General features: G+C 29.2%; 8 protein-coding genes and 2 long non-coding RNA genes across 13 annotated transcripts; 3 read left to right on the top strand and 7 right to left on the bottom strand.

Annotated features, from left to right (window-relative positions):
* Positions 1-14699: 14699 nt before the first annotated feature.
* On the bottom strand, positions 14700-50614 carry LOC122515448 (probable serine/threonine-protein kinase tsuA). Its single transcript, XM_043632814.1, has 6 exons — positions 50495-50614; positions 47819-48027; positions 17690-17946; positions 16945-17008; positions 16548-16796; positions 14700-16139 (listed from the first exon to the last, which is right to left on the bottom strand). Exons 2-6 carry the CDS (start codon positions 48020-48022, stop codon positions 15672-15674), a joined length of 1242 nt encoding a protein of 413 aa, XP_043488749.1. The 5' UTR covers positions 48023-48027; positions 50495-50614; the 3' UTR covers positions 14700-15671.
* LOC122515449 lies at positions 18282-20346 on the top strand. Its single transcript, XR_006303267.1, has 3 exons — positions 18282-18355; positions 18950-19057; positions 19986-20346. It is a non-coding gene; the product is annotated as an uncharacterized LOC122515449 (long non-coding RNA).
* A 15879-nt stretch (positions 50615-66493) lies between the features above and the next one.
* LOC122515440 lies at positions 66494-67630 on the top strand. Its single transcript, XR_006303265.1, has 2 exons — positions 66494-66686; positions 67477-67630. It is a non-coding gene; the product is annotated as an uncharacterized LOC122515440 (long non-coding RNA).
* Positions 67631-68236: 606 nt separating this feature from the next.
* On the top strand, positions 68237-74525 carry LOC122515439 (LIM domain-containing protein jub-like). 2 transcript variants are annotated; one of them, XM_043632800.1, is made up of 6 exons: positions 68237-70329; positions 70848-70938; positions 73173-73342; positions 73481-73543; positions 73639-73821; positions 74014-74525. In XM_043632800.1, the coding sequence occupies exons 1-6, from the start codon at positions 68272-68274 to the stop codon at positions 74233-74235; spliced, it is 2787 nt and encodes a 928-aa protein (XP_043488735.1). In that variant the 5' UTR covers positions 68237-68271; the 3' UTR covers positions 74236-74525. The 2 variants fall into 2 exon arrangements, with proteins under 2 accessions (XP_043488735.1, XP_043488736.1); XM_043632801.1 differs by lacking the exons at positions 73481-73543; positions 73639-73821; positions 74014-74525 and adding an exon at positions 72750-72814 and having other exon boundaries at positions 73173-73290.
* A 1787-nt stretch (positions 74526-76312) lies between these two features.
* LOC122515438 (protein FAM210A) lies at positions 76313-78414 on the bottom strand. Of its 2 annotated transcripts, XM_043632799.1 has the most exons (6): positions 77911-78414; positions 77505-77793; positions 77135-77280; positions 76981-77060; positions 76726-76744; positions 76313-76559 (listed from the first exon to the last, which is right to left on the bottom strand). In XM_043632799.1, the coding sequence occupies exons 1-6, from the start codon at positions 78053-78055 to the stop codon at positions 76513-76515; spliced, it is 726 nt and encodes a 241-aa protein (XP_043488734.1). In that variant the 5' UTR covers positions 78056-78414; the 3' UTR covers positions 76313-76512. The 2 variants fall into 2 exon arrangements, with proteins under 2 accessions (XP_043488734.1, XP_043488733.1); XM_043632798.1 differs by lacking the exon at positions 76726-76744.
* A 196-nt stretch (positions 78415-78610) lies between these two features.
* LOC122515598 (angiotensin-converting enzyme-like) lies at positions 78611-82110 on the bottom strand. The gene is made up of 13 exons (XM_043632998.1): positions 82042-82110; positions 81587-81724; positions 81296-81454; positions 81078-81177; positions 80870-81013; positions 80486-80789; positions 80243-80395; positions 80022-80146; positions 79683-79858; positions 79433-79593; positions 79171-79293; positions 78808-78992; positions 78611-78711 (listed from the first exon to the last, which is right to left on the bottom strand). Exons 1-13 carry the CDS (start codon positions 82108-82110, stop codon positions 78611-78613), a joined length of 1938 nt encoding a protein of 645 aa, XP_043488933.1.
* Positions 82111-84879: 2769 nt separating this feature from the next.
* On the bottom strand, positions 84880-87268 carry LOC122515597 (coiled-coil domain-containing protein 113-like). The gene is made up of 7 exons (XM_043632997.1): positions 87211-87268; positions 87002-87124; positions 86429-86615; positions 85805-86041; positions 85436-85668; positions 85101-85258; positions 84880-84993 (listed from the first exon to the last, which is right to left on the bottom strand). Exons 1-7 carry the CDS (start codon positions 87266-87268, stop codon positions 84880-84882), a joined length of 1110 nt encoding a protein of 369 aa, XP_043488932.1.
* A 249-nt stretch (positions 87269-87517) lies between these two features.
* LOC122515437 (fas apoptotic inhibitory molecule 1) lies at positions 87518-89025 on the bottom strand. Its single transcript, XM_043632797.1, has 5 exons — positions 88993-89025; positions 88588-88817; positions 88248-88373; positions 88109-88158; positions 87518-87732 (listed from the first exon to the last, which is right to left on the bottom strand). Exons 1-5 carry the CDS (start codon positions 89010-89012, stop codon positions 87565-87567), a joined length of 594 nt encoding a protein of 197 aa, XP_043488732.1. The 5' UTR covers positions 89013-89025; the 3' UTR covers positions 87518-87564.
* A 368-nt stretch (positions 89026-89393) lies between these two features.
* LOC122515436 (fumarylacetoacetase) lies at positions 89394-93077 on the bottom strand. The gene is made up of 8 exons (XM_043632796.1): positions 92795-93077; positions 91214-91443; positions 90974-91114; positions 90456-90709; positions 90153-90359; positions 89908-90053; positions 89605-89722; positions 89394-89526 (listed from the first exon to the last, which is right to left on the bottom strand). The coding sequence occupies exons 1-8, from the start codon at positions 92876-92878 to the stop codon at positions 89450-89452; spliced, it is 1257 nt and encodes a 418-aa protein (XP_043488731.1). The 5' UTR covers positions 92879-93077; the 3' UTR covers positions 89394-89449.
* A 5248-nt stretch (positions 93078-98325) lies between these two features.
* Positions 98326-116926, bottom strand: LOC122515435 (glutamate decarboxylase). Of its 2 annotated transcripts, XM_043632793.1 has the most exons (11): positions 116676-116926; positions 115112-115198; positions 114682-114772; positions 111306-111542; positions 105484-105800; positions 105155-105406; positions 104719-104786; positions 101026-101104; positions 99130-99279; positions 98596-98790; positions 98326-98510 (listed from the first exon to the last, which is right to left on the bottom strand). In XM_043632793.1, the coding sequence occupies exons 2-11, from the start codon at positions 115166-115168 to the stop codon at positions 98337-98339; spliced, it is 1620 nt and encodes a 539-aa protein (XP_043488728.1). In that variant the 5' UTR covers positions 115169-115198; positions 116676-116926; the 3' UTR covers positions 98326-98336. The 2 variants fall into 2 exon arrangements, with proteins under 2 accessions (XP_043488728.1, XP_043488730.1); XM_043632795.1 differs by lacking the exon at positions 115112-115198 and having other exon boundaries at positions 116676-116925.
* Positions 116927-117630: the final 704 nt, after the last annotated feature.

Genomic DNA, 117630 nt, shown 5'->3' with positions numbered 1-117630 from the left:
TACGCATCACCGTTCTAGTTGCTCGATTGTTACTTCGAATCGATCAGAATATTTTTTTTTTTATTAACGAACGATTAAAATAATTACTCAACAATGTGTATTATATTGTTTCTCCCTCCTCCCAGCTTCGCATATAAAAATTATTTTTTCTATTGTTGTAGTAACGTCAATCTGATGAAAGATTTCAAATAAAAAAAAAATAAAAGTAAGAAAGAGACAGGGGAGGGGGGGGATTTATGAAGTAATCATAAATTATTTACGAGAATCGAATGAACGTGTATGAAAGAATATATGTGTGTGTGTGTGTGTGTGGATGAGATAAAGAGAGAGAGCGAGAGAGAGAGAAACATTTAAATGTGTGTTAAAAACGTGTGTGAAAATTACAATTTATTCGGAATTGGAATTGTGGTGATATTTGTTAAACGCGATGTTGGTGTAATTGTATTCTCATAACAAACGAAGAAAGAAAGAAAGGAGAGGAAATAAAAAAAACATAAATAATAAATTTACTGGATACGTACGATCGTCGCAACGCACAAAAAAAAAAAACAAAATAAAAAAAAAATAAAAATAGGGCTCTCGTCGAGACTCTCTTGAAAAGGTTTGAATAAAAAAAAAAAAAAACAAATAAGAAAAAAGAAGAAGAATTAATTAACAATCGATCGATAAGTCCTGTGGTCGAATTTTAATTGGACGATTCGATCGATCGAAATTTTGGGATAGTTTTGTTTTTTATTTGGAAAGAAATGTTTTTTTTTATTTCAATTTTGCGAGAATGAGAGTGAGTGAGAGAGAGTGAGAGAGAGAGAAAGAGAGAGTGGAAGCGTTGCTTCGATTGTTTCAATGTTGATATGTCAATGCTGTGATGTTATCCTTTGGCACTTAAAAACCGATGAAGATAAAAAAAAATGAAAGAAAGAAAAAAAAGGAAGAAAGAAAGAAAGAAAGAAAGAAAGAAAGATGAAATACATTATAAATATTCTATCCCTTTTTCTCGAACACGTTCCCTTCATTAAAAAATAAAATAAAATAAAATAAAATAAAATAAAATAAAATAAAATAAATTATACCACGAATGTTATCTCCGATAGGAAGAAGATTTGAATGAAATAATAATTAAAAAAGAGGGTGAAACGTATAGAAACATATATACACACACACACACACACATACGTCGCATACATATGTACACACATGGACATATATGATAAAAAAAAGACACACTTTTTATTGTACTACGAGAAATATTTATATTTATTGTAATTCCGCATAGACCCCTTCTCTCTTTTTGCGAATAAAATGAAACATACCCATTCACACACACACACACACACACATACATAAACGCATAAATATAAACTCACACACGCGCGTGTGTACAAATTAAAGAAATAAAATGCGAGATAAAAAAGGAAAAATGTGAGAGGGTAAAAGAAATGAATATAATAAATAAATTAAATTATATATGAAAATATAATTAAGATTAACAAAAGCAACTTAGTTAGAATTTAATCGTATTTAATGTAAAGATTATTATTATTATTATTGTTACACATCTCAGTGATTATCTCCTATTGGTCGGTGATAATATCTCGGAGAGAAAAAATCAGTCGAGAAAATGATTACGACGATTTATTATTATTATTATTATAATTATTTTATAATAATGATTTACGACGACGATCATTTAGATCAAATTTAATAATAAAACAGTCTACTCGAATATAAATGAAAAAGTTGCATCTATTAGCGACCATTTTGAAAAGTATTTTGTGTTTTTGTTTATTTTTAATTATAAAATATTTCTATAAAGAAAGAAAAAAAAGAAAAATGGCGTCGTAATCATTCTCACTCACACATTCTCTCTCTCTTTCCTTCTCTCTCTGATATTTCACCGATAACCAAATTCCTACATTTGTCGCATTTGTAAATAAAATTTTTATCATCACACGGAGATACTTTATTATTATTATTATTATTATTATTAATATTATTAACTAGTATTATTAGAAACTTGTAAGTTCATTACTGCGAATACCAAATCTTGCCAATGTTCCTTCAAAATCCTTCCTACAACTTATCTCGTTAAAAATCTATTCTAATATATTTTTTTCACCTATGTCATGGTCTATTTAAGATCATATTAGGTTTACAATTTATTGTTAATTAATATTTTATAATATAGTAACTTGTTCGGGTTGCTGCATCAAATCCAGTGGTGACCAAAAGTAACCTATTCAATGCGAACAATTAATTATTTATATCTACACATTTACACTGTATTCGAAAATTTAAATTATTACAAGTATCTCTATATACACACACACATCCATACATATATACATACATACACGCGCACAGATTAAATATTTTAAATATTTATTTCATATACACATAAGTTTTATTTGATTATTTCAAGAGCCATAGAAAACAATGGTGGTGTCGGAAGGACCAAAAAATAAAGTTAATAATATAATTAAATCATTTGAAATCAATTGAAAATTGAAATTGAATTTAATACAGCCATTAGCCCGGTAGTACTTGCGTTACATAATTTTTAATTAAATTTAAATAAATCGCAAGTAATACCGACCCAGGTCTCACCGCGAGGAGGTTGCTGTTTTGGAGACCCCCGGGCTAAGACTCTACTTCTACAATTACTTTTTTTTTGAATAAATTCATATCATATTTTTCATTTATTAGAAAACAATTTTTTTTTTTAAAATGCAACGCGTAAAACGAGTCATACATTTTTTTCTTTCAACTATTATTCAAGTTGAATGAAAAATCATGAACATCGTTTTAAATCGATCCTACCTACCCGATTTACAATCCTAAATTAACGCAAACATGCAACATGCAAACGCTTTCACGTAGATTCGCTTGAAATTTTAAATACAAACGCAAGTTTTTTTTTTTTATTAATAAACGCAAGAATGTAAACCGTTTTAATTTACATTCGATTGAAACTTACGATGTAACAACACGCAAATTGTTACAATAGGAACGCACGCATTTTTATGTGCACTTTTACGTGCACATATTATTTTAATGATATTAAGAATATTATTATTAATGCTAATATTATTTGAATAATAATAAGAATTCGTAATGAAATATCAAAAATATACATCATATTATCGAATGAAAATAATTTAACATAAATTCTTGTTTCATTACTCATCTTATTATCATACTTATAGATAACCGATTTTATTATCTTATAATCTAATATATAATTCTATCTACGACTAATCCTCTTCAGATGCTGCTAACAATGGTGCTATCTGTGAACAGAAATAATCTAAAAAAAAAGATTTATAATTAAACAAGAATTGATGAAAAAATTGATGAATTGTCATCAGTGAACATTTTTTGACAATAAATGCATAATTGACATACTAAACCAAATACCAGAAAATTTGTTCACAAACACGCATACATTCATACATTCATACATTTAGACAAAAAAACCAACACCACGACTACTACGAGAACAAAACAAACAGAAAACAGTGGAATAGAATCTTGCCAATATCGATGAACCTAAAACAAAAATTCATTTTATATTATTACGTATAACACACACTTATACGTAATTTTTATTAATTTATTTTTATATCCTAAATGATTGCATTACAAACCTTGGGATATTATTGCAGATATTGTTGTAAAAATCCATTGATAAAATGGTATTTTGCGATATGAAACCTTACAGCTTGAAAATACAGTACTTTCTATAACAAAAAACTAGATAAAAAGGGCATGTGTGGGAAAATGAAATTCGATGTACGATCCACGATCAAAACTTTTCAATTGGATTATTTAATAAATAATGAAATTTGAAAAAAAAAAAACAATTTAAATGATTAATAAGTGGACATTACAAAATACCGAATTCTCGATGCATTAGAAAATGTATTTTTCTATATTTAAACACAAGTGAATATGAAAAAATGCATGTTTCCGATGCATGCTTTTTTCAATATACAAATATATGAATAGAAAAATGTTTTTATTTCATAGAAAAATTATTAATCGATTAATACAATTACAAATACACATAGGAAATTATTCAAGACACATTATAAAAAACTTAATCAATTGTGAATACATCACAATATTTAAAAAATTAATTAACGTCGCGTTCAAAGGAAACAAAATGAAAAATATTGCACCTTGCGTCGTATTACAAAATGCATACGCAATTATGCATATCGCCATAACTATAACCATAACGAGATCAAATCTATGTTTGATCGATAGAGTACATAAATTTTTTATTTAATTACATTTATATTAACGCGAAGTATGCAGTTACATCGACGAGTGTCTGATGTACATATTACACCACTTAAACATATACAAGACACTTTTTTATTTCTACTAAACTATTAAAAAATAAAAAATAGTAATACAATTTCACAATTATCGAAGCACGTATTTTAAATAAATATGAATTAAAGTACATTAATGTAATATGAAATCTTAAAAGAAGAAAAAATTGAAATTCAATATACAAAATATTAATTGAACATTGAAACAATATTGATAATTAATTAATTGCTAGTGCTTGCTTTAACAGATTCTAATCTAATCAAGTCTCATAGATTGTTAACCGGAATAGTGTGAGTAATTTTTAATATTAATAAGCGCTGCAATTTTACATCGCAGCTCTGCCCCAAATGTGACAGGTAAGCATATACGTTCTTTATGATTGTAAAAAAATAGAAAAATAAAATAGTAAAAATATATAAAAAAAAAAGAAAAAAAAAAGATTATTCCAAGTTAAAATCTACAAGCTTGATCATCCCCAGGTGTATTTACAATCCCGTATACAAGCCTGGGGTCCCTGTTCTCAACTTATTCATAATAATCCACACTCTCTCGAGAGAGTGTGGGACAGCCTTTTAATTCGGTTTATTTGTATATCAAGATTTATGCATTTTTATTCATATCATATAATTTCTTCTATTATAAATCTCTGTGTAAAAATATTTCAATGATTTTTATATCATCTCTCTTTGGTTTCCTCTTTTTGGTTTCCTCTCTTAAAAAACTTTTATTTATATATATATTTATTAAAAATACTTTCTTTAAATATTTCTTATGCAAAGTTGATATTTATTTGTTAATAATTTTAGAATCAAAATGCACACCCTTGACATATTTATATGCACTCGCATGTGCTGGCTGTACTTTCGTGTATTTTCATTCGCTTAGCAAGACTTATACGTTTCTAATCAGAATGATTCAAAATAGCTTTTCATTCTAATTTGCACTATTTAATTATTATATATAGATTATATACAAAATGAAATTTTCTAATTATTATTAGATAAATTTCTTTGGTTAAAAAAAAATAATATGAAGATTGAAATATTAAAAATATTTATTTATTAAATACTTTCATCAGTGCACTTATTCATTCATTTTTGATCATTCTGAATGAGAAATGTATATTCTTACCATATTTTCATCTGCATTTAGCAGGTATGTTCGACTGCATTTAGCAGTTATATTCATCTGCATTTGGCAGGTATGTTCGACTGCATTTAGCAGTTATGTTCATCTGCGTTTAGCAGATATGTTTGTACTTACTGCGATTTTCGTATGCACTTTTCAGTGCAGGCAAGCCTTTTAAATTGTTTCATTTATGTACCAAAACTATACATTTTTATTCCAAAAAAATTATTATTCTACTTTTATATATAATAAATAAAAACATATATATTAAAAAAATTGTTTTCATATTACTCATTATTTCTCCTCCATATATCTCTTGTAAAATCTTTCTTTAAATATTTGTGTATAGTAAAAATAGTTTCTCCCACTCTCTCTTATGAACTTATTAACTTTTTCACTTGATATTTATTTATAAATAATTTTGGAATGAAAATATATATTCCGGACATATTAATATGCACTTATGAGTGCTGGCAGCCAGCATAATTATATTCATCTGCATTTAGCAGGTATGTTCGATTGCATTTAGCAATTATATTTATCTGCATTTAGCAGGTGTGTTTGTACTTACTGCGATTTTTGGTATGTTCGATTGCATTTAGCAATTATATTTATCTGCATTTAGCAGGTGTGTTTGTATTTACTGCGATTTTCATATGCACTTTTAAAGTGCAGGCAAGCCTTTTAAATTGTTTCATTTATGTACCAAAACTATACATTTTTATTCCAAAAAAATTATTATTCTACTTTTATATATAATAAAAAAAAAATATATTAAAATTGTATTTTCATACTACTCATTATTTCTCCTCCATACATCTCTTGTAAAATCTTTCTTCAAATATTTATGTGTAATAAAAATATTTTCTCCCACTCTCTCTTATGAACTTATTAGCTCTTTCATTTGATATTTATTTATAAATAATTTTGGAATGAAAATGTATATTCCGGACATATTAATATCCACTTATGAGTGCTGACTGCCATTTGTTTTATTTCATTTATTTAGCAAGACATATACGTTTCTAATCAGAATGATTCAAAATACCTTCTCATTAATTTGCACTATGTAAATATAAATCAATTATTATATATAGATTATATATAAAATGAAATTTTCTAATTATTATTAGATAAATTTCTTTGGTTTAAAAAAAAATAATATGAAGATTGAAATATTAAAAATATTTATTTATTAAGTACTTTTATTTTATTAGATTATATATAGAATATATTATATAATTATATATAGATTATTAGATTATATATAGAATAAAATTTTCAAATTATTATTAGATAAATTTCTTTGGTTAAAAAAAAAAGTAATATGAAGATTGAAATATTAAAAATATTTATTTATTAAGTACTTTTATCACTGCATTCATTCGTTTATTTTTGATCATTCTGAATGAGAAATGTATATTCTTACTGTATGTTCATCTGCATTTAGCAGGAATTTCCATCTGCATTAAGCAGGTATGTTTGTACTTACTGCGATTTTCATATGCACTTTTCAGTGCAGGTATGTACTTACTGCGATTTTCATATGCACTTTTCAGTGCAGGTATGTACTTACTGCGATTTTCATATGCACTTTTTAGTGCAGGCATGTACTTACTGCGATTTTCATATGCACTCTTCAGTGCATTCAATAAGAATGATTCAAATTTTCTTTTTATTAATTTGTTACTATTAAAAAAAAAAAATTCAACGATCATATATTCAATAAAAAAGAAATGTATAAATAGGATAAAAGACTATGTAAAGCAAAGTGAAAATGGTAACCATTTGGATGCAATAAAAAATACATTACATATATATATTCAAAAAATTATTATATCTTGAAAAAAAATTGAAATATATTGAATTGAGAAATGAATTGAAATATTGAAATATTTAAAATATTTAATTATATATATATTCAAAAAATTATTATATCTTGGTAAGAAATTGAAATATATTAAATTGAGAAATGAATTGAAATATTAAAATATTTAAAATCTTTAATTATTATATACTTTGATTAATATGTTTATTAATTCAATTTGAATCATTCTGAATGGTAAAACCTTAATTTTGTGTCCTTATCTGCATTCATGAATGCAGGAATGTCCTCTTCTTCCATCGTTGTATCCAAATGCACTATTTGTGCAAGCTGCAGCAATCCATGAACGTCCACACAATTTAAACGAACGTGACTCTAATTTTATGAAAAATATCTAAGACAAGACTCTAATTTATATACTTTAAAAATGCAATGACTCGACTATTAATTTATTTTAATAAGAAAAATGCAATGAGACTCTAGTTTTAATCTAATGTAATAAAAAAATTCCAATGACTCGACTTTTAATCTAATTTAATAAGAAAATTGCAATGACTCGACTTTTAATTTAATTTAATAAGAAAATTGCAATGACTCGACTTTTAATATAATCTGAAAAGAAAACTGTAATGACTCGACTTTGAATCAAATAGAAAAAAAAATGCAATGACTCTATTAATTAATTAAAAATAGCAAAATCTAGATTCTAGTATTTAAAAGACTCAAATTTTTCACGAACGCGAGTGTGTGGAACAGCGTTGGGAGATGGAATGGTCCATCATCTCCATTCAGGAACAACTTATAACTAATACTACTACGAGCATAAGTGACAACGTGATAAAGGGGTAGAAAAAGGATTTTGATATGACCACGAACCATTGATCAAAGGGTTATCAAAGATATCCTTTGAAAAATAACTCGTAGTCGAATAGTTGCCCACTTGATACCACAATTTGTGGGGGCCTCTTCGGCATTTTGCCTCTTCTTTGCTTCGTGCCCTGACCACTGCAATGGAGCATTCCCTACGTGCGACGCAAGAAAAGAATTACGTGTCAAAAAACGCCCTACCGTTTGAAACAAAACATTCACAAAAATTGGCACATTTCAGTGGATTATATCAAAAGAATGAAATCGTCCCTGAGCTAAACCGACCTAATCCCGACCTGTTCTCACCATACGCGACAAGGCTCAAACCCTCGTGTTTAATAAAACTTATTCTATTATACGAGACGCATTTGATATTAAGCTGAAAGAAAATTGGGAAGGAATCAACACAGTTATTAGTAATTGTTATTTCCGCAGGTTTTACGCTGGTATTTTTTTTCTTTTTGTTTGTTTGTTTTTATTTTTATTATTACTTAACCTAACGAGAGGTAAGAGCTTGCAACGTACAGTATCGATTTATTCTAAATAATATAACCACTGAAATATGACAAAGTTCATAAATGCATCATCCCAAACGCCACTGACGAATCCCAACACGCAAACTCAACTGCGTTCCTACCTGAGTGCGTCTCGATTTTTTCTAACACAAGTTTTAATTACTTACTTATTTGTAAAATAAAATAAAAAAAAGAAATGTGTAATAGATTGAAAAAATATTGAATTAATTCCGTAAATTAATCACACTAGCCTGTGGACGATCAATGGACTCGAAAGAATTCACCGATCGTACGCAACTACACAAGCACATTTAATCGAATGCTCCAGCAGATATATTTTTCTGAATGATGAACCTATTAAAAACTAAGATTAACACGTTGCACATTAAAGGTGAATAATGTTTCGATAAAAAGAAAAAATTACAACAATTGTAATAATCTCATTTTATTCGAATAAGTGTATGTTATTGCTAACATTAAGAAGTATATTACTAAAGATCGCGAAGTGCAAGTGTTAATATACTTAAAAAACTAAGTATCAAAACTAATTCAAAATCCTTTGCTAAGTTCAAAAGATATTGGGTGATCTATCTAATGTTCTCATTGGTTGCAAAGTATTTTTGAACTGTTTGATACAATTATCTTAACTTAATGCATAGTATCAGCAAAAAAATGGAGAGAAAAGGAATAATGAAAAGTGTAAAAATTTGCTGACACTTAGCCGAAACCCCGGAGGCAGGAATGTCCACCCTGAATGGAAGCAAACCTATTGCCGTACCCGGTCCTTACCTACTTAAAATTAAAGTTTTCACATACACTCAGAAAAGTATGCTACCTGCCTGCCTATAAACCTATATTTAAAAGTGCAAACAGACACACCAACACAATCATTCCACGCTGGATCTGTTACTCACATACCACCAGGGTGCAAAAAACCTAAACTAGAGAGCATGCCCCGGGGCACCTCCGACACCCTAGTTCAACCACGTTCTAAACTTATATGCTAATAGGAGTACGTACCGAATGCTGTAATCGTCTGCCAAGGCTAGTGATTATTGCAATAATAACTAATGCAAAAATACTGGTACATACTAGTATATATCTGCATACTAATATAATACAAGTATTGTCAAATTTCCACAAATAAATGTGAAAACTCTACTATTCAAAACGATTCGGAAAAAAAAATGAGAAAAATTTAATGCGAGTAAAAAAATACAAGTACATATCACACATGACTGTACAAGTATTTATTTGAATATTGAATAATGCATTAATAAAAAACTTTCACGAAACGATGTACAGTACACACTACCTAATACGCACACACTGGTGTAAAGTACATCGTGCAATCACTAACACAATGACAGCCGCCAAAGGAAAACTTAATAACTAATAACCCATGCAAACTTTTTCTCACCCATACGTGTAACACCTGGGCAACACGCATCGATGAGAACGAAGAGTGCATAGGGGGGAGAAAAGGGGAATTAGTATATTAGGCTGAAAATCCTGATCTAAAAAAACATAATTAACATACATGAAAAAACATTTTTATAAAAATTCATCTAAACGGATTAAGGACTCTACAAGTCATTTGGTGAATAATGACTTAAGCAAGTGAATGAAAAAAAAAAAATACCCCATAAGAAACGTTTTATATTATTATATAATACTGTTTCGAGGTAGTGCAGTGTAGAGTGATTCTAACGGTGACACAAGATGGATATTTCTTAAAAACCTCGGACGACTCTTTCACTAAATGGCTGTTCTAATTAAAGAACTGGGTTTTAAACCACCACTTAATTGCCAGAATCTATCCGGTCGCGAATTTTGTTTGTCTTCTTGCTCATTTATTGATAACAATATCGAAGTATCGATATATTGAAGTAAATTACGATTTGAAAAACTAATCACGATTTAAAAAACTGATCATTATTGAAAATCTAATCACAATTGAAAAACTAATTACGAAGCAATGCATATAAAACAATTTTATATGCTTTTTATTGGCACGAAATCGAGTAAATTAATGCTCGATTTCACCATTACTAACACGATTAAATACGTTAAAAAAAAAATAAGTACTATAATTAATTGCAATGTTAATTAAGTGAATTGAAACCGATGAAACAAGAAGACCCTGGCCTAATCTAAATAAATCACATGTATAAAAATCACATATATTGGGAATCACTCGTGAGCAAAATCAAAGATTTTACTCACGGTCGCTTATGCTCGTTTCGGACAAAACACATCTACGAATACAACCAGGAACCCGTGCCGATATTGGACCTTTCATCCTCGGCATGATTGGGTCACTGGAGGAACTTTAAATTTGTTCACTCACTCGTTACCAATTGTTACCATAAAAATAAAATAAAAAATGAAACTGAACAATTGGCAGTAGAAGTTCTGCGATGGCTCCAAAACACTCGTCCCCCTCGCTGTTGGTTGAACGATGTCGTGAAGTTGAAAAAAAAAAAAGAATTCTTGAATTGATGAATCGATGAATTGTTGAATCGATGAATCGATGAATTGTTGAATCGATGAATCGTTGAATCGTTGAATCGTTGAATCGATGAATCGTTGAATCGATGAATTGTTGAGTCGATGTATTGTTGAATCGTTGAATCGTTGAATCGTTGAATCGTTGAATTGATAAGCAAGCTGTAAATAAAAATACAAAATAAAATTAATTATGTTTCATATCATTCAAAAGATTTTTCATGAATGAAAAACATGAATAAAAACAATCACGATTTAAAAAATGAATGTATGAGAAGTAATAATTAAGATTAGAAAATAATACTAACCGTTGATTTATCCAGACGAAGCCCCAGATTCGTCGATAAAGATGATCCAGAAGAAGTAAAGATGAGAAGTTGATTTAAATTTGATGAATTGTTGAATCGTTGAATTGATGAGTAATCTGTAATTAAAAATAAAAAATAAAATTAATTATGTTCCATATTATTCAAAAGATTTTTCATGAATGAAAAACATGAATAAAAACAATCATGATTTAAAAAATGAATGTGTGAGAAGTAATAATTAAGATTAGAAAATAATACTAACCGTTGATTTATCCAGATGAAGCCCCAGATTCGTCGATAAAGATGATCCAGAAGAAATAAAGATGTTAATTCACACTTTCGACCATGACAATATTTTAATCGAAACGCAAATCCTCTTCTACCGATTTGGTCGAAAGTGTGTTAATGATTCTAATCGCGTACCGATCAAATTATTTTTTTAACAAGAATATTTTAACAAATTCTTGCATTGATTTTAAATAACGATTGAATTACTTTTAAAGCAATCTATACGATTGCATACAAAAAATGCAACATTTTTCGAAACAAAATGACTCTAAGATTGCATTGCACGCAATCGCAACTGAAGTTCTGAAAATCAAAGTTTAGTTAAAGCAAGTCGTAGCGTACTTCTGTTTATTTATTATGCTATAAGTAAAAAAATATATTCTCATCGTTATAAAATTCAATTATTTAAACTACATGATCTCCAAAAATTCTGAAATCGTGATACTATTTTCATGTGCAGTAATTATTAATAAAAAAAAAATATTCAAAAGATGTAACCACAAACTTGTAAACTATATAAAAAAAAATAAAAAATACAAACGAGAAAATACGCGTTGCATTCTATCTTTCAAAGAATAAATTTCATCGCGATAGGGTTATTTTTACAGAAGTATGCCAATTGCGTTAATACCTAAAAAAAAGAATAGATATAGCATTAATGTAAAACTAAACAAGATGAAATATTTATAAATAATCATTTGAACAATTAATTAGAATCGATTGAACGTGTCTTGAATTATTTAAGTGAATTTAATATACCATAAAAAATAAAATGAATTTAAATGAATCAAATTGAAACAACAATTTCAACGCGTAATTAAATAATTAATTCGATAAATCATTTCATTATTGCATTAGAATTAATTAATAAAACGGGAAGTTAAAATTTTCTAATATATCGAACATCAGCCATTAACTCGACAGTGCTTACGTTATACCATATCAATTTTATGAACACCATAAGCAATATCGATTACCGGATCTCACCACATTTAATTAGTATGATTTCAATGGGATGATAGAGTAAACCATGAATAGAATGGAATAATATAAAACTATAAAAAGAATGAGATGATAATAAACCATAAATAAAAAAGAATAAAACTATGGTGACAATCTTACTAAAACCATGAGAAAAATATAAGATCCCGTAATCGTCTGGTTATAAATCTTATTTAATTTCATGATGTTGACACCATCGATAATGACTGCATACAATCTGTAAATTAAATAATGAATAGATAATTAATTAGATAATTAAATTGCGTAATATCAAATATTATTTAATTAAAATAGGAATAAAAATTCTTACGTGCGAGAGCGAACACGTTACGACTTGTTCTGATGCCGGTCGAAATGGCAATAAGACGCGCGCGATGAGTCACCCCACCTCTCCCCTTCCACTCACCTTGTTACGTAGTACCGAATTGTTTTTCTATGTGTACTTGAGGTAAGAACTAATCTCTCGGAATTCACCGAGCGATGTAAACAAAGCTAACGTCTAACACGTTTAACTTTGTCTTTCTTATACGTAACATTCAAAATAAACTCCTACTAATAAAAACAACCGTGGAATAAATGTACTAAAAACTATCGTTTTTTTTGTTTTCAACTAAACTACGCGTTTTCTTTATTTATAAAGATAGATTGGTATTTATTTATTTTTTAACATTTAAACGATTAAGTGTATGCTTAATGTTTATATTGATTTCTCGTGCGAAATTGAGAAATAATTTTAAATATATGTAATTATTAAATGTAATCTTGAATTTTTAAGGTTAATTAAAATGCTTACTTATTAAAAATTGCAAGCTATTCAAATGTTTGTTCTTTAATGTATTTAAGATTATAATATTATATATAATATATAAATAATATATAAATATAAAAATATTGAAAATTGCAAGATATTCAAATGTTTGTTCTTTAATGTATTTAAGATTATATATATATATATAATATATAAATAATATATATAAATGTAAAAATATTAAAAATTGCAAGATATTCAAATGTTTGTTCTTTAATGTATTTAAGATTATAATATTATATATAATATATAAATAATATATAAATATAAAAATATATATAAAAATAATAAATATAAATATAAATATAATAATATAATAATATAATATAATATATATATATATTTATATTTTTTTTAAATAGGAAGAAAGAGAAGTAAAGGTAATGAAATAAAAATGTAAATAATTATGGGACATAAATTATTATTTTATATTCTCTCTCGTGTGAAATATAATATAATAATAATAAACGACGAATACAATATTAATAATACAAAAAAAAAAAATACATTATTTACATTAACTAGGTACAATGCATGGATACAATCATGTCAATCATATGCACTCGCATTTTCTTTTTCATTTTTTCGTGCATTCTCGCACATTTTTACTCGGCTGCCCCTCCCTCCCCCCCAAGAGAATTCATTTATTTATTTATTTTAATTATTTTTGTTTCACGTATCGTACCGATTCTTTGGTAATAAGATGCGCAGCACCGAGCATCAAATAAAACAAAAACAAAGAAAAACAAACGATGAAAATGATTTAATTATTTATTTATTAATTTGTTGCTTTTTGTATCGCGATCGAAATGATATCTCAATTGAAATTGATCATTCGTTTGATTATTATTTACATACAAGTACAGAATACCCTTAAACAAAATTACATAAAAAAAAAAAAAACGAATAATAATAAAAATGAAATAAAATAAAATACACTGTCCAATCGGATTGCACGACGAGATTTACAAAAACACAGTCGAGGACAGCATACAGAAATAATTTAAATTTGTTGTTACGAGCGAACTTAACTAATGAAATTATAAATTACGAATAGAAAAGAGAAAAAAAAAATATTATGTTTTACAGGTAACATAAATAAATAGGCGATATTATCTTCGTTAATTAGGTATTACAATTGATGATGTCATTCTTGAACTAATTCATTTAACACACGATGGAAAATTAATCTTCTTAAGAAGATTAAATATTAATAATAATAATAATAATAATAATAATAATAATAATAATAGAATTAATAATAGTAATAATAATACATAATCGTGTGGTCAAAAAGATTGTCATACGTGATCTTGTCCTAAAAGCTAAATTTTTATAGTACACATACATTTTTAATATGCATCTATCATGTTTCTTTTGGAAATTAATTTCATTAGTATCGTTTATCATAATACTTAACTTTCCCATAAAATCTTTTCTTAAAATCATTTGAAATTCTAAAAAAAGATACTTCATGCGTGAAATAATTGAGAAATTGAGTTAATCAGATTTCATGATTATCTAAAACGTCTTGAATTCTATAAAATTAATTTCCAAACAACCTAATTTACATTTATATTTATTCATTTATTTATTTAATTATTTATTTATATATATATATATATATTTTTTTTGTTTGTTCATATAGTAGATCTACCTTTGGTACAATTTATTTTTTTCTCTCTTACTACTGACTACAATCATGATTTCTCTTTGTTTAATAGCATAATATTATCGATTATGTCCCTTGATAAATATCGATTATCATTTTTCATCCCATTTGTCTTATTTGATTTAATTTTCTTTATTTGTTTTTGGTAAAAACAGAAAAGATCGATGAATCTTTTCTTAAATCGCATTGAAGGAACAACAATAACGAAGATTTCACGTTTAACTTCTAACATTATCGATGAATTGAATGTTTTTAAGTATAATAAATCAGGTAATAAACCTAACCGTTTAAAGTTAGACGATTCTTGTACTACATCGTAATATCTCATTAATATTTTCTTCAATTCATAAAGCATAAAAATTGCGAAAATATTTGAACGAACGAACGAGCATGATCGTTCGTTTGTAATCCCTCATATAAAAAGATAATTTTCGTAATCATTATAGGCAGCTGTTGTTACATGTTTGGATGAAATTGGTGTCGATGGTACACTCAGAGGCAATTGTTGCTGTTGCGATTGCGATTGCGATTGTTGTTGTTGTTGTTGCACACGCGACAATTGCAATGCCGGCAATTGCGTTGTATGCGGAACAACTATTCTCGATGTTTGATTTATCGAACCCAATGATAAATGATGATGATGATGATGATGTTGGTCCAGTTTGTGAACGTTGTTGTTCGTAGTACTCGTATTATTATTATTGTTATTGTTATTATTGTTGTTGTTGTTGTTGTTAGGATGATTATTGTTATTATTGTTGGTATGCTGATGAAGAAGAAGATGATTGTTGTTCTCGCTTTGTGCATAATGACGATGATCGGCATGAAGATTCAGTCGTGACATCGCCATACTGATACTCGAGTCAGACGCCCACATACTCTGAAAATGACGAGGCCTTTGTGTTACCCAACTTGAATTTGACTTTCTATTCATACAATTCTTATGAATTATTTTTCTAACCATATGCATATACGTTTTCACGAGGTAAACTCGCTTTTACTATATTAAGAAGAATTATCTTTTATTGGAATCGAATACAATCGTCTTATTGTTCTAAGTGAAATCGTATGATTCATTTAAATGAATTTCAGTTTTATTTTATTTTTATTATTCGATGCACGGTTTGCGATGACTTTTAATGATGCGGATAAATTTTCTTTCGTTTTACAAGTGGAAAATATTTGTATATATATTTTATTTTAATTTTAATTTTTTATTCTCAAAAACACATGTCTCGAGATTTATCGTATTATATTTTTGAATTTAAAGATGTATTAGGAAAATCACCTTTCTCCTGTGTGGATTATAATCGGGATTACGTCGAATACGTAAATGTCTATCAGCACTGGTCCATCGTTGCGTAACTTTGAGAGGTGAATCATCTGGATGTAATTTTCTTTGATACTCTTCACCTTCGCAAACTTCGTACAATGAAAATTGTTCAACGCGTTCCTTCGAACTATAGCAACTCAATAACATCTGGATCAATTCGTCCACGGTGGTCTGTTCTGATACGAGCAGACTCTTGTACTTTGACTGGAAAATAAAAGAAGAAGAAAAAAATGTTAAATCAAAGTTAATCCTAGAAGTTTATTGTTTCGAATAATTACGTATATAAGATCCTACTTATTATACTAAACGATATTACTAACATAACATTCTATGTTTAACGTTAAATACTTACACCAGACATGAGAGCACTGTCGTATATTTTCACAAGCCCGCCACGACGTGTCTGCAAAGAAAATCTGCAAAGGAAAGAAAAAGAAAAAATCATGAATTTCATTTTTTTTTTATCTTTTTTCTTTTTTCAGTTTATAGTTAAAACGAGAAGAAGAAAAAGAAGGCAAAAAAATAAAACAAGATCGGTAAGTTCAAAAGGTTACATTCGTTGGAAGATCTCTACCTCCCTCCCCTACCCCTCTGCCCTTCGTTCTACTTCGATTTCACCGGAAGTTTCCAACTACCTAACCGAAAATAACCAAAATGAAATGAAACATACGATAGAAAATTCAGAATTTCTTTTTTTTTTTTTTATTTATATCATTAAATCGATTTGTCTTTAAATATTTATATGTAGGGCCATAGATTTTTGTCTAACGTATGAGAAAATCTTTTTTTAATGATCGGTTTATATAGACGCGTACATGTGTCTGTCTGTGTGAAAGAAAATAAATAGACGTTTGGAGAAGAGAGTGGAAAAAAAAGAAATAAACTTGAAAATTCAGGGTGGTCTTTCTAAAAAAGGATAAAAAGGAAGGCCAGTTTGTTAATGTTGTATAAGAAATAAAAAAGAGAAAAAAGAAGCTCGTATTTATCGGCCTTGCACCCTAAAATTATTTCAACCAAACCGAGGCTGCTCCTTTCACAGAAAATGAAATGATAAAATTTACTCGGGAAAGAAAGTTTAGTGGTAAACGAAAAAATACCTGGAATCGCCTCGTGGATGACAGGATTGAAGAACAGCAGGTCTGGCATCCTCATCGAGTGCTAAAATTGTGCGTACGTTAGCCCTTCGTACTGTTACTTCCATGGTCATGTAAAATAATCTTGGATCACGGTGCCTCATACGATATTTGTTTAACAAATTTTGAACAACTTCGTGACATGTTGTCTCGTAAGTGATGCTCAGGGTTTTGTACTCGATATCTGGTCGTAAACAATTTGCGTAGACCTTTATTGTCGTCTGTAAATTGAAATCAAAAAAGAAATATAATTAATTATTTGAATTTATCTTTATTTAAATATGGGAATGAAATATGATTAAATTGAGTATATTGGAATGATTGTAATAATGTATTATATTATATCATATGTTTTTTATAGTATATTTTACTTTTTATCAATAAATTAATAAACATTTTCATCATTTTTTTAACTCCTATCATTAGTTATAATTAATACAATAATATTTATAATATATTTGTAAATTTAAATTATTTAAATACGTTAAAATTTAGTACGAAACGTTAGAAATAGTATTCTGCGCATGCGCAAATCTTACTTGTGGCTGTTTCGTAACAACAACCAATCAGCATTCATTCGCTTCGTTGCTGTCTAGGAAATCACGAAAAAATTTCGTATTCGTCTATAAGGTACGTAATTACTTTATTATTTTTTAATGAACACTATTAAATTATATATCAATCGATAATTAATTATATCATTTACACGCATGAATGTTATCCAGTCGTGATAACATCTCGTTTAAAAGATTTTTCGAGAAATAAAATCGGCGAGTTGATTTTTCGTTCGAAACCATCTAAGCTTATTGAATTCTTTAATTTGTTTAATTTATTCACTTGAATATTAACCATTCTTTTATCATTTAACGATGCTCGTAATAATAAAATAAAAGAAATAAGTTTATCAATCATATTTTATTTCATATTGAATTGCAATATTTATGTATTAAAAGTATGTTAGACATTATGTGTACGTAACTAGATTATGTATTTATTACCGGTTTGTTTGTCGTTAACATTATTCATAATGTTTAATTATCTTGACTTTATCTTTTATGGTTTATTAATCAAGCTTTATATCAAATTGAATCTATATATTCATCTATTAAAAGTATGTTACGCATAATGTATAATATACAGTTACATATATATATATGTATACGTTGAAGGTATGTGATATGTTTAACCTTAATTTTTATTAACATTGTTCTTGAATTTTTTCAGGTAACATTCATCGTTAACAATTAAGCTGTTTTCTTCGACTACTTCAATAGCAGCTGACATTTACTTTTCACTGCGATTCATCTTTGACATGTGGAGAACAGTTAATCGGTGAGAAATTTTAGCTCGAATTTATACTCGTATAAAAAGTTAAATGTTAATTTTTATGAACCGTCTATTGGTTCATCTGCAATAAATAGAAAAAAGTTTATCGATGAGAAATGTTAATAAAATTTTAACTCGTATTGAAAGTTTAATTATAATTCATATGTGAATCATAGATTGTTTTATTAGAATAATTATTCATACGACTTGTCGATGATTATGTTATATGATTAATAAGTTTCTACGGTTTATTATATCCTATATTGTTATTCTATAATATTTCATATTTACTTGAATTACTTCAAAAGAAATCTTCGTACTCAGCAATCTCTTCATGGTGAGATCTGGTAACCGGTATGGTAAACACTATTAAAACAATGCATGCACTACCGGTTAAATAGCTAAAATCCAATGCATCAGATTTGTTCTAATCTTCATCTCAATGAATTTAACCCTTTGCGGTCCTATGTCGAGTGTGATTCGACATCGCTTTTCGTTCTGGTGCATCCTATGTCGAGTGTGACTCGACATCACTTTTTGTTCTGGTGCGTCCTATGTCGAGTGTGGTTCGACATCTTCAAATGTTTTCCAAAGTAAATACTACCAAGGGGATAAGCGACTAGTGAAACCTGTGTGGACCAGCTGGAATCAAATGGTCAAGAGTGCTCGGTCCGCAAAGGGTTAAAGAATATTAAAAAAACGTTGTCAGAAATTCAATCATTGCAATTGCAAATTAACTTTAGTGTTCTTTACTTTGTATTTTGTTAGCATTAGTATTAGTAAATGTTTCACACGAGAATTACTCTTTTATTAAGTTTATCTTAAAATTCATCTCTATAATTGGTAATATAAAATATAGTAAATAATTTCTTAGAAGATTTGTGTTAATGTGAATGTATAATTAAAACAAAAGTAATGTAAATTCTGACAAAAGTTTTAGGTTCGAAGAAGATGGAAGAAAAAACGAAAGAGGATATCCTGTTTTCTAAATAAAGGATTAAAGAAAAAAAGAAGAAACCTTTTTTTTAAGGAGTTTCAGCCGAGGAACACACGAGCTTAGACAATTAGTCCATAATTAACTCGGAGACAGACGTGTTTGGGAGCACGCGTGCACCATAAAACCCTATCAACCCTTTCTAATACAGTTAACGTTTATGAGGGTATGCATAAAGCAAAAATAACCAGACACCAGATCACCCAAACTTTCCCCTTCTCTTATTCATTTTTATGAATGCAGACACGCATATATTTTCTATCCTCGAATTCATCTGTCTAATAAAAGTGAATAATTCTAATCGTTATTTTATCATCCTTTATTGAAATAGTCGTCGAAGTGAACAGAAATTTAGTTTAAGATATGAATCATTTTCGAATCGTTTGATGTTGCGTTAACAGATAGAAAAGATATTTTGTCTAAATGATACACGTGTTTAGACACGAGTTTACGATCAGAACGATTTATTAGCTGGTCCAACACGACATCCCTAAATTCTTGTTTACTTGTACGTGCTCATGCATCAATCTTTGATTTCAAGTTTTTGGAAACACGTATTGTATTATTTGCTAGATTTTATTCTTTAAGCTTCTTAGAGTTAATCTGACTAATATAGTATGTGGAAACACGTTTGAAGATAAAAAGAAAAAGTCATTGATATTGAAATATTTCCAATTAGGTGTTACATGAGTCAGCTTTGTTAACGTGTGTGTGTGTGTGTGTCTCTTTTGTTCGAGTTTGCGGATTTTGAAAGTAAATGCACAATTATTTGCAATCGTAGCGAATTAAATTTGAGTAGAAAACGAAGGAAATATTATTTTTGCGATGGATAAGAAAATTGTTTTATAATAACGAATAAATTATAAACTGTTTTTTGTAAAATGCATGTGTGATCTTCAGAGATGATTTGAATTCTAAGAAGAAAGAAGTTTACGCAAGATTCTGAATCATCGTTAGTGAGATACCAAGAAGGTTACACATGATCGGTTTATTGTCTGTTTGCTATGTCATCAGGTGCATTCGATCTTTGTTCTAACATTTATTTTGATTTATTTTTCTTCTTCTTGTTCTTTAACAAGAAGAAAAGTCTTCTTTATTGGAAAACAAAAATCGAAGTGGTGGTATTTACTTTTGTCTCATAACGTACTGCTAATGAAAGAAAAAAATCTTCTGCAGATGATGAGGAAAGCAAGATGAGAGTCAGAGTGTCAAAACTAAGTCTGTGACTTGTCAAGGGACGACTTTAAAGGTAGAACCTAACCAAAAAAAAAGGGTTGTAATTTTAAAATACCATCTAATGGCTATTTTTAGATTTTCATTTTTTAGCTTCCTTTTTTAAATTGTAAATTATTAATACGTTCAATTTTTGTTTATTTTTGTTTATGTTCATTTAAATTATTTTATTTACTTTTTTTGGAAAGGTGATAGGTGGTTCAGAGTTATCATCACAACATTGTGAAAATTTTATAGAAAAATATGTTTTATTTGTAGGTCTTCCTTTTTTTTTTTGTAAATTTTTCTAATGAATTAATTTTCTACTTTTTATTGTTTTATTTTTTGTAATAGAAAATTTATATGATATTTTCAATTAGTTTATGTTTAAATCAAGTGAAGGTTGAGTCACTAGGCGTCCATTCATACGTAAACTTGTTTGGTAACTCTCCTAACTCATTTTAATATATTATACTTATGCAACTGCATTAATGTTTTCTTTTTAACTACAACTTTTATAGAATTCCTAGGTAAATTCTTGTCTGATAGACGTAATCATTACTGTTGCATGTTAATTAACTTAATCGAATATATTGGGTTGTCCAGAAAGTTCGTGTTAATTTTTAAATAAGTAAATATATTAATTTGATTTATATATTATTTTTGTGTATAGAAAAAAAAAATATGTAAAAAATAAATTGTTCAAATCCATACAACCCAAGGATACTTCGTTGCATTTTATTATTATAAAATACATTTGTTTCATATACACTATTGTAACCAAACCATAGAAAAAAATGGTAAGAGAAGGGGAATCATTATTCTTTCTTTTACTTTTTAAATGATGGGAGGTTAAAAGTAGGAGGTGGGGTAGAAGAAACGTGGAATGGAATTCGAAGAAGATTCCTTTCGTGTGTTCTTCTTGTGATCTGGTATATCGAGCGTAAAATATAAAAAAAGATAGAAAGAAAAGTAAAAGAAAGAGAATAAGCTAGTCGAAAAGTGAAAGAAGATGAGACGGTAATGGGAAACCAAGAGAACACCATATGTCGTACTAAGGCACACTTTTAACGGGAATCCATAAAATCTTACGAAACTAGGAACACCATTTTACGAACGATTTTCTATGGCTTTCTTCATGCGCGTTCATTGATCTGTTAACAATTTGTAAAATATGAAATTTGGTTTATATATATATATGTTATATATTTTTATTATACGAAAAGAATGAATTTAAATTAACGTGGCACAGAATTTTATTAAGACGAACCTGCCATTCTAAAAATACTCGCATTATCGTGCCTTCGACCTTATCGTTATCAACTTCTGCTAGCGTTCTGTGGTTTATTGAATGTGTCACCCGGTATATACACGTATGCATATTTTATATTTTTATATGTGTGTTCCTGTCGAAGCAAGGTAAACGACACCTTTCAACGGAAATCATTATGGTTGGCCTTGTTACTGTTAATCAAATGATTAGCAAACTCCTACGTTTGGGATTACACATTTTTTTTAAATAATTATATTCTCTTTTGTTTTACAAAATCATTTTCGTTGTATAGTTTTTGATTTGAATTGAAATTTTCGTATTAATTTGATTTGGAACTTTGTTGAAATTGAAAACCTGAATATACGTTATTCGAGAATGATCGTCCTTTTTTTTAGATATCAAAGTAAGCATATTATCATGATTAATTATTATTATTATTTTGATACGAGTACGGGTTAGCTGTTAGTAACACGTGTCGCGTGTATATCGAAGAAAAAGAGTTGGAGAAATGGGCTTTTAAAATCCGGAAATGTCGTGGGATTATGGAAAGCATTGGATGTTTTATAATTAGAGCGGATGAGAATGAAAGAAAAATCAGTGAGACTTTCAAATATATTCTAACATTTTTTTCTCACACACTCGATCATTCATTCTCGTTCACTCATTCATCGTACTTTTTTTGTTCTGGTTTATTATATTTATGCAACCGTAATATTTTTATATATATATATGTATATATGTTTTTTTTTTTGTATATTTATATCGAGAATGATTATAAATGGCAGGCCTTGTATCTCATAGGAGATCGTTTTGCAACAAACTACAATCTATATACGTCACTTCCGTGCATTCTATTCTTTGATAGAATGTTTACGAAACGATAACGGGTTTGCGTTATCATTTAAAATTGTAATTTAATTTATGGTGATTTCTTTTCTTTCCTTTTTTTTTTTTATTGCCAGAAATAGTTGCTAACGCGTACTCCTATTTCTAACCGAAGAAAATATATTTTTCATATAATTTTCGTGATTATTTGTGATTATTCTTTTGTTTTCAGTTCGTTTAAACGATATTCAATTAATTTATAAGTCATTTATGTTATTTTAATTCTCTTTTTTTCGATTGTACAATCTTTTAAATAAGTTCTCTGATTTTTCGTTTATAAAATAACTCCAGTTGATTAAATTGATGAATTGATGAAATGAATTGAATCGTTTAAACGAACGAGATGATGTAGAGATGATTTTTTCTTTTGTTATTTCTTTTTTAATTAAAGATCGCCATTGGTAGACGATAAATCAGATAATAAATCTCAATAAATCTCAACGGGTAACCTTTTCTAATTTCGTTATTTTTCAATTTTTAATCCTAGTCTCGCTTTCGAACGAACGTAAATAAATCAGAGACACTTGTCAGCACGATTTCCGTCTTTTCCGTCTTTTATTCGATAGATTTATTTATAACATGTCAAAGAACTTGAACGTTTTATCGTTAAAACACGCATGTCGCTTACGAAAAAATATCTTCATTCGATTTTTCTCTGTCTATATATATATATGTGTGTGTGTGTGGGTATGTATTTATGCGCGAGTGTGTGGCGTTATTTTGATGATGGGAATCGATCGTTCACGTTCGATAAAACAAACAGGAATAATGATCGTAACGAGGAGGCACGAAACGTGGATCAAATAATGAAACCCCCATCATCAGGATCTTATGGTATTTCTCGTCTTTCTTTATAGGATTTTTTCTTTTTTCCTTTTTCCCTTTTTTTTTTTTCTTTTCGTGGAGTTAATGTATATAAATATATATGTGTGTGTGTGTGTGTGTGTGTGTTTTATTCATTTTTATGCACGTCGAATGGCGCCACCATGTGTAGACATTTATTATCCTGTTTCAACCCCTTACTTTCTTTGCATAATAAATTTCTTTAGTTTCTTTTTTTTTTTTTTTCTTTACCATTCATTCAATCTTATTTGTACGTATCTTTTCTATTGTTATGTAAATTTGCAAAACGTTTAAATTTGGCTTAGATTGCGTTACAGAGTTTTTTTGTGAATTTATTTTTCAAAATTAATTTCATTAATTTGTCCGGAAGATAGATTGTTCTCTTCAAAAAAAAAAAGTATTAACAATTTCATTTATTATTATTATTAATAATTGATAAGACTAACGTTATTTTTGTTTTCATTTTATTTTGTTTGATTTCAATGTTTAGAAGTTTAATTTTGAATGCAATTACGCGTAAATTTCTTTTTTTTTATTTTCCTTCTCATTTTTTGGTTCCGTTTCCGGTACAAAAAAAAGAAGTACCAGTCTTTGACTGATACGAGTCAGAGGTTTGCACTTTTTTTTAAAAATAATTTTGTCTTCTTTTTTCTCCATTCTTATTTTGAACGAAGCCTCTGCAGTAATTGTTCGACACAGCAAGTTGCAATAAGAAGAAGAAGAAGAAGAAAAAGAAGAAAAAAAGAAGAAGAAGAATACGATCCTGAAGCCTTGATAACGTCAGGGGTTCCTTGCATTCCAACGTTCATTCCAAGAAGCGAATTTAACGTCAAGTGTACGCCTGTCTTTGTGTATATACATGTGTGCCAAATATTAAATATTTCACAAATTTTTCTAACGATTGTAATCATAAATTATTTTATTCAAATTTAATTGATCAATTAATCTGAATAGAATTCTCATTAAAAGATAAAACAAAAAGATAATTAATATATAATAATAAATCTTTAAAAGTATTTTAATGACACTCGCACTCAAATGCATGTTTTGTTTTTTTTTGTTTTTTACTTTTCAATAAACATTAAAACAAGAAACTGTTGTCATCTATAAATATTTAATATTTGATTTAATACAATATAAATAAATGTACATATTACATTTCAGGTTTTCCCTTTTATCGAAAAACTTAAGTCAAGTTCTTTGTTCAGTCGTGCATCAGAGAAATTCTCTCAACTCTCAATATAAAGATAAAATTATTATGCGTAACCAAGATTATTTTCTACGTGTTAACGATGTTCCTTCGCAGTTTCAAATGTCGTTTTAAACGACGACGTAGAAAGATAAAGGGTACCGCTGAGAAGGTACAAACTTCAGTTAAGTTCTATATATATATATTTATATATGTATACATACGTAGGACATACATAATGCATCGTTCAAAAAGGGTTGCCTTAGCTATCTCATTTGAGCTCGTTCTATCTTTGACGACTGTCATCAGTACTTTGCTTCGTTGGCAACGAGAAATGAAGTATCGAGTAACATAACCTTTATTTAGTTCAAGTATCGTATCTAACACGTGAATCTTATTCACTGATAATATTCTTATAGGATATATCGAGTTATATTTTGTATTTAACATTCAGGTTCTACGAATTCTTTTTTGTAAGGTGAGATCAATAATACAAAGTATCTTCTATATATATATATATATATATTCTTTTATTCTCTTGACAAAGGTTGAAGTATCGTCGAGTACTTTTTATCTTGATCGTTATAATTAAAAATAAAAAAGAAAAAACAAATTTCTATTATATATCGTGTACATAATTATAAATTATAAACAATGTTGATAAATGAAGATTAGGAATAATGGAAAGATTTGATTATAATCGAATAATTTGTTGTATTTCATATTTTAGATTTTATTTAATATTGTTATATCATTTTTTTTCTATTAGTATCTGGAAATATTTGATATTTCAGTAAAATAATAATTCAATACTTATAGGATAAAGAAGAATTATTTAAATTAGATTAATAATAACAATAGTATACACATGTCCACATTCTGCTATGAGAACTGTGCAAACTCGAAGATGGGATTTTTTCTACTTCTTCCGTTCTTACTTTCTCGACACTTTCCCGAAGATTTTGAACAATGGGGGTGAGCGGGGGGGTTTCCCCATGAAAGCCTGGGAAGCTTTTAATTGTTGCCGAACGAACGAATGGAGACACACTTCGCACGCTGGTGCTAGGAAATTTTTCACTGATTGGTCGAAACGACAAGTTGAGTTTACACACACACACACACACACGTATACTTTAAAACTATAGTTGCATGTATATTTAGCAAGAGAACTTTGAACACAGGGCTTTTCAAAGGTGACGAAGTGTTGTTGGCGGTAGCCGTGTGAGCAAATCTTCCCCTAACACCCCTCCCCCTTTCCCACCCCTTTCTCCTTTTATTTGTTCTACTATTTCTAAATCGTCGCACGACCCGGTTTACATAACTTCCAGGACGATTTCTATATCGGGTTCTTCTCTTACCCAATCCCTCGCTTTCATCTCGTTTTTTTTTTATTCCTATTCTTTATTCTTGTGTGTGTGTGTGTGTGTGTGGTTTCTTGGGAGAATTCAAAATATATATTTATATTCTTTTCATTTCTTATCATCGTTAATTAGGATTTATATAATTCTCGTATACATTTTCTTTTTTCTTTCTTTTATACTTTACCACTGTAAATTCAGGAATTTTATTTTACTTTTTTCTTTTTTTTTAATTAATTAATTATGAATTATTTATTTTATTGTTTGTATTAACGAGTTCTAATTGTAAGTATTTCATAGTGATCGCTAATTTATGATTTTTATTTGTTCCTTCTTTTTTTATTAATTCAGATTTTTATGATTTATATTTCAATTTGTTTTGTTATAAATCTATGTTGATATTTTGATAAGAAAATTAGTTAATTTGAAGATTGTGTTGATTGGGAATTATATTGGTGATAATGAAAGTGAATTAAATTAAATTTGTAGAAATATTTCATTTGTTTAAAGTTAAAAACTTAAAGTTAATGTTATAATTTTAATCGATGAGAATGATTTAGAGACAAAAATAAAAAAGACGAAGAATCGGATCAATTTACGATGGAATGCAAACGAACGAGCGATTAAATAATAAAAGAAAATGGAGTACGTACAATGTTGATCTCTTGAAATGAGTGGAGGCGTATATTTCAGTATTGAACATATGTGTATATATATATATGTGCGTGTGTGTGCGTAAGTTGCAATTGTAATTGCACTGCCAATCAACGCTATCTCGTTTCTTATTCGTTGATTGTTACGAAGAAGCCTCGTGTTTTCCGGTTTCATGCACTCGTCAGTCTCATTATTCAATTATCATTTATTTATTTATATATTAATTAATTAATAAATGTGTTTACGAGTCGTAAAATGAATTGAAAAGTTTATTTTTTATTTTTGATTATTTAAAGCAAGAATAAATGATGTAAAATTGGGATAAAAATCTTGTAAAAATATATCTTTAATAATAATGATTTGATTATTTTATAAACAGTACTCGTAATACCGTTGCAACGGTAGATCCGAAACTAGGAACGCACGTTTTAATATTATCGACCTACTGTATCTGTCACAACGCATGTGCATCGTCATAATCATAACGTTAGGATGTCGTACGCAAATGTCGCATAGTATCATTTAAAAACACGTACAAATATATACTTTTATTCCAATTGAATGAATGATTTTTAATCATTTAATATTCACTTGATCCAATAACTTACTTACGTGAAGCAATGATTAACATAACTGAGAAATATTTCAAGTAGTATACATTTGTATCATTCAAATAAACGTTCATTCAGTATGCACAACGAAATGTCATCAATTAAACGTTGGAAATAACAATTCTCTAAATAAATCATATTTAATATCATGAAGATGCCACTTTTCAACACACACGATATGAAATTTCAGAAAAACCTATAATAATCAAAATTGTAGAAATTATTTATCGAATTTGATCGATACCTCTCAAAAAGAACAAAATAAACCATAATCAACGATCAATATACATATATAAATGTTATTTGATATTTATAATCAATAAAATACAAATAAAATTACATAAAAATTCTCATTAATTCAAGAAATAAGGGTGTACGCGTGGGTTTTTTTTCTTCTTTTGAACGGGGTTAAAAGGATCCTTTGATAGCGTTAGATTTTTGATGAGAGGGGACCACACACCGAAGATGAATTTGGAGTATGCGTTCTTGGTTTCATTGAATGAAGTGGTCCAGTCGTCGCATGTTACCAGTCATCAAAGTGGTTGACAATTGACACCGCTTTCCGGTCCTCCTTTCGCAAGTACAAAGAGGAAAAGGAAGGGCCCAAAGAAAAAGGAAGAGGAGGGGTTGAAGGAGGGGTTGGGGGGGAAGGTGGAGGAGGTAGCAGCACGTGCCCACATGTTCACGTATCGCGTGCCCACTTCTACGTGTTTCTCTTGTATGGTCTTCTTTTGCTTCTACTTCTCCTCCTCCTCCTCCTCCACCTCCTCATTCTCCTCCTCCTACATTTCATCCTTCGCAATATGTTCTTCCTTTATCGATGGGGGTCTCTATGGGGTAATATATAAGGAATATACACTACCGGTCAAAAGTTTCCTAAATCGTTACGTAATTTTCATAGAAAAATTGAATAAAATAACTGATATGAACGTTCAATGTTTATTTGTTTATTCGAAAAATTTACTTTTTTACGATTAATATGATTTTTTCTTGATCATATAAATATTTTCGTCTAATTGATGTTACGTTTCTCTTCAATAAAAAACTGGGATTAGTTTTTTTTTTTTTAATGATAGATAGACGTGTTAGAATTATTTTCAGATAATTAATTGAAATTGTCAAAGATGTTTGTTTTACAATAGGAAAATATTAAATTTAACGCGTGAAGTATAACGGAATAATGTTTTAATTAATTTTAAAATGGTTTGTAACATATATGTTAAATTTATTAATATTTTATATAGTATAATGATAAATCGTTTGAATTTGTATAAAAATTATTAATAACAGATTTCGTATTCTTGACCAGTAGTGTATAAATCCGATATTATAATTTTTAACTTTTAACTTGGTAAAAAAGTGTTTCCTTCCTGAGACGAAAAAAATTCTCCTTCACCTTGCCCCTAGGTTGCATTAGCTAAGGGATTTTTTTCTTCTTTTTTTTTTTTCCTATTTCAAGGACACACATATACACATATGGTTTCTCAGCACGAGTCTTTCAAGCGAACATTTTTTACTTCAACATTCTCTCTACTTATTTTTCCTTTTTTTTTATATTTATCTTTCGATAGTTTCAAATACTTTAAAACGAAACAGGATTATCATTTACGCAAATGAAATCGATTTTTCTCCATATTTTAGTATTTTTATGTAATTTCATGTTCATTAATACGAACATGGGTGTTTTCAAGATCGTTTTAAACGAATCTTAAATAATTGTTCTTTTTAAACGAGATCAATTGAATTAGGTGATACGTTAACTTTATTGTTCCAATAATCTCTCATCATAATTAATAATAAAAAAAAAAAACAAAGAAAGAAAGTTAATATTCGTAATTGGGGTGTTATTAGAATTGTTTGATATGTTCTTACGAACATTAGGTTTGTTTCTACGAATTTAAATGATCTATGATGATACTATTGTGAATTATAATAATAGTAAAAAGAGAGAGAGAGAGAGAGAGAGAGAGAGAAAGGTCGGTGACAGAACATCGTAGGTCCGTATAATTGGTCCTTCCTCTGTTGCTGATTGTTTTAAACGAGAACAACTCGAGTAACTTTAAGTCCCCTGTTACCACCAACACGCGCACGCGATTATTAACTCTAACACATACAGATATAAACACATACACTAACTAAAATGCATACGTGAGTGCGTACGTGCGTGCGTGGAACACTCGCATCCGGTTTCTCCGGTATAACAATGCGTACGCGATGCTGCCCGGCATTTTGCTTCCAGTCAGTCGAGTAGATACAATTCTAATCTCTCAGAGAAACCATACTTTTTGTTTACTATTATACTATATAGCAGTTTTAATATCAAACATTTTATTCATTTCTTTTTTTCATTTTTCTTGTTTCTTTTTTTTTAATGAATTTTTTCAAACGATTATTATTCGTTTAGTATTATTTTCATTGATTTATTCATTACGAATTTCGATGTATTTAACATGATTGTTGATTTTAATTACGTACAAAAAAGAATATTGTTCTTTTTACAGAATAATTAATTTCTAAATGATGATTTTCCAAATTCGTTTTCGTTTATTTATTTCATTGGAGAAATATACAAATATTTATAAGATAAATTTTAGAAATATTCCTTTTCTATACAGTAATATACAGTTAAAAAGTTTTATACAGTATAAAAAAGAAAATTATTGTTTCATATTCAGTCACATATTCTTTTTAAACGTTTTTTGTTCGTTACTTTTTATCTTTCTATTAAGTTAAATCGAATATTTACAATTAATCCGTTTATTTAATTTATACGTTAAGAGAAAAAAAAACTCGAACGAATAGAACTTTTAAGTGTTACGTACGAAAAGAAAATGAAAGGAAAAGGGAGAAGGAGGGATGAGAGAAGGGGGAAAGAAAGATTTAAGTTTGATTCGTATTAAGACAAGAGACATGATTCACGAGATGTTGTCTATTTACAGTTGTCCAACGAGTCGTAACTTACGAGCCACTTGAAACCTTCAGATAGAAGTTTTGTAAGAGCTTTGTAAGCTTCTAAACATCTTGTATTTAAGAGACGTATATCTAACTGTATAAATGTAAGTATGCGTTTGTGTATGTGTGTGAGACACGCGTGCCAAGAGTTCTATTAAAACCTCTCAAGTATGAGATCTCTCGTGAGTATGAGAAGGAAAATGTTTGAGTGATCCTAGGTTATGGTTTTTTCTTTTTTTTTTATTCACGATACTTTCAATTCTTTCATTTCTTTCTTTATGTATTAATATTTTACAAACAGTAGTCTGGAATCGTGCAATTATAAATAATATATGATTAATAATTTTCTAAAAATTTTAGGGTTCGTTAAAATTAGCTTAAATGTTCTACAATTTATTTGATAAATAAATCTTTGATTAAACCTAACCTAAAATTCACCTTTTAAATTTGTAATAACAGGAATCTCTAGAATCGTGCAATTATAAATAATATATGATTAATAGTTTTCTACAAGTTTTATAGTTCGTTAAAATTAGCTTAAATGTTCTACAATTTATTTGATAAATAAATCTTTGATTAAACCTAACCTAAAATTCACAGTATATACAAATACAAGTTTTAAATATGTAATAACAAGAATCTGCAATTGCACGAGTACAAATATTCGTAAAAATTCATCAAAATTAATATATACAAACTCTTTTAAAATAAAAATTTAATATAAATGAAATAAATTTGAAGAAATTCTGAAATAAAGAGTATTAAATCCAACATGGTTCACCGTATACGTTCAAGATTATACCCATACTTGGTTCATCGTCTGCATCTTTCTTTTTCTTTTTCTTTATCTTTCTTTTTTTTTTTCTCTCGACTTCTTTTTATGGTTTCGTCGGGGCACGTCACGGAAGGGCGAGCGCAAAATCGCCCTTGTTCTCGGTCGACGGCACCTAAGAATCGGAGGACGTACACACACCTGACTGCGGACGTCGTAACTGAGGCCGATAAGGTCTCTTTGCAAGGGCAGTTTATCTTCAGTATGTAATAAAAGGGAAAAGAGGGGAAGGAACAAGAGGAAGGAGGAACATGGGGAACGGGGGGAATGGGGGGGGAAGAGGGTACTGTATTCTGAACGTATATACGATCATAAGTTTGCATGAATTATTCATAAGAAAAAAAGAAATAATTGTAAGGTAACCAACCGAAACGAAATCGCAATTAGGATTTCCCCCTGATCCCAAAAATAACAAAAAAAAATAACAAAAATATTCCCTCGTTCTCGATCATAATTATTTTAACGAACGTTAGGTTTCGTAGAGATTTTTTTTTATTTATACACTAATTGCAGGAATAATTTCAAAGGGCACAATCAATCAATCGAAATAGAGAAACAATTGTTTTTGTTTTTGTATCGTATTAAAAATATTTCAAAGATTTATTTCTTATTGATAAACTAATTGGAACAATTTGTATGAATAAAATTGCATGTATACCTGGTGTGTGTAATACTTTCTTATTATATATTTTTTTTTAATTAATTTAATGATTTATTTTCTTCTTATTTTTTGTTTGTTTGTTTTTTTTTTTTCAAGTAATTTCGTGAAATATTATCCACCGTTTATAGGTGGAAAATAAAAGGAACGTCATCTCGGTTCGCTGCCGTTATGTCTCATTTAACCCGTCCTTTTAACTTCACTTGACCAAGTGTCAATAAGTCGCGAGGCTAAAACGAGACCAAAAAATCCATCCTCCTCAACTGAGTTTGTTCTTGATAATCATCATCATCATCATCATGATCATCATCATCGTTGTCTTCAGTATCGTCTTATATTCACTGATCAGGGTAATCATTTTAACATCTTAATCAGCCGATACAAATGGGCTGATAATTTCAAATCTTATAAGATTGTTTCATCAAAAAGATACACTTTTTTTTTATTATTATTAGTATGATTCTTCACTTGAGAATGATCCTAATCATCTTTATTTAACACCATCATTATTTCTATTCTATTTCAAATGATTATCGATAATTAAACGTAATTATATTTGATTGATTGTTTATTATACAAAGATTCTATTATTAAACATCATAATCATCATCATTTAACGTTAATCCTAGGACGGGCAGGTGCATTACCGAAATGCACCTGCACTTTCAAATCATAAATATAAACTACCATGATGTTATAATAGTCTGTCGAACCCCTTTCGCAAGTAGTTAAGAAGAATCCTATTTATAGTATATCGAGGTTTTCCCATTGGTCAAATTTACCATAGGAATAATAAGTTACTCTCTTTAATAACAGAAAGTAGTATAGTTTCGAGTTCATTGCACCGGAAGTTGTTGTTTCCCGGGTTAGTAGTAGGGACTTGTTTAAACTCCTCCTCTTGGTCATAGGAACACTCGAATTTGAAAGATCGTGAAGTTGAATCGTTTATCTTGTATATATGATTCCCTCCCTCCCTCCCTTACCCCTTTTGCCTACCCCAGTACCCCCATTAATAATCGTTCGTTCAGTTTGTTCCAACCAGATGTACATTGTGAGATTTGTTCTATTTCTTATTTTATTTTTGTCTGACAAATATGTGCATCGTACATAGAATTATTTAATTGAGAGAGAAAGTTGAATTATCGAGACACCCGTTAGATTGCAGTCAGAAAAAGATACGCCTTGGTACTGGCGCCGTGCCTATCATTACGTTGTTTAACTCATAATACATCGTAACACGTACGCTACCGAGCCTACTCGTGTATTACCAACGTTTACGTGTTTCTACGGGGGACCCCCATGTATAAATGTTAGAGATAGATATGTACGTATATGGATTTGTATTTGTAGTTGAAAGATAGAGTTATGTTGTGTTTGTCAGAAAGAGATGCGTGAACACCGACACGGTACACTGACCGTTCTCATACGATATCACAAACTATGTATGTGTATGTGTGTATGTTATGCATATATATATATCTATATTACGTCTAATACTTTAACAAACGATCGCAGACAGTATGAATACAACTACTGTGTCTATTTGTCTTCTTCTTCTTCTTCATCTTCTCATATGTGTTTTTAATTTTTTATTCCAATTTTATAGAATTCGTATGAGTCTTTTTATCTCATTTTCATGTTGAGTATGTTGAGTACAATGATTTTTAGGTTATGATCAATTGTTTTATGATATTTAAGATTGTGTTCATGAGTGTATAATTTATGTTGTTAAAGTAACATTAATTATTAATTCATTGATCAATATTTATCAATATTTATCAATATTTATTTGATTTGATTCGTAATAGTACTCGTTACACGTGATACAATTATGTTAATGATTTTTCTAACCTCATTAAAAAGGGAAGAAGATGAAGAGAAACTTTTTGATAGCAGTCTCGATATTTTTGGACACAAATTTAAAATCAAATATTAAAATTTATTATTAAAAATCATTTTTGTTATTAATCATAATCGTTAATTGTCGTTCAAACGAACCTTATGCGTCAATTGATGCGTTTGATTTTTTTTTTGTTATTGTCTGCGACAAGTTTTTGTATTATCCGTAAAAAAAACAACACATACACACACACACACAGACACAAACACATCGGCTTCCGGTCAAACCCAGTTTAGGAAGAGAATGCTGTTATTGCATCGAAACAAATGAGACCAACTGTGTCATGTATTTGGTCCGGAGACACGGATCGAACTTCCGCTTGTCTCGAACCCTTCGTTCTTTTTCTATCTTCCATCCGGTCAGCCTTTGAACAGGCTAATATTCTCTGGATCAATGGGTCCGAACCCCTATTAAATTCGATCACTGTATATATACATATATACAATCCAATACAAACGTATATGTGTAACAAACACATAATTGTATATTAAAAATGAACATATATACGATTATTCGCGACAAAATTATAAACAAGGGTTGTTTTATCGTCTTAATGATAATTATAGTAACCCTAATGTAAATAATAATCAACAGAAAACAATGATTATACTAATTTTTGTAATAGTTTCGATGATACGTCATATCGAATCGTGAATCACTAAAAAAGGAAATTTAAACGAAGTATTTTAACAAAGGATGTGGTATAATATTATTTCTGTTTGCATTCCTGTTATAATTTATAAAAGTTGACTTATGTCAGTCCTAAAAGAGAGAGAGAGAGAGAGAGTAAACTTGGTTATCAGTAAACTAACGTATTCTCGAACGCTGAGTTCATTGATATCTCGAAAAGATAAAATGAGACTCTAAACGATGTAAAAGGTGGTGGTGGGGTGGAGTGGGATGGAGAGGAGGGAAAATGGAGGAAGAAGAAGAAGGGGGACGAGGGGGTGGTAAAGTCATCGTAAAAAGAAAGAGTCAATGGGACCCACTGTGTGCCAGATGGTCGGAACCCCAGACCTGCTGTTCACATACAACCGGACCTTCCAGTATTATACTTCGCTATTTCTTAATGAAACGGAAAGATTTTGCCAAGTTGTATCTCAAAAATAGCATAGATCTAGTAATAGATTAATTTATTAAAAAGAAATGAGAAGAAACAAAATCATACAAACAAACGTAAAGAAAACAATCGAATTGAAGTTTTTTCGTCACTTGCAATTATTTGACGAGGGTGGGGGAAAGTTTGAAATATTTGATTTGTTTTGTTCGATTAAAAATTAAATAAATTCTTTGTTGACACTGTTATGAACGCATATTTTGTTTTTGTTAATATTCATGTAAAATAATGTAATAATATTGGATTATTGTTTTGTGTCTTGTCATGAAAATTTGAATTATTAAATATAATTTATTATTAAATTTGTTTTTTTAAAAAAATATCAATCAACGTGAAATAATTGCATTAAAATAATAAACTATTTCATACTTATAAAGTATTCAGCATTCAATGGGTTAATAATTGATCGTATGATATTACAAAAGAAGATTTCCTTTTCTTAAAACTGTAACTGAAGATAAAAAGAAGAAAAAGAAAAACAGAAAGGGGGAGATGGTTTTCTCGGTTTCAACGAAGAAAAATAAAAAGACAAATGTTTTTTTTATTTTTTTGTTTTTTTGTTTTTTTGTTTTTTAAGAAAGGTTATGGTTGGGAATCGAAAGCGGAATAGAAAAGGCTTGGTAAGCGATGCTTACCAAGAAAGATTGAAGAAGAAGAATCTAGGAAGAAACGAGATGATTAATTCCTGTGGTCGAGCGTGTACAAGTAACGCGAGACTGTACCTTAGGTTTTTTGTTTTTTTTTTATTTTTTCATTTTATTGCTCAGTATGGTGGCTAAACTTGTCTCTTGTATTGTAAGTACACGTTAACTTGCCAACAGGTTAGCTACTTATTTTATTATTATTATTAATATTATTATTTTTGTGTTGTTGATACGTGAACAGATGATGTTGAAAATGTTCTGATATTATTTTCACGGTATCCATGAAGTATTATATATTTTTTTTTTTTTCATTTTTTCAATAGGATGAAGATCATGATGATTCATAGTTGAAATAGTAGGACCATTGTGTATTGTGTTGAATGTTTAAATACAATAAAAAGAAATTTCAGGAAATAGGAGAAATCAATGAAATCGTATGAAGGGATAGCTTTGATATGAATTTCTTTTGACAATTGTTTGATCGTCCATCGTACTTTTTATTAATAGGTCAAATGATCGTTCATAAGTGACGGTTCTTAGAAAAATGTTTGAAGTTAACATGAGATCGTTTGAAAACATTTTTCTAAACAAATGTTATAAATTAATTATAAATAATTAAATAAAATAACATTTGTATTAACCAATATTGTTGTGTCAGACATTAAATATTTTAATCAGTAATATAAAATCATTCTTTGAAATAATACGTGTCAATGATCTACGAGAAATTAATAATTGAATTAAAGTTATTGCAGTATACCTTGGAACGTTGTAAAAAAGAAAAAACATTAAATTAAAAAATAAAACAAAAAGGAAACAATATATAATAAATATTATATTATTATATATAATATATAAAAATAATTGTATTACAAATGAATTTGTATTGGTGGTTGAAAATTTATGAATTAAATTTATATTGAAATTTTTGTTACACACGAGCCCCCTTCCCCCCGTTCCCCAGAGTATTGGGACTTCCTTTTTTATGAGACATTGGTCTACGAGAATCGATGCTTTGTACTCCGTTCTCGGATCGGAAGTGGTACTGCGGAAAACGTGACTGTGTCTAACTTTGTTCTCCTTTTTCTTCCTCTTCTTATATTTGACCGCATTGAAAAGAAAGAGAGAGGTTAAAAGGGTTTGGGAGGAGGATTGTGGGGAAGTTTGGCCCTCGAGCATTGTACAGTGTCGGGATCTCTCAAGGTATCATTATTCGAACCCCATCCAACTGAAAGAGAGAGAAAGAGAAAAGTTGGAGTTCAGGAAAGCCATACGCCAAGAATGTTAAGTGTCGCAATAGTTCATTGTTCAGCTTTTGCACGAATGAGAAGCTCGACCATCTGCAGGTTAACCAGTAACCTCGCCGCAATTCTTTTCTACCCTAACCTCTATTTTTCTTTTTACATTTTTCCTTTCTTTTGTTTTGCTTTGTTTTGTTGTTTGGTTTGCCACCAGATGGCTTGATTCGCATGGTACAGAAGTTTTAAATAAGAATAATAGGAAAAACAATGAAGTTGTTCTATTTTCATTTGTTGACGTTCAATGGGATCATACTTCTTGATTTTTTAATTAGAATCAATGGGTTCGTTTTTATATAGGGGGGGGGGTTTCGTTTAGTTTAATTATTGGGAAAATTAAGAATGTGTTGGCAAAATTTTGTTCAGGTTATATTGAAGTTTTAAAGTAAATTTTAATTGAAATGTTATATTTTTACAATTGATTAGGTTTAACTTTGAATCTAAAATTAAATGAATATTTCCAGCTTCTAAAATTCGTTCTCAAGGATATAAAAAAAATACGAGATTCGCGGAATCCATGGAAATGAAATGTTAGAGTTTTTTATCGGTGGAAAAAAAAAGGAAAAAAAAGAAATAGTTTAAAGGATGCATAATGTGATAATCTTGTGGAATTCGATTCCAAGGCCGTCGAATGAGATATACACTCGGAATAGCAATTTATCGTCCCACTCGTTGACACCATTGTCATCACTTTGCTAAAAACTAACAGTGACACATAAGCCGATTTGGCGAATGACCATTAAAACACTGACAATGTGTCCTACCTAAGTTTTAAGTATTAACGTATTTTATGCATTTATAGATGGAAACATTGTTCGAATGCATTATCACGTGTTCGCAATGTGAAAGCATCGTAATTTCATCATTGACGGACGGAACGTTCGATTGAACGAGGAAAAAAAGTATCTTTTCTAAATATAATCATCGTTTTTAATTCGAAGAAAACTTGTGCACTTATCTTTAATGTGAATTAGAAAAATTCCATACGGTTTTTTTTCTTTTTTGTTGAAAAATCTTATGGAATAAAAATCATATATTTTTTTCCACCTTTAATATTCGTTTAAAATTTAAAAATTAGAATCAAATATTAATAACAATTTATATTTATATATATATTATACAAAAAGTATAATCCCATTGTGTTAACGGGAATCAATAAAATCATTTTGTTTCGATTAAAATACTCTCGAGATCATCTTGAACACCGGTTATTGAATTCCCCGTAAAAATAACTTTTAGCAAAGACCTTTTCCTATACTGCATTCAGTAACACGTGCGAAATCCAATGCTTTCACCGTTTCTTTTTAACATACACGCAAACACACATACAGACGCGGATACAAACAGCACGACCAATCCCAAAGGACGACATTCATGCTCAAAGTATTCGAATGATTCTTACCAATCGACCTAGAGTTTATTCCCTACGTTGTAATCCAATCGAATTCATTGCAAGTTAACTAAACACACTCGCCTGTTGAGTTTTAATTCGATCAATGATTATTCCAAACACAACCCAACCACGATTCGTTACGAAATTGTTTACTTCTCGGATTGATTAGAAATTATGTTTTGTTATTTTTTTGTTTTTTGTTTTTTGTTTTTTAACCTGGAAATGTATTTTCATTGGTTGACGTACATTTAAACTCGTTTATATTATCAGTCAAATAAATGTATAATAATCGAACGTATCTAAATTTGAAACTCAACTCAATCATCATCATCCTGATGATTATGATGATCATTCGTACTAATTCGACTTATGTATGAATTATTAATCCTAGTTTTCAAGGATGATATAGAAATTTCAATACGCGTATTTAAATCAAGTTATTAAGTATTATAATCTTGCTTAATGTTTAAGCAAATCTTATTTTAACGGACCATTATCTTCAGTAACGTACTTGAAACACGTGAACACGTGGAATCGTTTCGCGTTACGTAATAAAACGATTACACGGATGTTAAGCAACAAATTCCGGTTCATAGTTGCTGCTTCTCAAATCAAGGATGTAACTTCGTTTTATACATATGTATGTGTGTAAGTACGTGTGAATATATGTATGTACGTATGTATATCAGCCGTTTCAATCGGTTTGAATTATCACTAAACGACCTTGGCCAAGAAATGGATCTTGCTGAATGTTATGAACACCAAGGTCGTGTTAATGCAATCTTTCGATTTATCGAGATAGATCTCGATTGTTTAATTAAACATTTTTTGTTTTTACTTAGAAGAAAACTTTAACTTTAAGGATGTGGCCTCACGAATTTTTAAGAACTTTGGTTTATCAGTAAAATACCTTTAAGGTGTTCTCGTGGTAAAATATTTCCACAAAATGTCCAGCTAATTTTGAAAAGTGTGTGTGTGTGTGTGGTTTTAATTTTGTTAAATGAAAATCTTTTATTGTTTTTATTTTTTGATATTAGTTTAAAATGAGATAACAAATGAATGATGGAATTTCAATGAAGTGTATCCGTTCATGAATGACGCAAAGATCGGAGTACTATTTTAATGCATTATTATTATTATTATTATTATATATATTTTTCTGATTTATCAGTAACGTAAAATATAGAAGTGTAGAAAGTTATTATCGTCGAAGAAATAAGCTCATTATCGTTGTAAAAGTTAGACTATTCATGAGGCGTTTGAATTAATGAAAGATCGTGTACTCTTAATGAGTTCATTCTTCTTTATTTCTTTTTTGTTTTTTATTATTTTCTTTTTCTTTTTTTCTCCTTAATCGCACGTTACGTCAAAACTTATATGGAATATCATTTTCTCGTAATTATTTGAATCCAAATTTGTTAATCGTTACGAATATGGGAGCATTCAAATGTTTCATCAATTTGAGATTCAAGAGTTTCTTTAATTTCTGTTTTTCTTTTTTTTTTATAAATTTACAATGATCGATAATTGAATTATTTTGATTTTGTAAAGAATCGAAGATCATTTTCGTATAATAAAATTGTTTTTAATTTCAAATGAAGTATATACAAATTATCGTTGTAAATTTTAACGTTAAATTTGTTAGTTTACTGTGTTTTTTTTTTATAAATATTATTTAATTCGTTTGAACGAAATTATATTTCAACGTGATTTCTTTTATATTTTTTTTTTTACAACTCCGATTTGATTTGAAAACGATGGACTACCGAGGGTCTCGTAGTTTCGTGGAAAAACGGGTAAACGGCATAGATAAGGGAAAATTAAAAGTCTTGATAACGTCGAGACATACTCGAGGATGCAGATAAACCCATAATGAAGAAGAAAGAAGAAAGAAGAAAGAAGAAGAAGAAGAAGAAGGGGACTCGTTTAACGATTTTATTTATTCCGAGTGGCGCGTTTGTTTCAAACTAACGAACGAACAAATGGGATTATTTATCACGTTGGAAACCAAAGCCCAAGTTTAATTCTTAGTACTTAAATTGTACGTAAATGGTGGACCATCATAAACGAGATTTTTGATTATGTTTGTAACATCATTTATCGATCAATAATAATTTTTATTTATTTATTATATTTGATATTATTTTTTAACGTAATAATTACAATTAATATTCCTATAAAAGTGTATACAAGTTTTTTATCATTTTATTTTTATATTTATATTTGATAGTTTTAATTAGTAAATTATTATTATTATTAAGTTAATTTCATTTATTTACATGTTTAATTTTTTTTATAATTTAATTCTAATTTTTCTAATTTTTTTATTTTAATTTAAATTCATATTTAATTTCATTTGATTACATATTTATTTTTCGTGTATATTTTTGAATCATTTTAGAAGGAAATCATGTTGTAGAAGGGTTCACCTTTAATTTATTAATCATGTTATAGCAAAACCACCGTCTTGTAAAAAATAGGAGAAAGTATTACACAATCGTAATTATAAATTATTTCTCGAATTAATTTCTTACTTTATTTTTTGTTATTCTTTCTTCGACTCGATTGTTTATATTTGTTCTTTTAGATTTTTCTAACGTTTAAAGTTATTTTTTCTTCTTCTTCTTTCTTTTTTATACTCGTTGAAAAAATGTTTACTCAAAGAAGCACCGTTTTTCTTCTTCTTCTTCTTCTTCTTCTTCTTTTTCTTCTCTCAATTCGTTTTAAAGAATCACAAGCTTGGTAGAGTCGATTTTTTTCTCATCTTTTTTTATCTTTCTACATATTTGTTCGAATGAAAGGGTCTTAGAACAGTTTATAATAAACCTATAATTATACGATGAAATAACGTGCTGAAATAAATTTAAAAAAAAAAAAAGAAAAAACACAAGAATCCTGTTAAGTATTCCTTTAAATAGATTTAACTTAAAAATACATATTACATTTATTAATTAAACATTTATATAATTAATAAACATTAAACTGTATAACACGTGTAATTTTGTAATTGAATATATTGTCAATGAAAAAATAATTGCTAATATATTGGAAATTTTTATTAATAAATTATAACAACGAACGTATAATATTAATAAATATTAATAATCAAAATGTGATGATTAATTATATTGGAATAAACAATAGCATTAATTATTGTCCTTAGACGTGTGATGAGGGAAGTATCCTTGGTTCTGGGCAAGGACCTCCGGATGAACCATATCCTGATTACAAGCCATTGTTATCCATATACCATAAAAAAAAAAAGACAAAAAAAACCTTTCACGTTGAAAAGAAAACCTTGACGGGGGGAGGGGGAGGGGGAGGAAGGGGAACCATTCGTGTCGTAGAAATCATGCGGGTTTAGATATCCAACCAACGCCATGATAATTAACACATTAGAAACGATTTATCATTCCCATATCTTTCTTCCCCTAATTTTAACTTCCTGATATGTTGAGAGAGAAAGAGAGAGAGAGAGAGAGATGTTAAAATAGAAATAATAAATTTAAAATAAAGAAAAGAAGAGAAGAAAAAGAGATTTCATATTTCTACGAAAATCATCAAATCATATTGTTTTTCTATTGTTTATAGATTATTTAAAAATTGTTCTCATGGTGGGTTGGATGGAATTTTAATTAGGGTATTGTCTATCCGTTAGTGTGTGTATATTATGTGCGTGTACATATGTTTTTTATAATTTATTTAAAAACATCATAAGATCTTTGAGAAATAATCGAATTTCATGAAAATTTGAACAAAATTTACAAATAAAAAAGAAAATTATAATTTATATCAATAATTAAAGAGGAATAAAATAAAATTCAAATTAAATAGAAAGAAAAGAGATTAATTATAATAATTAGAATTAAATTAAAATAAAGAATTAAAAAATACGTTGATATAGTTTTGTGAGATTTTTCAATTTGATTTGAGAAAGGAAGATAAAACTTTTTATTGTAATACGAGAGAGAAAGAGAGTGAGAGAGAAAGAGAGAAAAAAATAAATAAAAAGAGTAGATGTTTGTGCGATTGAGAGTCGACAGTATTGCTATGGCAAAATTCTCTGAGTGTAAGAAAAGCGGAAACACGGGCTACCGCGCCGGATGTCGTTGTGCGAGGGCGAGTAACAAAGTATAATTGTGTATATATATATATATATATATGTGTGTGTGTGTGTTATATACGTGTGTATATGTTATACATATATACATATATATATGTGTGTGTCGTTATTATTGTTGTGTTGGGGCTTATATTCTGGGTACGAGGGATCAACAGCGGAACGAAACTTGCTGCAGTACACTTTTCTACCTGTCCAATGGTATTATTTAGTGTGAGTTAACTTTTACCATCAGATTATATTACCCCATTCCGCGCTTTGTCCACTTGTTTTCAGATGTTCTCAACTTTTTGAAAACCACATGTTCTCGAATCGAGTATTATTATGTCAAATACTTAAATAGGTATTCGTAGGAAGGTTGATTATTATGGAATTTGGATAATTCAATGGGATAAAGGTAATCCAGTTAAGTTAAATTCAGCGTTTTTCACGAATACTTACAATACACCTAATTTTATTTTTATTTTATTAAGAAGTTATACTTCTTTGGTGTACCAAAACGAATATAACCTCAATAACCTCAAAAATAACTTCAAAAAATAACTTAAACAAAAAATAATAATAATAATTATATATATATATAAGAAAGAATAAAAAAAAGAAAAAGAAAATATCAAAATATAGATATCAGTCCACACTAAATATAAGAGAGATATATCGAATTACTTCACGCGTCAACGGCCATGGCGCTGTGATAGCATTTGTTCCCGCTCGATCATTTAAGTCAAGCAGCGCTGAGTACAATTAGTACTTGGATGGGTGACCCGCTTGAGAAAAAAAAAAGAAGAAGAAGACAACTTTCATGCCTTAAATTTGAAATCGCTTGCTTTGCCGCGCATCGTAAATACCGGCAAACTTCATGGTTTCGATCGGAAAAAATCACTCCCATCATATTTTCCCAAACGCGCCAAAAGAAGTATAACCTCAAAAAGAAGTATAACTTCAAAAATTGAAAAGTATAAAAGATTTATTCTATTCTTAAGAAATAAGCATAAATAATATAATAAATCATCCATAAGTGTGTTAAAAATAAAAAGAAAGGTTTCGTGTTTAATATAAAACGGAATTTAAATGAGAGTGTAAATGTCTTGCGTGATTTTTAAATGAAAATTTTATTTAAATTGTTGATGTATAAAATTGTTTGGTAAAAATAAAAAATAATAAAAGAAATTGTTCGTACGAATTGTTTGAATGAAATGAATTTCCGTAGGGTTGTAGTTTTATAAAATAAATTCTATTCGATAATTGTCAGTGGAATAGTTTTGAAGTTTAACGGTGGATTATATCAAAGATTGATAAAAAAGAAAAGTAAGGAAAATAAAAAACAAATGTTGCGTTTTGCATGATAGATATATCGGTCTAGTAATTAATGTAATCATAGTTGAAGAACATGATCGATGTTGTTCAAAGACATGATAAAAATACGATAAAGTAGAAAACCATTTGAATTATATTTGAATTAGTTTATTTTATCTTCTTATTCTATACTCGTTTCAAAGACCAGAACTAATCGCGGAAGATCTTGCTAGTAGCATGATCGGATATATTTTCTCTTTCTCTTTCTCTTTCTTTATGCACATGACGTTGCAATTATTATTATTATTATTATTATTATTATTATTATTATTATTGAGAATTTTATGATGCAACTTATACGATCGGCAGTATCGTGACGTGGCACGTTGGTTTTTGGAATTTAAAAAAAAAAAAATAGAATAAAATTGAAAGGATAAAAATTAACGATAAAACAGAATCACAGTTAACTTCGTATCTTTGTAACAGTTTGTGTCGTGTCTCTGTATGTGTGTGCGTATTTTTCTATTTCTTCTTCTTCGACTGAAATTAGTGTTTTTGTTTATGAAAAATAAATATATTAAAAATAACAAAAATTAATTGAATGAAAGGGTTATATGATCAATTAAAAAACTTGTAACTTTAAATCTTATTGTTAAACATTTAAATTGATTCTTGATTTCTATTTATCTCTTCCTCTTCTTCGATTGTGATTGGTGTTTTCGTTTTATGAACAAAAAAATATAATAAAAATAAAAGAAAGTTGAATTGAAGGATTATAATCAGTTAAAAATCTTTCACATTGCAATCTTATCGTTCAAACAATTGGAATTGATTAATAATTACTATTTGAAATTGTATCTTTTGTATGAATTGAAAAACTTTCAACCGTTAAACGATTGAAATTGATTTTTGATTTCCATTTAGAATGTTTTTTTCTGTTCATTTCTTTATAACCAATAGTGAGAAAGAGATATAATATGAAAGGTTGGATCGTTTTAAAGTTTGATCACAATAATATTGGCCAAGGATAGTAAGAAAAGGGATAGAATAAGAGCGATTAAGTGGATCCGCAAGGGTAAACGCAGCTCGTATAGTTTTTCAACTTCTCATTGTGAGTTGGCCGCAATGTGCGACGCTCGGTATGCGGGGTTCTCACAGAGAATTCTTCGTCAGAGAGTGAGAGAGAGAGAGAAAGAGAGAAAGAGAGTGTGAGAGTGAGAAAGAGATAGATAGATGGATAGGCAAAAAAGATGGAAGGAAGGTTTACTACGAGCTTTCAGACGGACTCTTGGTTGAAAACGAGGGAACTCTTGCCTTTAACACTCACATTTTTATACGCTCATTTTTTCTTTTTATTTTTCTTTCTTTCTTTTTTGGTTTTTTTTTTCTTTACACTTCTAAAATATTTTTTTAACCACGAGCCCCCTCGCCCACCCCCCACTCCCTTTCCCCCTCTCCGAATACGTGAGATCAAAATTATTTCGAGTGTGTGTGTGTGAAGGTTGTCAAATAATATACATGAGAAATGTTTCTTTTATATTACTATTATTATTATAGATTAATATTATAAATTAATTCATTCGATTAGAGAAATTTATTTTTTTAATAGGATTCAATGTGGTATGAGGGGGAGGGGTTAGCAAATCGTCGAAATCGTTGAAGAAATTGCATTTAATTGTTTTACGTACTTCGAGATTATGATTATTATTATTTTTGTTTGTTTAAATAACATATTTGATCGATTTACACTCTCCTGTTATTAATATTATTATTATTAATGTAATTTTGATTAGATAAATATAAATAAATGTGAACGATGATACGTAGAATCTAATGAAAGGGTTGCAATTTGATTGAAACAAATGTTATGGGAGAAAAAAAATTGTGTAATCAATTTTCTCTACAAGTAAATGTACGAAAATAAATATGCGATAAGAATAAGAGAGTGGGATGAGCGAAAAATTGAGTTAATTGAAAAAAGGAAAAAAATATAAAAGAATAGAAAAGAGGAAAAATAAAATAAAATAAAATGTTTAGTTAGGTAGTGTTGTATATAACGGAATAAAACGGTGCGTTTGCACCGACCTTTGTGCAGTCGCGTGTGAAACGGGTCAGAGTGTGTAACATCGGATCATCCGAACAGAGTTGAAATTCTTTGTATTTACGCGTGAGTATTAAAAGATGAGAGAGAAAGAAAGAAAAAAGAAAAAAGAAAAAATAGTTGGTTGGTTACTCGCACAGAATAACACTATAATGATTTCAGGATAAAAAGGATGAGGAGTCGGGGCGTGGAGGAGGGGAAGGTGGTGGTAAAGAAGGTTGGATCGTAATCCAACAATTATAATAATTATTAAGACAAGATTTGCAATCGAGTGTTAAAAAAAAAAGAGAAAAAAAAATCTCGAGAACGGATATCCCCTTTAGGTTGTAATTTTTCCATATTTCTTTTTCTTTCTTAATTAAATATAATAAATCATTGAAATAAGATTGTATTCCTTGTTTTAGAGTATTAGATAAGTGACTTCATGAAAAATTCTCATTTCCGTAAGCATTCGAGTAAGAAATAGTGAAAGAGAGTGTTAATCCATATTTGTATAAGTGTGTGTATGTATGTATGTATTTGTAAGTGTACGTTAAGAAGCAGATGTAAAAGAAAAATAAATAGCAGCGGGGTCCTTCTTAAACATCTTGTGTTAGGATAAAAGCCCTCAAGAGACTCATGTTTCTTTCTCTTTCTTTCTTTACTCGCAAAAACGAATGCGAAACCGCACGTTTTCAACTTGCAATAAGGGAAATTGGAAAAAGGGGGAAAGGAATGGGATAAATTATTCGAAAATCATCGTGAGAAATTGTGCGTGGATTTTCATGAAATATGATTACAAAATTAAATTAATGAAAATTGTTGATTAAAAGTAATGATAACTAGTGTTGATAAAAAAAAAGAAATAATATACAAAATTAATTATTATATTAACAAAATTATCATTGTGTTGTATCGTTGTATACACACACATACGTATGCGAGTATACATACAGATAGAGAAAAAGTAATTTGGATTAAAAAGGTTAATCGTCGGTACATATTAATATCATCATAATCATCATCATTATTGTCCAAGGACACACGTGGTGGTGGTCCAGCTGGTAATAAAAGTACCACGAGAAATATTCAAACCATTTGTTATATATGCGTCATATAAACTGAACTCGTGTTATCATTTTATTTTTCGTTTCATTTATTTTTCATCGTTATATTAATTAAATCATATAATTTTTCTTATTTATTTTAAACTTTAATATAATTTAAAACAATTTTATTTTATTTTCTATCAATCAATATCAAATCATATGTTTGTATGTTGAAAAACGTGTAAGAATTTTAAATATTCTATGAGGTAAGGGTGGGAATGGTGGTTTAATTTCAATCAATCATGAAAAACGTATAAAAATCGTAAATATTTTATGGGGTGGTGAGTTGGAAGGTGGTTTAATTTTTTGATTATGGAGGTAAAAAGTAAATGTTTCGTAATGTATTCACCTGTTGGGGTGCCGTATCTGCTGGAGAAAAACTCGAGAGTGCTGTCAAGGGTGCCAAAGATGCACAGGATGATGCCCTAGAGGGTGGTGGGGTGTGACCAGGGGTTGGACTTCCGCTTCCGCAACTACTTGCACCACCAGATGATGAAAGGCTAACACTGTCCGCTCGCCCTCTCCATGGCGACACCGACACGTGTTTCAACATTTTATCTGTGCAATTAAAAACACCATATATGTAAAACATTATGTATTTTTCATTTTTATTCTAATCTAAATTTAAATTTATTAAAATCATTTGGAAAAATATTGGATAATAGAAACGTCAATTAAAATCGTACGAAATATTTTTAATGTCAGATTAAACGCAAACTTTTTGTGTGTTTGTTCTGTTTTTTTTGTAATATGATATCATTTTTCTATTTGTATGAATATTGTTTTTGTTGATAATGATTAATAATATTGCATTGATAATAATTGAAATAATAATAACTTGGATTGAAGAATGTTGGGATGTTGATGATTGTTTAGTTTTTAGTATTATTATTATTGTTGTTGTTGTTGTTGATTGATTTGGGTCATAGGTTTTGTTGAAACTTATGGTTAGGATAGTGAAAGCACGGATAAACTTAGACAAGTTTAATAGTAAAGACTATGATTTTTGAGTTGGTTAAGAATAATCGTTTTATCCCAGATACGTCGGAAACAATCAAGAGGCAGGATGTGTTAGAAGTTGAAATTAGATAAAGAAAAAGAGAATGACAGTGTCAAGTTTGTATTTTTGTGTGTGTGAAGAAATAACTATCAAACTAAATAATGACAAGTGACATATATTCATTGCCCCGGTGTGTCGTTTATATTTATTATTTTTGTATATTTCAATTATAAATAATACAAATGATTAATGAAATAGTTAAAAATAATATGCAATTTCGTTTAACTAGGAACAATTCAATTTGTCACGTTAACTTATCATTTTTCATGTTAATTATATATTTTTATGAACAGAAAGTAACGAATGATGAATTAGAAATGATTAGTGGTTTTTAAAAATAACTTATAATTTAATTAAGTTACCGAAACAATTGAATTAGTCAAATTTGCTGATCATTTTTGATATCAATTTAATATTTTTACGAATAGAAAGTAACGAATGATGAATTATAAATAATATGAATTATTTAAAAATAACTTATAATTAAATTAAGTTACTGAAACAATTGAATTAGTCAAATTTGCTGATCATTTTTGATATCAATTTAATATTTTTACGAATAGAAAGTAACGAATGATGAATTAGAAATGATTAGTGGTTTTTTAAAATAACTTATAAGTTAATTAAGTTACCGAAACAATTGAATCAGTCAAATTTGCTGATCATTTTTGATATCAATTTAATATTTTTACGAATAGAATGTAACGAATGATGAATTAGAAATGATTAGTGGTTTTTAAAAATAACTTATAATTTAATTAAGTTACTGAAACAATTGAATTAGTCACATTTGCTTTCATTATATTGCTAAATCATTTTTAATGTCAATTTAATATTATCGATAAACGAGAATAATTAACGAACGATGAATCAGAAACAATTAAACGTGAATGATCATTGAAAAATAACTTAATCTAATTTAATTAAAGTTACTCGAACAATTCGATTCGTCGAATTAACAGAGACACTTAAGGTTGAGAATACTGGAAGAAGAAATGTAGTTTGTTGTTGTTGGGGAGATACGGTAATTACCAAAAGGAATGTCGTGATTGCGAGTGAAAAGAAAAAGGTGTCCGAAGGGTGGTGGTGGTGGTGGTGGCGGTGGTGAGAAGGGAAGGGGAGGTTGTTAGAATGACTGTAAAGGTGTCTCGTATATATATATGTATAATATATAATTTAAAGTCTTAAGTGAAATTAGAGTGTATGGTGTTGTCCGGTACGTCGTCCGGATGCATATGTATGCGTGCCAGGAAAATTAAAAGAAAGGATGGATGAAGTATAAAAAAAGATTAAAATATCTAATCAGAAAACATAATATTTTTTATTAAATATATATTTATATATATGTATATTATTTTTTTTCATTTTAGTATTTATATTTATTCTTTTCCTTTTTTGTTATATAATTTAATTCGAAAACAAAAAATTATATAAAATATTTATTAAATTATATAAAATATTTTTTATTAAATATTATATTTATTTTATTTTAGTATTTATTTATTCTTTTCCTTTTTTGTTATATAATTTAATTCGAAAAACAAAATTATATAAATATTTATTAAATTATATAAAATTTTTTTATTAAATATATATTTATTTTATTTTAGTATTTATATTTATTCTTTTCCTTTTTGTTATATAATTTAATTCGAAAAACAAAATTATATAAAATATTTATTAAATTATATAAAATATTTTTTTATTAAATATATATATTTATTTTATTTTAGTATTTATATTTTTCGTTAAATAATTTAATTCGAAAACAAAAAATAATCGAACAGTATAACGTTGAGAATGAATTTAGATCGACACAGATTTAATTAGTTTCTTTTTTTTGTATCTCCAACGAGAGTGAAAGATAAAAAAAATATTTGATAAATTCTATCATAAAACAGAGAAATTTTTGGTTTCTATGATATAATTTAAAAAATATGTGATATTTATTATAATAATACTCACTCTCAGAGAATATTTGGATTCGTCGTGTGTTGTTTAAGAACGAAATGAACAAATAATAAAATGAACTAATGAAACGAACAAAATTCTTCTCTCTCTCTCTCTCTTTTTCTTTCGTTCTCTTAGGAAATAAGATAATCGAAAATAATCATCGAGAGAGAGATGTTTTTCACCATTCAATGGAATAAATTTAATTAAACGAATATATCGATTGATAATACGAACACCAAACACTGACGACGATAATCATATCACGTTGTGTGTGTGTGTTTACGTGTATGTATACGTGTGTGTCACTAAAATTCACGAATAATTTTTTGTAATCTATCCAACAATTGTATTCTCTCTCTCTTTTTCTCTTTTTTTTATTTATTTTTTATTACACAACTCGTCGAGGAAAACAATTTTATTATTTTATATATTAAGAGATATTAAAGCTTGATTGTTGTTTTCCTTTTTAATAAAAATAAAATGAATTTAAAGAGAGAAAGAGAGATGTTAAATACGAAAGAACGCGGAACACATTCGAAGTGCACGCCACGAGCGCTGCGCCACGACTAAACTATCTGCAAGAACGAGTAAAGTAGTAGCGTGCTCTGCGTCCTGTAGTAATACCAACAAGGTTGTAGTAGTAGTAGTAGTAGTAAGAGTAGGAGTATTAGTATTAGTAATAGTAAGAGTAGTAAGAGTAGGAGTAGTAGTATTAGTAATAGTAAGAGTAGTAAGAGTAGTAATAGTAAGAATAGGAGATTAGTATTAGTAATAGTAGTAAGAGTAGTAGTAGTAAGTTTAGTAGTAGTAGTGTAATAAGTGTAGTAGTAGTAGTATGTAGTAAGTGTAGTGGTAGTATGTAGTAAGTGTAGTAAGTGTAGTAAGTGTAGTAAGTGTAGTAAGTGTAGTAGTATTAGTAGTAGTAGTGTAATAAGTGTAGTAAGTGTAGTAGTAGTATGTAGTAATGTAGTAAGTGTAGTAGTATTAGTAGTAGTAGTAGTAGAAGTATATAGTAATTGTAGTAGTAGTAGTATGCAGTAAGTGTAGTAGTAGAAGTATATAGTAAGTGTGGTAGTAGTAGTGTGTAGTAAGTGTCGTAGTAGTAGTGTGTAGTAAGTATAGTAGTAATAAGAGTAGGAGTATTAATAATAGTAAAAGTTGTAGTAGTAGTAGTAGTAGTAGTAGGAGTTGACCAAGCGGGAACTCAAAAGCCAAGCAAAGGAAAGAGAACGACCTTCCTGTACGTTAATATACCAGCCTTTAGAGACAACTAAAAAGAAAGAAAAAGAGAGAAAAAAAGATGCATAGGGGGATGCAGTTGAACATATGTGTGTGATGTGTGTGCATTTATCTGTGTCTGTTTGTAAGTGTTAGTTAAAATATTATACATGAATGTATAAGTATTATATTATATTGAGATTGTTGAAAAAGTATGTTAGTATTTTATCATTTAATTCATTTAAAATTCTATTAATTTAATAATAATATTATATTAATTTTTTACATTTTCTTTTTTATATTAATACTAATTCAAAAAGTCATATTTTATGATGTACAATATGTATAACAAAAAATATAATACCATTTATGTAATAAGAAGTTTTTATTTGTTTACAAGTCTTCATGGCTCAAGTGGTAGAGCGTTATTTCGGTATGCCAAAGATCCCGGGTTCGAATCCCGGGCCTCTCGCTTTTTATTTAAACAACTGAAGCTCGATTTTATTGGGACAGTTCTTCGAACGAGAACAATAAGAAATTTTTATTTAGCAAATGCCATAATAAATTGTAAGAAATTTTTCCAAAAAATTGACAATCGATCATGTCACGTTTAGTGTTAAAATACGAATATGAGTCTGTAAATATGAATGCGTGTAACAAATGTATGAGTATAGGTACGAATGTAAAGTATGGGTGTGATGTTAGTGTAAGTTAAGGTATGGGGTTTATGGGTGAAAGTATGGATGGACAGTTATGGGTTTATGGATTATGGGTGTTGTGTATGTGTATGTGTGTTATTGTGTAGGTGGTGTGGGGGCGTAGTTTAGCTGTTTTCGTTGAAGGGAATATAAAAGTCGTATGTCCACGCAAACGTTTCGTTCGTTTGGTTCGTTTCGTTCGTATGCCAGACCCGGACCCTTTTGCCCTCCTTTACGAACACTTAGGGCCCAGGACGACGCCGACGGGACTTATTACGGTAGAGCAAACCTACTCAACGTTCCCCCACTTTTCGGTGCAGGCCCTTCTTTTCTTTTTTTTTTTCCTTTGATTTCTTCTTCGTTCACTTTCTCTTCTCCTTCTTCATCTTCTTTTTGTACCATTTTTTTTCTTTCTTCTTTCTTCTTTCTTATCTGATTGGCCGAATATTTTTTTCTTAGTTTTATACTTTTACCTGTCTGTATTTTTTGTTTTTATTTATGAATGGTATCTCACACACACACACACATTACTTTTTTTTAATTTCATATAAAATTGAAACTAGTCGACAAAATTTGTTTATAGATTGGATATTTTCAATTTTACTTTTGCTTTATTTCTTTTGTTGCTATTTGTTTTTTTAAGATCAAACGAAGAAAATGTTGCTAACAAAAATTTGTTTGAGAAATATAAAGGAATGTTCTGATCGAAAGTAAAATGACTAGACATACATACGAAACGGGAAACAGTGAGTAAGTTAACTTTCCTAACAGGATAAATTAGGCTACGTTGATTACAGCAACTATCGATCGTCGTGTACGTACACTTATCTTGTTGAATATATCAAATGCTTATATACTTTAATACGTAATGTAATAAAAAAAAAAAAGAAAATGTTATAAAGTCACTTACACACACACACACACACCTGTGATCGTTAAAAGAACGTGCACGTCCGGTAATTTTATTTTCTATATTAGTTATTCCATTCACATAATCGAATGAAAAGAAGGCTCGAAAACGAGAGAAGACTTTAAGAAGAAGACGTTATATTATTTTTTTGACATTTTTTTATTATTATATTTATTATTGTCTTGTCTTTTTCGATTGTTATACGTTGCATCTGACTTTTCGTTCTTTTTCTGTCTCATCGACTAGGTTCAAGGACGATGACATTTATTTTATAACAAATTCATAAGTTTTGCTAATTTTTCAAACTAATTGTTTTTTTTTGTTTCAATTTTTTTATGATTAAAATATATTTATTATAAAAGTTTTTCATCATTATTATTTTATCGAAATTAAATTAAATTTTAATTGATTATACAAAAATGAATTGAATTGAATTGAATTTTGTTGTGAAATGTTTTTTATAAACTAATATAGACATATGTATAATAATATATTTATTTATTTAATTAAAATTTTTGAAAATATTTATAAAAGGTATAGTAAAAGAAAACTGTAACTTTTAAATTTCACGAAGAAATATTTTCTTAAAAGTATCATCTCATCCTGGTGCATTCCTTCCTTTTCATTTTTATTATATTTCAATGGGGGAAAAATGTGAAAAAAAGATCGTAGATTATGGTATTATTATTGTTCGGTTGAAATGGGGGCTGGGGGGCGGAAGAAGGCACGAGGGTAAGAAAAAGAGGCATAAATATTTCGGGAGGGTCTTTCGTGCCAATAATTGAATGAGATGGTAAGGATTTAGATAAAAATAAGAAAGCAAAAGATTAACCCTTAACAACATAAATACAGGTAGAAAAATCTTCAAGCATTTTTACTTTTCATAACCTATTTATTCCTTTCGTTAAATAAACACAAAATTTTAAGTCTTAAAAATGAAATTTAGAACAATTTATATTGATATTTTTGTTGTTTGAAATCATTTATTAATGATAACCGGTGATTCAATTTTTACGAAATAAAAATACAAACCTTGCATTTAAATTATTTAAGAAAAAATCATATATTCAATTTAAAATTATTATATATTCACATATAAAATATATATTCTAAATTTTACCATATATTATAATCATATATTCATATTTTTAAAATTATACAATTACCTTTTTATTTTTGTTTTTTTTTTTTAATTCAACATACAACATTTAAAATAAATTGCGAATATATTTTATCGATTTTTACTTAAACAAAATCTTTCATTAAAAATATTTATTACACATAATACAAATTTATCTTGGAGAACAACAAATATTATAAAAACAAAAGAACAATTATTATAAACGTCACAGTTTCTAAAAAAAAAAATCTATTAAATATTAACATTAGCATAAAATAAATTTCCTTGCATAACCTTCAACCCACAAGAAAAAAAAACATGAAGAAGAATAAGAAGAAGATTGAGAAATCAACTGAGAATCTTTCTCATGTTTTCAACATTCCCAAACGATTTTCACTTTTCACACGGAAACTGATGATCCAATTCGTAGCGAAAGTTTTTTTCTTTTTTTTTTATCCTAGAGCCAATCAGAATTATTATCTTCGATCAATCTCTTCCTCATTTATCCAATTCTATTTTTTCTCGTTTCATTCTCGTTTCGTCTCTTCTTGAACAATTTTTGAAAATATTTTCAAGTAAATCGGTTCGTTGAAAATACTTAAACGTTTTCTTGTTCGTGCAAATCATCGGAATGAGATCTTTTGCGAAACCTTTTTCAAAACAAATCTGCTATGACGATGGTTGAACGTGGTGGTGTTGGTGTTGGTGTTGGTTAGGAGGAAGAAAAGAACTTGGGTTGAAGGGGGGTGGGCAGGGGCAAAAGGGGGTAAAGAGGGGGGGGGTTAGTCGTTGATAAGGAAATACGTTTTGTCACGAACAACGAGTCTCCTGTCATGGAAACTCGTGGCACTTGGGTCTGGCTTACATCCGAGATGATCTCGAGGAGAAAATTCAATTAAATGCGCTAGCGAAATGCACGTTGTTGCATCTGCTTGCAATCGGTGAGCATAAAACGTTTTTAAAACGTACGAGTGAGTATACGTTGGTTGGTTGTTTTTTTTCAGTAGAATTTTTACTTTGATCTATGCGAATGTAATGGAATATAATTTCATACTTTTTTCGTATCATAAATTGTTATGAGAGTTCAGTGATATATTTGCAATTAAATAAATGGATGCATACGAATGTGGTTTTATTTTTTTTTTAATTGTAATTTATTTTATTATAATTTTATGAGAAATATTTCATAGAATTTTTAAAATTGATACAAAGTATTATATGATACATGTAAATATTGTATAAACAAAATTTAGGCTTATCGTACTTTTTTTGGAGATATTTTTAAATAAATTAAATTATTATATGTGATTGAATTAAAAAAAATTGAAAACGATTTTAAAATTGATATAAAGTATAACGTATAAATATAAACAAAATTTAAAGCTTATCGTACTATTTTTTTAGATATTTTTAAGTAAATTAAATTATTATATGTGATTGAATTAAAAAAAAATTGAAAACATTTTTAAAATTTATATAAAGTATAACGTATATAAATATAAACAAAATTTAGAGCTTATCGTACTTTTTTTTTAGATATTTTTAAATAAATTAAATTATTATATGTGATTGAATTAAAAAAAAATTAAAAACACGATTTTTAAAATTGATATAAAGTATAACGTATATAAATATAAACAAAATTTAAAGTTTATCGTACTTTTTTTTTTAGATATTTTTAAATAAAATTAAATTATTATATGTGATTGAATTGAAAAAAAATTGAAAACATTTTTAAAACTGATATAAAGTATAACGTATATAAATATAAACAAAATTTAAAGCTTATCGTACTATTTTTTTAGATATTTTTAAGTAAATTAAATTATTATATGTGATTAAATTAAAAAAAAAATTGAAACACGATTTTTAAAATTGACACAAAGTATAACGCATATAAATATAAACAAAATTGAATTTTTACTAATACTTTTGTTAGATATTCTGAAATAAATTAGATTATTATATATGATTAAATAAATGATAGATATATATATATATAGGAATGAAATTTGTGTATCTTTAAAGATCGGAAACAGGTAACAGGTAACGCAGGTAATTTTCAGTCCGTAACATTCCTCGGTGTTACGGTGATCTTTCGTTTCGTTACTGACGAACAGGTTCGCCTTGCAAGGTGAGATTCGGTACCTCTCTTTCTTTCTTTCCTTTTTTAGCTTTTTTATTTAATTTTTTCTCTTCCATATCTCTCTCTCTTTCTTTCTTCTATAGGATCCCATCTGTTTTTTCTTCTTCTTCTTCTTCTTCTTCGTGTTTAATACACAGGGCACACAGTACTTGTACCATTTTACACATACATTCGTATATCTGTGGTAAAATTTGTATATATGTGTTTATCTGTATATATACATGTGTGTGTGTGCGTGTGTGTGTGTGTATTTATGTCTGTGCAGGTGCATAGTAGGCGTATATAGAAAGAATTGCACACACCAAAGGAAGAGACTACTCGTCTGTGGGAAAGTAACGCAACACCATGAGACCCATCCAAGCTGGACCGCGGCTGCCAAACTCCCATACCCATACCCCCATACTCACTGTCGGCGTGCATACCATAAGGAAAAAGAGAAAGAGAGAAATATGTTCTGTTAGGATAATTTTACTTGCCACCATACTTTCGAGATATTGTATTTTTATATGAAATAATTTTTTTTTTGTATATTTAATAACAAATTCGTATTTATTAATTTATTTTTATTTTGTTTCATTCAAGTTTTGTTTAAGGATTTGTTACTGATTGGATTTTGTGTAAATTTATTGAAATTTATTTAAATATTCTTTTTTTATTTTATTACATTTTGAATTTTTCTTTGGTTTTATGATTTGTTTCATGGTGATTTTTGTTTTCGAAATTTGTACGCTTTTTATTAATGATACATCGATGAATAGTATCATCTTCCGGTTTCTGTTTGTGGTATGGTGTTCCTGTTTCCGTAGTTCCATTGAATAAGATTGAAATTTCCCATGGTCATCTAATAGTTCCCATGGGTGTTGCTTTCACTCTTTCGCCGTGTTGCTAGGAGTCATTATTAAACGAGTGAAATTGTTAATTAAAATAAGAGAGAAAAAAAAATAAACTTACTCACCTTTAAGAAAGTACGAATCAATTTAATTGTTTCTTTCTCTCTTTTTTTTTTCTTTTTTTATATCGTGTGAATAGAAACTGTAAAAAATAAATATTTATTTAAAAAAGAAAAGAGGATATAAAATTGTAGATGAAAAAGTTAAACAACTTACGCGTGATCGGTGTTCGAATTAAATAGAAATCATGCTCGTATATTTTTCAAACAAAAAATAAATAAAAAGAAAAGAAAACAAAGCAGAAAAAAAAGAGCTTGCATGTAACACGCGTAATACAGTAAGTACCGTTGTATATTTTTGTATTTTTCTTATTTTCCGTTTGTTTGTTGTTTTTTTTTTTTCTCGATGACGGAACAACACAGGGCCCATATTTTTGCCCTTACAAAAATTTCTTCTTACTTCCTACAATCTGTTTTGTGAAAGACACGCACATGTTTCTTTATTATATACACCTTAGTATTTATTTTCTCTTAAAAGTAGTACACGCATACACACATACACTTATCTTTCATTTACTTTCTTTCCTTCTTTTTTTCTCTCTTTCTTCTTCTTATTATTATTATTATCTCATCGTTGATTACAAATGTTTTCAATTCGATATTACACGTTAGCATTGCTGGGGGGGGGCTCCTCTGCCAGGCAAAGTGAACAATGCCTGACCTGCCAACTTTTCTCTGCCATTTTATAAACCTTTGTAGATCAACTTAGAACTCAATTAGGTATTCTACGCGTAGAAAAAAGATTGTACTTTAATTTAATATAAGAGTCATTAAAATATATTCATTTTAAGTATAAAAAATATTTACTCGAACTTTTCAAAAAAATTGCAAAGATGCACAATTTACAGCATTGCATTCTATGACATTTTATGAACCTTTGCAGATTGAGTTAGAACTCAATAAGGTGTTCAACACGTAGGGAAAAGAGTGTACTTTAATTTAATATAAGAGTCATTAAAATATATTTATTTTAAGTATAAAAAATATTTACTCGAACTTTTCAAAGAAATTGCAAAGATGCACAATTTACAGCATTGCATTCTCTGACATTTTATGAACCTTTGCAGATCGACTTAGAATTCAATAAGGTACTATTCACGTAGAAAAAATAGTGTACTTTAATTAAATATAAGAATCATTAAAATCTATTCATTTTAAGTATAAAAAATATTTACTCGAACTTTTCAAAGAAATTGCAAAGATGCACAATTTACAGCATTTCATTCTCTGAAGTTTTATGAACATTTGCAGATTGATTTAGAACTCAATAAGGTATTTTACGCGTAGAAAAAAGAATGTAGTTTCATTTAATATAAGAATCATTAAAATCTATTTACTGTAAATATAAAAAATATTTACCCGAACTTTTCAAAGAAATTGCAAAGATGCACAATTTACAGCATTGCATTCTCTGAAATTTTATGAACCTTTGGAGATCGACTTAGAACTCGATAAGGTATTCTACACGTAGAAAAAAGAGTGTACTTTAATTTAATATAAGAGTCATAAAAATCTATTCACTGTAAGTATAAAAAATATTTACTCGAACTTTTCAAAGAAATTGCAAAGATGCACAATTTACAGCATTGCATTCTCTGACATTTTATGAACATTTGCAGAGTGACTTAGAACTCAAAAAAGTATTCTACACGTAGAAAAAAGATTGTACTTTAATTTAATATAAGAATCATTAAAATCTATTTACTGTAAATATAAAAAATATTTACTCGAACTTTTCAAAGAAATTGCAAAGATGCACAATTTACAGCATTGCATTCTCTGACATTTTATGAACATTTGCAGAGTGACTTAGAACTCAAAAAAGTATTCTACACGTAGGAAAAAGATTGTACTTTACTTTAATATAAAAATCATTAAAATCTATTCACTCTAAATATGAAAAATATTGACGCAAACTATTTAGAAAAACGAAATTTTTTTGAATTTTTAAATAATTTTTCTGCGTCCTCAAATAAAAGAAAATCGATTTAGGTAGTGTCGTTGCATATTTAGGTCAGATTCACTTACATCGCACACGTTTCGAAGATATTTAGAATTTTTGTTTGAAACATCCAAAGGAAATGGGTTCGAAGGGCTAGCCGGTGAACATCTGACACCCTTACTTTAATTAGGTTTTCTATCAGCAGACCGTTAAGTATCATCTCTTCAAAAGAAAACAAATTAAAAAGAAATTAACACATACATACACCGTGTTCAAAAAAAATGTGTTAATCGAAATTTCTCATAGAGACAAAGAAAGAAGAAAAAGGGAACAAGACTTCATAAAAATCAAAAACCAATTTCTCAGTGAATTTACGTCTTCTCTAAAAAGAAAAAACTTAAAACAGTTTTTTCCAATAGAAAATTTGGAAAAAAGAAATTAGAAATATATATATATATATATTTCGATTTATTTTAATTAATATGCAATTTAACTATTATTAATAATAATGGAAGAAAATCATTAGTTGATATAGAAGATATAATTTGATTAAAAAAAGGTGTGATTGGGGGAGAAGTGGGGGAGTGGGGGTGTGGTTTAAATCTTCTCGTGACTTATTAGAGGGTTTGTAGGAAAAAAATAATAAAAAGGGAATACATACACCGCACCCTTCGGTATGCCTCGCCCTTATTTGGGTGTGGCCCTGAATCCTGATATTCGTTGCACCTTTCATCCACCCTTCGTAAAACTAATCATGCAAACATGGGTCGTTCACTTCCTCTATTTTCACGCGATTAGATACTTTGATAATAGCAATAAAAAAAGAAAACTGGTGTGTGTACTTATGTAAGCACGTAAGAAGTTATACTTCTTTGGTGTACCAAAACGAACATAACCTCAATAACCTCAAAAATAACTTCAAAAAATAAATAATAAAATAAATCAATAAAGATTTGTTGCACTCAGTGCACCGTTTCGTGTTCTTCAACTTCCGGTTGAATTTACTTCCAGTAGAACGTTTAATTCGACTTCCGGCGGAAGTAACCTGCAAGAAGAAGAAAAAAGAAAACAATAAAAATCAAAATAGAAAACAAAACGGAACAAAACAAAACGAGATAACTATAAATAAAAGTGATTTGCAATTAATTTGTTTTCTTTGTCAAATATTTTTTCTGATCTTCTTAATTTTTGGAAAAAAAAAATACAAAACAAAGGAACATTTGATCAGATTAATTAACAATTCATTTGGTAAATACATTGATTCATAAAGAAAGTTGCAAAAACACACACATACACTCGCGTGTGCGTGGGTTAATGGGTGTGGTTGAGGTTAACGAATGAAATATTTGTTTATATTTTATTAATATTTCTGGGTTGGGAGGGGTGGGTGAGAGTTGAGTAAAAAAATGAACTTCCTTTAGAAACGTCAGATAAATTGAATTTTATCGATCAAACCCGATTATTAACATTTATTCGAACGATCTTTATATTCGATGCAAAGAAACCAGGAAAAGTATTCGATAAGATTGAATCGAGTTTTAGAGAGTAACTTCCGTTTCGATATGATCATTAATGTGTTTCCGTCGTTAGAAAAAGAAAAAGGAAAAAGGAAAAAAACGTATAAGAGAGAAATCCAAGGAAACTCGAGAATCGAAAAAGGAAGATTAAAAATCAAATGAAAATTTATAATTCATAAGTGATTTACGTAATACCGCTATATCCTCTAAGTCTTGATGATGATGATTGTGATGGTGGTGATGATGGTGATAGTGGTCGTATCGTGGATACCGTTAAATCTTGAAAGCGACAACTGATACTAAATTTTGCCTTATTTTCTCACTGACATAATTAAACACCATGTGTGTGTTTACGGTTAATTATTCTAAATATTATTTTATGAAGTATGATCAAATTTTATACTCGATATTTAAATATGATAATTTATATTCTTACTATAAGAACAGAACAAAAAGTAATTGTTCATAACAATCAAATATTTTTTTTTTGTAAAATAGATTAATAAGAAAATAATATAATAAATGTGTGTGTGTGTGTGTGTTAATTAAAGAGGTTGTAAGATTTTTTTTTAACGGGATGATTACAACACGATACGAAACGAAACGAAACAAAACAGAAAACATTTGATTCGTTATGGTGTCCGGTTATTGGAACACCATTACCACCGACACACACACACACACACACACAGATGATCTGGAAATTCGAACTTATTTTTAAAAGGGACGGATCCGTAGGTGTCTCAAGCCTTTTCATACCATCGAACTGGTAGTGCATGACCGTCTCGTGTGACCTCGGTGAACCGAGACTGGTATCATCGATTCACAAACATATTCTCTACTTGATATCTTAACCATCTGTTTAAAGTATAATAATATTAAACATTTGTTACACATCCTACAGAAAATATATTTCCAATAACAAATCTTATTCAAAATGATTAGAAACCATCGTAACAGTTTCTATTTTATCTCAACGAAAAAAAAAACAAAAAAATAATTACCCTTCTTCTTCTTCTTTTTTCAACATTTTTTTAAACCTTTGTGCATGAAATTCGCCTAACAATTGCAATTGCTGAAGAAAGAAAAGAATTTCGAGTCAAAGGTAGGAAAAGATTGGTGAGCGCATATATGCGTCCTTAGTCTACACGGGTGGTTTTAGCTGGGCGCATATATGCGCCCATAGTATTCAAAGGGTTCAAAAAACAAGTTAATGATTTTTTTTTTCGAATCTTATCCTTTCAATATCGATATATAATTACTTAATAATTTTATTATTAAATATATATTATATTATATAATATGTGATTTAATAATTTTATAATTGTGAAATAATATAATTAATCGTTGGATATATTTTGTTGATAATACTTTCCGTTGTTGTTTAATATTACATGTCATTTATTTATTACGTCAATTTGTGGTAGAGAAACTTATGATACGTATTGCGTCCAAACGAAATAAGCGTTTGCTTGGTACAACCGAGCACACAATTCTGACGTTAGAGATAACGTGGGAAGCGTCCTTCGTGTATAACGGCCTTCCTGAATTGCGTGAGAGAAGAGAATTAAAGTTCTCGTTATAATATGCGAACTCGTTCTTTATATACTATATACTTTTATATTATTATTATTATTATTATTTATTTATTATATTCACAGTGAAACTTAATAATGAACAATCAATTATTATCGACTTTCATCTAATTTACTTTTTTCTTTTCCTTTTTTCTTTCTTTATCTAATTCATACCTCTCGATCGCGGTTTTAATTAATTTGTTTTATAATTATTTATTTTATAATGTGTGCCATATTTTAATTATAAAGAGAGATAATAATAAAAAAATATATCAGTCCCCCTCGAAGTAAAGAAAAATTAATTATTGGTAAAAAAAGGATAAGGAAAATGATAGAAATAAATTAATGTTTAATTTTTATAATAACAATCTTCTGTTCACAGATTTGATTTACGTTTCGTTTATAGGATGGTTTAAATTTTTGTAATATTTTTCTATCGAACGTTATTTAATTCAATTAGGTGAATTTAATTGGTATATTTATATCAGTGGTACAATCTGTCTGATGGGACAACCACTCATGTAACATTGATGGGGTTCAAATCAAACATATGGATAGTGAAGAAAATATTTTATTTTATATCAAAACAAGTAATATACACACTTTACAGGTTTTTACAAATTACACAATCACAATCTAATGATGATAATTGGTTAGTGTTAACGAATTAATCGAATAAATAATATAAATAATCATTTTATTCGAATGATTGTTATTTTTCTATTATTTTTAAAAATTATTTATCCATGGTAAGTTTAAAGGAACACAGTAAAAAGCAGACCCCTTGTTGCGGTCGTCGTCGTTCCGAGCTCCCGGTTCTCTCTGAGAAAGGAAAGCGAACTGGCAAGCAGTCTTCTCCTCTCTTTGTCAGGAGAGAAACCTATTGTCTCTCCCAGGATGGATGGATGGATGGGAACTGCAGCACCTAAGGCCATGTAATATGTGCTGGATAGTATCTTCGAGATTATTTCGAAGTAAGTAATATTATCTTATTTTTTTTTTAAACAACTGCTAACTATTTGGCTTTTTTTTTGTCCACGTTTGCATACAATTTTACCAATTAATGCGTTCGTTTATTATTATTTTTATAATTTTTTTTTTCTTATTTCTTATCTTTTTTTTTCAAGATGCATTTACATTGCATCAGGGTTAATTTGTTTTCTTTTAATTTGTTTTTGTATTTATTATTCGTTATTAGTAAAGTGTTGTTCTAACACTGTTCAACAATCGAGAATACATTTAATTGTTTAGAAATATGGTTGATAATCGAAATACATTAATTTTCCTATCTGATGTACGTTTCTTGGTATTTTATTTTAGTTTTAATTCGTTAATATAATCTTATACGAGATAAATTAAATATTGTCTTTCATCGAATATATGTTGGAAAAGGAACAAAATAAGGATACAAGAAAACAATTGTCTTATTGTTGGGTTTCTCTTTTTTTTTTTTTATTTTTTTATTAAAGTCTATTCTAACTGTACACATGTCTTCCGGATACGTTAAAAGATTTCCTGATAAATCACTTCCCTCCTAAGATGACGCGCAATTGTGTCCTATAATGATGATTAATGTTTCACATTTAAAGGTAATATTAATCACGAATTAATATTAAATTTTTCTTTGAAAAAGTAACACGACCCCCCACCCCGATATTATAAAAAAATAAATTTATTATTAATTTAATAATATGCAACTTTTACGAGAACGAATTCAATAGATATATCTATAAAATAATAATAATAATAATAATATCAACAGACGTATCCAAATATTTCTTTTATTCGTGCATAATTTGTTGATAATATTTAATAAATCATAATTATATTAATCTTATCTTTTTATTTTTATAAATATTCATCTTAAATGTTAAACGAGATAAGATTATTATTATCCAATTGCGATCGGATTTTCTTAACACCACCACCAACAGATGTGGGTTGCATGTTTTTTTTTTTTCAGAAACAAACCTTTTTCTCAGGGGCAGGTGGGAGGAGGGAGGGAAATCTTATTTCCGTTGAAATTCTTGACAAGGTAACTACCAAGAAACGACATATTTGTCATATATAAGTACACGTGTCTCATTTCGATGTAAATACCTGTGTATATTCATCACATACTTACGCACACACACGCGCGTACACCTGTGTCAAACTTTGAAACGCTAAGCAAGCAGAACTTCCGTTGCTTCGGGGCCCGTAACAGAAGTTGTCTACACCTTTGAAACAAGTATAGAGAATTTAATTCGTTGTCAATGAAGAAGGAAGTTGAGAATACGTTGGAATGCAACACAACGATAAGATAAATCTAGATCGTGGAATTTATAGATCATTAAATCTATGATCTTATATCATTGGCTTTAATTTGAACGTAAATTAAAGTGTCTTTTGCTTACAAATTTATTCATATTTTAATAACAAACTATATATTTGATTATTATTCATTCGTCAAATTGTCTATTCGATATTTAATTACAAATAATATTATTAAATTGTTATCGTGAAATGAAGTTTGAAGGAAAATGTAGGAACAGTCGAGACCGGTGTTGTATTTCATATGCATATTCATCAACCACACACACGTACACATGTATATTCAATACCTTATACGTATACGTTATTATCATTTAAATCTATACACATGTATACGAATCGTATACACATACAAATATATACTAGTAAAAATTTATTAACTTCACTTCGTGTACGTTATTATCATTTAAATGTACGTTCACGCATACTAAACACTCGTGTATGTATGTCTCGACTAATTACACGAACGATGTTAACTAGTATATATATATGTGTTATTTATATTAGTGTGCGTTAGAATAGAGTCGAAGGTATATACAAGCTACGATTCTATTCCCGTAGATTCTGAACTATGCGTTGCGCATAGAATCAACGTTTCCTGTGTGCTGCTGCTGCTCTCCTTGCCTTTACAACTCCCCCTTATGCGTTACGAGAGATGCACGCGTGCTTTTATATTACCAAATACATCCTATGCATCCACGTGCATATACGTGGGTGAATACATTTACGTATAGAATTTGCCAATGAGAGTTCGTATAGTTTCTGATTAAATCCAATTAAAAATGTTTTCGTTTGACACATAATTTTGCGTGTTATTTCACCAATAACAATAATCGTGCCATTAATCGTAACCTGTTTTAAATGCCTCACCCAGTATACGTATACGTATATTTAGTTACACGTGTGTGTATGTATTTGTTATATGTTCATAAGTGTTTGTAGGAATTCGTGTGTCGTAAAAGGGTTTACGTATGTGTATGTGCATGTGTGTGTATTTGTCTCTCTCTGTGATTATGGTGGGTGTTCAGAACCGTACCATGCAAACTCGTTGTTTATTCCTCGTATCGACATGGCACCTACACGAGAGAACTCGATGTCACTCTCCTCGATGCACACTTGGAACGACACACAAGTTGCATTGGTCACTGCACTTCCGTCCTCGAGAAACATGCTGCTAGTTCTGTTGTGTTCACGTGAGTTCATGCGATACAGTTTCTCTTTATGGTATACGCAAACGCATGTATTATGTATGTATGTATGTATATATGTATGTTTGTAATATTTATGACATCAAATATCGTGGATAAAACGATAAACATCTTTTGATAATTGTGTCATCATTTTTTCTTTTTTTTTTTCATAACTAACTCGACGAGTTTGAAATTATTTTCTAGGAATAGGAAGAATTCTTTTATTATATTGGATCATTGTTTGTGATCGATGATCTATTTTATAAATTGAGATCATTATAGTACAATAATAATATTGTTCGCATATTGATTATGCGAATTAAATAAGCTTTACAATCGTATTAAATCATTTTTGTTCGTAGATAAATGTTTTACTATGGGAGTGAAAATGATTCGTGGATATTCGAAGAAAAGGAAGAAGAACACTGTCAAGAATAATAATTTACATAAGCATTGATTACCATAATTTGACGATTCTATTTGACCATCGATTTGTTTTTTTTCTTTCATCTATCGTCTGACCATATTAGAACAAATCCCATGGAAAAAACTTGGTGGATTACAAAATAATTGCTTTTCATGTGAGAAAGATATTACCTGATCACGCAGGTGTTCCATGCAAAGGTGGGTGCTACTCTTTCGTAGTACGTAGGTGGAAATTGAACCTTTTTTTATCACCTTTTGAAAATATTAACTTTTCGATGTCTGCCGTCTCGTAGAAACTACTCGTTCTAACGTTCTCGCCTACGTGAATTTCGTTACTTTCTCGCGTAGGTAGTTGATTAAATAGTCAAGAAATCTCACGTATTACTCGTACGCGTGGATAATTTTTATGTTTGTGATAAAAGTTTTACAACTTGATCATAGTTCAATAACTTATATTAAAATTAACCCTTTGCACTCGAAACCTTTTTCGTTCTTTGGCGAAACAACAACTCGTATATTTGATAAATTTCTTATAGTTATGTAAGAGAAATACCCGATCATTTTATTTCTAAAGTATTTCGAATGCAAAAGATTAACTTTCATAACGTGTACAATTTTGTTCTATAAATTAAATAATCTTTTTATTAATGACAATAATTATCTTTAATATCTAATAATTATTGAAAACAAATGAGAATAGAAATAAAAATAACGTTAGATTATGTTAATTAATTGATTTATTTTGATATAATTCATTTCAATAATAAGCTTATATTTCTTTATTTCAAAAATACGCGCATTTAAATAGATACATCTCAAAACCAGTTGATACTTTTTATAAGTACCGTTAGATGGTGCTGGAGATTGCAGCGACAGTGGCATCCTCGTGCGGTTGTCAATCGAACTAATTATCGAATCGACCAATGAATATCGACACATACACGCGCGTGCATCACACATGTTATATATATACATATAATTTCCGCAGGTGGTGATTTTCGGAAAAGAGAGAGAGAGACAGATAAAAGAAGAAAGAAATATAGGGAAAGAGAAGAAAGATAAAAAGATAAAGTTACGGGTGAACTTGGTGTGACAGAGAAAGACAGAAGAATATAGAAAAAAAATCTGTAAAGTTAGAAAAAGATAGAAAGTAATGTAACTAAGAAAGGAAGGAGGGAAAGAAGGAAAGAAAGAAGGAGAGACGCGCGCGTGCTCGAGGTGCCTTCATCACGGGGCGTATCCCATGAATTGTGAGGTAAAAAGCATCCTTTCTGAGTGCGTCATTGCCTGTCCTTTTATTTTCATCATCTTTTTTATATTAATGGAAATTTTTTTCTACCCTCTTTGTTCGCGATACCGCGATTTATTGATATAAATTTTATGCGTCACGCTGAATAAATCAAGTGTGATAGAGAGAGAAAGGGAGATAGAGTGAGAGTGAGAAGAAAGAAGTTCACTGTGTATGTGTGCGTGAGAAAGAAAGAAAGAAAGAGAGAGAGAGAGAGAAAGACGGAGCATCGAACTCGATTTGACAATCGGATGGACGAAGAGGATCGACTTTGTGCGAGAGTTTCATCGCGATGAGACGCTACAAAGTTTTATTACTTACTCGTGATAAGAATTTGAATTGGTGCGATTAAATAAATTTTTCCTTTTTATCTGTTTTTGAGGTTATCTTTATTATTTTTTATTTTTTTTTTTAAGTGAGTGAGTGATATCTTTTTCCCCCGAGTGTTAAATTCGTTGACGTTCGTTATTAAGGATTATTTTCATCCGTTTGCCAATGTGTAACTCAGCGGACGCTTCGTACGTACAAAAGTTAGGTTATCTTCAGTTGGGAGATGATAGCTCGGACGTTGTTGGTACTAGTGGAGGAGGAGGAGGAGGAAGTGGTGGTGGAAGTGGTGGATCATCCACCAGGGCACTGTCAGGTTCAAAACCCGAAGGACAAGTGCCTGTTACAAGGAACATTAATGCCAGAAATGAAATCAGGAGTCAAGGTAGACCTGTAGGTGCTATCGAAAGCTTTATTGAAGGTAATTCTTCTGATAGCGCTAGACAAACTATTTCTAATGATTATAAGCTTTACGAAAGGGAGAATATTATTGCTGCTTCGAGGTTTGCCACTCCTAAACCTGTTGAACAAATCAGCGCTCAGCAACAGCAGCAACATCAGCAAGGCCAGGGACGAGTTAATAATCAGCCGGCACCTGTTTACGAGAACATAGACTATTATCCGCAACAAAGTCAACCGTTGCCTCCTTATTATCATCCCGTTGAGTCTAGGAAAAGTCCAAGGGATAGTCCTAGAGGTTCACTCGCCGGTGAACCGTATGAAGCTAATTTTAGAAAAGCACAACCTCAGGTACCAACCGGTAGTCGTTATCAAACCTCATCGCCTGCTAAAGAACTGCCACCTTACGAAGCTCCACCTGTGTATGAGAATATACAGGAGGTTCATTATACGGATAATACGCAGAATAAGCCTGGACCGCAAGTACCATCTAATTATTATCATCCTGCTAATATCAATGGAGGTGATTATGTTATTATGACTGGAAAAGTTGGACAAGGACAAGCCCAACGTGGTATTCCTCAAAGTTTATCGTATACCCAACAGAGAGGAATAAATTCTAGGGGACAGAGTTATGATGGGTCGTGTTTGCAACGTACTACTGTTGATTGTCCTTCCAGATATTTACAAGGATCTAATACAGATCATCAATCTGGTAGAAGTGCTTATGTACCACCTTCGGAGTTACATACTCCAACTAGAAACTTTAGTTATGATCAACAGCAGCAACAACAGCAACAGCAACAACAACAGCAGCAGCAGCAACAACAACAACAACAACAACAACAACAACAGCAGCAGCAGCAGCAGCAACAACAGCAGCAATCTTCTCGATCAGGATTACCTTATCACAGCGAATCACCTCCAATACGATTGCCACCAGAACCTCATCATTATCGTAGTTCTATGGATAATAGTATAACTGGGCAACAACCGTATCGCACATCCCAACAAAATGATATGCAGCAAACGCAATATCGTCAAGATTCGCAAGCTTACAAACAATTTGTAGAATCATCTACAAGAAACATGAATCCAAATTACAATACGGAAAGTCAAGCTAGAAATTCTCCAGTTTACGGCAGTCGTTCCGAGCAACAGTCTTGCAGAAATTCTCCGTGTTATTCACCTAGTCGTACAATACCACCAAACGATAGGAATTATCATCAGCAAGAATCGAGATCCGATTTTCCTGCTAGAAATTCACCGATTTATTCTTCCAATCGTTCGGCTGAACAATTACGTTTAGGTTCTTTGCAAAATGATAGGAATTTTACACAAGATTCCTCGGAATCTTCTGGTCCAAGGAGTTCACCTTTATATTCGCCAAGCCGTGCTGATCCTGGTAGAGTTATTACACCAAATAGTAATAGTATCCGTAATTCACCAAAAGCCAGTCCAACTCATAGTCAAATTCAAAGCGATGTCGGCCTACAAAACATTACAAATTCTCCTAGACACATTTCACCTCCCTCTTCGGCAAATGCTGTGGGGAGTCCTGTACGTGTACAAGTGCAAACACCAGTGACCAGTACCGTAACTTTATCAAATGATTCTGATTCCACGGTTAATGTACCTAGAATAACAAGTCTACCGCCAGGTGTTACCAGTGGCATTGCTGGTCCAGTATTTTTAAATGCCGGTGTACCGGTATTACAAAGATCTTCAGAACCCGAACCAGAAGAAAGAAAATTGGTTAGTCCTCCAATAAAACCTGCACCTGGTAAAGGACTGTTACCCTACAACATCATTCCACCAAGACCATCGGTAAATAATTTTTTAAATAATTTTTTAAATAATTTTTATTAATATTTATTCTCTTTTTATTGGGACTTTTGTCTCTTCGAACTCAAGGTCTAATGTAATGTTTGATCAGTAAGATAAATTTAATTTTGAACATTGAGCTTTGTAGGCCAATGATACGAATTCTTGTTCCACTAGTTCTGGCATTTTGCCAACATTTTTTAATTCAAATATATGCTCGCATATGTGTGTGCATTTTTATAAAGCATTATAAAAATTGTAAAATTAAAACAAAAGATATTGGAATCTTAAAAGAAAAGAGTAAAGAGAGAACAAGGAACAAGGTTTCAATTCTCGATGCATTGCATCATTTCAAAAAATTCTTTTCTCGAAACTCGCGATGAATCATAAGGTCAACCATTCGTTCCTCTTGCTTATACATGCGTTCTTAACACCAATGTGCAAAGTTACTCAAATTGAATTGAGAATTTTATTCTAATGCTATGTATAACACAAAAAGATTATTTTTTATTACATTACAGGGTCCAACGGAAGCGGAAAGAAAGATAGAAGAATTGACGAGACAACTTGAGGAGGAAATGGAAAAACAAGAAGAGGAAGGGGAATATTTTGGTAATATTTAAACAATATATCTAAAAAAATACAAAAAACAAAATCAATTTCGAAACTTTCTATCATTACTAACAGAGAAATTAAAACTCGTGCGTGTTATCTGTATGAGTAAGCAGTAAACATGTTGTATGTTGGTTATCATTCCGTGACGTAAAATTCAAGCCTATTTTCTTGTTATCAATGCTAGTTGTTAGCTATTATGCAAAGTCAATTATTCAGGAATGCCAACGAGGACGATTCTATCTATCTTACTTCCTCCCCACTTATATTCTCTTCTATTCTCTCATTCCCTCTTCTTCTTCTTCATAGACTTCATACTCATTTGAATTTCTTTTTTTAGAAAAAAGACAACACATCATAATAATTCTCACACAAATAAGAAAAGGTGCTGCTGCTTGCTGGCTCATATTAAAAGTCCCCTATTATTCTTTTCTTACACACATATATTTTCGCATAAAGAAGAGAACGGGGGAGTAAAGAGAATTGAGAAAGAAAGAGATGAAAGCAGAAAGAGAGGAATGGCGGGAGGGAGGGAGGGAAATATAGGGGTCGAGGGGGCTGGGCTGGGTCAGGGGGACGAGGAGCGAGGGGGGTAAGAGGGTTATCGAACGTGCCGATTCCCACGCTGCCAGCACCCGTGTGGACCGGTTCCTGAAAATCGAGCTGCGTTCCAACATGCTCGCGATACTTTTTAACACGACGTTTCGTTGACATTCTCTCTCTCTCTTTCTAAAGCCATGCGTTTCTCCACCTACGTAAAAGCCACTTTTACCAATTCCAATGTTCTAGGAAAATATATGCATTCTATATTTGCTTTCTATGTAATTGTATTGTACTGTATAAGTACTAGTATATGTACTGTATAAGTATAGTATCTATATGAAATGTGTTTATGATAAGGAGTATAGTTTGAATTTGATGCATGTATGATGAACTGCATGAATTTAATATTTAATATGATTCATTGTATACATGAATATTTTCCTATATATGAATTTAATTTATATATGATAAACTGCATAAATGTAAAATGCATATATGATGCTATGTATAAATGCAATTTGTGTGTCTGAATATATATATAAATGTAATTTTTGCATATGAAATATAATATAATTTGTGAATGCATGAAATGAGTGCATGAAACTTATGCATAAATGTATGAATATAATACTGCATGTATTTGTAATACATGCACTGTTATGTATGAATGTGATGATATACGTGTAAGTTTTATGCGACGGTTTAGAATGCTCATTACTGTTCATTCTTTGATATGAAGAAAGAGAGAAAAAATAAAAATAGAAGACGACAGGTTGAAGAGAAGAAGAAGAAGAAGAAACACGCCCCGATCGTTTTGTCACCAAGTTGTCGTGTCCTATACTATCCGAACATTATTATTAACGCGGTTTGCTTTTGTATTGTGCATACGTTTGAATTCTATTCTTCGTGCACAACGTGCTGTATCGTATCGGTGGGCTGGTAAGCAGGCAGGCAAGCAAGCAAGCAAGCAAGCAGGTCGTTCGGTGCGGTAACTAATCTCGTTATAGATAGACCAGTCCGACTCGTTGGTAGGATTCTAGTTGTGCTAGGTCTCCTGTACTCTCTTGTCTAGCTAGCTAGCAGCTAGCTAGGCAAACTTACTAGCTAACTAACATAAGCTTTAGATAAATCTGTTATTATCTACTCAATGATACTAAAAAAGAAAATCCTTTAAATTGATTCCACATTCTTTTTATCTTTGACTATTATTAGTGTTTTGAAGAATAAGAATTCGGGTTTCTATATTTGTGATTTTTATTTTATCTTAGGGGAGGGGAATTACTTTAAGAGGGTTTTTGAGGAATGTCAGGAACCATTTTACCCATCGACAGTTGTAAGTTTGCCTTGAAGTGATCTTGACAGTGAACAACAAGTATCTTAAACTGTTGGATCTCTTTCTTTCTTGTGTGATATCGTTTTGCTCGGCTCAAATGTGTATTTTTAAACTTTACTTTTCTTCGTTCCTATTCTGTATATCCCTAATGCTGTTAGTGTTACTACTGTTCGATACTATTTGAATTGAACGATAATATAAGTTTTTTATCTTAGATCAATAGTTTTTTAAGTGAACTTTAACACAAGTTTTACATAGAGATTAGTCTTATTGAGTGTTCTCACGTTATTTTTATTATTTTTTTGTAAATTCGTGGATAAGATAATAAAATGAATCTTACGAAATATATTTTTAACAGGTATTTGTCACACGTGCGGTGAAAAGGTGACAGGTGCTGGACAAGCCTGTCAGGCTATGGGTAATCTTTATCATACCAATTGTTTCATTTGTTGTTCCTGCGGAAGAGCATTACGCGGTAAAGCATTTTACAACGTTCACGGAAGAGTTTATTGCGAGGAAGATTATTTGGTAAGATCCAATGGGCGAGTGTTTCCTTTACTTTAATTGTATTTATTTATTACGAATAATTAAATTATCTTAGAAAAAATATGTTAAGCCGATTAATGTAACTGGGATATTGTGTAAGAGAATAGTTTATCTTTGCAGTATTCCGGCTTCCAACAGACGGCTGAGAAATGTGCTATTTGTGGTCATCTTATTATGGAAATGGTATGGATATATGTATTCGCATTTGTATGATCCATTACCATTTGGGATTTATTATTATTCGATGATCCAATATCATTGAATTTGATATTTTTTAGATCTTACAAGCTATGGGTAAATCCTATCATCCTGGGTGCTTCAGATGTTGCGTATGCAACGAATGTCTCGATGGTGTTCCTTTTACGGTAGACGTAGATAATAAAATTTATTGCGTTAACGATTATCATAGAATGTTTGCACCAAAATGTGCATCTTGTGGGAAAGGCATTACCCCGGTTGAGGTAAATTAATTAATAATTTTTATTATTATTGTTTAGAAAAAAAATTTAATATCCAACTATGATTAAAATAATCATTGTTGAGATTTTAATCATATTTTTAAGATACCAAAGAGAAAAATTATATTAAGAATTGTTGATTGTAAATTATTATTATTGTTGTTGGGATTTTTTTTTCTTTCTTCTTTTTTTTAGGGTACCGAAGAAACTGTTAGAGTTGTTTCAATGGATAAAGACTTTCACGTGGATTGTTACGTTTGCGAGGATTGCGGAATGCAATTGACTGATGAACCCGATAAAAGGTGCTACCCACTCGATGGAAGGCTCATGTGTCGTGCTTGTCACATCCAACGTATATCTCATACGCAACCAAGAGCACCACAGCCGGTATCTGCCAGTTATCAGTTCATGGGATAAAAAAATATATATATAGATGCATACATACATATATACATACATTCATACTACATACATACATACATACATACATAAATACATAAATCAATCAATATGTGTATGCTTGTACGTGCTGGTGCGCAATTACACGCGCATTTGCTTATATTAGATCATTTTTTTTTTTTTTTTCCATTTAATTCGCGCACATAACAGCAGCCATCCTATTATGAATAACACTATTGTGCGTAAATTGTGCTTGGAATTTCTAGTGAAAATATTTAAACGAAACAACAAAATAATATTAATAATAATAAGACTGTTGTTAAATCTACACTGCCTCTTGGGATCATCATCATCATCATCATCATCATCATCATCATCATCATCATCATCATCATCATCATCATTATTATTATCATTATATATCGAACGGGACTTCTCAAACTTTTTTCCACTTGGTAAAACTTCCTCGTTTTTAGTTTACACGAAGAAATATTCTCGAACATGGGTTTTAAACTCTATACTTATCATCTTCTTTTTCACTATGCATAAACTCAGGGACATATACTAAAACAGGTATGTGTGTATAGTGTTGCCAAACTGGTTTAGAATTCATTTTAGATCCTTGGACGTTCCGAAATTTTTTGCTCAAATTATTTACCACTCGCATTTTTGAGAAGTTCTGATTTATGCAGGACAACTTTTTTTTATTATTATTATTATTGATAATAACTTTTCGTCGGGATATTAATTAAACGACGGGAGTGTTAATTTTGGTTTAATTCAAAATTGTATTCTTTAAACGAATGATACATTTAAATATGTATTTTTTTTGTTCTTTTTGTAATTTATTTATTTTCTCATAATTTAATCACTTCTAATGCAAAAAAACGCAGTGGTCTCATTAGGATGAGCAAGTTGCGCATGCAACTGTGATATAATAGCATAATATCGATTTGTTTAAGTGGCGGAGAGAAACACTTTATTCCTTTAACTTGGTGTGTATATATATAGATACACGTGTCTCGTTGTTATTAATTATTATAGTTATTATTATTATTATTATTATTAATTAATTAATGAATTAATTATTAATAATTATTATTGTTAAAATATAACGTGGGTTGTTATGGAAAAAAAAAAATCCAACGTTAGAACCCCACGAACTTTAAATTTAGATCAATGACGATTATCCAAATGAAATGGAAAAAATGTATTTTTCATTTTAATTCTAATATTTATATGCAATTTTGATAGACAATATTTAATCAAAGATCTGTGCGCTTCTTTTTTTGTTATTATTATTATTATTATTATTATAAATCGGATAAGGTAAAATGAATAATTCGAAGATTGCATTGTTCTTTTCAAATGCAGGATTTATTTCTTTTTTGTTTCTTTTTTTTTTTAAACTGCGATCGAACAAGAGGAATTTAATAACTTTTTTTTCCATATATACATTTATAGTATAAATATGCACACACACATACATGGTACAGTTCGTGCTTGATTATATTATTAGAATATAAGCGCACAATTTTGAAGCTGCCAAAAAAAAGGAAAGAAAGAAAGTTAGAAATAAAGAAAAAAGAAAAAAAAAAGAAACAAAAATAAAAAATGAATTTTTATCAAGAATTTGCTAATATAATCGTTTACATATTTACAATAGATTTTAAGTAAAACGAGTACTGTAGATAAAAGTACAATCTCTTTTTCTCTCTTATTTAAATATACATTATGTACGAGATGGTGTTCAATAAAGGCGAACCAACCTGATAAAAACAAATCATCATTTAGAACGAATATACATGAGAATGTTCCGAATTCTTGTACGTTAAATTTTACCAACATATTCTATATAGGAACTTTATTTAGATTTTTTAGTAAATTTATCACAATGAAGATTTTAATTCATTATTATATTTCGTCAACATTTATGAATTGAATTTTTACTTGTGTAGAATATTGTTAGTAAAATTTTGTATATAAAAAAAAAAACTAGGTCACCCTGTATATGTATATATATTAAATATATATTTTATGTATATATTATATATGTACATATATATGCATGTGTATATGTACATGTATATGTATATCTGTACATATTTATCCGAGATTTTATTATAACATTATAAATGATTAACATTTACAAGAAATCAATATTACGTTAACAATAAGCCACGTTTAAAGGATTTGGAAACGTAAAAATATCTAATTTGCGTATCGAGATACACATTAGTTTTTTAAATAGAATAACAATATTATGTTTTCGGTGGTTCTGTTTGTTTTTCTGTTTTAAATTCGGGTTTGTGCTTTGCCGTACATTTTCCCGACTGTTCTACCTATAACATAATAATTAAATATTTTAAAAATTATTATTTTATTATTATTTTTTTTTTTAAATATATTTAGTAAAAAGACGATTAGAAGTTCTATTGTAAATTGAGGGTTTTTTTTTGTTAGAGTTTGTTTTCCTAATCAACTATACAGTATATTTTGAAAACGTACGTAGAGTTTCGTCCGCAGACTGCAACGAGAATGGATGCGTGTGAAAAAAGAAAGACAAGGCAATGTTTCATGTTTTCATTTCAGGAACATATATGTATATACGTATATAAATAAATATATATAAATATATTTATATATATATATATTATATATATATATATAATTACAATTAATATTGGTCAGTTTTTAAAGAGAAATTTATTTCTCCGATTTATGTTTAGCAGTACGACGATATTCTTTTAATTTTTTACTCACGGTTGTTGCTGCCTTTTTGAAAGATGACGCTTTGAGATATCCTAATCTATTAAGATATCTAATCGACATAGTTGTTCCACCTAAAAGAAAATTGAATCGAATCAGAGAATAATTATTTGGTTTTTATTTATATATCATAGATTGAAATAATTACCTATGGTAATGGCATATCTGGCAGGCGTACATATTTTGTAAAGGGCGTAAATAATGGCCCAATTACCGGCACCTGAATTGCGTAACATTTCTAAATACTTTTCGCTTAAATTTAAATGTTCCATTATAGAAATTACATCTACCCCGCTGTAAGAAATAATTATTTGTTTATTTTTGTTTTTATAAATATAATTTAAAGAATAAAAAGTTGAATTGACTTAACGCATTTGCTATCTTGCAGCGTAGAAGATATTTTGACCGCAGTCAAAACTTTTATTATTTATATGAAATATTTATTGCTGAGTTCTAGATAAGAATCAATGCGTTACAGATAGCAAATATGTTAAGAATAATTTATAAATATAAATTACTTTTTAACAGTGACATAAAATATTGCAACCCAACCCATGGAGGTAACTATGTGTACTGGTACTAATATATACCAATAATCTTTGGTCAATTGTTTCATCCTTTGAAATATGGATAATTTTTTGTCAGGTAATGGTATATTACTTTCATCGTTAGATTGTTTCTGGGAATCATTGGAGTACGCCAAGATAATGTCATGTCTGTTAACTTTGAAGTTTCTTTGGCATACAAAGTTATCGTGTGAGAATAAAAAGTAACTACGTAATGCAGTCCTGTAACGAGCATTATTTTCTGAAAAGCCGAAATTATTTTATACCAATATAGAGAAATTAATCAATAAGATATAAATTAAATTAGGAATTTTCTTGTTAGTTTTTTTTTCTTTTTTTTTTTCTTGTTCTAACCTACCATTGCTCTTAAACATCCATAATTTTGGATCTGTGCAGCAGCATAAACAACGAGCTGATAAAAATCCATTGTTAATTAAAAATGATGAATTAGACTTGAACAATGTCGTGGCTAATCTTAGCCCACGATTAATTACAACTTCCATTTTCAAAATTAACCGTTTTTATTCCCAATTTGTAAATAATTAAATAAGGTTTTAATGAATGTATATGTTGCCACCGAGATAGAAGAATTTGAAAAATAATTTTTAGAACACGTTGCGAAATACTAAGCAAAGTGTTTATAACCCTGATGATTTGATATTTTTTTTAATTTTTATGTTTTGAGAATGTTTATGTATGTGTATCTGTGTATTAATGTATGCTGATATTGTATATTTTAAATATGTTAAAAAATACTTTATTAACGAATGTATCTCACATTTTTCACGTTATTATACACATACACGTTCTCTTTTATCGATCCCACAAACCTAATTTGATGCTAGAATACTATGCTACCATCTTGCGGAGAAAATTCATGTGTTGAGCCTTTTAAAAGAACACTAAAGCTTTCCCGCCATTTCTTTTTAAAAATTTACAAATTTAAAGCACGTGTATATATGTATATGTATATTAGTAAAGTAAAGTAAATTTGTTTAAATAATTTTTAATTTTATTATATTATATATATACATAAATATTTGTTTTTATTACAGTCTTTAAACATAGAAAAAAATAGTTGAAATTGCAACGAGGGTAAACAAGATGACGGAAATTGGATAATCGTTGGCACCATTTTGATACAAATGAGCGAATAATGCTGGAAAAAAAAGAAACAATTAAAGGTTTATTTTAATTTTATTATTTCAATTATATTAAATCAATATTGTTAGAAATAATTATTTAAATTCTAAACCTCTGTCTTCTTGAATTGTGATCCATCCAATTGCTGGTTCCATTTCGTTTTGTCGTTTGAGCCATTCGTAAAGTGGTTGAAAATATTTGAGTATAGCATCTGCATCTAATCTGTTGGATTTACCTCTGGTCATTTGTCTGATAACATCATGCCAATGTCTTGATGCACCAATTGATAAAACATCTCTAAATGAACATATTTTTGATTAATTTATATATTAAAGATTAGTTATATTACAAAGATGATGATGAGATGCATAAATAAATTGCATTGGATTGATCAAGAAATTTTTTTAATATTTAATATATTTTTACCTAAATCTAGACGAGAATATTTTGGAACAATTTAATTATTTAAACTTACGATAATAATCTTCCAGCATCACGTGATCTGTAAAGATCACAAGTATGCAATTCAGCAGTGTGTCCTGAAATTTCGCACAGAGATTGGAATAATTGAAATTGTAACACCGTACCAACGAAATATCTGCAATTATTATAAATTCGTCAGAATTGATATATATATATATATAAGTAAAATTATATAATAATTTAAATGAAATAATTTGGCAAAAAAAATCGTAGATAAACTTATATCGGCTAATTTAAAACGCTGAATTTCTTACTGTGCGTAGGGTATATCAGCAATTATATGATATTTCGCAGCTGGATCAAAATCTCTTTTGGTTCTTGGAACTGGTGGAATTATTCCTTGATATTGCAATCTCAATTCCCACCATTTGGTAGTCATGTCTTCGACTCCTTCATTAAAAACACCCCATCTCCACTTAAATGCAACGAATACGATCTTGTTAATAATTATTTTGGAGATTTATTTAAATAAATTTAAACAAAAAAGAAAAGAATTGAATTTACCTGATCGATTATATAAGCAAAAGGAATGTATGCCAATTTACGTAGTGCCATAAGCATCAAAAAATTAATACTACTCTCGTAACCATCCGTTGAATTATTATGCAGACCAATTTTATGCAAATGTTGAGGAGTCATTACTGATAAAATAATTGCATCGCTGACTGCTTCGTGAAAACCTATAAAATATGTTTTAATATATTGTTAATAATTTGTTCAAACATTTAAATTAGCCAATAGGTTTATTCGATTTTTTTGTTCTAAACAAATAAATCTTGGTATTTTTTGAATAATCTAATAAATCGTGTAATATTTTTTTTTTCAGGTGTTTTACGCGTTTACCAGGAATGGCTTCTTTCCGAAAAATGATTGGCTGATCCTTGTATTGTAAATAATATTGCAAATGAGCCATTTCATGATGAGTAGATAACAAATCTTCCATCGTTACTTTGGTGCATTGTTTTATTCTATAAAAATTAATTGCAAATTCTTTAATTAATCAACAATATTTTAATGTATTTTTTCGATAGGTGTGTGTTACCACAAAAAAGAAATAACTTGACCTGTAATCTATGGTATTACAAAAATCCCATGCACCAGCCGTGCATATAACTTCACGATCAATTGGTTTTTCGAACATGGAAAATCTCCAAAATTCTGGTGGCATTGGTTTCATTCCAAGCGATGTAAAAAATTCTTCGGCAACTTGAAACATTCTTGATACAAAAAAAGTCAATATTTTCATAATATATAATTTAGATAATATATAAATGATCACACATATAAAAGTAATATGATTATAATACCTTAACGGTGTGTATCCAAGTATCATCATATCCAATGTAACATCGAGTTTGGTAGTAGCCGGAAATGGTTGAACCAAATCATAAATCCCTTCCCAATTTTGTGACCACATGTTACCCAAAATATGGGCTGGTAACGGGCCATCCTTTCTAATCTTATTCCCGTATCTTTCAAATAATTTTCTTCTAACATACGTAAAGAGATTTTTATATAACGGCATTATGGCATAAATCACTTCAGCCATGTTTTCTTCGAATTGTTCGTCTTCAAAAAATTCTTTCATTTGATCACCCGTATCGGCAAATCCTTAATAAAACAATTAAATGATCACAATTGAAGTATATATGAATAAATTTGTTAAATGTGTTTTTATTATTAAATATTACCATTTAATCTGGATGCTTGATTACTTAATTGAACGTATCTCATGAAATTATTTTTAAGGGGTGGTCCAATAGCTTCGTGCCAAGCATGCCAGTAATATGAAAGCTCATCATAATCCTTAGATTGTGCCATAATTTTGCTAATATCTGATACACGTAATTCAATGTTTTAATAATTTATGATTAATTTTAGGTATCAAGTAGTACTTACCATGATCTATACTCAGATTACAATTAGATCCCATGTTTCTGTATGGACATAATCTTGTTCTACCATAAATTTCTTTCATCTCACTAATCAGATGATGTATCTAAAGATGAATAGAAATAGTTTTGTTAATTAAATTTTCTTTGTTTGTTTGTATTATATTTGATATATGTTTTTGTTATTCTAAAAAAAAGAAAAAAAAATTCAAAATTCATTATTACCTCGTTAAATTTGTCATCGGTCAATGCATTTCGTCCTTTGATAGCAATCATTTTTAATTCTCTTCTCGCTAATGGATCTGGTATACGACTCCACGCAAAACTCACTGCTTTACGCCAGGATGCTCTTTCAAATTTTAATTTTAACGCTTGCTCGTCCAACTAAAAAAAAAAACACAATTCTTTTTATAACGCGATTAATGAATTATTTACAAATCTCGTAAAAAAAATAAACGAGGAAGAAAGAACCACCCCCTACGAATTTACTGGTTTATTTAATAATTTTTGATTTACCATTTTTTTTTTGGTAGATTCAGTAACGTTAGTACCATAATTCCATTGTGCTCTCATCACTCTGGTACACATCGAAGAAGCTTCTCTTTCGTATTCGCGCAAAAATTGCAAAGCTTCGCCTAAATCAACGTTGAGTCCCTAAAATAAATAATAATTTCACACATTTTTTGATATTTGTTTAAATTAATTGAAAATATATGAGAAGAATAGAAGAAGTAGTATCGTTAGAAAGTCGATTAGCAATTTTAATTAGAGGTAATAATAAACAATGTACATTTTTCTAACGTTTTCATGCATAACCATTATCCTATTTATCTAACTGTATCATCAAACTGTATCATCAAACTGTAAATACCGTTAATCGAACATTGTTTCGAGTGTATACATTTATGTGTATAAGATAGTATTGTTTAAACTTCAATTATTATTGTTATTATTATTATTATTATTCTTACCTCGACATATCTGCTATGAATTTTATTAATTAATCCAAATATAACGATAGATAATATTATTGTCTTCATCGTTTTTTAATATTATATTATATTAAATTCTTTTGTTGGGGGGAATATTAATTTCAAAGAAATTAATTATTATTTTTTAACATTGTCGTAATTTTTTATTCTTCTTTTTTAATTAAATTTATATACGCGCATAAATATATTACGCAAGTGTATATTTAATATTCCACTTTGTTTATTAATATACAAACATAATTATTATATATAAAATTCACTGTTTAAAAGTATATATCTAAAAAAAAAAAAAACAATTGCACCTCGTTTATACAAAAGAAAAAAAGATTGAATTTATATAACGCGTGTTTAAAATAAATAAACAACAAGCAACATAATTCAAATTGAAATTGAAATTTTAATCGTCATTACAGGAACATTTCGATCATTTTATTTTCTATTTTTATTTTCGATTAGTATTTCTTTCTTGTTTTTTTCTTTTTTTTTTTTTTAGATTAGATCGATACGATGAAACGATATTTAAGTGAATAAGATTCTTCGAAGGGTAGTATAGAAAAAGAAACAAAAAAATAGATTCGATGGTATATGTCTTTTGATGTTGTAGAAAATTTGTCTTTTGGAGGTTAAATTGAGCACACAAAAAACAAGAAAAAATAGAAAATGGTGGTGAAAGGAAAATGGAATCGTATGACTTTAGTCGAATTTAATACGAAATCGAATCGTGGAACCGATAATACTGCGTTTGGTATTGGTGTCGCGGTAAAACTGAATCGGTTGGAAAAGCAAGAGAGAAAGATATTCTTTTTCCGGAACGGATAGACCGCAAGCGAAAAGAGGAAGGGACAGGCATCATCGAAGCATGAAGCGTAACCACCCAGACGCATATTATGGGCACACGCCAAGATCCTTTTGTACTTCATTCTATTTGAAAAAAGAAAAAGGAAAACAATGAAAATGGTCACCTTTTATATTTCCATAAGATTATTCTTCTTTGTCTTTTTTTATTTCCTCTTTTCTTTTATTTTCTTTCTTCATTCTTTATTCACTTTTGCTATTATTGTTGGGTGATACACTTCGATATCTATTATATAGAAAAAATAATAAAACCAATAATAATAATAATAATAATTATATAATATAATATTTTTTATTTTATAATTAAAATTAATAATTTAAATCTATAGTTTTAGAATTATTATATAAAATTAGTAAATTAATTTTATTAATATAATTATATGTATAGAAATAATAAATTTATTTATAAATATTAATATTTATTATATATATTATTATTTTTATTATTATTAAATTTATTTCCATTAGTTGCATTTCTTTTTCGTCAATATCACAAATGATCAAATGTGAATTTTTGTAGGATTTATTTTAGAGGTTAGATTTGAATTAATGATTCATAAAATTCAAATTAAATATATATATATATATGTATTTATTAATATTTTATGATTAATATTTTCTTTAAAAGGGATAGTTTATGGATTAATAATTTGTTTGTATTTGTAATAAGGGCTTGCTATGTTTCGTTTGGTATAAATCAGAATTTTTTAAGAGTTCCATTTGGGTTGACGATGATTCATAAAATAGATCATAATTGATTTCAAATATACTGACCCAATAAATTCTAACTATTTCTTAGTTTTATTTTTCTTGATTGCTTTTCAAATATCATATTTTATCAATGAGGACATCACGTTTTGTCCCCTTCCTGTTCACCTAAGCATGAAAACTAACGGACCTTCTATGAAACGTCAAACACATTTTTTTATTTCTATATTTCTTTTACTTCCTACATTTATTGTTCAATTTTCTTTTCATTTTATTTTTTCTGTGTATGTGTGTGTGTGTGTGTTCATAAAAATATTGTTTATTTATCATCAATTGCACAATTTAATGATACACGATATGATTTTAAAACAATTTTTACGTTTTTATATACAAATATATTTAAATAATAATTTATCAGACTTTTCATAGTATTATAATTCGGTTAGGATCGTAATAATCATGATTGATGATTAAATAAATATTTCGAATGACAAGAAAAATAATTATTCTGTTATTTATCATCCGATTACCATAATTAAAGTGATTGAAAAATGCATCTTATTCATTGGTGAGAAGTATTAGGATTACTTTGATTACTTTTAGGTTCCCTAATATGATTTATTTCTAAATCGAAAGTAATTGACAAAACGTAAACCTTGTTTTTAATGTTCCATAGGCGTACCGTAACGCTATAATTATCCAGTGGCGTAATCTGTGACGACATAACCGTAAGATAATTACTCTCTCTCACTATCTTTCAAGGAACATAATTGTGTTTTTCTTTTTTTTTGTCTTCTTCATACTAAAATACGTTACTTCATACTCGTGTAAAAAATAATACGAAATTTTTAAAAAGGGACAACGTGCGAAGACATTTTAACATTTTATTTCATTTTGTCACCTTGATTTAATGACGCTTTATGGTTATTCGGTTTTTTTTATTTTCTTTTCTTTTCTTTTTTTTTTTTATTATACTTACAACTAATTCTATACTTGATTTACGTAACTGCATTACTGATTTTTTTTTTTTTTCATTTTATTTTATTTTATTATTTTTATGATATAAATCAGAAGGATCACATTCCTGTTGTTGGAAATTATTTTAATTGAGTATTATTATTCATACGTCCTTGTGCTATCTTTCGTAAAATATTTTAGCCTTGAAGTATCTAGCTTGTAGGTGGATTATTATTATTATTATTATTATTATTATTAATTTCTTGTTCCACTCATTGTTTTATTTTTGTTTTCGTTTTAGAAATTGGTTTTAATTTGTTCGATATTTTTACGTCTTTCCAAATGAGTGAATGTTCTCTTCAAATTACGAAGCTCGTTTTGCAATTTGACGAAATCTAATATTTCTGGTACCTAAGATTAATTCATACACAAATGTGAACGGTGTAATTATTTAAAAGATAATAATTATTTATTAATTATTATATATGAGAAAGAGAGAGAGAGAGAGAGAGTAATACTTCGTATTCGTTCATTAATTTTGTCAATGAAGTTAATTGTTTCTTAGCTTTTTTTATTTCTTGTTCGGTTATTAAACATTTCAATTGTAAATCTTTCGCTTGATGTTCGTTCGAATGAATTTCTTTTGTGATCGAATTAAACAACGACATTAAATTTTCTAAATTTCGTTTATATTTAATCAACTTCGAATTGTATTGCACTGAAGTTTTCATAAAAAAAAAAAAAAAAAAAAAACAAAATGATTAGATAATTATTTGAATATTCAAATTAAATTAATTTAATTTTTAATTTATGTTATATTAAATATTTAATATTGAATTTTATTATTAAATACCCGTGACACGTTTAACGTCGATCAAAAATTGTCCACTTTGATTAATTTGTTTTTTACAATCCTCATTTTGTATTTTCAATCGTTCGAAATCAACTGGACGTAGATCTTCGCCAAGTTGTTCCCTTTGAATTAATTGTTTCTTTGCTTTTCGTATTTTCAATCTGATCGTAGCACTTTTTAATCGAACTTTTTCAATACTTCTGTTAATATTTTTTAACCAATCTTTGATAAACCTTGAAAAATCAATACGTAAAGAATATTTTTGCTTTAAATTTTCAATTATTCACTTTTGTATATTATTTATTATACTATCGTTTAATTCTAATTATTTCAATTGTTAAGAAAAAATTAAATTATTGTTAAATTAACTTGATAAAAGTTTCAGCTGGTATTTTGCCAGTAAGATGATCAATACCACCGATGACTATATCATTTTCAAAACGAACCCTCGTATCTTTAACATCGCGAATACGAACTTCAAGTTCTTCGACTTCTGCATTAAATTTAATGTCTTCCTTGCGATTAGATTTTTCGAATAACAACAAGTTCTTTTTAAATTCTATTATTTCATTTTTCATCATTTCCATTCTTTGTGGTATAGTTATTCTAAAACATATCACAGATACACTTAAATATCATTTAACAATTCTAAAACAATATTTATTTTATTTATACAAACACATATAAGTAAAAAATATATATTACAATTATTTCAAATCTTTGAAATACCAAACAATTTATTTACAGTAATCATTTGGATTAATATTTTTACGAAATTGAACTGAATATCAAACAAACAAATTTTTTATATTAATTTATATTTATATTATAATATAATAAATCGTAAAAAATATATTTTTCTTCAGAATGATAGAGTCATATTGTTAATAAAAATTCTTGAGCATTTTGGTGTTAGTATATTAAAGGTTTGATTAAAATTCAATTGTTAGATTATTATAATATTATTATCAGACGATTAGAGATCGATACCACCTCAATCTTCTCATCATTGGATCCAACATTCCACGTCGAATACCAGATTGCATACTCCACATACTTGGTGAACCTCGATCACGAGAGCTTATAATACTATCAGTTACACTCCTAGTCGGTGATGTCGATGGTAAAAACATGCTTCTCTGCGTGCTCTTAGATGTTTCACTAATAGTCTCATCTATTTCTAATATCAAAGTACCAAGATTTAATAACAAATATTTCAATCAATATTTTATTGTATATTCATTTGTGAATCAAACTTTTAAACCACCCGTTAGAAAAACTTTTTACTTATACGAGGGAATTTGTTTCTTTTTTTTCTTTTCGTTAGAAATCAATTTTTTAATTAAAACTAGTTTAAGAATTTTGGGATTCTATTAGGAATTTTTTGAACAAACCTTATAATTTAATTTATTTATTTTTATTATTTAATTCGAATAATTATTATTTCGTATATAATGAATCAGATTTAAATTAAACGATTTTGTTTGAATTATTGTTGAAATTAATAGAGAAATAATTTAATATATATATATATATATATAAATATTGTTAATAAATTTTGTTTACTTCGTAACATTTCAGGACTGTTTCTTCTGAGATATCTTTCGAAAAAATCGTTCTCCAATTCTAATATCGTTTTCATTTTTATCGAACTAATTAATAAATCTCGTAATTTATCATCCGATATATCTAAAATGGTAATAAAAATGTTTTAAACAATTTTCTTTCTCAATATACTTTCTTTAAATTAGGTTAGATATTTTTTTTCTTCTCACCATCCCAATGAACATCATCCTCTTCTTTCGTTTTTACGTTGCTAATCGTATAAGGCATCGTTCCTAATTTATTTCCAATGAATTTAATACGTGTATTAGATTTTCTAAATTTTAGAATTTATTAGAACGATCTATCCGTTTCTTTTTCTTGGTTAGAATCTCATCGGTTAATTTTCATTCAAACTCGTTCGATAGTTTAATGTGTTTTTTGTTTTTTTATTGGAACAGGATTAGTATGATAAGTATCGATTCAGATAAAATTAAACAAAGATATAATTACGACAATAATTCAATTATTTATTTCACTTTTATTAATATTGCATACAATATTGTTAACAATAAATTATATGTTAATTATGTTTCATCGTACGATGAAATACCTTCCTCATTTATTTCGATATCATCGATGTATAAAATATAATCGATACCAATTTCTTTTTGATTAGAACTAGAGGATCTAATCACTGCTGGTAATTCTGATACCGTAAACAGCATTTCGGCTCCACCATCCATAAATTCATTCTTAAATTAAATACAAATATGCATAAGAGTTACTTTATTTTTTTAGGTTATGATTAAAAAGTGTGTCTACGAAGAAACGAATCAATGCATGAATTAATGCATCATTTTGTTTAAAGTTATAGTTAAAAATATGTCTACGAGAAAATTAAGTCAATGAACGAATTAATTGCATTCGTAGATAGATGTTTAAATTAAATACAAATATGCATTTAAGTAATCATTTTTTTTAAGGTTATGATTTAAAAATGTATCTAAGAAAAACTGAATCAATGGACGAATTAATGCATTGACTTAATAGAGTTCGTAGATACACGTTTAATTATAAATAATCAGATTATTGTATAAATAATTAATTTTTTTCTTTTAAATAAATTACCTCGACATCAATCAGTTCCCCATTGATCCACACATTTTGGGTTTGTTTATCTGTATAAAAAAATCATTGGAATAACAATTAATCGATTAATCGATAAAAACAATCTTTTACTTGAAAACAAAATTGTAATAATTATTACCCAATAAAATTCTATATTCGTTATCTCCTATTTTAGTTACCCAAGATTTCAATATTTTCGATTGCGATTGGACAAAATTTTTATAATTTTTCCCATTAACCCACAACGTGTACGAATATTTAAAACCTGCAAAATTTAATTCTTTCTCAAATATATACGAACGAACAAATAAATAAAATAAAGAATAATCTAGAAAAAAAAAATATAAAATAAAGAAATAAATAGACACAAAAATAATGAAAATTTACACAATTTTGTAGTTTTGAAGTAAATTTAAAAAAAAAACAAAAAAACATTTACGAATATAATTTAATTGTTAACGTTTGAAATAAATAAGAACCTGGAATGGGGTCAACTCTAATGACAAATTTGGTCCCATTAAAAGTGAACAATTCGTCACCGACTAAACGAAACATCCATTCTCTACGTACTAATTCTTCATTGTCAATTTTAACAATCCGACGACCGGTAGCAGTCCCATGTTCAAATTCGATCACATGGTTACCATCGTTCAATGGTACCGTCCACCTTGCTGTTGGTTCGTTCGATGATTCTAACGCATGCAGACTTCTATTGCGTACAATATATTTTATTTTAGAAAAAAAAAGAAAAAAGAACTACCCTTTGTTTTTTTCATTAAGCAATTTTTTTCTTACTTAATCATTTTGTTCATCGAATTGAAATATTTCTTGGAGTTATTTAACTTAATTATAATGATTTATTTGTATTGTTAGGTCGTACTCACCGAAGTAGAGCGTTCGCCATATTCCTTACTTCACCTGTACACACACACACACATACATATATACATACACGTACCTTTTTATTGATCGTATCATAACCATGGTCAGCGGTCAAATCAATAAACCAAACATTTTTGACGTCAGACTATGTAACACTGAACGAAGTTGTAAAAGGTTATGATAAAAATCATTATTTTTGTATAGTAATTGATTTGACATTTTTTATTTTTTAAAAAGAAGAACACCTTACACCTTGAAATACAATGTATAAAATGATATTATATAAATCGTTTAACGATAAATAGAAATTTATTTGTCATATAATTTTTAATGCATAATTCAACGAATAATAATAATATTATATACCAAACGATTATAGAATTTATTTCAAAAATTTATCGTTAGTTAAAAATGGGGTTATATAATATGAATATAAAAATTATATTGAATTTAATGAATTTAATGGGTAATGGCTGGTAATAATTTTCCTGCACACGTTCCAAAACCAATTCGGTAACCATCGCCATCGCAATAACCTGTTAGAAATTATGATTAATTAATGATAATTATTATTAATAATAATAATACGAATAAAATAAATTGACGATAATTACCACGTATGATAACTTCGTCGTTATCCTCGAGAAATTTTCTCGTAGAGCCATCTTTTAATTGAATTTTTTTCGTACCTTTCCAACAAAGTTCCAACATAGAACCAAACGATTCAACTTTCTGAAATTTTATTAATTATTATTGTCTATTAATTTGAACAATTTAAACAAGTTAATGTATTATCTAATTTATTGTCAAAGTTTTGCAATTTTTTGACTCGCATAAGTTAAATGTTATAATTATTAAAATATCAGTAAACCACACACACACACACACATTTCATAGTAATTTTTGAATATACTGACCTCGCCACTTATAGTACCGGAAGCCATTAAATCTCCAGGATTAATATTACATCCGGTTACTGTGTGATGTGCAAGTTGTTGTCGAGGAGTCCAATATAAATATTTGTAATTACTACGACATATTGTTGTAACTGTTCCATTTGGCGCTTAAACAAGATCGAAATATAAACAATTATTAATTTTCTAATTAATAAATCCCCCTCCACCCCATAATTATAACAACGACAAATGAATTATTTAAATACTTTTAATATCAACTTCCAATTTGATGTCAAAATTGCAATTATCCTTGTGACGAAGATAAGGAAATGGAATTGGATCCTGTTCGTGGTTAGGAATCTTAAATGGTTCTAATGCTTCCATGGTGATTACCCATGGTGAAATTGTCGTTCCAAAATTTTTTGCACAAAATGGACCCAATGGAACGTATTCCCATTTTTGAATATCCCTGGCTGCGATGATAAAAAAATGATAAGAAAAATGTTCTATTTCATTTTTTCTGATAATAATAATAATATTTGATGTGAATAATGATTAATATGCGTTACCACTCCAATCGTTCATCAAAACCATGCCGAAAATATGATCATATGCATCTTCAGCAGTAATCGGTTCGCCTAATTCACTTGGTGGTCCACCAACAAAGAATGCAACTTCCAATTCGAAATCCATTAACCTTGTTGGACTAAATAAAGGATCTGCATCAGGTATTGGTGTTGTTTGACCACATGGTCTTCTTATTGGTGTACCAGATACTACAACTGAACTTGCTCTGCCATGATAACCAACTGGAAGATATTTCCTGTATTCAATTAAACAAAAGAAATTATACAAATTAATAACATTATTTATAAATTATTTTTATAGATATTAATCAATCAATATTTAAAGTATAGTAAATGTAAATGTTTATTAAATTTGTTACAACGAATTAATTGATATATTTAATAATCAAAATTGTATTTTGATTGATCGTTAACGTATTTACTGAGCTGTTAGGTTTCTTTTTATTACTGCAATGGATACACACGCATACACGTTCCATTTAATCATGCTAATTTATTACCAATTAGGGAACAATGCGTTGTTCTTATCACGAAACATGCAGCCAACATTTGTTGCGTGATGAATAGACGAATAGAAATCAGTATAATCTCCTATTTTAGCTGGCAAATGCATCTGCACCGATTCCTGTTTTACGAATACCCTAAAATAAAAACCCCCCCAAAAGCAAATTAAATTTTATTTCATTGTTTTAAATCAAATCAATGATATTTTATATGTTTAAACATGATTTGAATCTCACTTTTTACGAAGTTTTTCTTCTTGCAATATTGGCGTATCGTTTGATAACAAATATTGTAATTTCGATCTTGCTTCCAGCCATGCTGGTCTTCCCAAGGCCATAAAATCATTGAGATAATCTTTACGAAAGACATCCTGATTGTTTTTTAATATCGGACCGTCGAATAGATGCGATATTTGACTCAAATCTAATATCTCATCGCCGATTGCTACTCCTATTCTTTTATTCGGCTAAAATTTAAATTGATTTTCTCAATTTTTTATTATTGTCAATACTATTTAATTTGTTTATTAAAAAAATAATCTTAAGTATACAATTGTATTAGTAAAAAAAAAAATAATCCATACGAATGTAATCATAAACATAAATTTATTATTATTATTGTGTTATATTTATTTATTATAATTAACGAAAATGATCGCGATTAATGTAATAAATTTATTTAAACACATTTTTAATAAAAATTTGATTTAAAAATATTTTAAAAACATTATTTCTTAAGATATTTATATATACATATTCATTACACGCAATGTTTACTTTTTCTTCACGCGTATTAACTCTCCTGATCTTATGTTTGGTTTTTGTTTCCGTTAGTTTTTCAATGTCACGAGATTGGTAAATACGATAGAAGGTTATAACGTCACACGTTAGTCATTCCTTTGTAGGATTTCGTACTGGCAACACGTATTCGTTGAATTTTCTTCAAGAAAAACATTTTCATTAAATAATACATTAATTTATTCGAAATTTTTATTAATTTAATGGGTCTCCGTACACAGCAACCTCCCCGTGGTGAGACCTGGGCAATCGATATTACTTGCGATGTTTTATTAATTTTTTGTTTAATTTTATTTATTTAACACAACGCAAGTACTGTCGAGCGAATGGCTGTGATTTTTCGCGATTTTAAATTTAAAGCATTCGACGATTATTTTATTCCGAATGCAAGCTCGTAATTTAACTTCATGACTTTTGTTTTTTATTTTCTAATAATACTGTACTAATTTTTTTTACAGATTTAGGTTTACCAATCATCGGTCATACAGATCTCTGCAGTTTATTTAACTTCGATGGTTTCTTTTTATTAGGTTTCGATTTACTATTGATTAGTTAATAATTATTATAAATCGTACGTTTGTTTAATCTCATTATTATTCATCGTAAAATTCAGTAGACGTTCGTTACAATTCCTTCGAGTATAAGTAAAAGTTAATTTAATTAAATATCAAAATTACATTCGGCCGATAACGAAAATATTTTTCTTACCGACAATCGATAAATGTATTATTTAATAAGAACAAAAAATTAGATGATACATATGTAAGAAAAAGTAATGAGAATGAATATATGTTAGAATACGATTGAAAATGATTTTATTTTTATACAATATAATAAATTTATAATTATTTACACGATTATCGTTTTGAAAAGTATAAATATAGTTATATTGCACTTACACGTATGACATAACCTATTTATTATTTCAAATCGATAAAAACAAGATTTATATTTTTAGTTAGATAAGATAAAAAATATGTAACTTGTAATTATTACGATGATTCGATAAAGAAAACTTACCTTATCTCGAGTAGAAAAGATACCATAAGGAAGATTTTCGATAGGATAATCACTATTGGCAGAGTACTTGACAAAAGACTTCATCTTTTTATTCTGTTATTTCTATCACAACTGTCGTCGTCGAGTCCCAGAAGTTTCTTTCTGCTTCGTAATAAAAAGTTTATTTTCAATTTAATCAGTTTACCAGTAGATACCGTCAGGGTCAACCAGTTTTAGCATTTATCGTCTGACTTAATTAATATACATATTTGCATTCACATATGCATACCTATTTACCAAGCTTAACCAGTGAACAAGAAAAACAAGTTTTTATTTATATTTCATCTCTTTTCTTTTTTATTTTTATTTTATTTTATTTTTTATATATAAATTAATTCGTCAAGAAAGTATACCGAGTAGTTCTTAAAACATAATTTTCTAGAATAATAATAATAATGATTAAATAGATAGTATTCAATCGATACGATTCAAAATCAGACTGACTATCGATTGAATTTTTGTCTATCTTAGATATTTAGAGATATTATCGAATAATTTTTCTTATATATTTTATATTTTATTTTGTTGTTGTCCTTTTTAAGGTAGATAAAAAGAGAAGTGTAGAAATTGTGATGTAATATTGACAAATTTGAGATAACAGCAGTTTATTTATTAGACATTGATATACAGTGGATAATTAGGGCGATTAGGTTGTCTAGGTGAGTTTGATATTTGTAATAATTGTTGCGATTACGACGTGCACAGCACAAACATCGTATCCAACGTTATTTCATTATTTTTCGTCGAATTTATTATTATCTCGAGTATGTTATCTTTTTTTCTTACTTTTTTTGTTAATTTTATTTTTATCTTTTTTTTTTCCTTCAGACGTTTCATTTTTTCTTTTTGCCTAAATGTTACGTAAAGTAACATTTTTTTTTACCTTACACGCACGCTTTGTTTTTTTCCCACGTTTCGTTTGTTTCATATAATTTTTGTGTGTTTTCATTTTTATTTCTAGTCTTATATAAATTCGTTTACATATCATATATATATATATATATTTATACGATTCACACGATGAGATACGATATTTATCTTCGATATTAATTATACAAAGATAATAATCTCCTATCGTGAAGTGCTAATCGATATTCTCATTATTTGGAAGACGTGTGATTTTGTTGTTTAATTTGTTTTATTTCTTTTTCCTTCTTTTTTCTTTTCTTCTCCTTTTGTTTCTTCTTAAATCAACACTTATTATATCGACAAGTTAGAGATTTGTATAATAGTTCATTCGATAATCGGATCGAGATCTATTTGATCGTACACTGAGTGATTTATTGTTCATCGAGAGATAAATGAATTGACATAATCGTTGCCCACTTATACTTGTGCCAATTTCTTACATATTTTTTTATATTTTCTATCTTTTTTTTATTTTAATAATATCAATAATAAATAATAATGAATGATCGTGCTTATTATAACGTGCATGGTGCATGGTGCATGGTGCATGGTGTATTGTGCATTGTGCATTGTGCATTGTGAATTGTGCATTGTACTTTGGTTCCTAAGTGCATTAATATTTAATTTAAGAAAAAAAAAAACGTGCATACTTCGTTTAACATAAAGTACAATGAATAAATCATAATTATTAATAATAAATTATTATTGTTATTTATTTTTTGTTTCTTTTAAGAACTTGGCATAAGAATAATTTACAGACCATCATTTTTTTTCTTTTTATAATTGAGAGGATGAATAATTTTTCGTTTTTTTATATTTTTTTCTCACAATTGCCATTAAATCACTCGATCTATTTATAGAAATTTACAAAAGAAAGGAAAAAAAGAAGAAATGTAAGAATCGTAAGAATTAAATATTGTCTCGTCGTAATTCTTTCATTCATACAAATATATCGTGTTCTTTCTTATTTATTTATTTGTTTGTTTATTTTTTTCTAATAGTGGTTTTTTTCATCTCGTAAGAGGGGTTTTTAATTGATTATTTTCAGAATGTCGTCAAGTATAACGCATGAATAAAATTATGGAATAAGAACAAGTTAACAATGATTATTATTTCGATAATTGTGTGTATGTTAGTTTTATCTCTCATTTTAATCTCTTTTTATTTTTTACAGGTATCGGTGGATTTGTATTCTTATATATTTTCATTTTTTTTTTAAATATATATATATATATATATTAATAATAATAATAATAATAATATTAGAGTCGAGTCAGTTAATGAATTTCTAGCGTTCTCAATATTGATGTTTACGAATTTTTATTAATAAAAAAAAAAAAAGAAAAAAATTGAGTTCTATAGATCATCTTCGTTCGATCGAGATTTTGTAATTATTTTATTCCTGTTTGTGTTTTATCTCTCTTTCTAACTGTCTATGTGTATATGTGTGTATACATAAATACATTTATTTACTTATTAATAATATTTTCTTTTCTTTTTCTTTTTTTTTTCGCTTTAGTTACATCTAAATACAATATATATATTTTTTTTTGTTTTTTTTTATTTATTTTTATTATTTTGCATTCTTTTTTCTTTTTTTTTTTTTTATTTCTTTTACATTACTTATACTTATTCTTAAACTTGAATTACTCAATACTGGCGAGTGAGTCGAAATCTGTAGAATTATATTCGGTTTGAAGTGTTGTCGAATAAATGAATATAATTAAAAAACAAATTAAATCAATACCAATTCCAAAAAAAAAAAGAAAGAAATAATTATCACGTAAAACCGAAACAATCGATAGCAAAATAATCAAACGTTTATTAACAAAAATGTTGTCCTCGTCAATTTTTAATATCAAACGATTGAAATTATTTCTATCGTATTTTGAAGGATTAAACAATTATTTAATAAATAATAATCAATTTCCAATGTAAAAAGAAAAGGTAATCTCATTTTCGAGTGTACGAAAAAAATCATTTGACAACCGTTCATGCGAATATTTGAAAAAGCATGTACTTTCATGGGTTTGTGTTTTGTATTTTAAAATTGTCTCAACACTAAATATATATATATACATATATTGTAATATTTAATATATATTCTATATATATATAATTCATTACACTTTGTTTTTTACTCGAACTGTTCAACAGTAAACAATAATAAATATTATATAGAATAATAATAATAATAATAATAATAATAATAATTAATAATAATTAATAATAATTAATAATAATAATAATAATAATAATAATAAATACGTAGCTATATTACAGGACTTCTCAAATTTGTCCACTCTGTCAGGAATTAGTCAGTTTCGTTTAAATTGTTTTTTACTATTATTATTCACCCCTTAGAAAAGGCTCACTATATATATATTTATTAATTAATATTCTTTTTTTATTATTTCTGCAAACGATTCGATAAATAACAATACTCTTCTTTTTTTATTTTGCTTTTATACATAATCGATTTGTTATATTATAACAAAATATAATGCACAGCATCGTAAACTATTTTCTATGCAAGAAGCACACGATTTTATATATAAACGCATTTATTTATTTATTTATTTATTTATTAATTTATTATCAGTGTGGCGTTAGTTTTTATTTCGCATACCTTTTACATATATATTCTTCATTTAATTATTATATCTCTCTATATGGTGTATCGTAATAGTTATAATATAATAGTTAATTAATTTAATTTCATTTATATGATTCATTTTGCGACATTCGTTGTAACTCGTACAACACAACAACAATAAACAACAACAACGACGATTTGTACAAAGCGCGTAACGCAAATTTTTTAGGATGCTTTTTATTTTTTTTTTTATTTTATTCTCAATTATAAATCGAACGAATTTAATCAAAAGTTAAATCAATCGATAGAATATTTCAAACAGCCGAGTATATTCAACGTAATTTATATTTTTATTTTATTTTAGTTCCTTTTTCTTTGTCTTTTTCATTATCATGGATTAAGTTTGAACAAATTTAGAAATTTGATTTTATAATCGGATCGTTTGATATCGCATAAAAAACATTGATTCAATTTATTCAATCTGAATTTAGTGTATAAAATTAATATATTTCGAGGAATATTAAAAATTGAAATAAATTATTCCAATCTAACGATTAGAACAATTAATGATAGCACCTTCAAATATATTAAATTGACGTTGTTATTGCTTCGATCTACTACAATAAATAAAATTTATTAGCGCATAATAATTATTCATTCATTATACTTCCATCTTTCGTTTGTATTTTGTAGTTTTTTTCATTTTTTATTATTTTCTTCTTCTTCTTATTTATGCATGTACGCTCGTGTATTGTATTTACATGCGTGATTTAGAAATAAATTAGATAGATTAGATGGATAGATAGATAGATAGATAGATAGAGAGATAGATAGAAGTGAAAATTTGTTATACACAATTTGTCATTAATTATAATATTTATTATAATTTTTTTTCATATATATATATATATTTTTTTTTAATCATACGGCCGGAAATATCTACTTTGTTGTTTAACTGGTTTGTTGACTTCATTTTTTTTTCTTGTTTTTTTTTTTTCTTTTAACCTTTTTTTTTTCGATTATTGCAATTAATTATAATATGGATATGCTGAGTTACTTCCCTTAAGATCTAATCATCTTAATCACTATGAGTATCATTCAACCGTCGTCAGTAATTTGTTGTTCTTTTTTTTAATTTATTATCCTTTTTCTATGTGCTTTATTTGTTCTATTTTTTTTTTTTTTTTTTTTTGTGTCGGGATTTTATTTTCATTCACCGTTAGTTAACAATTTGCAATTTTTTTTCCTCCGTCTCGTATGCTAATACTTTTTTTTTCTTAATTTAAAACAATGACGTTAACACTTATAAATAAGAATTATGTTAATGATTATTATAATCAATGAGCGATTAACGATTATTATGTTCGGTGCTTATGACACGAAATTTTTTACTAATTTTTCTTTTCATTCCTACAACGAAATTTCTTTTTCAACAAACAATTAACGATTCACATATATAAACATTGACTCTCTAAATATGTTATTTTAACATAAACGAAATAAAATCTGTTATAAATATCAATATAAATTAACAAAAAAAAATAAAAAAACTAGGAGGTATTTGTTCGTTGATGTAAACAAATTTGTTTCTTTTCTTTTCATTTTTTTTTTTTCATTAACACGTACGATTAAAAATATAATTAGTATTAAAATCGATGAGATATTATTCATTCGATAATTCAATTTTTAAGATTTATTATTATTATTATTATTATTATTATTATTATTATTATTATAATCATGAATTACGCGAATCTGAATTTTGTACACGCGTCTATATTTATACGTTTTCTTAATTTTTTTTCTTTTTTTTTTCTTTTTTTTCCCGTCAAAATTATGTTTTTTTTTTTTATTCGGTTGAAACGATTAGGTCAATCGTCGGCCGGTTTAGGGTATTTTTTTTTTTGTTCGAACAGATGATTCGATAAGAGATGATAAGATTTCAATTGATTTCTAAATTGAATTTTGTTTGTTTTGTTTTTTTTTCTTGTAAATGATTTAAAGATCATGACCTAATCGATCCATTTCGGTCAACAAGAAATCAACGTCGGCTTCTGTAACTGCAGCACTGGAAATAATATTCCTAAAGAAGTTGGGTCTCCTGTCATCCGGTTGATAACCAACCATCAATGTACCGGCTTGCATCATACGCCCTTTCAGGATTGGACAGATCTAAGGGAAATAATTTGTTGATTGGCTCGTTAACATTTCGCGTTATGTTTGCTAAATTTTTTACTGATTTTGTTGAACAACTTACTTCGCCTAATATCTTTTCCCTTTCCTGACCATGTGGCATATTCCTAACGCGCGTTGGCAAATACCAGAAACAAACGTTCACCATTTCCGGTTCGAGAATCAAATAATATTTGTCGGGCATTTGTTTGATTCGTCTGACCATGTATTCCGTTAATTCCATTAACCTGTCCATGTGTTTTTCAAAACCTTCCGTACCCTAAATTATTGTTAAACGAAAAAACCAAACAATATTCTAGGTTTTTCTGTTTGGATTTGTAGATTTTTGTTTAAAAATAAAAAAACCATTTAGATTTTTAATATTTATCATACAGTTCATTTCAAATTAATTCATTGTTTAATACGTTTAAGTATATCGGATTGTAATATTTGAGGTGTTTGATTTTCATCAAATCGTTTACATTAATTGAAAATATTTTATGTAACATTTTTTTTTATCAGTCAATTCAATTCAATCGAATCCTATTTCAATTGGTGTAACGATCCAAATGGTTTTTAACCATTGAAATGTAATTTTGTAATTGTTTGTTAAACTTACTTTAGCACGCCATTGTAACCAAAGCTTGAAAATATCATTGTGACGACCACATTGGATTACTTTGTCACCGGTATCGTATTGCACGTCGTAAAGTTTATCGGTCATGAACAAATATTCCGCTGACATTTGATTACAGCTAATTAATAGCCCCTGTAATTGGAAAAAGTGCCAAAAAATTCACAAAAAAGGAAAACAAAACGAAAACGAAGGAAATGAGAAAAAGACCATTTAAAACATGGCTGATGTATGAAAATGTGAAGAATCGGCCGTTCATTTTCACGCGATAAAACGTCGTCGAGGTAAATTTACAGACCTGTCGAGAGGGTTGGAGGGGTTGCAAGGGGGTAAAAAGGGGGTTGGAGTAAAGAGCTGCTTGCCTGGGTCGATACGGGCTGTTTAACACATGCGCACGAGGAAAGGGTGTTACACCGGTATTGAATTTACAAAATGGCGTATTCTGGGAAGGGGGAGGGTGGGGTGGGCTGAGGTATCTACCAACCACCTGGATATTCCACCATTTCCTTTTTAGACTACCTGTTAAGAGGTGGGGGATATTAAACGGTGATTAGATGGTAGTCGCCATTTTCTGTCTGGAGACAATTAATCATATTATTTTCTTTATGATAAAATTGATTTTGTAATTAGGAATGCATTATACTGGAATAATACGCGTGCACGATTAACGTTCAATCTTTAAAATTCAATTGCCAATTTGTAAATGTTTTAATCTTAGAAAATAATCAATCAAATTAATCGCATACTTTCCTTTTAATATTTCAATAATATTAACTGTTTCATTTTTTTGTTGAATTTTTCTTCAAAACATTTGCCTTTGGTCGCGTTTTTTTTTAGGTTAGAATTAACAGTCTCGTTTTATTTTTTAACGGAGTGGAAGAAAGGAATAATTTTTAAAAAACCAAAATGAGCATGAAAGATAAATATTTGATCGTTGAATAATTCGATAAGAAGAAAAAATAGAATAATTTTTTGTTGTATTTTTTCCTTTAAAACATTCTGAAAAGAAAATTTGTCGTTTGTCGTGTTTTTTAGGTTAGAATGAACAGTTTCGTTTGTTTTTCTTACGATATAGTGGGGGAAATAATTTTCAAAAAATCCAAATGAACATAAATAAGTATTTTGTCGTTGAATAATTCTATAAGAAGAAAGAAATAATGAAAGAAGTATAGCGATAGAAAGAGAAAATAAAAAAAAATGATCTATAAAAGCAAGCAACAAGATATTTCAGTGTGGTACAGCCGGTGTACGGAATTTTAATATAGGAAGAGAGATAGCGAGAGAGAGAGAGAGGGAGAGGGGAGAGGAGGAGAGGAAGGAAATTGAAAGACAGAGAGAGTTAGCAATAACTACTGCGATGTCTGGATGGTTGGAAGGTAGTTGGAATCGTTGGAGGGATAGACCCTCCAACAATCCAGCGGCACTTCGTCGGCAGTTCGCCGACGGACTATGGCAACATATGTTATCTCTTAGTTTAATTAAATTCCAGGAGTATGCGGGCACGTAGGTTCCAACCCCCTGCCTTCCTTCCCTCCCTCCCATGCTTCTGTAAACCCATGGAATGCCATAGCGTTCGTTGTGCGTTATGTCATCGCCCTTTTCTCAATTCTATTCGACACACGTCAAACCTCACGTCATTCCTGAACTAAGCTTTTCTTCTTTTTTTTTTCTTCTTTTTTTTCAACTTGCTATCTAATTTTTTTTTACGACACCCTACGTAATCGCAAATTTTTCTATCCCCTGTTAAATCATACGAAATTTTATCCAACGAGATTTTGTAGTTATTCTTTTTCTTTTTTGGTTGTTGTTAAAAACATTGTTAATGCAATTTGTATTTGTTGAATTCAATTGGAATAATATAACAATTGTTTATATACTTACATCTTGTTTGAAGTGTATGGTTGAACACTGAAGCAAAGTTCCCATCAATTTGTGAGGATTCCACGTAACTGAGTCAGCTCTGTAAATCAAAGTTATAAATATATACATATATATAATCTAGAATTGTTTATAGGGAAAATTTCATGTATGACGATACGAGAAAAAGAGTATGTGTGAAGTTTATCGGGATTCTAGGTCGGAACTATCGTTCACTTTGACGCATCCTATCTGGTAACTGTCGAAGTCCTAGTAACACTATGAAAGGCTGACTGAAAAAGCTCAGTTGAGTTTGGCCTCAGCTGGCCCGTCAAAACTTTTATCCACTCTCCCATAGGGACCAATAGGGGATAAAATATGAGTTATCTTCGTGTGCCCTGTGTATATGGGTTTTACTCTCTTCCGAAATGGGGGTTGGTTCCCCATCGATTCGTGAGAGAAGAGCTATTAATATAGCCACGGGATCGGATCGGATCGGATTTAACCCTCAGCTAACTTCACACGTATACATACACATGCACACTGTTTTAGCTAGGAGAGAAAACCTGCTGTTCTGTTGTGTATAACCCTTATTTAATCCAAGTGATCAGGGAATCGTTTGAGAGAATGAGAATGACTGAGACCTCGGGCTTGATGATACTTGACACCAATTTGTGGTTTATAAACGTTTCACCGATTTAATTGATATTAATTAATCGTTTTTTTTTTTTACGTAATTCCTTCATGTATTCATCATCGGGGAATAATTTGTTTTTATTTTTTTTTTTTACTGAGAGATTGGTAATGCGACAAATGTGACAAATGTTACACTATACTTTTTGCAAATGACACGTATTTGTATTAAACGCGTCATATCCGACCCTTTACCCTTGTCTCCTCTCTTAACTATACTGTGGATGATTCAAGGACACTTGAAATATCCTGAAAGAGACTCGTGTCGACGACAGATACTATACATTTGTCATTTTTCGCTTTACTCATGGTTCGACGATTTTCTTCCTCCCTTTTATGGGACAGGGGTGGAAGGGGGAAGCGGGAGATAGTTCAAATCTTCTTTTAACTTTCTTCAGTGTGATTTTTTATGTTTTCTTCTTTCAAATGAAAACTATTAATATTATTTCATACATTCCTAACAATCAAATCATCCCAAATAATTAATTGGGGTTAATTTGTATCGAACCGTTTACTTGTATTTAATTTTTTATTTTTTTTTATTTTTATTTATAAAAGTATAATTTGTAATTTCTAATGTTAATCAGATTTGACTTCGCGATTGTTGAAAATGATAAATAATTGATATATTTTGCTGTTATGTTTAACAAAATAAGTAGACCTAACTCGCATAGTAATTGTGCATATATACGAAGCTACGAGTGATTAATGTGATTCGCAGCTGGGGTTGGCGCTTGTACCAATCCTCTACACCCCCTCCCCTCCCTTCCTCTCTCTCTCTCCTTTTGGCTCGTCTCTCAAATTCGTTCCTCATGCCAATCCCAAAAGCTACACGGAACATGGAACACGTGCACTATGTGTACACTTATATCAGTATTTGCCTATTAATTATCATAATTATTATTGAAAAACATTTATTGGGAAACACGAATTTAGTGATTTGATTGAATAATTATCATAATTGATAATCGAATAGAACATTTGTGGTTTGTAATATCAGAAAACAGACAATCAAACAAATTAAAATCTTTGACTTCGTCATTTGCACAAACGTTTTGCAAGTATTTTAAAGTAATTCTAAAATTTGTATATAAATCATGATTGATACAAATATCAAACAATAAGAACAATTGCAGTAATTGTCATAATAAAACAAAAGTATATTAGAATTTTTATGTTGATTGAATGAAAAAGAAAAGAAAAAGCAGAAGGAAGTTTTGAAAAAATGGATAAACGCATATATGCGCTCATAGTCTACAAAGATGACTTTTGCTGGGCGCATATATGCGTCCATAGCATTGAAAAAGGTTAATACAAATATCAAACAATAAGAACAATTACAGTAATTGTCATAATACAAAAAAAGTATTGTACTTTAAACATAATACATTTGAGAATAATAAAACAAAAATTTAAGAAAGATTCTTTGAAAAACAAAACAAAACAAAACAAAACGAAAGAAAAAGTAAAAAGATAAAACATGTGCATATTATTCGGTGTGTTTCTATCGAAACAAACAGTTTCGCATGAGAGAACAATTTGCTTGTAATCATCGGTGACATTTTGACGTAGGAGGACGAAATCACGGTTCCTCTTTTAGACGAACGATTTTCTACGTACCGTGTTCATATTACGTAGTAGCAGTAGTGTAGGAGGAAACGTATAGTGAAAAAGATAGACAGATAGATAGGGCAAACGAGAGAAAAAGAGAGAGGGAGAATCCTTTGTACGTGTTTAATCCAGCATTGTCGAGGCAGAGGCTTTTATTTCAAACTCGCGAAGGATGGTACAACTCACGGATGCTGTGGCGCGTCAATATAAGAGGAGAGTTCTGTTCAGCAAATGCGCTCCAGGGAACCGATCCAGCTGTTGCTCTCGTTGCCCATAGACTTTCTCTTCTCGTTTGCCATTTTAATCAAGACCTTCAGGAAGGAAGTACCGACTGACAGTACAGTCCATTCAAAAAGAAAAAGATAAAGAATATATCAAAACCACACCCGCTCCAACCCCCACCCACCTTTACCTTGTTCTCAATAACCAGAATAATCATTCACCTAGCCCCCCCTTTTTTTGTTTGGTAGAAAACATATATTTATTTAATTTTAATGTTTGATTTAATTAAATTTTGTATTAAATAATTTTTGTTTTATTATAATGGTTAATGAGAATTGTTTACTTGTTCGTTTTCGAATAAATCAAATGGCAAACGATCGGATTTATCCAACGAGGTTGAATATATTTAATGTATTAAGTAATACTCGTACGCGTGGGATTTAAATTTAAAAAAAATGATAGATGAAAAATAAAACGATTAAAAATAGAAAGAATAGACCTCGTGGTACAATTTGTATTTTTTAGGGTCACGGACTCTGTTTGTTATCGATTTGACGGGGACTGCAGATGCGTTCAGATGCAAATCGTGGATTAATCTCGGCATCCCTAGAGTTCCCAGTGGCTTCCCAGTTTGAACTAAACACAATAGCACGGAAATACACTGACCCCCATCATCTCGAGGCCGAAAGGATAAAAAGAAAAAAAAGAACCTGATCGTACACAAATCGTAACGTGAAATTTCACTTAGGTAACACGTGTTCTACTACGTTCCAATCTACGATCTTTAATCTTCGATTGATTAACAAATTCGTAAATCGTTGAACGAGTATGATTTAAAAAATAAAAAACAAACAATAGCTTCGCGTAATAATCATTTTCTTTTTTATCTGATACGATTTTTATGATAACAATAAGTTTTCTTTTTAGTATTATCATGCAAAATGATATATCGAATAGGTTCCTTGAAAGCCTATCCATAGTAATAGTAGTAGTAGTAGTAGTAGTATTGATTTTTGTATTCTATATATTCTATCTTAAGCCTCGAGATTTTTTTGTTGCCTCTTGAAGTCTTAGGATCCATAAAGCTAAGCCCTTAGGATAAACTATAAAACTCGTAGATCAAATCGAAAGAGAGAGTGAGATCACCCTCAATGTTAATGCTAGAGAGATATTCTATTGTTTAGGACTCACCGTTCGATGCCAGTCAATCTTGGGTGTCTGTACTTTCGGGATAAAAGCAAACCACCACCCCAAGCTGCCTGTAAAAATTCATACAAAAAATATTCAACATTAAAAATTGCCAAATGTATCTAACTTTGTTTTGTTTTGTCGAGATATAAACAGAGATTCCAGATATTCAGGTTTAAATGGTCCTTAAACAACTGACTTTATAAATCCCACGTTTTCCCGCGAGCAATTTGATTTGAATTGAAACCAACCAACCAACCCAACTCAACTGGGGTTGGTTGACTGGCTATTCAAGCAGATTTTCACTTTCGCACATATATTATTTACGTTAAGGCTCTTTCCCAACTTGGCATTTAGGTATCAGCCCGTGTGAATTGTCATGAATTATTCGTCATTCGGATAAATAGTCGATTAAGATCGATCGAAATTGTATACTCACGTCTACGTGAAGCCAAAGTTTGTATTTCTTGCATATATCGGCTATATCATTTATGGAATCGAATGCACCAATAACAGTTGTACCAGCTGTTGCATTTACGAAGAACGGTATGTGACCTTTGGCCTTGCGTTCGATAATAAGTTCTTCCAATTTGGATGGAATTATTCTGCCACGTTCATCGCTCGGTACCATGACGCAATTGTCAGTACCCAATCCGCAAACAGCAGCACAGGATTTAACGGAATAATGGCACTGTTCGTTAACAACAACAATAAAATCATTCATTGAAATATGTAATTGATTTTTAGTCGAGTTATTTTTCAATTTACCTGATCGGACGTAAACATGACGAGTTGGCCTCCTATAGATGACAATCCGCGTTCTTTGTACGAAGGAAACATTTTGTGTCTAGCTGCTAAAAATGCGTAAAGGTTGCTGATAGATCCACCGGGTGCGAGAATCGAGTCACCGCAATTCCAGCCAATCAGTTCTCTCATTTTTTGAAGCACCACGTTTTCCATTAGGATGAACACCGGCGCGATTTCGTAAGTGAACATGTTCGTGTTTGCAGTAGCTGTCAACCATTCACCAGCCATCGAGACCAGGTCAAGACCGCAGGACAATTGATTGAAGAAGTGAGGGTGTCCTTAGAATCACAAATAAATTCAACGAAATCTGTTAGTATGATTCCCGAGATTTGGATTTATAAAATTGGCCCACAGTTTGTTCTATTTCAGTTTAAGATTGTTAGAAAAATAATTGCTGAACTCACGTGAAATGTAACTTTACTTATCAACATTAAAAAAGGAAAGATGTTGATTACAGATTTTTTTCTACGTTGAATGAATTATTTTCTTGCATAGAAATGAAGTATTCATTAAAGTAACGATCGTGATTGTTGTAATGGCATTACTGTTAATGACACAAAAGTAAAGTAATTAATAATTTTGACATGGCACGTGCTAAAAAATGTTCTTTAACCCTAGGTGCGAACCCTAATCTATGTTCTCTTGGACACTGGCAAAGGTTAAATATAAAATGGTGTAGGCTTGAGTGAGATAGAAATATAGGAGTGTGAGTGAGAGGTTTAAGCTCCTCGCTGAGTACGTTGTCATCCGCTTGGCTGAACATCGTGCACGGATCAAGTCTAATGCTTCTGTTTGATGGGAGTCTGCCTTCTGGTGTAGCCAGGGGAGAACATACTACCGTCACTATTCCATATACGATAGTTTGGATGTTCTCTCTTTTTCAATTTCTCATTCCTCAACACACACACACACACATACAGGTCTATCGTGCCTTCTTTTGTTGTTCAGTTTCTTTATCGTTGAAAAGACAAGATTTCTTTGACGATTTTTTGTTTTATTCGTAAGTTCAAATGACTGAACTTTTTAACTAAACAATTGGGCAGACTCTTGGAAGAGATTTGTTACTAGCAATGAAATTGAAAGAAGTTCTGCGATAAGTTGAGTGAGGGGGTTTGGTAAGAATGTTTAATCTTACAGCATTAGGAGAGTAGATTGACGTTTGACAGGATCCTTTTAGGATTTTCGATGTTAACCCTACGTTGGGGTTCGGTAAAGTGACGTTAATCTGGTAATTTTAGTCTTATTTCCGAAGTAAGTATCAATGCCAGTTACCATCGGATGGTAATTAGTTTGAAATGAATTATTTACGATTGTAGGATTGTGATAGTATTTTTTATCTTTTTTTCTTCTTCTTCTTCTTTTGTTTCATATTTAGAAGATGATAGGAGTGGGGTTGTTGGATAGAAAAAAAAGAAAGTCACCCTTCGAGAAAATGTGATATTCCGTGCGATGGTATTCGAGCCGTTTGTCGCACTGTTATTCGCAATTATCTTGGTCTGGAGATCGTGGCACGCGTCCGGTTTAGGGGGAGAAGAAGAAGAAGAAGGATTTCTATCTTTCTTTCTTTCTTTCTCTTTAGTTTCACAGGGAACATCGAACGGGAACATGGTCTGTTTAAGGGTGGAGTAGGGTCGATGGTCCGAAGCGCCCGCATTTTGCGCGTCACACGCGTCGCTGCTCGACTAGATTGTTTGCAGAGGCTCTCAAACTATGCGTTTATTCGTGTGGTAGGATAGATGCAGGAAAAGCAAACACAGGTTTATACCAAGTGCGACGACATAAGCCGATTTTAAGGATTCTCTTGTTAACATTCGTTGGGGATTCTTTGATAACAATATTTTTGTACAATTTTGAAATATTTAACACTGTTTTACGTTAGATTTGAGAAAAAAAGGTTGAATAATTTTGAACATTATATTCGCGATAAGAATTTATTTTCATTAAAAAATAATCTAGTAACAAATATTTTTAGGTTAGGATATGTCTCGTAGTTAATTTTTAGGTTAACTTCGTATTATGTTGTTTTATTAATAAAAAGAAAAGTATAGGTGGTAATTAATGGAGGATAAATTAATCGCGTTTGCAGTGATTTGATTGAAATAATTTCGTATTTTATATTAAAGAGAATTTCTCTTTTCTTATTTTTTTTTTTTATATCGAGAATCATTCGATAAGATGGTAAGAAATAGTTTCTTCTTGGTGGGTTTCTTTTCAGCGAGTATACCGCGATTAGAGTCTTTCCTTTCTCGTGGTATCATTTTCCAACTAATTTACTCCTGTCTTTCGTAGTGTGTTTGAAAGAAAGCGAGTGGCTTCGTAAGCCAGGAGGAGAACCTGTTCAAAGCAGACCCTCACAGTGATATATTAGAACTTAGGATTTGTATGAAGAGAAGTGTGTAACCCTGGCTTAACGTTAATGCTATATAATCAATCATATCGTTCTCGAGAAGGTGGATAATACTTAACAAATTTTTTTCTTTTTTTTCTTTTTACCTACGAATACAAATTTTCTTAACGTTTATTTTTATTTTATTAAACAACGAAATAAAACGAAAAACAAAATTAAATATGCAACGATTAATAGTGACAATCATTTTCAACCTATTTGTTTAAACGTTTGTTTATAATTAATTCTATGATTTAATTATTTGTTTTTTTTTTTTATATTAATGTGTTATAAAATAAAAATGGCAGTTGTTTAAAATTGCTGTCAAATCGCGAATATATATTTTTTTGTTGTCTAATTTGTATTAAAAATTGACAAAAAATAGTAATAACGCTAGGTCATTCAATTTCGCATTATTGTTCATCCTTTCGTGGTGGGGGGATGGGGATATATTTTTCAAGCATACCAGGAATAACTATCGATACTAATTTAAATTCCTTAGCTGTTATACCTACTCTCCAACCTTTCCCGATGTTGGAGAATCGCAAAGAGGGGCTTTTTCCCTACGAACTGTATCGTTCTAGTCATCCCCTATGCTCACCCCTATTTACCGTTCCACCCTACCATCCAGCGAGGGAAAATCGTGTAGAAATGGCTCTTAATTACACCGATCTTATAGAATTCGCCACCCTGTACGCAATGGTGCCACGTGCATTCACACTACCCAAGGGTAATTTTTTTTTTTACTTTTCTTTCTTATTTCTTTTACCAAAGGTATGAACCAACATTTTGTTAACTCTTAAATTCCTACATATGCATATCCATTGTTATAATAATTATATTTATACATATACATATATATTTTGTTCATTGTATACGAAATGCATCACATTTGTTTATAATTATTGAATTTATTTTGCAATTATTATACTTTCATTATGATTTCCTATTCGATATTACATTTCATCTTCTTAAATGCGTTTTCTAATTAATCATTAATAACATTTTTCGTTCGTTTATTTATTCATTCAATTCAGTTTGCAACGAATGAAAAAAGGGGGAAAAGTTGTTTGGAAAGAAAATTTGTTTTAGTTGAATCTTAGAAACTATCGAGTTAGAGGTGTCTTCGAAGTTTCAAACTTGTCAAATGGGAGACATCTGTTCCCAAGTTATTTACCCTGAAGCTATCGAAGAAACTAGAACTATTTGTTTTCGATAAAACAAGGAAAATGTAGATTGAAGAAAAATCATAAAAAGATATTTCGTAATTTGGTTTTTAGGTCAGACTTCAAAACTACTTTCATCTTTTAACTGCTTTCAAGTCATAAAGTAGAACAAAAACAGACAGGTTTGACGTATTCGATAAATAGTCTTTGACAATTTTCTCATAATCCTTACAATTGACATAGTAATTTGAGATAATTTATTATCATACTTTCCGAGCAATATCATTTTGACAAATTTTATCCCCATAGTCCGAGTTTGATCGATCGAATATCGTCAGACACTTTATTCCATCATCCTTCAATCGAAAATCCAACATCAATGCAGTCTTTCAAATTTGATAGTCATTTATTTCTGATCTTCATATCGAAGATCTATCTACATACAACATTTTCTATTCATTCGAATATTTTTACTTCGCGAAAAAAAAGAATTCGTCAAAAATTGATCAACTTTTTTCCAAAAAATCTGTTTAAACATAGTTTACAATTTTATTTAATTCGCATAAATATTTGGAAGATATTTTTAATATTTTTTTCGTGTACGTGTTACACTTTGGTGAATCAAATTGATTGAAAAGAAAAGAAAAAAATAGTAAATTCGATAGATAAAATGTAGAATAGAGAATAAAAATATTTGAAGAAGGGTCTTATTTTTTCAATACTTGCCAGAACATAATCTAATAACGAGTTTTTGTCAGCACGTATATCAAACGTAGACGTGCCCTTACGATATCAGAGGGGTGACTACTATTCTACCCTTCACCCCCGACCCTTTCTTTCTCTCTCTCTCTCTCTCTATCTCTCTTTTGGCATCGTTCGATAACGCAGAGAGACGACGTTGGCCAGATTTCTGGCCTAACTTTGGTTAGGTTTCTCTTCCATTGTGCATTAGCATCCATTCAGGTTTGGTAATCGAATCTCCAGGACGAGATTGGCGAACTTTTGTGGTTGTCTACGTGGTGGTTGACTTTCTAAACGTTATTGGTATCTTATCGATTACTATCAATCCTATCATCTATTATATTATTTTTTTTCTTCTTTTTTCTTTATTATTATTATTTTTTTATCAAACAAATTTAAATAATCACTAGTTATACCGTATTTTAATTTTTGTTTTTTTTTTTTATTATTATTTATGAACAAAGTATAAATTATCAAAATGGGATCGGTAAATTGGAAATATTTTAATTTTTATAAACTTGCTATAATCGTTTATTCTTTATTTAATATTATTTTTATTCATATTATATATGTGTTCAATAAAAAGGGTTGCATGAATTATTCTATATTTCGTGTTACAAATATTTAATTCAATTTATTATCTTCTTTGTATTATAAAACAATTTGTTTCTCTGATAAATTTCATTTTTAATTATGTAATATAATATCTTCTAATGGTATTTTTTATTTCGTTGTTTTTTATTGTGAATTACGTGTTCAATAAAAAGAAACGTTGATTAGGGGTGGAGTAATTATTTTATTTCTTTTATATAAAAAAAAAAATATTATATTTCGTTAAATTTGCAATGTCTTTCGTTGCCCATTTTTCAATTTAGCTTTTTTTTCCGAGGGTGAGTCTTTTTTTTGTTATCGTGAATGTGTCAAGAGGGTTGGTGAACGTCCGGAAGCATCTTTTTAGGAAGCTTATCTTCATCTGTTAACTCCCTGACCCCCCACCCTTCGTCCCTGAAGCAACTTGGCCGTATGCTAAATTGAATATGAAATTATGTGGCTTATCACCCTCATGGATTGAGAAGTATGATAGTGGTTTTTGAAGCATACCGGTTGCTGTCATATTTCTTTTTATCTCGTCTCACTTTTTTTCTTTTTTATCTTAATCTTTCTATAAATTATCTTCTTATATAGATTAGACCCTTAAATAAATGACGATAATCGTGTACTTTAATATCGTTGAGTGTAAAAATTCTTTTTCCTATTTAAATAACAGAAAAAACATTTGCGAAATAGCACTGAATTAAAGTTGCACCAATAATTTCAAGGTCGTTAAAAAAATAATTATTAAATTATCGTATAACAATTGTGTGTGTGTGTGTGTGGAAAAAGGTTCCTGATCCTGGAAGATTTGATGAAAAAAAAATTGTTTTTCAAATGAATCGTCGAAAAACGATGAAATGGAGAAGGTGAATGTTGTTAAAGATTAATCAACTTACCTGTTCTGACTTGATACTTTAATGTTGTCGAACAGTCGATTAATAATTGTTGCAGGGTGAGCCCGGTGTCAGGAATCTCGAGATCAAGTAAACGAATCATTTCAGATGGATGACGAAAATCAAGGACCTTTGCGTTACGATCATTGGTTGATTTGATGTAATCCAATAGGATGTCCATCACCTTCATCAGGAATTCTTTCGTCGCTGGATAACTTTCGGCATTGTGAGGCAGGATGTCTGGATAGCAAGAATTCAAATACGCCAAATATGAAACTTTATTTTCCTTAATTAATCATTTCATTAACAATTACATTATAATTATATTTAATAATGTTCTTTTTCTTTGCAGCAGCAGCAGAAACATTAATTTTTATTTCAAATTTATTTCACATCACTGTGACCCACAGAAAAAAAAAACAGAAAACAAAACCAAATCATTTTATCGCTAACTCTCTAATTGTTATAATCAAGTGAAATCCGTTTGAATGAATTGTTTATTCGTTCGTTTAAAAAATCACGATTAAATTAGATTAAAATTAGAAATCCCATTGGATCCTTCGTTCGTTGTTTTAAAAATTATATTCGACCTACCGTCGACGAGTGTTCGTTCATATCGTTCGTCCTCCGTTGAAACGTAACGGATTTAAAATGATTTCACCTCATCAAACAATTGAAAGTATAGACCTATTTTGACACACTCTCACTTGTTTGGTGGGATGACATCATCTTCGTATTCGTCTTAGTCTTCTTCTTGATTTCTTCCATCATCTGCATCTTCCAATTTTCCTTTTTTTCTTTTTTTTTTTATTGTTGAGTGAGCGAGAGATACATTTTTCTAAATAATTTTCATTTAAATATTCTAACCTCACAAATTATTCTAACCTCACAAATTATTCTAACCTCACCAATTATTCTAACCTCACAAATTATACGTAGGTACAATTATTTTTCATTCGTAAAGTTCTGATTCGTCCCACTATTGAACAATCATTCGTATTCATGCAGTAATCGTATTATTGTTTTAATTTATTGCGAAAAGATTTTGGTTTAAGAGTGTTCCATTTAAAAGAAAGAAAAATAAGATTGAAAGAAAGTAAGTATAGGTTCGTTTGAATGTGCTTCTACTATAATCCTTGGTAGATTGGCCTGTCCTTCTATCTCAGGCTAACCATAATGTATCCCATAGAATAAAACACCCCTCTCGTTTTCCATTGCATTAACGTGATCCCTTGGATAAACAGAATACTGACTTTAAAATCCCTTGTATACGTGTTCGTGCACACGCTTCACACTTTTATTTTTTCAATTATTTTTACGTATCAACAGTTGCCGAATTTTTGAACAAATGATCAGTTCAGAGTCTTATTAATAACCTAACGTGTTAAACCAAAGGAATATTAAATGTGATATAATTTAATAACAATTATTATTTAATCAATTTCGTTGTCAGAAAATTGTTGGAAAATGTTCTATGGGGTGCATAAGAATGGTTTGAAAGTTAGATATTTGTTAAATGAAGTAATAAGAAAAAATTGGTAGTATGATTTCAAAGATTTTTGAAGAAAACATTTAGGTATACACATTCGAAATGTATTTCTTTCAATGATCATGAAGAAGAAAAAGAAGAAGAAGAAGAAGAGTGCTGAATAATGTTCCACCCAATGCGAAAGTAAGGGAACATTGAACCTGATGGCAAATCGCTTTGAGCCTTTGGTTAGACAAGGGAAATCCTCGGCTTCCAACGGTTGGGATCTGGCTAATCCTACCCCATCAATCTAATGTTCAAATGCTACTACGGTTTCTCTATTTCACTCACTCAGTTTCTTTCTTTTTTTTCCTTCATCGAAGTTTATGGCACTTATCAAAGTACAAATAAGGGAAGTAAATCTTTTTTTTCATTGGATTGATAAGGGACGAGAGATAAATGAGTTTATAAATTCTTTGTTTCTAAATGATACTAAACAATTAGTTGGTTTAATATATTTTTTTTCAGAAATTTATGTTTAATTAGATTCATTTCTAACGAATTGTTTTTTTATTTTGTTATTGATATCGAAAGATTGTTAATATCAATTTTAGTTATTACCAGTTGTTGTAATCGTTTTGCACCAGATGTTTATCTGGACCCTCGGTATAATTTCCTAGCTTTAATGAAAACGATTCTTCTAGGGGTTTAAGGGGGAGTGGCTTATTATAAGTGGCAATTAGCTCTTTTGTTCTAGATATTTACAAGCTACTGAGATTATGAGATTCATTTATAATTGGAGTATAAGCTTTTCTTTTCTCCTCTACGAATTTTTATCACGAATTTGTAGATAATTGAAATAGGTTATGTTCGCGAGAAAAAATAAAAAAGAGAAGGTTTCTCATTAGCGTATGAAAGAATAGAAGAAGAACGAACAAAAAAATCAGATTGAATTTAAATACCTCGTTAAAGTTATGACAAATTATTTATTTCGAAAGATTATATAAAGATTGTAATTGAAATTTTGACGAGTAGAACAATTTTGAACGATAAACGTTAGTTCGTGACCGTCCGTCGGTAAGAAAGGATTTTGATTATTAACGTTTATAAAAAATAAAAAGAAAATGGAAGAGGAGGAGGAGGAGGAGGAAAAAAAAAGAGAGAAATCTTTGAAAAATTTGAATATGGGGTTGACGTGACGTAGAAGATGATACCTTATCGCTATCCAACACTTGGCAATGTGCAAACACGAGACGTAGACTGCAAAACCCTTCACTACCCTTTGTACCCTGCGGCGTGTAATCTGTCCTCAGCCACTCGCCGCCTAGGAACACTCTCTCTCTCTCTTTTGATTTTCTAAATCCTCTATTATTATGCACCCCTTCGATGAAGCCGCAAGCTTCACGAAATCACGACAATATTGTCCACCTATTGAGGATTTTTATTCTTCCCGAAGTTAAGGGATCTCTGAATTTTTGTTTCTGTACGTGTTTCCTTTAAATACGAATTTCGAAGTATTTTTTCTTTTGTCAGATTAATTGTACTAATTGTTTCTAAATAATTAATTATAATATATTAAATGATTTCCATGCTTTTTTTGAGGTTAGGAAATATTAATCATATGAACATTAAGTTCAGATTGATTTATAAATTATTATAATGTATTGTGTATTCGCGTAATCAGAGTTTGATTTTTAATATGAACATTGAGAATTAGTTTAAGGTTTGTATTGTATAGTTTATTTGAAAATGATATTAATTGTTGAAAATAAAAAAGATTACATTTACGCGTGCATAAATTTGAAGGGGAGAAAAATGATATTTATTGGCGTGAAGAAAAAAAAAACGCTTAAACAATTAAAGAAGAAATCTAAATAATTCAGTAGAAAAATGAAATTTCGTTTAACTTACCCGAGTATTTGAGGTTACAGTATTCCCTGGATAGGGAGTAGGTATTTTCGTTACTCATTAGTCTTGTGGGTGAGTGCGTCCTTGCAAAATTCTGTAATAATACAAAACAAAGAAAGAAAAAAAAAAAAAGAAAAAAAAGATAACAAAAATTCATTGATTAAAAAACAAAATAATAGAAGAATACGTATTTTATATAATATATACATAATTGCAAAAGAAACAATAGAACAAATCGTTGGAATAATATAATTTGATTTTTTTTGTTCTCTTCGTTATCACTAGAAATAAATAAAATCATAATAATTGCTACATACAAAATATCCTGAATGTACGTGAATGAAATTCTATTTAAATATGACGATTAGGAAATAATTATTAATGATTATGATTAAATGATATGATGATAAACCGAGATTTACGGATGTCTTACATATAAGTATTCCTTGATAGCTGTGATTTTAGTGCCGATCATTTGCACATTGTCCATGTCTCTGCTTGTGTCCCTTCGCTTCAGTCCCTACAACAGTCAAGTAAGATTTTCCGCTTCAGTCTTCGCTCGATTTTTTCATTATTTTTATTTAATTGTTCGTTGTCGTCTTCAAATCGTCGAGCTCGAGCTCGCCAAGATAGATTGTTTATCATTTATTATCTTAATTTATTAATTATATTTTATTTTATTTGTTTTTTTTTTAATTCATTCGGTTGCGAACTCAGATTGCAAAGATTCGTTTCGAAGACAAAAAGTAATCGTCGAAGCGTAGACATTATTTTGTTTCTTTTATTTAATATCATTATTATTACATTTTTGTTGTTGTTGGATAAATTTATTGAATTTTTTTGTTTATTTAGCAAAAGCGAGAATAAAAAAAAAACGGAGAGAGAGAGAAGAAGAAGAGCGACCAAAAAGAAACATGGACAGAGAGCAGACCTTATTTGTGGTGGTAGTGGTGGTTGTAGTGGTGATATATATATATGTGTATATATATTTATATTATCGTAATTATTTTATATTTCTATCTGTTCTATTTTTCTTTTTTTTTTCCTTTTTTTCTATTTATTGGAGCATATTTTAGCTTTGCTCTCTGAACTGATTGATAGAAATTGAAAGAATTATAAATCGCAAAATGGAGATCTGGATGGGAAAGAAATATTGTAAAGAAAATTAGAACATTAGCGAGAGAGGATTGTGGATAAACGTGCAAATTGAAACGAAGTTTATGTTCGAAGTGAAATGATTTCGATGATTTTAATAATAAAATTCTGTTTATTAACCCTTAAATGTAGAAAATTAATTCATTTTGTTTTATCTCGTTTAGAGGTTAGGAATTTAGGTATTTTTCGTTTAAAATATTTTTAATATATATAACTCTTATTAAACTGAAAAATTATTATTTTTAATAGGTGTACAATTTTTAAAAGTGGATAATTATTAATAGAGTATATTATTTATACAATTTTTTGCAGTATAAATATTAATAATGAATTCTCAATAATTCTGTAACACAATTTAACCTAATTATTAGTCCTATTCATAGATTAAACATTTTCCACGTATCTAAATTTATAATTATTTTATTTAATATAATATGATTCATTTAAAATCATTACTATTGCAACAATATATAACCAATAATGTAATTACATCTTAAATTTTAATATTTCTTAAAAAATCATTAATATTTCGGCAAAAAACTTTTCCTACCCAATAAACGAATAATTATTCCTTTAAAAAACAATTACATTTAAACAAAAATTATCTATCCAATAAACGACCCCTAATCAATGTAACAAACCTTCCCTTCAAAATTTCTACGAACGATTAAAATCCTACATTAAAGGGTTATTAAGTAACAAAAATTACGAGTAATAAAACAGAGACAAAATAACGCATAACTAGCATTTAGCTAACGATAAAACTTAATAATAATATATAACGAAAAGAAAAAGATCAAAATATGAAACATAGAATAGAAAATTACGATAAACGTTCTAACCTTACTTATCCTCCCAGTATAGTCGGTTGTCTAATTGAAAAAACTGACGATGTCTTCTTTATTAGACGAATAAATGATAGAATTTCTATCAGAATGATACGGTGATAGATTAGTTAGCACAAGCTGGTTGGTAGAAACGATAACGACGACGGGGTTAGCTTCAGGGGTAGTTTTCGAAGGGACTGCTTCGAGTCGAAAACTCCTGGACGACTCTCGAGTCTCGGCCTGACTCGGCCTGCCTCGAGTATGCCTGACCCAGTTTCCTCCTTCAGTATTACCCACGCACGAGCGTGGGCATACCAAAGACCAAGGGTGGGGTTGTTTTTGCGTGGGCGTGGCCAACCAACCAACCCCGTAACCATCCCTTCGTACTTCTCAACAGACAGGATTGTTCAAGTAGGGGTTGGCGAGAGGAAGGGCAAGGGGAACGAGGACAGAGGGTGGGATTCGATGAATCGTACTGGTTTATACGAGGGCGTTTCCTACAGGCGTGTTCATATTCGACCAATCCTAAGTCATCCCCTGACACGTCAGAAGACATTACACGCGTAAACGTGTCGAATATAACTTTTTTCTTTTTCCATCTGCATACGTGTGTAGTGTGGTACATTGTTTCAATATTGTTTCTTATACTTTTCAGTACCGAATCATCTTTTGATGGCTACCTTTTCTTTTTTTTTTCTCTCGAGACTTTTTTAATAATAATTATTATTGTTGTAATTGTGATTCTTTGGAATGGGATAGGTTTTCTTGGATCGTATTCAACTGATGGTAAATTTTCTTAAGATTCTCGTTACATAACCGAATATGTATACTTTAATCAAAATTAAGAATCAACAGATGTAACTAAAAAGAAAAGAAAAAGGGGGTTGGGGGCAGGGCGTGCTGTAGGTCAGTACGAAAGATTTACGAACCGAGTCGTATGGAAAATAAATGATAGAGAAGAAGAGAATAT

The sequence above is a fragment of the Polistes fuscatus genome, unplaced genomic scaffold (assembly GCF_010416935.1).
Source record: "Polistes fuscatus isolate 324 unplaced genomic scaffold, CU_Pfus_HIC Scaffold18, whole genome shotgun sequence".
NCBI lineage: Eukaryota > Metazoa > Arthropoda > Insecta > Hymenoptera > Vespidae > Polistes > Polistes fuscatus.
This window is presented reverse-complemented; position numbering and strand designations above follow the sequence as displayed.

Coding starts and splice junctions, on each gene's coding strand:
- LOC122515436 (XM_043632796.1), bottom strand. CDS start 92,878: ATGAAGTCTTTTGTCAAGTACTCTGCCAATAGTGATTATCCTATCGAA. Junction 91,444..92,794: donor TCTTTTCTACTCGAGATAAG/GTAAGTTTTCTT, acceptor TTTAAATTTTAG/CCGAATAAAAGAATAGGAGT. Junction 89,527..89,604: donor CGACGAAGTTATCATACGTG/GTAATTATCGTC, acceptor AATTTCTAACAG/GTTATTGCGATGGCGATGGT.
- LOC122515597 (XM_043632997.1), bottom strand. CDS start 87,268: ATGCCTTATACGATTAGCAACGTAAAAACGAAAGAAGAGGATGATGTT. Junction 86,042..86,428: donor CCAATGATGAGAAGATTGAG/GTGGTATCGATC, acceptor GATATGTTTTAG/AATAACTATACCACAAAGAA. Junction 85,259..85,435: donor CGACGTTAAACGTGTCACGG/GTATTTAATAAT, acceptor AACGAAATTTAG/AAAATTTAATGTCGTTGTTT.
- LOC122515437 (XM_043632797.1), bottom strand. CDS start 89,012: ATGGCGAACGCTCTACTTCG. Junction 88,818..88,992: donor ATGGCGAACGCTCTACTTCG/GTGAGTACGACC, acceptor TGTACGCAATAG/AAGTCTGCATGCGTTAGAAT. Junction 88,159..88,247: donor CGAATATAGAATTTTATTGG/GTAATAATTATT, acceptor TTTTTTATACAG/ATAAACAAACCCAAAATGTG.
- LOC122515438 (XM_043632798.1), bottom strand. CDS start 78,055: ATGGAAGTTGTAATTAATCGTGGGCTAAGATTAGCCACGACATTGTTC. Junction 77,794..77,910: donor ATGGATGTTTAAGAGCAATG/GTAGGTTAGAAC, acceptor TCGGCTTTTCAG/AAAATAATGCTCGTTACAGG. Junction 77,281..77,504: donor TTTTATGTCACTGTTAAAAA/GTAATTTATATT, acceptor TATTTCTTACAG/CGGGGTAGATGTAATTTCTA.
- LOC122515598 (XM_043632998.1), bottom strand. CDS start 82,110: ATGAAGACAATAATATTATCTATCGTTATATTTGGATTAATTAATAAA. Junction 79,594..79,682: donor TTGCTTATATAATCGATCAG/GTAAATTCAATT, acceptor GTTGCATTTAAG/TGGAGATGGGGTGTTTTTAA. Junction 78,712..78,807: donor CACAATTCAAGAAGACAGAG/GTTTAGAATTTA, acceptor TTTTTTTTCCAG/CATTATTCGCTCATTTGTAT.
- LOC122515448 (XM_043632814.1), bottom strand. CDS start 48,022: ATGTTGAAACACGTGTCGGTGTCGCCATGGAGAGGGCGAGCGGACAGT. Junction 17,947..47,818: donor CAGATACGGCACCCCAACAG/GTGAATACATTA, acceptor TTCAATTTACAG/ACGACAATAAAGGTCTACGC. Junction 16,797..16,944: donor ACAGTGCTCTCATGTCTGGT/GTAAGTATTTAA, acceptor TTTATTTTCCAG/TCAAAGTACAAGAGTCTGCT.
- LOC122515439 (XM_043632800.1), top strand. CDS start 68,272: ATGTGTAACTCAGCGGACGCTTCGTACGTACAAAAGTTAGGTTATCTT. Junction 70,330..70,847: donor TCATTCCACCAAGACCATCG/GTAAATAATTTT, acceptor ATTACATTACAG/GGTCCAACGGAAGCGGAAAG. Junction 73,822..74,013: donor AAGGCATTACCCCGGTTGAG/GTAAATTAATTA, acceptor TCTTTTTTTTAG/GGTACCGAAGAAACTGTTAG.
- LOC122515435 (XM_043632793.1), bottom strand. CDS start 115,168: ATGGACAATGTGCAAATGATCGGCACTAAAATCACAGCTATCAAGGAA. Junction 111,543..114,681: donor CTGTAACCTCAAATACTCGG/GTAAGTTAAACG, acceptor CTTGCTATCCAG/ACATCCTGCCTCACAATGCC. Junction 99,280..101,025: donor CCATACACTTCAAACAAGAT/GTAAGTATATAA, acceptor TTCCAATTACAG/GGGCTATTAATTAGCTGTAA.